Here is a 126627-nt window from a genome sequence, read left to right as displayed (position 1 = left end):
GCCGTGTTTAAATCACTTAGCTATTTAAAATCACTTATTCTTTATGATTTCTGGCTGTAACTTTATAGCCTGCTTTTGAGGGCATTATTTGATTTTTCCAGCAGTTATCTATTAGTTGTGTTTTATCATTGCAAATAAATAGACTGTGTACAGCTTTGGCAATACTGTTGCTGGAAAAAGCAAAGCTAGGCACACATCGTCATCATAAGTCTAATGAAAGAGAAAGGTGGAGGATGGGCAGACACTAGGAATCTTCTCCCTCCCTCCCACCCCCCTCCCACTCCTCCATAAACTCTTACAGGCATACACACACACACACTCCCACAGACACACACACCCAGTTCTGCAGCCTTCCCTCTGAGGCAAAGAGATCCATAAAACCTGTCACAGTCCTCAGACAATGACAAGTCTGGCCTTTGCCTCTCTCTTCCATATCACCCCAACTCATCCAATGTACACAAAACCCCGGCTCAGCCCAGACCTCACCAGTTGTCTCTTATAACAACAACAGGGAATAGTGAACAGGAGAATGTAAATATTTGGTTAAATATGTATGAGCCGGGACTATAAGACTCCCGGCTCATACATGGGCGGATCATGCATGTGTGTTTATGAGTCACTCACTCAAGCCCCTCGCTGAGATTATGAGAGATTTATGAATATGCTTGAGTGAGTGGCTTTATCAGAGAAGTATGGGGAGAAAAGAAGACAGTATTGCCTGCTAACACATGCATTCATGGCCATGTTGGAATGTATATCATAACATAACCTGTTGTTACTCAGAACTGACACAAAAAATATTTGTACAACATTTATTAATGTGCTTAGTGACGAAGATATTCTTCGAGACAAGGCAAATATGTCCTGGAAAGGAATCCTAAACATCATTAAACTGTCACATAGGTAAGCTTTGAGTTTACCCGCCTGGATTCGATAGTATGGCGATGATCTGAATGGCTGAGGAACATGTGTGAGGTGTTAACCAGCACTCGGAGCTTCCAGTGCTTGCTGACGCCACCGCAAAAGAGTGTCATTAATTAACATGCCATTATCAGAGCTGAATGCTGGCTAGGGGAGATTAATGCTGCAAGGAGCTGCTAGTGGATGAAAGGTCACATCCTGTGTGTTAATCACTCAGCACCCCTGACCCTTGGAAGGAAACACAGTAGAATGGGCACATTATTGCCACCTGGCTGGGCACCAATCATTACCAGGATCAAAATGAGGACTGCTCCTCTGAACAGATACAGACAGGGAGTAGATGATAGATAGGAGAAAAAAGAAAGATGCCGTTTTTTCAGCCAAACTATTACTAGAGAAAACATGAAACTGCAAAAAACAAACATAATTATTGTATCAGTAATCTTAAAAAATCTTCACCGAGTGAATCAGCAGCAACTCTACTATACTGTTGTGATTAAGAAGGTACACAGCAGCCCAGCAGCAGGGGTAGAAGCTCAGCAAATGACTATAATTGAATTATTTCAAACACAACATGTTACACAAACCTTTCCACACGTACATGTTATTTAGCTCCTTCACTGTCTCCTCTCCTTTTCTTACAGTCAAATGGACAAACACACGCCCCTGTGCAAGTCTGTTCCTAACACATTATGTCCTTGGTGTGAAAAGCCTTGAGGACTTTCCAAGGTGGATGGATTAGTTTCTGGGTGTTCAAGAGAAACAGTCACAGGCTGTATCAGCACTTCTATATCATATTTCTGCAGCCCACACACGCCTCCCACTCTCCCACATCTGACAAGAATCTCTCAGATCGGATGTGACTCACGAGCTTTGGCAGTTGAAGGCTAAATTCTTTTTCTTTTACTCTCTTACGTTGACCACTGAGCTCTTTCCAATGCCTTTATTATTTTTCTTCTCTCACAGTCAACCACATTGGACTCCAGCTCCTTGCTACGTACTGTCCTATTGAAGAACACATAGTTTTACAGGAATTTACGTGCTGTTAAAATCAGATTTCGATTATATTCGCATGAACACCATTTGACAGCTGGTTTATATCAGATAAATCTGTGGAACATGTTGTGAGTTATATCATCTATTAATAGCTATTTTCCAGCGCATTCACGATAACATGACAAACGTGTTTTCTTAAAAGCCACCTCAAGTTGCCTCTGTGCTGGAGAACAGAAGGCCAAGTTGGGTGGAAAAATGAACATACAGTATGAACGCTCAAGGAGCAGTGCAGATGCTTAGAGAGCAACCTCTTTCCTCAGAGGACCTTGTATTCCTGCATCAACGCTTTCCAGGATGCAGGCTCTTGGCTCACTGCTTGTTTGATGGACTATTTTCCCTCCTTCCCGAGCAGGGCTGTGTACATTTTGACCTTGGTGTCAGCAGAGCCAGACAGAAGCTGCTGAATAGCATATCTCCCTCCTCCTCCTCAAGGACATACGTGGCAACACAGCTCCACTGTGTTTATTCTGATGATTACGGGAGGTGATAATGAAGTGTAATCGGCGTATTCAGGGTGATATGTGTAATTTCTGTCCAAAGTGTGCTCCGTCCTTTTGTAAGATAACATCTCTCGAGCCATGTATGAGTATGTAATACAAAATATGAAACGTGGACATTTACTGTTTAATGTCTATGGCTATTAAAGCATCTATTAACGTTGTCATGGCTGAATGGATGAACAAATCAAATTAAAAGTTCACAGTTTTTACATACAGTAAATCTGAAAACATCCAAATATTTACTATTTTCTGTTCTTTCTGTGTGACAGCCCGATAACATATGAGTATTTACTGTATATATTGTAATTTAGCTTCTTCACTTCTTGTCTTTTAAAGCTCTGGGAGCAGTAACACTGTAGCAGCACCTCTATTAAATCTGTGTAGCAGCGGAACAATTTAAGAGTATGTTGTGACGTCTATTGGCCTCTCAGGGCCTGAATCTTGAGCTGCTGCAGTTCACAGGAGACCTCCATCTATAAGCCTGGAGACCGGTTGTGCTTTTCTGACACTGAAATGTAATTAGGTTGTCTGTATGTTAAAAGGTTCTGCTGACTTTTCAGTAGGAACTAAAGTCCAAATGCCCCTGCTGAGACTCAAAATGTTGGCTGTGCGGAGGAGACATCAGTTGACTGTATTTCAGTCTCTGTAAAGCTAAAATAATGTGTTTTTCTCTCTCCAGCAAAAAATGCCTCAAAGTGATTATACAAAGGGTACATTATTGCAAAATGTCTCTAAAAGCAAATCGGGATTCTTGATTCAAGCGGTGAAATCCTCAGTCGTGTGATCAAAGTTTAAAACATGCTCAGCTGACACCAGAGCAGTTGGAGAAATAAAAAGGGTACTCAGATGGGGAGTGATTGACACGGATTTTATTCAGTGTCTTTCTGTGGTGTGTTTGAGTGTTCTTCCTTGTTTCAGTCGAGCTACCGAAAAGCCCTTCCCTCGGGGTGCCTTGCTCAGCCTTGACACGTACACTGCCACTACCTTGTGATCTCACTGCAGAAAGCACATGAAAGATCATTCTAAAACACACACGCATGCACAGAGAGGTGTGTGTGTGTGTAACAGAGATTACTTCAGACACTGTATTTGCCAGTGCCGTCTATTCTTATCTCTGTACTGTTATCAATTCCCCGTAGACCATAAGCTCTGCTGACATTTCACCTCATTTCTGGCGTGAAATACTTCCAAGGACTTATTATATTCATCACGTGCCTGTTTTAATTCCTCTCCCCTCTGTTACCACTATTTCCTGCTCCTTCATATTTTCAGTCTGCCCTCTGGGATCATTTAAAATCACTGCTCTGTTTATAGTACATCAAAATCTTAGGTACAGTGTGTGTGGACCTGCTCTGTCTTTATTCTAGGTTGACAACAGCATTGCTTTTGAATTAGGTGAGCCTTGTCAGCCGTTTATGTGACTGTGTGTTCCTACGTCATTTGACTTAGAGAATGTAGCCTTATCTCTTCACCATCCACCCACATAATAAGAATAAAGACACTGTGTTTGTGTGGAAAATGACTAATGCATCAATTTCCTTAGCCTGTGAGATGCATATGCATGGACCTGTTAGTTGCTGCAATGTGCTGAGTGTGTTTTGTGCTGTATGGTGAGCTACCCCCTGCACAGCTCCCCCAAAATAACCCATCCCCCAGCTGAGACATTTTTGCTCTCTATGTGTGACTACATTACGCTAGCTTCCCATCCCCCACTGAGTGAGCCTTCTGAGCTGGTCCCTGGGGTGGGTGTCGGTGTGGAAAGCAGGCCTTTTTCCTTGTCCATGGGATGTTATTGATGAGGTGAGGTAATGGATCTCCCCGCTGTGCTCACAGGGACACTGAGGATAAATCAGACAGTGGGTAAGACCCAACCAGCCATTCCACCTCTCTCCAGACTCAACTGCCATTTCATTAGGTTCATTTATGGAGGTTCTGCACTCTTTCAAAACCCTCCCCTTTTTTTCCTCCCACTGAAAATGCCAGTAGTCTTCTTCTTCGTCCCTTATACAGTGCTATGGCAACCCTGGCCTTCCTCCCTCATACCACCTTTTTTTCCTGTGAATGCTACTTTTCTGCCTCCCACACATCTTCCCGGGAAAGACTGCTCCCTGCCTAAGTCTGGCTTGCATGGAAGCGAGGAGGTGAGCAGCCTGGGAGTCTACAGCCTGCTATGATGCCATGGACAAAGGGCTGGATAGATAGTGATGTGCTTTAAAGTGGTGAAGGACTCAGCACAAGTTGGGCTTTTAACATTAGACACAGCAGTCCATCTAGCTCAGCACTTCTTGCAGAGCCGTATTTGAGTTGGCTGAGCAGCAGTTACTCACCTCTGGGCTTACGGCTCAGCCACTTAGCCAGACGACTGCAGCCAAAACTGTCTTTGTCCTTGAGGAAGAGAAAGAGGATTCCTCAAGCTTATGTGTACTTGCTGGAACATAACAAATCAAACCGTTATCTCCGTGACAGATTCAAATGTCAATTTTCCTGACACAGATGGTGTCTATTATCACCAGGCAGACTTTCTCCATTCTGCTTGAAAAAGGTGAACAAAATATGGCCTCACTTCCATTTCCATGTCTGCTGAATATCACTTTTATTCTGTTCAGCTCCATCCTCACCTGACTCCACTGTCAAGCTTCATCACACAGCTCAGAATAACATACTGAAGAAAGTGCGTATCACCGTGACCTGATTTCATCTGTAAAGGGCATCAGTGTTATCACAGCTAGGGCTTGCTGTTAACGTTGTGACACATGATCAGAGCGCGATCTCTAATCTACTCGTATGCTTTTTCCATTAGAAAGAGACGGGAACCGGAGGGGGGTGGGGATGGAGATTGTTCGTTTCCTGGTGAACGCTGATGTCATGACAGACTTGCTGGAACACATCCATACAAGGGCCACTCTAGTTTACGCCACATGAATCCATGCAACCTAACAGATGGTTGACTGAGCTAAGCTCCAGCGATGCGGTGCCAATGCCAGTTTCATTACAGGAGTTCACTTGGACACGGGACAAGTGTGAACATGTCTGTCACGCCCACGGCAGCCACTGACAGTGAAGAAATCTGAGCACAATTTGCCACATAAAACCACCTGACATCATAATATCTTTTATGTGATATCTTAATTAGTTAGTTAGTTGCAATTCGTGTAAATTTGATATAATTTCGTCTGATACAAAATTGTTGCGTAACCCTTAGTACTGGCTTGTACACTGCTGTGGTTATTAAATGATGTGAAACATGTCAAACAGATTTGATAGGATTTCTACCCTGCACGTATCAAATTCAGTATCACTGATGAACATGTTAAATAAGTGGACATACGAAGTAAGAAAGAGGCACAACATCCATGTGCTGCCTGTGGGTGAGGTTGGAAAGACTAATATTATGTCTCAACAGAAAAATGTAGTCTACATATGATCCTGATAAATGGAAGGAAAAGAAGAAATGAGAGAAAAGCGTTGGCTGGCGGTCGGCCAGGTGTGGACAGACTCAGGAAGTTCAGCTGGAATTCCAACAATGCAATCCAGTCGTTAGAGGCTTCACTGAGATGCTGCCATTTTCGCTCTCCGTGCTCCCTTTGTTGTGGCGAGGTGGAGACAGTTAGGTGAAGTCCTGTGGCTTTGAATACATTTCAACCCTGACTTTGCATCGGAAAACCAAGATTGATTTGTGAACGATATGAGGCAAATGGTGTCATGATTAGGCAGATAAAAAAAACAAAACACAAAACAGACTCATCTCTTTTCCTCTACTTCCGTCTCTGATAGCTACAGAGAAAAATCATTTTCCCAGGCTGTTTGAGCCCAGTCGTGACAATAATAAATGCCAGAGATAGCAGAATGAATTATGTCTCAGCTAAAATGTACATCATAGCCAAAGGAAAAACCTGGCATGTAATTACATTGGTGTTTTAAATAGCAGCACATGTCACATAGCATCCATCACCTTCTCCCAAAAGTCACATTAGAACTGATTTCAATTAGAAACGTTTCATTTTTATTGGAGTCTGCACAGGATTGGATGTTTCTGATTCAACTGCCCTTGAATCTCATTGCTTTAAGTCTAACTGAATGTGCTACCCCTGAAGACGCCAGAGAACTAATAATAGCAGAGGGTAATAATGTATTTTTAATCAGCTTCAGTTTTGGAAGATGGCACCAGCAAACGACTATTTGAATTTGTAATCAAAGCAGATCATTCACAAAGGGGTGCTCCATTAATCTGGTAGACTGTGGATGGCAGCTCGTTGAGTGCTGTTTTGATGAGGATTTTCCCTCCAGCCTCCTCTCTCTTCTGAAGGATTTTCTGTTGTTCATCTTTTGTTTCGGTGTCGTAATGACTGTCTGCAGCGCATCTATCAACTGAATTCCTTTGAAATCTCTGAAGTCTGCTTAACTGATGCAGTCGCTCTCTGTGGTGCTTTTTATGTGGGCCCTGGATGCATTCAAACAAATTTTAATAACTTGTAGAGGAGATATGTTAGCTATTTTTATGTTTACAATCATGAAACACATCCCTTGCACGGATATAAAAAGTATGCTGTTTTGATTTTAGGGACTGAAGGAAGTTCATCTGTCCATTTGGGCTTTGTCTGAAGCTCTGCAGGGGATCTGGCTGCACATGAAACACAGCTGTTGACATCAAAACTGACAAGTGAGAAACATTTGTGCTTTATCAGTGAGCTGACAAATTGGGCATTGCAGAGATGGAGGATAGATTATTCCAACATACGCCTGGGTCCAGAAAAACCCAGCTGAAATAAATAGTTTTCTTTTCTGCTCTGTGATGGCTGCATGAAGAGATGGTGGTTATACCGATGGTTAGAGAGGGTCTCCCAAACCACAGAGCAGAAAGAAAAACAAAGACAAGAAAAAACAATCCCATCTGACATCATAGGAAAGGCTGACGCTGAAATGTAGGTCAAGATATAGCCTGCCTGATGTGTGCCGGATAATTATATGGCATCATCTCGCCAGTGCCCTACCCCAGGTGCAATGACATAATGCGTAATCAAAGGTAAACACTCTAAAATAATCTGAAACTAATTAACTTAGTCTGTCAAAACCTGAGTTACAAAGCAGCGGTTTTCTTATTTCAGTGGCTGCTGCTGACTAACATACATATGGCAACAAAATCAAGCTAAATGTGACATAGCTGCAGTACGGGTGGTGTTTATAGAAGCCAGTGCAGCTGTGGGAAGCAGACAGAGAGGTTTCAGACCATTAAGAGGGCACGGGCTTCAGCAGTCATCAACTATCTTCACAGCATGGGATGTTGTGATCTCCCAAATACTATCCTTCAATGTTAAGTCACTGTATTCACAGCTTGTACTTCTCTGTGGGCATCAAGCAGCACACATGTAGACTTCCTGGAGGGTTGGTGCTTCAACTGACCCCTTTTGGATCCATGGGGTTCAGGGAGCAGGGAGGGAGGAAAAGAGAATATAGACGGTGTTGTTCTCCAAGCTGTAGTGTGAGAAGATAGATAGATAGATAGATAGATAGATAGACAGATAGATAGATAGATAGATAGATAGACAGATAGATAGATAGATAGATAGATAGATAGATAGATAGATAGATAGATAGATAGATAGACAGATAGATAGATAGATAGATAGATAGACAGATAGATAGATAGATAGATAGATAGATAGATAGACAGATAGATAGATAGATAGATAGATAGATAGATAGACAGATAGATAGATAGATAGATAGATAGATAGATAGACAGATAGATAGATAGATAGATAGATAGACAGATAGATAGATAGATAGATAGATAGACAGATAGATAGATAGATAGGAAGATAGCTAGATAGATAGATAGACAGATAGATAGATAGATAGATAGAAGATAGATAGATAGAAGATAGATAGATAGATAGATAGATAGATAGATAGATAGAAGATAGATAGATAGATAGATAGATAGACAGATAGATAGATAGATAGATAGATAGATAGATAGATAGATAGATAGATAGATAGATAGATAGACAGATAGATAGATAGATAGATAGATAGATAGATAGACAGATAGATAGATAGATGATAGACAGATAGATAGATAGACAGATAGATAGATAGATAGATAGATAGATAAATAGATAAATAGATAGATAGATAGATAGACAGATAGATAGATAGATAGATAGATAGATAGATAGATAGATAGATAGATAGATAGATAGATAGATAGATCACACATCTACATGGTTATTTCTTTTTGTTTTAGTACATTGTGATGGCCAGAGGCATTAACACCACATCACTGTATCAGTGATTTTCTTGTGAGCTTGTGATAATGTGGAGTCCTTGAGTAAAGAGGAGGAGCGAGAGAGCATGCGGACCTATTGAGAGAGAGAGAGGCGGTTCAGCCCCGCTGTGGTCTCAGCAGCAGCAGCAGCAGCGGCAGCAGCAGCAGCTCAGGGAGTAGTACCAGACCACTGTGTTGTGCAGGAACAGACACCACAGAGCTAAAAACCGACAGCGGAACAGATGAAAACGAAAACGACTCTTTCAAGTGGATTAATTCTGGGGCGAGACACTCAAACGAAGATAGAAGCTGTTTAAGCGCAATTGAACCGACTGACAAGGATCGGGACATCAGCTGCGGGACGATAATACCGCCGAATGGTGCTGCCGCTAAGGTTGGTTAGCCTCCATTGCTGGCTGTCCGTCGGTGTGGGGGCATCTGTGTGTTCTGTTGTTGGACGACGGGGTCCGGCTATTCTTTGGAGGAGGAACATAGCTACATAGCAGTAGTGACCTTTTGGTAGTTACACGGTTCGTCGAGCATTTGGGGAATTGAATATTAGCAAACGGCTCCACTAACTGGTTTCTCGCTTCAACACAACCCTCCCAGTCGGCTGCCTATCGTCAGCTAGTGAATTATTTTATAAATGAGGAACACGTGCTACATGGCTAGGCTAGGCTAGCTAATGGCTAACTGTGCTAGCTACCCAAGCTATCTGTCAACTACGGATTAGGGTTAACCGTTACTAAGGCCAGTTTTACTGGACTGAATTAATCTTACACCGGTTTTCTAGGTGTAAACGTGTTATTATCCACATAACACTACCAACATCCACTACTAATAAATCGCTTAAACGCTCGTCTACGTCTTTTTATATCATGGTATCTGGCTAACTTGTTAGCGTGCTAACTTGGCTATGCACAAAAGCGGCTGGTTTGCGTTTGTAAACACTGATTTTACACGAAGTTGGCTTAGTGCACTCTATCGACGGATTATCTAATCATAGCCAGTGATATAACGTTACTGCTTTTGTTAGAGTACTGATGAGCTGTAATTAATGTTCACTGAATAGATGGACTATAATTGTCTTACTAACATCTCGATGTCACTGACTTAAGTAAAATGCAACGTTATTAGCACTAAACGTCGTGAACTATCTCAAATAGTTGGTTGTCTCAGTTTGACAACTTGCTAAAACGTCAGCCTCTATGCCTTTAGTTCGATCTTGTTTTCAATTTTAGTTTATTTCTAGCATTTGTACGTGGTTTGTGGAAGTAGTAATTATCATATAATTAAATTAGCAAGTGTTATTGTAAAAGCCAGTCTGACTCAGTGGAGCGTAAAACCTTTAAGAGCAGGGACATCTTCTAGGGCACGTTGTTCACATCTTAGGATAACTAAACCCTCTTCTCTAATCACAAGGAACACTACATTATTCCAAATTAGATGATCAGTAAAGTAAACATGTATTGTTGTGAATAGAAGCGGATCTGTTTTTGTCGGCTGCGCAGTCCACGTAACTACTTCCGTTATATGGAAATCGGATGACTGTCACTTAGCAGATTGAGAAAATCTTTTCAGAACAGCATATTTGCCAACGGTGATGATTGGGAGGTAGTCAATACAGACTAGTATTATGCAATTATAAGTTTCATTAACACCCACCGCTTTTGGTGAGTATAGAACCATAGTACTTTGAACAGCAGTGCTTTATTTCTGGTTTGACAAAATTAAACTCAGAGACACTGGGCAATTGATCACAGACTAAAGGATATTAACATATTTATTACAAAAAGCAAAGACGGGTACACACGGGTTTTATCTCTAATTTTTCTATAAGGACATGTCACAACAACATTGTCTTCCTTGGGTGAAGTTAAGGGTGTGAACAGTTTTGGCGACAGTGATATTTGATATATCACTGTCGCCACCTTAAGTTGTGAGTAATACAGATTTTGTGAATTTGGTGAATTTGTTTTTTTTTATGTAACTGGGTGTTCCTTGATAAAATAGTTTAGCTGAAGTAGTAAACTGCTATTTTAATACAGCTCATCTTGTGATTAATTTAGGTGTTGATGCCCCATAAACAATACCCACTTTCAATACACATTGCTGTTTGAGATGGCACCTGTGCTCTTTTCTAGGTAAAATTTATATTTTTTTACTGTAAGTATAACATATTTTAAGTTGCCCACTGATTAATGGTTTTCAGCTTTCTTACTGCTGAGCAGTTCCTGAAGAACTTCAGAACACCATAGGTTATGGTTTGCTACTCTGCAAGTATCCTTATGTTATGTAAATAGAGCAACAAATGATGGTACTTGAGTTGACATTGACATGTTACCAGCAGTCTGCGCTTGAGACATGCTCTGTACTCAATACATTTTTTTGGGTAATATTTTAGAGTTATTTTTTCTTTTTGCTTTTAAAGATGTTTACCTGATCTAATGAGTTACGAATTTCTAATAGCTTTTTGAGAAGAATATTCACCACCACAGAATCACACTAGAAACAGCCCCAGTAGTACCACTATCACTGTAATAGATGTTTTGATACTATTCTATTGACTGTACTGTTAACCTCTTCATTTAGTTATTACCACATCCATTTCTGTTTGTACTGTTGAATAATAGTTTAACCGTTTACTGCACACACATTTGTTTCCTCTAAATATGTTAAATTGTTATTCCAATAAGGAAATAGTGTATCTGACTGAACACTCAATAGGACAAACGGAAAAAACGTACAACTTAAACAAACAATTGGCTTTGTTTATGTGATGGTGTGGTTAATTTGTGCTATATGTACAGTTCAGCTATTACTTTAATGTTGTCAGATGTTATACTATAGAGTCATAGGACCTGGACACAGTGTGAGCACACAGTATCCTACTAATCCAGAGCAGTGTGACATTAGTGACTTGAGTTCTCATAGTACAGTGTCAGCTTAGCAGTTTGGATTGTAAAGAGTTAAACTAGGGTGAGGAGATATCTCCCCCTTATCCAAAAGGGTAATGGGGGCAAACATAATCCCGTGCTCAGTGTGGTGCCTCAGGGAGACCGTTTCACTGCTAGTTCAATTTCTGGTCGTATTATGAAACACAACACAGTTATGAAACTGGAAAGGAGAGAGTTCTTGCTCATTTTATTGTCTGTGAAAGATTAATCTCCACAGTGAATTCTTGTGGGAAGAGAAAGTGTGTGGCATCATCATAAATCACAAAATATTTCTATTAAAATTCAAAATGTTTGTACCTCAAAGGCACAAATGTTATTAACTGTCATTTTTCAGTTTGGCTTTACCTTTCAGTTATTTTAAGAAGTACTCTATCGTTATAAGTATTAATCCAGCAATCAAATATGTATGAATGTGTATATTTTCTAAAGATAGAAGAGTATGAATGGCTTAATCACAATAACTCCTTTAACAGTTGTTCAGACTGCATTAGCACAACTTAAATCTGTTTCTTCTATATTCTACTGCTGTTAAAAATAGAAATTTTGAAGTTTTGAAGCCTCTTAAAGTCAAAGGGACTCAAGCAATGTTTGCATTACATGCACAATAAATGAACACATGAACTATTACACATGGTGAATGACACCCCTGAAATGTGTGCATATGCTCACTTGCTGACTATTTAGATGAGAAGTAGATTACCCCCAATCTTTTTCCCAAATGGGGGCTACTTATTACAGCTCTATTAATTTATTTTGCAGTATACAAACTGGAGAAGGATGACATTGAAAATTAAAATAGCTTGATCTGATTCAGTTGAAATGTGAGATTGTGAACACTTAAGTATTGATCATAATCATAAAAGACTGTCAGGTCACCCACCCCTAAACCAAATGGTATTCTTTAGAAATTGTTTAGATTTTCTAACATTAAAAAAACGCCTATCAGACCAGCCAATTGCAAAACATACATAGCTTACATGTCATTACAAGCATGTATGGATATCATAATTAAGTGTGCTGAACTAACTGAATGACAGATAATAAGAGCAGACTAGAGTCAGCGACGTGTGGCCGTACACAACCCAACTCAACTTGTCAGCTTAGTGACAGGGACCTGAAGCCTTATCTCGTATCAGATACAGCCTCTGTTGAAATCACAACCCGAATTTCGGAAGTTGATTAGTAGGTTGTATTTGACATCAAGTCGTAAGTCAGCATCTTACTTAGCTTTGTCATTTCAACAGACAGAACTAACTGGCGTATAACTACTCACAGGTGAGAAGAGGAATGTTTGTTTACTGGCATTTGCAACACATGAAACAATGACACAACTTTGGTTTGTTGTGGTAAACTTTAGGAATTCTTAAGTTAACATGCAGAAACTAAGGAGGGAATATGAGGCAGACACCGTGAAACTGCCTCCCAGACACATTTTCTCCTCCCACCCAGTCTCCCTTTCACTAAATGAGTAACAGCAGCTGTCTAGCATGTCTTGCTCACTAGTGGACTGCACCTGGTGGGTTTCGTGTGTGGAGAACGTTACGCTTGCCCCAGTGTTAGAATATTATGATCAGTCACAACTGGTCTACTGTTCGTCAGATGACTTGCTGTTGTCATTACCGCTAGATACAGTGCCACTTCTGTGTCAGTGGATGAGTGGGGCTGGAGCTGAGTAGTTGTACTTTTTTCTGAAACTGAAAATAGAAAAAAAACAGGCTTGTGAGGAAAATGCCTTTCTTATATTGGGCCATGCAGAACCCATGATGCTGCAAGCAGGTCTTAGTCTGTAGCCTCATGTTTTTCCCTCTCATCTTTAATGCTCTGCCACTGTGATGCCTAAGGTGCAGTTCTAAGGGAGCACTCACCTAAGGCTGGGTATATTAGCCTGGGGGTTCATGGGGTCTGGACACATGGGATTCATCTGTTTTCTAGCAACTTGCTGTGCAGCTTGCAGTTAAATATATTGAATGAACCCCTGCAATATTTGCAGTTCTAGCAATTTTGCAGGTTTTTTTGCATAAGAAATGTTGCGTTAAATAATAGTCAAAGTCAGAACCTCTGCAGATAATAAGCACTTGTCTTCCCACATGAACTTGTACTCTCATTGTGTGCATTACTCTGTAACTGTTACACAAATTAAGATCTGCACAAACCAATATATACATAATGTTTGTTTGTGTTTCAGATGTTATGTGTGCATTTCATACATCTGCAAAGTAAAACTCAATTGCTTTATCTCTCATGCTTTAATCACTACTTTCAATTGGTATTAATACAAGTGGACACGTTACAGTGGAGGGCAAATGAATGTGCTTTTGTGGGCTAGTTTTAAGCTCTAATTTAATTTGTGGTGCCAAATCAATGTCAGCAAAGCTATGAATCAAGTTTTCCATATTTGTAATGGTGTGATAGAGAAACTGAACTGATACTTGTCAGTGTCCTAGTAAATCTGTGAACCTGGCTTCTGTCTGCTTCTGTTTTGTTTTTCGAGACAACTTAGGTGATAGTCAAAAATTATTAAAGTTAAGTCACATACGGACTCTGGGCAGTGTCTGGAGAATCAGGTTCGAGCATTGTCCAGAGCTGCTTGTTCACTCATGCTGCACACAGCAGGTGACAGGCTGTGTGAGGTGCAATCTCACTCGAGGTCTGTTTTGTTTCGAGCATAAGGGTTATTCTCTAGGTAGAGGGTGCAGGAGGCGCAATGTGGCACAAAAAGTACACAAAAATTATTTGTGTGTTGTTTAAATTGAAATTTGATTTAGCAAATTGAAGTATTGAGTCAGTCACATGTTTAGAAACAATGCATTATAAATATAAAAACTGGTTTCCTGAAGGAGTGAAGAACCACAGAACAACAGAAAAAATGGTTAATATTTCTTGTACTGGGTTTAGTGCTGAGCAGATCCACTGAAAGGGAATGCCCAATCGCTGTGAATCCTCCAGATGATTACATGCTTTATTCACACATGGGCTCACAGGACATTTCAGGGACTTTGTTCTAGGGGGCTTGCAGGATGAAGTCCGGGTAATCTTCCAGCTGATTGACTCGGATTTCCTCATTCTCACCTGGGTAATGTCTAAAGAAATTAGGCCTCTTTTCCTTAACATCACAGCAGTGTCTTTCAAGTTGCTAAAATTGCACAAGATTCCTCTCTAAAATGTACTATTACACAAACACTGATTATATCCTTTAAGCTACGCATATGTTTTTTAAGTAGAAAAAATACTTAAATTTAGTTTCAGCAATAAAGTCCCCCAACTCAAATGTGAAGGTGTTATCATTCTGTTCAAACATAAAATGAATCTGTGCTCACATATTGAGGAAATGGTTAGTGTTTTGAGTTTGTTTTGAAATATGTCCTTGAAGCACTAAGTAAGTTTTATCTCTGCAATCATTTACATTGATATGTTTGAATTGAATTTGTCCAAACAACAGTTTATTACTTATTTAACGATTATTACTTATGCTGTAATTGTCTATCCAAGGAAATATAAATTTCCTTGTATTGTCTGTTAAATTTCACTGGTTAAACCAAGAAAATAACAGAGAAATACTAGAAACTGTCACCAAACAGGCATTTACTAATTGGTTGTTGCAACCCTTTGTGTTCAATGGGAAGTTCCTTTTTTCAACCTTAACATAATACTGTGCTGGTGTTGCTGTTTTGTATGTTAGTAGAAATTAATTGAATTTCAAGGTAGTAATTTATTATTCACAAGGCTTTGTAATGGCTATGAAATTGAGTTGCTGTTAAAACCAGTCACCCATATTTAAACATACTAAAAGAGAGGCAAACAGCGGATTAGCAGAGATTAGAAATGGCTGTGTGGTAAGTGATTCACTTGACTCTGTTACGCAACGCAGATGACAGCATGTTATATGACATTACTCTTGTTTGTGTGTAGGCTACAGCTGTGGGTAGCATTATATTTATCTCCCTAATTAGCCTAACTTTTCCACTAGGATGTGTGTTACAGCATAGTTTGTTTTTCATATTCTGGAAAGCATGCAAGTAAGGGCAGCCAAGGGCATACGCCTTAGGGGTGGATGATCTTTCGGTGGAAATATGGGTGGCATGTAACTTTGAAAGGTATGAAGTCCTGAGTGGAGTGTAATTACAGGTTATAGCTTGCTTAGGTGGGAGGATTGAACTCTTGTCTTGACATGTGCACTGGATACATGACAATACATTTTGGAACAAATTGGTCTTATGACTGCATTAAAACATCAAGCTGCTGGTGTGTTGTCTGGTCTGTGTTTTGTAATGTTTGGGTTTTTTCCCCTGCTAATTCTTTTTCTGTCCATAATTCAAAACCTCATGTATCAAATCTAGGTGGGATGTCATGTTGTCTGTCTAAATCACACGAACTAGCACAGGCATGTTATGACCATTAGCGCACACACTCTGGTACTGTACACACACGCGCGCACAAACACACACTTGAACTGTCTTGTGCGTTAATGAAAGCTCTCTGAAGCTGCTGTCATGAGAGGCAAACAGGCACTTGGGTTGCATGCTGCCATACAGAGGAACATTTCAAAGCTCTTGAATAATTAAGCAGGAGTGAGGAGGAAGTAGGTCAGCCCAGCAGACAAGTACGCTCCTCGGTTTTATTTCCTGTTCCTCAGGATGCAGAGCTGAATGTCAGGCGGGCTTTAAGAACCGAGCCAACGGAGAATAAAGAGGGATTCGTAAGTTAACACCCAATGCATCACAGTGATACAGTCACATTGTGTTCTTCTGAGCTGAGGAGTGTTATGTGTAGTGTCATCCAAAGTGATCTGTTGAGAGTGATGTTAATAATGGTCATTTCAAACAATTATTCACAGTTGAGTTTATTTGGTTAATTTATAAAGTGTTAATAATACAATAGTACAAGACATTGTTAAAATGAGGTAAACAGGCAGCAGAGCTGTGAGTTACTGGAATGAATATTTGAAATTCTTTGTGTCATTATGGATTATAGAGTAATCAATTTCTTTTTTTTTTTTTTTGCGCAAAACCGTTTCACAAAATATGCCAAATCCTTCTAGTGCCTCACTGTGTATCCTAATCCTAACACTTGTTGTGGTATTCATGATATGTAGAAATGTTACTCGACACAATTTCTTGTGTGTAAACTATAAACGCACCAGGCAAGATAAAATGTTGTTTTTATGCAGTGTCTGATGCCCTTGGTCTGACTTAAAAACATTTTTATAAAATAACAATATGGGGTTTGAGTGACCTGGTCAAAAGTAAGCCCCGCCATCTGTAAACCATGAGTTATGTTTGTGGGTGTCTATAAGTACTATCTCAGAGATTATTTAGGTTTGTAGTAGCAATATATTTGATATTACCCAAAGCTGTTTATTGTTACAATTCATTGATAAACATACTTATGAGTATCCCTGGTGCCAGTGCATCTGTGAATAGTGGGAGTAGCTTTCAGATCCTGTGCTGTGTTTTGGTGGAGTGCCTGTGCCTCCATGGTTACAGGGAGTCATAGTTGGCAGAGGCAGTGTGTGAAGTCCCCAGTTCTACACCAGCCAACAGGGAGGGGGAGGGGGGAGCCTTATGTAATTTCACACAGTGTCACTGAGGCGGCTGGCAGCAGGGGAACAAGCTGGAAATCCAATAGCTGCTCCACTGTCCAGCTTGGACACAGCTGGGCGACCACATCTGGATCAAATTGCTGGCCCCGTACATCTTTGTCCTCCTCCTCTGTCTCATCTCGTCCCTGTCAGAGATGTGGTCTCTGTGTTGAGACAATTACTTTGAACGTAACACAATACGTCATTTGAAATTTGTAGTCACTAATATTTACCTTTTGGTTCCATTTAAGAGTTGTAGCAATATTTACAATGTCATTAACCTCACAATCAATAAATCTAGATAAAAGATATATGCTTTATATCTTTTATATATAAAAGATATAAAATCAGTAGCATTTAGCTAGTGGTGGTGGGTGGTGAACAGTAAAAACAGGCACATGCTCTACATTGCAATGCAATAGATTTTCATCAACCCTCTCCATTTCAATTACACTTAGTTTTGTAGTAGGGTCATTTTGTGTCAAGACTTGGTTTGTAAGATTTCCTGGCCATGCCATTCTGTGGTCGACAGATAGGGATTTTTAGTGGTCGATTCTGATCTTTAGAAAGCAGAGGAGTACACAGATGGCTGATATATTTAATGCAGATGTAAGCGTTTCAAAATAAAACGTTTTCAGAAACAACACTCTGTACTGTCCCTGCTGCACCAGTGCTGCTGCAGAGAGATAATGTACGATATCTATGAGATTTTATACATTTGGCTTTTTAATCACTTTAACCACACATACATTTAACAATTTAAATGTGACTACCTGCAGCCTAACGTCCACTCTGTGTGGAGGAACTGCAGAGAATGCAGCGTCAACACCAGAACTATTCCCACTCACTGCTCTTTTCAAGTGATAATAAAAAGCATCCTAGTGAGTCACTCGTATTGGTGCACTCAAATTATTTTTCATATTCATAACTATGTGAATGTGTGAAATGAAACTAGAGAACTAGTGGTCTCCACTGTGGTTGACTGATATGTTTTTTTTTTTAAATGGCCAAAGCTGATATTGATCTTTGGAGAATAGTAAGACAGATTTGTAAGGCCAATATGAAAATGTTTTTTCTCCTCTTTGTCCCTTAGATAAAATACAAAAATTTAACAGCTACATATTAGATGGAAATGTTGGACTGAAAATAGTGAAATTATTTGAAATATATAAAAATAAAAAATAAAAAGTTTCTGAAACATGGATAATCTACATTCTGTGCTCTCCCCGAATGCAGAGACTTAATATAATTTGTGGGCTTTAGGGAGCTGCTATTAAAATGTGTAAGACTCCTGGAACTTTCAAGAGACATGACATGCTCGCTTTCATTGCACATGTAGTAACGAGTCAAGTGTAACGACATACATTCCAAATTAGCAATAGTCTAATCTCACCTGTTCTCCTCTCTGTTGCTCTGTGTGGTACTCCTTCCAAGTGCTAATAAAATGCATACGCATGAGTCCCTCACACGGGTACACTTAAATAATTTTGTCCAACTTGGTAATTTACAGGCACACGTATGCGTGAAATGCTACCAGTGTAAGCTGCAGATGGGTCTGCAGACATTCTTTTATAAATTGGCTGGCATGCACGCAGGCATCTGCCAATGCCCATCAATTAAACATACCAAAAATCAGCACGCTTAATCGGCTTACCGATCAATCAGTCGACCACTAGTCCAGACTGCTGATGTGTCTGCAGACAACTATGTGCTCGAAGCTAAATTGGGTAGCCCGTATTTATGCATTACATTAGTTGTATTGAGTTACTTTTGAAACTAATGATCATGTTGCTTTAGGCATATTTCTTGATGACAGGTACATTGTAGTAATGGTGAATTGTGTCCAACAGTGTTAAAGGTAATGCACTTCATTTTAACAATGTTGATATGGCAATACTGCTTCCATTTTCAGTTTTGCAATTGTGTCACTTCTGTTGTTTTTCAACCCTTGCTTGTGGCTGCAGGTGTTTCTTATGCTAATCATACTGTTGTTAACAAGATAGGAAGTGTGTCGTTCAGTTAGACAAAATGAAAGGTGTGACAGGCTGTGGTTAAAGGAGATGATTTTACTTTTTGTCTGACAAATTACAGTAGTGTCAAAATTGACTGTTGGTGCTCACGCCTTTCTAGTATTGTCTTCAGTTGCTGACTATGTGTTGTGACCATAGATTTCTTGTTGATTGGAGGAAAGGCATACACTTACAGTTTTCCTTCATGGTCTTCAACGTATTTTGCTGTTGCTGAGTTTGGTGGTTAGTTTCCTTCTTTTCCAGATGCCACTCCAACTTCGCATTCACATTCGCTACCTCTCTAAAGGTAGAGAGGTAGCGTTTCTCTGTTTTGCTGTTTATTTTCAGCCTAGTGTTGACCTTCACTTGTATAGACATCTCTTTGGACCCCATGTTAAGTGTTTCAGTACACCTACCAAATGCAAATGCACCCACAACCACCTTCTATCTGCTTGATTATTCATGGAGTAATAAGGAACAGCCCACCCGTGGTCATGCAACTGCTTGTCAGCCATTTGTTCCATTATTTATGAGCCCCCAAAATGGGTGTGCCTATGGAAATGGCTGTCATTGCTGATTTTTTTTTTTTTTTTTTTGGTCAAACCCCTTGAATTTAAGCTGAAAGTCTTGACTTTGCTCACATCCTGAGTGTTTAATTTCAAAGTCAATGTTGTGGTGTACAGAGGACAAATTCCAACTGTATGAATCTGGCACGCAGGCAATAATAGTATCACCTGCTGCTTTTTATAACCTCTGTCACTTAACATTTGATTTTACTTCCCTGTTTATAACTCACCCTCTTGCTTGACTATTTGCCCAGTAGTGGTTGGAGGAAATTATTAGCTTTGATTTATGGAATTTTGAGGTTTCCCCTGTTTGTATTAAGTTTGTGAGTGTTCTTAGGATATGCAGTAATATAGATGTATGATCTTGTCTGTGGTGTTTAAGGTTAAGCTTGTACTCAAAACAAAATAACTTAAATTATGGCCTCTGCACTACATTGATCTTGTGTCTTCCCCCTTGTTAAATGTCACTATGACTATGACTGTGCCTGTCAGGAGGAGGGAATTCTGCTTTGTCAGCATTGTCTTGGATATTTCTGCTTAGCAGTGTAAAGTGTATGTGCACTCGGGGTTTGGCAGATCTATGGCATTTTTTTCACTGTTATTCAAGAGTTAATTTAATAGTGTTTAAAGAACCTTCACATTTTTTACTCGCATAAACTGTGTAAAACATAAACTGGCCACCCATGCTGTATTTAAAAAAATCATTGAATAGCAATTGTTTGCATGCATATATAGTGTTTGGGAACAGTTGAGGGTGAGTGAGTGAAGGGGTACATGGCGAGAGCCTTCTTGTCCAGGGGCTCTTTAGTAATGAGGCTCCAGGGAGATAAATCCTTATGAGACCTGACAGGGTGCCACATTCCTAGGCTGAGAGGCCTAGCAAGCCCCCCTCCCCTGCACCCAACTCTCTAGGGCACTGCTTTATAGATTTCTGATGTTGTTCCCAGACCAAGCCTTATGACAATTACAGTACACTCGTCTGCCTTTTCATAATAGCTCCATGCCTCTGAATGGAGCCATCATCTCTTTTGGCTAAACATTGGCTGTCATAATAATTGCAAAAAGTCCTTGCTGACAGCTCAATACCCCAATGTGTTTTTTTCTGTGTTAAAAAACGTACATATTTTAATGGACACATAATTAACAGTGTGTAATCACACTCTCAACTGTATCAAGGTCCAAGCCATGCTTTTCATGCTCTTTTCAAAAATATGTTACAAGCTGTTGAATTCTTTGTACTCATTTAGATCTTTACTGTCAAGCTACAAAGTCAGGCTAGACAGAGATTTGATTTACTGTTTATGTGAGTAGAATTAAACTGTTGTTTGAAGTCAGCCCCCTACTCTCTGGAAACTGTCTGTGTACTCTGTGGTAGTATTTCCACAGCAATTCCTAAAATGGAGAGGGAGGGTGGGGGATAAGAGGATGAAATATTGACTTGCACTGCTGAAGGCTGAGGCCCAGACCCAGGCTACTCAGTGCAGAAGACGAAAGCAAAAAAGAGGGGAGAAGGAAAGCACGCTAGAGTGAGAGAGTAAGGTGACTGAGTTCATTTGCAGCGTTGGCTGTGAGCCATCGCCTTGCCTGTGGGCGTCTGTAGCTGTGCTAGTGCATGTGTTTAGCCTCTCGTCTGGAAGGCCCCCTTCGCCTCAGAGTTTATGTCAAAGCTCTCTCATTGTGTTGGCCCTCTCATCTTGATTCAGGGTTTTTGTCCTCTGCAGATCTTGTGACTCCCTTCAGACTTGTTTTCTTTTTTTACCTTCTCGAGGGTATCTCTCTGGACTGGACAGTCATCAAAGAGAGGCATCTGAGGAGGGTACCTTATCTCATTCTCTCTTTGTATTGCTTGCTTCTTTTTGCCCTCCTTCATGAGTATATTTACATTCTGTGTTATTATGAGTTTTTCCTCATCTAGTATTTCTCTTGCGTTAAGGTCTGCTCAAGGACATTAGCACTTTCCTTTGTGTGGTCCGTCTATCCAGGTCTGTCTGACCAAAAGACAGATGTGCACCACTTTCTTGATAATATTTGAAGCCACAGTTTAAACCAATTGACGCAAAGACTAAGTTGGTGTCAGACATTCAGAAACGGTGTTTCTCGTGGCCTCTCTGAGCCTGTGTTTACAGAGCTTCTCTGTTCCTTAAAGCCAGAGCCATGTTCAGCCTTTTGCAACAGAGCCCTTTGCATAACTGAAATCAAGTGACACTCTGTGTTTGTGGTAGATGAGCAGGAAGAAAGAGGAGATAGTGCCTGCCTTTGTGCTGCAAGAAAAAGAGTCAAAACTAGAATCACACAATGGAGACTGGCACACTGATACTCTACTGTAAGTTATTCTATGCCAACAATGGTGGTACCTTGTTGTGTGCTGTCAAAAGCTTGTCTAGGTTTGGAGACTTAAAGGGACCAGTGCAAGGAACTATGGCAACCAACAGAGATACTTGACCCGGCATTTGAGCTACTGAGCTAATAGTTTACAGTTCATAGACCATTACTATCAGTGTGTGACTATTCATTTTTAGTTTTGAGACTAAATCCATTATATTTGTGTGTGAAATTCTGGTCACTGTGTCTTGTAAGCTATGTGACCAGCTCTCTCTCTCTCTCTCTACACAAAGAAAGATGCATCTTCACCATAATTAGTAATAATATGTATGTGCTTGTGATAGCACTAGCATTCATGTTAACATGGTTTTACTAAACATTAAGTAAAAATAAGTACCAGCCTAAGCCAATTATCCACTGATGTTGAGCTACAAGCAGCTATACACTTGACTAGATGTCTAAACTGACAGTATGTAAGACACACATCATGTGTGCTATTAATATAAGGTAATCTAATATTAATAGCATTCTGTTTTTAATCTCATTTATTGTCATCTCGACATGAAATACATGTTGACTTCTTTGGAATGATGACTCTGACATCCCAGATTTCTGCCACTGTGCCTCTTGTTGTGTGCCTCACACAGGACTGAAACATGAGCTATGAGAGAGGCGTTATAAGTGAGAGGCTCATTCAAAAGGCAGAGGTCCTAATTTTTGTGTTGGCAGGAGTCACAGGGACACGTCACAAGTACTAGTTCACCTACTACTTCTACTATCTCGGCTTTTTGAAGGGCTTAGAGAATAGTGCAGTTGTCTCTAAGATCCATTCCCATTGAGGGTTTGGAACTAATTTCACAGAACCACTATGTTCTGCTTAAGCATTTTCTTTACACTGAAATAGGAAAATTAGCCTTTCCTGTAGCTTCTTTATTTTCACTCCTTACTTCTGTGCAGAATGAACAGCTACTTTTCAGATACAATTTTTGTGGAATGTGTGTCAACCTATTGTGTCTGCCTTTTTTTTTGTACTTATACCGTTGTTTTGGTTTATCCAACGCCCTACTTGTAGAGGAGTCCAGTCTGGTTTGCATAATGTCATCTGGAGTTAAAGTCAAGTGCCTACATCTTTATTTGTCAGCAAGTTATTTATGTTGCCTGTAGAGTATTTTTGGTTTACCAGCGAGCTGCTTGACTTGGCTGGTGTCTGTCTGTGAGTGCTCAGTGTGAAGACAGGGGGCCATTCAGTACTCAGTAAAGGAGGGGTTCAGTCTAGCAGGTGCAGGGAGTCTCACTCCTTCACTAGGAGCAATGAATGGGGGAGCAGCTGTGGTAGGGAGGTGATGACATTCTGATATCCGGAGCAGACAGAGACACACACTTTGATCTCTACATCAAAACATCAACTTGTTTCCAAGCAACAGTTAAGCATATTGCTCAATGTTTTTGCATTGCTCTTCTCAGGTATGAAGGTATGCCGTGCATTTCCACTGACATGCAACTACAAAACAATATCTCATGGCTCGTTTGTTTTCTCTACAGGTTTCTGGCTTAGAGAAACAGCCGATAATGTGCGGCATCTGCTCTGCAGCCACACCTACTTCCTGCCTGTAGAGGAAGCGGCTGTGCCAGCATGTCCTCTCATTCCCAGTCTTTGCCGCCTGGCCGGAGGACTGCACTGGACACACGGCATCTTCCAAATCCTGCCAGTCTACCACTGCAGCTGCAACGGGCGCACACGGTAAGCAACCTAGAACAGTGTGTTAAATGGCACTACCGAGTGCCTCACTTTTTAAGGTAAAGTTGTAGCTGTGGCTAGGGGGTGCCTTGGGAATATTTAGTAAACAGACCATATGTTCCGAACCATTGAAGAATGTCTGACATGTGGGGCCCCCAGTGGTATTTTTTCAATAGAAACATTTCCAGGTTCCAATGTTGTGCACACAGAGCTATCTCTCATTAAACGTATTAGTTCAGAGTTCATGTTGTTGTTGTTGAGTCACATTAGGGCCTTCACCATTATTTCCACCCACATCTCCTAATTATTAAGATTATGTTCTTCTACCTTTCGGGGACACAATAGTCTGTGCTTCAAAAAACAGGCCTCCCACAGATGTCGAAGTTCACTCAGTGACCTCCAGTGTTTGCAGGCCTTTTTTATAGTGTGGCAGGAGAAACCAAGGCTTACCCCCTCCAGCATCCTCACATCTGCACCTGTAGTTAATCCTACTACTCGCTGTTGTCAACACATTCAGGAGGAGATGAGAGTTGATGGGCTGTGTCCCACAATCCCTGATTGCAAGATAATCAAGTAGCTGTGTCTGTTACCCCACTTGTGTGCGAAACATATAGAAGGAGAGCAAGAAAAAAAACTGGACAGAAAAGGACTGCATGTAACAGAAGATGAAGGCAGGAATGGGGAAACATGTTAATTTCTTTTTTGCTACATAGTTGTCTTTGCATTGTCTTTTTTATATTTCTTAAGGAGAACAAATTTATGCTAACCGCTTTTTGTTGTTGTTTGTGTTTCTGGAGGTGGGACTGGTTGACTACCATTCTCATGCGAGGGACTACAGTTCCCACCTGGCCCAGCCTCATCGCCGTCGGCCTTCCTTGCTTTCAGAGTTTCAGCCTGGCAATGAAAGGTAGGTGCTTCATTCGCACATAAAGCAGATATTTCCATAGTTCTAGATGACATTGTAATTGGATTATTTGTGCAATTTCTCTAGTTACTGTTTATACATTACTTTCTCGACTGGGTGCAGTTGTATGTTGTAGAGGAAGGCTAATTCACGGTGCAAGTAGAGGATCAGTGTACGTAAAGGAAAAACCATGTAAAGTTGCATAAAGAAACTACACTAAAATATACCAGCTATAAGTGCTGTAATATCAATTAAAATATAGCACAATTACATTATTGTAGTCGTAGTCCTCACCATCATCTGCTGTTAAAATTATATTTTTGGTGTCAGACTAGAAGCATGTTGTTATGTTCACTGTCAGTTAAAGTGAGAATGTGACGTACTGTTCACATGAAATGGTAATGCCTCTTTCATGTAATTGCAGGGCAAAGCATGCTTAACTTTTATGCAATACTATTCCACTAAAGCCTTTAAATCCTTATGTAATTGGCATATGCAAGCTTCTCTGCAACTTTGTGTTAAATGCCACTACAGGACAATGGTGCTGGCTGAGTTTTGCCAGCTTCACTAGACCAACAATAATTTAGGCGTTGTTTGAATAGTACCTTCTCTCAGGAGACTCAGGTCTTGTACCTACCAAAATTGTTTATTATTTATATAATAATCCTGTTTTGAAGATAAGTTTTGCTGAGTTTTTATGAATAATTAATGTTTGTTGTGCATTTTGCATAAAGGAGTAACGAGAATAGTTTCCTCCTGTCAAGCAGATTTTCCTGCATATGTTAGAACATGCATTGAGTACAGTAACAATTAATTTTCAAGAGACGATTTTTATCAGCTTGCTTGAGCCGTTTTGACATGATACAAAAACTGCACTGCAGAAATCTCAGCGTTTTGTTTATGGCACAATGAAGTAGTACCAACCTCATGATTAGATACAATGCATTATGTATATAACCCCTTATTTTCTGAGGAAGAGAAGCATGATACAACACCTGAAAGAAGGGTAAACATTTTCTCTACTGTTTAGCATTGGGCTCAGCAGATTGACTGAAAGGGAATACTGTCACTGTGGGTATTCATACACTCTCTGGACAACAACCTACTGTATTTTCACTCAATTGAACATTACTCAGACTTTGTGCTAGGGAGCTGCTAGATTGTTAATGTAAAGCACAGAGCTGTGTGTTGGGCCTGTTCACATAGTCCAGCCTACAATGTGGGAACACCGCCACCCACTAGGTCCTGATTTGCTTATACCCTTCCAGTCTCTGATGCTTAGGCAGTTAGTCTCAGTGTACATGATGCATATTTATACATTTTTTTTCAGTAGATAAAAAAATAATCATCATATCAAAAAAGAGAGATTAGCAGTTAGCCCACGTTCCTTTGTGGAGACAGTGAAATAAACCACTGGTCTTGCTGGCAGGAGTCTGGGTAGGGAGCCTTTTAATTGAATATATCAGGCCTTCAGCAGTCTTTCAGAGGGCTTAGAATCCAGTCTGAAGCGCTCATTCTACATTCTCATTCAGGGTCTGAATAGTATAATTGTGGCCTTGGAAATCCTTCAGTCTATTTTCTACTCAGATGTGTCCGTGTCTTTTCAGACGTCTCAGTACATCTGCACCCCACGTCTCCATTTAGCAGCAAGCTCAGAGTTGTTCACATTCTGACAGAGAATCTAATCACTTATATGGCCTTAGAAACTGGGCTTTCTTTCAGGATGGCATTATCACTTTTTTAGTATGATGGAACTATTAATACATTTTCTGCTCTTTAACTGCATTGGACAGAAGGCAAGGTGAAATTGTGCCATTTAGGTAATGCTGCACATTTGCCTAAATTACAGGTCAGAAAACCACAACAGTATAATCATTGGTAAGCCACTGTGCTAGTTGTTTGTTTCATCCTCCTCTTTACTCCAGGCAGTATCTCAGTAACTCCGCCTCTTCCCATCTGTTTGAGATCAGCTAGGCTACTTGAGAAAAGAAGAGAATAAATTTTTTAGCAATTATAATAAAACAAAGATCCCAGTAATAGTTTCTTTTTTGGCCCAAAAAGAAAGTACAGTGCAAACAAATCTGGTGCATTCATGCATAAGCAGTTTGTTTAGTTGCTGTGATCATTGTCATTTCTGATGATAATCTTTAATTAGTAGTAATGTTTTAAATAATGTAGCACATATAAAAGTAGGATTTTGGCCCATTTGATTAGACTTTTCAGTATGTTTATTTGTGCATACTTACATATCAGTGTTTTCCAAACATATGCACAATGAATGTGCAGAATTGATTGCTTTCCACACCTCATCCATAATCCGAAATGCTTTGCTGATAGTTGATTTTAAAATAGCTTTCCAGCATTTAGTGCTTATAAATATTCCTGCTGCTTGTTGTTATGGCTGTTGGAATGTAATTGAATGCTATTTTTGTGTGGAGCCATATGAAGACAAAGGTTGAGGGCTTGAGCACATATTGCTAGTTTTTTTTTTTTTGTTTTACTACACTTCCCCCTCCTCTTCTCTGCACTTTCTCAGTTTCATTCATCCCAGCTGTGGTGTAGTTAGCCTGGCGTCTCTCTCTGTAAGCCGTCGCTGCACAGTGCACAGCTGCAGAGCTGCTCCTCTGGGGAACAACGAAGAGATTGGCAGTCACACAAATACTGTAGTGCTTTCGCAACAACAGGCTGCTATCAGCACACATGATCTCTGCTCTTGTCATAATGGGGCCCTAGTCAGTAAGAAAGTGATGGAGCTTTTGGTGTTTGTTGTTTTGTTTCCCCTCCTTCCCTCCCCCCACAAACTCTACACACAGCTTTCTCTCATCCTCCAGACAAATCCTCCCCAGGGATCAGATTATTCTGCACGCTCACAAGAGGGAGAGGGAGAAAGAAAGAGAGGGGGTGGTGGGCTAGGGCTTGATGATGTGATTATGTAAGTGCCAACCCTCCATGGAGATGAGGAAGTGTGCATCTGAATGAATGAGAGAAAAATGTGCATGTGGTGTTAGTAGTGGCGTGTTAATTGGGGTATTAATTTCAACCTGCAATTTTTTTTACTATTAGGCAATTGCACAGAATCCATAATTAATTTATTTTCGTGGCACCCATGGCACATTTTAGCCTTGCATATTACATAAGTGACATATCTCATGTGTAAATCTCTGAACAAATCAGAGGATGTGGATTGTTACACCACCTGATCAGAGACACAGGCTCTATGCTCTTTGGCACAGAGAACAACCACACACTATGCCATTGTGGGCCTGGACCAGCAATTATGGTTGTGTTTTCCCTCTTTTCTTGAGAAGCCACTTCCATTTTGACACTGGCAGCAAAGTCTCTGACATTCTGTCATCTGCCTTCAGGGCAGACTTGAGAAAACTGTTCCCTCAGAATGAACAGAGAGCCATTTACAAGTAGGCTAATAAAATTCCCCAGGTTTAAGCAGTTAGTGCAGTGAACATTCAGAAGCTGTCATTTGAATGCACACATAGGATCTGCATTACTGGTGTGGTAACTTGACTTTTGTCATTTCCCTCAGTGTGCTAATAAGTTAATGAATGTGATGAACATGCTCTAAATGTGTGTTTTACCAGCAATCCAGAACACACTGTCACAGTAGTAGTGTGGTGCTTCCTGCTCCTGCAGTGGCTTGTTGTGTTATTATTCGCTTTGTCCAGATCCCAATATAGGAAGCACCACAACAAATCATTTTTTGGGCTTTGTAAGTTGTATGTTGACAGCCTAGCATTTCCACCCCACACAAGTGTACCATATGCTAGTACATTTAGAACCAGTAGATTGTAGTTTTACAGTGAGTCACCATTTCCAATTTCCTTACTTCTCTCCTTTCTACTTTCCACTACTGTGTGATTCATTACATGTTCCCAATCTTTAGAAACAAGTCATCTTCAGTGATTACTTTATGATGATTGTTTGAACCAAAGTAAGCCAGCTGGCGCTAGTCTGTGTGTTTTGAACACAGTAAAGATGTAGGTCAGCGTGATCTCTCGCTGCAACTGTCATTTTGTACTTTTGTACAAATGTGTCTTTGTGTTTCTAAATGTAGCCTGTATGAGTAGGATTTTATTAGGCCATCATGTTCAGTCAAAACCAGTTCCATGCTTCATCTCTCGCTCAGAAGAACAACATGGTCTTCATGCAACTGATTTTTTTATGCCTTAGTCTTTGCAACCTGCAATGCCACTGATTCTTTTGTCTGTTGATTTTGACTATGTTGAATAGTGTTTGTTCCAGTTTTAACCTGAGTAGGCTTTAAGTATATAATAGAATAAATAAGAATAATAGAGTTGTGAAACTTCACACATGGTCATCACTACATGTGAATCTGTGTATCATTCGCTCATTTGTTATTTGCTCATTTTTTTCATCGGGAATTAGTGACATGCCAAAAGTGACTGTCGGACAGAAACTATTTGTTAAAGACCAATCTCCTGGTTTATATGTGACTACAACTGCTTATTTAGGTATCAAACAGTCATAAAGTGCAAACACTGTACATGAAATGTATCCCTGTGGTAATAGTGATGGTATGTCTGGTATGTAAAATGTTATGGTTCGAGAAATTTTAACCAAATTTTAAACCACAGTAACACTCAGACGAAGCGGATGTCATGTAAAATGCTTTAAAGCAGTCTTCTATCGTAACTCGGTTGTGTTTAAATCTATGTCTGAGGATGTTGAAATACGACCCATTATTGTGCCTTTATGTAAAGGTTCCCTGTGTCTTAATGTGTTTTCATATGCCTGATATTGTTCCTAAGTCTGCTTGAAACTACACTTCTGACCCTAACCCTAACACATTATTGTCTCATGACATGAGACAATAATGTGTTATTCTGGATTCATGACATATAGGTGTAAACACAACACAGTTAGAAAGGAGGATCTGACTGTTAAGCTGTTTTGTTTTTCCTTCACACAACATGTTAAAGATGTATCTCCCACTTTATCTGCCACTACATCTGCTTACTTAGGTATCAAACAGTAATAAAGTGCAAACACTGTACACTGTTCTGCACTTTATCTGAGTTTGGCAAGTAGAACCATACAAATTAGCCACAAATCTCATCCAGGCCCACAATCTTATTGTGAGTAAAGATAGCTTGAAAGCCTGTTGATGCACATCAGCAAGCACTGCACTTCAATTTATTGACCTTCCTAACGTGTTTTGGGAATGTATACAAACATTGAAAAGTCCCTGACAAGACTGGACATGGTTCTAATTTATTATGGACAGTCAAATATCAGATTTCAGCCACAACATCATGTGGTTTGAAATATTGTGGTGGCCAAAACAATGTACAGATACTGTCCAGTGTGCTGAAGACACACCTATAAACTCCATTATTGTGGTTTTGTGGTTTTATGTGAGCTCCATAGAGAGACAGTTGGACAGCTTGAAAAGGGGTGATCTGGTGGCAAAATCAAAAGGCAGTAACTACAGAGCACAAATTAAGTAATATGTGCACACAGATTAGGTAAATCTGCCACAGAAGAAGCAAACCAGGGCAACAGGTAAAGCCAGCTTGACAACAGGCTCCTGCAGGTGAGATCAAAGACGAGACTAGAGAATGGTAAATAATATCGACCCACCACTCCCAACTAGACCGGGGAGTGAATTACAGTAGATCACCCTTACTATTTAAATTTGTCAAAATGATGGGCAGCTCCCCTTCCCATGAATGTTTGGTTAACACAGCATCTGCTCTCAAAGTGGGTTTTTCTTTGTACCTAGCTGAGTGATAGTCAATAATGTCTGCTCACTCAATGTTAAAACAATGATGATATATATCAGACACAGCTAGTCCTAGTCCTACCATCCTTTAGTTATTCCTTCAGACTTTCTCCTACATGATCTATGATCTGACTCAACCTTAATCAGATCACACAATTTTTCTGTGTCTGCCTTAACTGCAACTTAGCTCAACAGTGCTTGGAGTTGAATGGCAATATATACCGTACATCCATTCTAATTTTCTATGTTGACCAGCCTAGAATCAGCATGTAAACATAAATTGTTTAACTGAGTGATTGCAACATGCTGATATTTACCATGCTAACATTAGTCATTTTCTATGTTAGCAATAATTTCAGCTTTAATTACAGCTAAAGCTAATGGCAGAGGGTCACGAGTTCTAGAGGTGTCTTGCCTCTTCTGTGAGGCTTGCTTTGTGTCATTCAGATTTTTCTGTAGCTATGTCTGCTTTTCTCTAATCTCGTGTTTTTTTTTTTTTTTTGCAGAGGGCAGGAGCAGCATATCCGCTATGAGCATATCTACCTACAAGAACCCAGCACTCAATCAGATGTGGAGTATGCTGAGATCAAACGACCTCGTTTAGAGATTGGACCAGAGTCTCTGATGAGACCCTCATCTCATCGGACATCATTACCTCTGGGAGGGGCTGAGGATATGGCAAAAGTCAGTAGTCATTATAAAATACAATGTGGGAAGTTGACAGTTTTGAATACAATATATTCCACCAAGATGTCCAACAAGCGGACAACATTTATTCTGTATATGTGTCAAATAAGTATAGTATTATAAAAATGATTGTATTATTATGAAAATCACAGTTTGTTCTTTGTTGAGAATATTTTATGTTTTTGACAAATTCTGACGATGTCAATGCTACTAATATATTTCAACTGTATTCCTGCAGTCTTTGATTAACCCTACCAGGCATCCTTCAGGGCCACAAAGAATATTATTAGCCATGCTGCACCACAAGTCTTGAAAAGAGATTCTGTATTGTAGGGGCTGGAGCTCTGTAAGCAGCAGTGGGAAGACTGAGGGAGTTGTGAAACAGCAATTAATAAATAATAGAGATGACCTAGATTTCAGAAGATTGAGGATGAAACTGTGTGAACTGCACATCAAAACGACTTGCTTGCAGTGTAGTACTGCTTATGGGGAGGTGTTCCTGACATTACACAGAGTGCTTAAAATTGCCAGGGGAGGCAGACAGCCAAAGAATGGTAAATACATACACACCAAGAACAGAGCGCACAGGAGAAAAAATGCTAGTAGAGAAATATTCGGGAATGCAGGTAATTCCCTGTAGAGCAGTAAGATCAGTAAACCCATTATATACAGTGGCAAGAAAAATGTATATGTATGTAAACCTTTTGGAATTTCATGGTTTTCTGCATTAATTTGTCATAAAATGTGATCTGATCTTCATCAACCAATCTTCCTGCTGTGGCTCAGACCTACACATTGTTCAGGAGGAATTTTAGCCCAATTGTCCCTGCAGAATTGCTTTAGCTCTATCATATTCTTTTTAAACGTCTCATGTGTGGCTCTTTTGAAAGTCATTCCGCAGAATCTCTTTTGGGTTGAGGTCTGGGCTCTGACTTGGCTACTCCAGAAGGCAGTGTTGTTTTTTTGAATCCATTATGTTGTGTGTTTTTGGGTCTTTGTCCTGTTGCATCACACGGCTTCAACAGATTTTCAGCTGACGTACGGACATTCTCACATTATGCCGAAGAATGTTTTGATACATTTGGGAAATCATTTTCCCCCCAATCACTGCAAGCTGGCCAGGCCCTGATGCAGCAAAGCAGGGCCAAATCATAATGTTTCCGCCACCATACTTTGTGAATGGGAGGATGTTTTCATCAGTCCACAAAACATTTTGCCAGTACTGCTGTGGAGTGTCAATGTGCTCTTTGGCAAACTTCAGGTGTGCAGCAATGTTCTTTTTAGTAAACAGCAGCTTCCTTGGTGGTGTCCTGCCATAGACACCCTGCTAGTTCAATGTTTTACCAACTGTGGACTCATAAACACGGTTTCCAATGATGCCTTCAAATCATTGTCTGTCACTCTGGTCTTGTTTCTTTGCCTCATTGATGACTGTTTGTTGTGCTCTTGGGGTCATTTTGACTGGTCACCCACTTCTTGGTAGAGTAACCACAGTCCCAAAGTGTCTCCATTTGTAGATTGTTTGTCTAACTTTAGACTGACTGACTAGTCTTTGACATCACTTTGTAACCCTTTCCAGCTTTATGTAAATCAAAAATTTTTGATTGTAGATCCTTTAAAAGCTCCTTTTGGCGAGGCATGGCTCACATTAGTACATTCTTCTGTGCTGAACAAACTCAAAAAGTTAATGTTAAAGTAACATGTTCATTTTGCCAGTCAAAGTAGCTCTAGTCCAAACCTCAAACTAACTTATGCTAACACAATTGTTTTGTCTTCAGGCACATTGTATTTAATACTCTTGACTTGAGATAAAGATCAGATAACATGTTATGACTAATTAATGCAGATAACAATGAAATTCCAAAATGTTCACATACTTTTCTTGCCACTGAAAGTCATGTCACATGGAATCGGTGCATAGAACAAGTGCACCAAAGGACAGTGGGATAGAGGGGAGATACAAGTGAAAATGAGGCAAAGGGCAAGTGTAGAGAGGCACAGATGAAGGGGGGAAAAATAAAAAGGGAAGACCAACAGGAAAAGAGGGAGTAGGCCTCTAGTACCAGACTAAGCTCACACTTGCATTATAACTCATGGTCAGTGAGTCAGAGAGACGAAAGCAGCATTGTATCACTAGTCATCCTGTTTTTTTTATTGTTTGAAAAACAACAAGATTTAACATCTGATTAAAATGAACACTTGAAGTGTTCTTCCTTAAAGGAGTGCTCGCAATTTCTCATTCATGTCACCATATAAGGTTCAAAGATTAAACAGAACTATTATAGAAATCACCATGCCACAAAGCTGACTAATACTCTTCAGGGTTAAGTGGACACTGATGACCCACTGAGGGTTGAGATTTTTAAGTTTATGGTCATTAAAGCATAAAACAGAAGTGATTACTTTTTTCACATTTAAATAATGTGTAGTGTACGTATGTATATTTATATATATGTTAGGGCTGTTAAAGTAACATGTTCATTTTGATTAATTCATCAAAGAAAAAAAGCATCAACATTAATGCTGATTAACCATGTTCCATGGTATAACTACCTTAACCAAACTGCAGCATCAGTCCCCATCAGTTTGTACTGATGTAAATACTTGGCATTCAGCCATCACATACAGCACGTAGTTAAGTGAAGTAAGGAGCAAAAGCAGGTCCGTAGTCAAGTGCTTTTGGGACACTGTTGGTAGCCTTTGTTTGATGCTGGAATGTGAAATGTTAATACTAACCACTGGAGATTTTATTTTTTGAGAATGTCCTAGGGACCCTTAGGTAGGTCTCATGGAAACCTCATGGACATTTTGTTTTATTATGATTTATTCTATAAATATTCAGCCAACTTTGTAGAACTTTTACACTGTTTAATATAAATTCTCTTCATCATAACAGTGAAGGTAAATCTAAAAATATGTATAAGCATGCAACCATCTAAACAAACAACTGGTAACTGGTTTGAATGCCACTCTTATTTTTTAATTTTGGTGTAGTGGCACCCAAATGTTAATCTTTATACGATAACTCACATTTGCCTAGTAGTATTGGATGGAAATGCTTTAACTTGGTTGGAAAATCAGTTGCTTGATGAATTTATTTTCTCTACTCTTTCCTAATTACACCTGCTTAGTGGATGTACACTGTGTACACTGTGTATTGTTTGACTAACGCCATTTCGATTTTTCAATCTGATCTACACACAAGTTTTACTACATTTCACATTTTACAATATTAGAGTATTACAGAGTACAGAGTACAAAGTATTTTACATTTCAAACATCCAGAGCCAGCTGCCAATGCTCTGGCTGCATAATCATAGCGAGGAAGGCTGTGGCCTCATATTCATTACTGTGGTCTAGTGACACTGAGACACTACCCAGAGGACTTAATTATTGGCATATGTTACCTTCCCAAAGGACATACAGACTCTGTTTGGATGATTTCTTGTAGAGTAGCCTTGCAATCAGAGGAAGAAACATGCGTACAACAGGAAACTGAGAGAAATGTAAACATATAAATTCATTTATCTCAGATGGTCAAGCATAACTTACACTGGCCTGCTATCAATAATCTGTTTTTATCTAAACTGTGTAGACTTTCAATACTTAAATTCACTTCCATCTCCCTTTGAATTGCAGTAAAATAAATATATTTTTAGATGACAGCCTGTTGTCTGCAGTAAACTATACATACAAACCTTTCTTTAACTGTTGTCCTTCTGTAGGAGCGTGGAAGTGCTATGGGGAAGCTGGAACCCATCTCCCCTGTGAGCCCAGATCACATGGATCCTGATTTGGATTTGGTGCCGGCTCGCTTTTCCAAGGAGGAGCTCATTCAGAACATGGACCGTGTGGACAGGGAGATCACGATGGTTGAACAGCAGATTTGCAAGCTTCGCAAGAAACAGGTGTGTACACCTATTTATCTGGTTGTAACTTTGACTTTATACTTTTTGTTTGTTTTCTTTATGGAGATTGTAGACTGATAGTATCTCAGATTGTCATGGTTTTCATCAGTTTATGTTTTCGATGAGTCCTGGCAGTCCCACTATAGATACCACTGGTAATTAATTTAGTTATAATCATACTTAAGGGTCAACCTGTTCAGGCCACCATCACAGCACTAAATAACAACATAGTAAATTGTCTTCTGAAAGGTGGACAAATGAGAGATACACAAATATGTTTACATTCTTCTATTTACTTTATAATAGAATAATAATAATCCACCTTTCTTTAAGTGATTTAGATACTTCTTCTTTTGCTTGTTATTTATTCAGAAACAAGATGGTATGTTATGTCATTCATTTGTGTTCTGCACATATTTAAGCACACAGCTGTTTTTAAAACTACTGAAGGCTTTATTTGTTATGCTTGTAAATGTGTACATGCTGAAGTTCTTGAATGAATTTACTTAGTGGCAGTGTTTAGCTTGTTTAAAATGTAAGTGTGGTTTTCCAATGTGACTTTTCCTGCCAGACTATAGTTGGCATCCGTGTAGTAAAATTTTAAACAGACTTTTCAGTGTTGTAATCACTGCATTGAAGCTGGTCTCAGTTTTTTGATTCTTGATTCTGTACAAGTACTGCACGAGGCAGCTGCATCTTCTCTTCTCTTCTCTTCTCTTCTCTTCTCTTCTCTTCTCTTCTCTTCTCTTCTCTTCTCTTCTCTTCTCTTCTCTTCTCTTCTCTTCTCTTCTCTTCTCTTCTCTTCTCTTCTCTTCTCTTCTCGAGAAATGTAGGTTAAAAATATATATAGCTATAAATAACAGCTTCTCTGGGGGAGGAGGAGCATTTGTGACTGCTAAACCACTCGTGTTCTTGATACGCTGTCTGGCTTTTCCACCAGTCCTTCCTTCACCATGCATACAGTAGTAAACATATTTTATTAACTAAATAAATCATCATTCTAAAGTAGCATGAGGTTAAAATAGTGGTGACAGGTGTACAGTGGTGCCTAGAAATTTGAGAACACTATTGAGTTTTTTCTGTTTCTTCGTAATAATAACAAAGTCTCAAATATTTGTGTTTGGCAAAAGCATATAATCATTTTTTCAGCAATTTACATTTATATTCAGTCATTTGGCAGATGCTTTTAAAAGGTTACAGGGTAAGTGTAAGGAGGTCTTGTCTTAAAGAGGTTGGGCCACATCGGGGATTCGAACCCCAGTCTCCCACATGGATGGTGGTGATCTTACCACTACACCAACCAGCTGCAATAACTTCAACTAAACATAACTGCTCACTATTTATCAGCAATACTGATATAATACTGCAATACTGTAATGAACCCTGCTTAACAGCTGATTCTAAGCTATGTGCGGGTCACGTCAACCTAACCTGACGTGGCTTAGCTATTCTCATTATCATTGCCTTTTGTGTCAAAACATGGATGGAATAGGTTCTATTGAAGTATTATGGACCATGTCTAAAGGTTTCTCTATGGGGACCGCTTTCTGTAACTGTCAAACACACACACACACACACACACACACACACACACTGCTTGTTGGTTTGCTGGATATTAGAACTCATTGTCTTGGGGCCTTAATGCTAATACTTTTTATGTTGCTAATGTTAATGAGTTAGCTAGCTAAGTTAGCTGGTGAGACTAAGTTGGAGGAGCTGGTCAGTTCACTATAAATGCACATTGTTGACTGCTGACTCATTGGTGAACAGCAGTAACATGGTTGTCACTGTTAACATCCGGTTAATATTAAATGGTAATGTTAGCATTAATATTAATGAGTTATTTATTAATTTAATCTATAAGCTAAGCATGTAGATTTTGATGAGATGAAAAGAAAATCAGAATATCTACAAGCTGACTCTTTTGTACATCCCTCTTTATTAGAGTATTGAAAAGAAAGAAAAAAAAAAAAACTTTAAATCTGGGTATTTTACTAAAAGGTGTCGGATTCTAACTTTGGAAATGTGAACGACTGAGAGACAAACCTCTGCTGGTGACGAGCACAAATGAGTGTAGATGTTACTCTCCAGCTTTGTTCAAGCATTAAAACATCTGGACTAGTTATGTGACATGGTAAAACTTCATTTTAGGAATTCTGGCAGAGTTTGTGGATGGGTGGGGGTTAGGGATCAGGTTACTACCATCCTATGTTATGTCAGCCAAGCTCTGGATGGCTCGTTTATTTTACTTTACTCAGTGGTTGGTTTGGAAAGGGAGGGGAGTCTCTATGGAAATGTCTGTTTTCCTCACCAGATGCTTATCCAGGCCTGTCATGGCACATGATGATCTATCATGCTCTGCTCTTATGTGGATCCTCTGAAGGCTGCAAAGCCCCTGACAGGAGATGAGACTGAATACATGAATAAACTCCGTCTCCAGCTTAATATTTCGATATTTGTGATCTTGAGGTGAAATTAAAACGTAGATGGATTTTAAAAATAGTTTTATGAGGACCACAAGAAGTTCAGTTAATTGTTCAGCAACAGAAAAAAGATCATCGCACCGCTGAAGGATATTTCTGCCTAGTTTTTTCTCAGTAATTTGACCTTTGTTCTTGAACTTTATATACTAATTGAGTAAATGAAGGAAACAGGAACAGTTCTTCCTGTATGTCAAATTAACCAGCATAACAGATTGCTTCTCTTTCAGGCCAGGTTTTCTTTTTGTGTGTTTATATCCAGATTCACTCCAGACATAATTGAATTCCTTTTAGTTTTCTTGTTATTTATGTATTTGTAGCTGGATAGGCCCTAATATACGTTAGCTTGGAAGATTTGTGGAATGTCAGATTTTAACTAGGTATGCAGTTTAACCAGCTAGTTAATATGGCAAAGCACCTAACAGAGACACAGATGAGTTGCACTGCAAATAATAGGCAATGCATTGGAAGAGATAAGATAAATGCTACACATAGAAGCACGGAGTGTCTTATTTAGTTAAATGTATGTGTTGAAACTGCTGTATATGTCTGTAATGTAATGATAATGTTTGTCTTATACCTTTCCAGCATCTGTATATATTACCTTCTCACTTTGGTGGCCTTTTGTTTGTATTTGCACTTTGAGTTCTCAGTTTACTATAGCCATCAGTCTGCCAAAGTTGGCAATGAAGTGTATAACTAAAAATAGGCTTTGACAGTCAAAGCTGTAAAACATAAAGTTTGATGGGCCTCAACTCAACAGATTATATCTTTTCGTTCTTAGAGCTTTCTCTGCCACCCCCTGAGTTCTTACCTGCTGTTTGTCTTTCTTTGTTCACCTTCCATTGTAGACAATACGTAAAATTAGTGTTATCTAAATTACATTTTCAATGTAATGGTTATATGAGCCACGGTGACTACTGAGAGAGAACTCTGCTGTTGTTTTTCAGCAGTTGACTGGTCTCTTCATTTCTCTTTTCTCTGTCTGTCTCTCTCACTTAATTTTCTCTCTCATTGGATGTTCCACACAGCAGGCATTGGCTTTGTTTATGGGCTGTTGTGGTAACTATTTGATTAACTAAGCCCTGGGGAGTTAATAGCTATTACAGCTAATAGGACGGTTAGTCTGGTCCCTGCTGGAGAGATGGGGGGGGTGACAGTTGATCTGACACACACCATCTAACCTCGCAACAGGAACTGGTGAGCCACAGGTCTTCCTGGAAGATTAGGGGCCTTTTTGGATTTGTAAAGTGTTAACTGTCATTTTTGCTTGTGTATGTTACAGCAACAGCTGGAGGAGGAGGCTGCAAAGCCCCACGAACCAGAGCGTCCCATCTCACCCCCACCCAGTGAGGCCAAGCACCGCAGCCTTGTACAGATCATTTATGATGAGAACAGGGTCAGTAGAACACACACACACTCACACACACAAAACACTCTGTCCACCACTCATGCCCGAGCCTAGTATTTGAAATGTGATTTCATTTGTTCACATACAGTATACAGTGCCTTCATGTGACAGTTAACCTTTGAACTAAAAGCAGATATTTCATATCCTACCATGACATCATCATCTACGTCTATAGAGTGTGGATCTCTCATGGAGTGTGTAACATGCAGAGCAAGACGATGGAATGCTGAAGAGCAGTCTGCAGAGGATATTTTTTCTTGGAGATGTGCCATTTTCACTTATCTTGTTTTGATTGAATCCTGAAAAACCCTTATAAACAAAAACACAGAGTATTCATGTCCTTCCTGAGCCTCATACTCTGACAGGCAAGGCAGAACTCTTACCTAACAGAGTAAGCTACTGAAGGTCAACATAGCGGGAATGATGACTCACAGGTGTAAACACACACACATGCACATACTGACACAACTCTTTGTCTTTTAAAGCAAGTATAGCACAGTTCAATACAAGTATAGTATTGAAATATTCTTTCAAGGAAACAATACAGAGCAGCTGGGAGATCATAGAAAGACTTATGGAAATTAGTCCTGCAGTTGTGCAGAAGACTGTATTCTATAATCTAGTGATTTTCAGTGCTCTCAGTCCCCCTAGTGGTGAAATGCACAACATCTTTAAAAAAATGTATTTATGTTTTTTTTTTTTTTTTGAAATTGGCATTAAAGGCAGAGAATGTTAACATGTGACAGCTCAGAGGGAAAGAGCTCTTGATTATTTTGAACTGACACATTCAGTTTATAGAATGGCACAGCAGATAAATAGAGAAAATAGACACTGCACTTTGAGGCCTTTTGCTGACAAGCTTGCATTTACCCTGCTTCAATGTCATTGGACAGGAGACCAAATCGAACGATTGTAGGACTAAAATTATGACATTTTACATCCACAGTTGCCCCAAGATAGCCACCAAAATTCACAGAGAAGCTTTTTTTCAAAAGGAGCAACACAATTCAGAGAGTGGCCCTCATGAGTTTTACTTATTGTTGCCATACACAGCTAAATCACAGCACGTCTGTATATTGCAGATTGCTCAAGACTCTTCTGAAAGGCTGGAAGTTTAAGAATGACTCATGGCTTACTCTACAATGTAGCCTGACCCTTGTAACACTTACCACTTCCTTCTCACTGGCAGGATGTACTCTGGCCTACTGCCTGGCCCTTTAACCCAGCTATCTGTCTCTCTAGACTACCAGCTTATTATTAAGCTACTTTCTAGTTTCACCCTTTTTAAGCCCAAATGTTACAGTGACACCAGAGCTTGTACTCATCTGCCTATATTTATTACTTTGTGCACTATAATTGTAAAATCACTTAACATTATGAGTCTGTAGCTACTTTCAGACATGCCCTGCAACCCTGAACATATTTAGACATTTACTCTGGTGAGCTGCATGTGAGAATGCATTGGTCTCTGTTCTACCTGGCTATATATAAATCAGGGCAAGCTCTACTCCAGCCTGAGGTGATCTCAAATAAATACATAAATAGACTATGGATAAGAAGAAGAAGGAATTATCTGATAGGATGTCTTATCACCACGTCTGTGTGAGAATACATTATCACTCAGAAGTTTATACACACACTCACCTTGAGTGGTTTATTTTTATTTTTAACATGCATATATGTACATTAATACACTGAATTATGACAGAACAAATATGAAATTATACAAGAAATAAGTGTTAAGCAACCCAGAATATTATGTTGAATGTCTCTGCAAAATGCTGTGGTAGCAGTGTTGGTTAATTGGACCCTCAATTTTAACAGTTAGTGCGTTTACATGCACTCAAGTAACCAGGTTACTGAGAGAAACCAGGTTTCTCAGGTAATCTGGGAATACATCTACATGCACTCAAGGAACCTGGTTAGTGAGATCTGAGTATACATGCACCAAAATTGTACTCCAATTTCTTCTTTGCCTTTTGCTGATTTTGGAAGCGTGGTCCACAGATTTTAGCTGTATGGGGACAGAAAAGATTGCTGTTCCTTTCTTTCTCTCTCTCTCTCTCTCTCTCTCTCTCTCTCTCTCTCTCTCTCTCCCTCCATTTTTTTTTCTTTTTAAATATAAATATGTGTGTCAGGGAGGTGACTGACTGCACGGTGAGAGAGACACACACATACAGCGACACACAGTCACAGCCCTCCTATTTACAGCTCAAACTGTCTGAATTAAAGAAATGCAGGGTGAAAAGTGACTTTAGGCGTCTACATGGAACTTTGTGTTGGTTTCAGCTTTATTTAAATTTTTGGTGGACTTGATTTAAAAAAAAATAATAAAAAATAAAAGAAATTGTGTTGCTCTGTGTAATGATCTCTCCTTTCATCCAGCTGCTCCTCTCAGCTGATAGCAGTAGAGTGGTGAGTGTCGGCAGCCTTTGTTATGCACATGCGCTCTTGCTGAAACCCGGTAACGAGGCTACATGGCAGAGTAATTGGTGTTCCCTAGGAGATATCTACCTCGGGAAATCAGGTTTCTCTAAACCCCTACCGCGATTATGGTAACCAGGTTTCCCCTTTACACTTATACACTTAAGACATCAGCTTTCTCGAGAAAGCTGACTGTAACCCGGTTATTTGAGTGTATGTAAATGCACTCAGTGTCACTAGCAAAGCACCCTTAGTCATCACACCTCCTCCATACTGTGGGAACCACACACATTCAGTAAACCTCAGTTCACCATCTCTTTGTCTAACAAATACAAAGCACTTAGAACCACAAAAATCTCAAATTTGAAATTATCAGTTTTTGGATTGACTGACCTTCATTTTTTTAAAGTAATCAGGAAAAATCAGGTCTTTTCTTTTTAGTTTCTCACCATAATACAGATTTTTACAGTAGTTGTAGTAGCAATAATAATATGGCCTTCTGTGGCTGATGGTCCAAAGGACATTAAGAAGGCAAGAATATGTGATTGGGAAACCATTTCAGGGGACTTCCTTCTAAATCTGATGAGAGAGTGCCATGGGTGTGCCAAAGTTAAATGTAGCTACTTTGGTTATTTGACAATAAAGGTAAAACACCAAACTAGGAGGAGGAGTGTGCAAACTATTACTGGTAATGAATTTGTTGAAATTGCTGGAGGTGTTTTCTTATTTTTGTTTTTACAAATACAAATACTAAAAACTATGTATGCATCTTTAGGATTTGAGATCGAGCTGTGTCCTTCTGAATGTTTTTTGCACTAACGCTATCGTTTAAAACTAAAAACATTGCATGTGTTAAATCAACAGTTGATACTACGGTCTGGTCTGTGCACGTCAACCTAACTTGACGTGGCTGTAACCTACCCAGCCACATGAGTGGTTCCAGCGGCCATATTATGATCGGCTTTTCATGTCAAAACATGGATGGAAGGAGTTCTATCAAAGTTGTATTGACCAATCTGAAATTTCTATCCAGGAAAAGTTATTTTTCAATAGATATTGTTATTGTTTCATTGCCCAGCCCTAGATGTGTCTACATCTAAATTGCATCTAAAAAAAGCTACCTGCCTTGAATGCATTGTGGATGCATTTAGACTTAACCTTTTGATAGTAGAATTTGCCAATTTTAGCACTGTGTGCTACTGAGGTGGTGCGGAAGGCAGGAAGAAATAGATCCAGCCTATGTGTTTAGGTTTGTGATGAGCTTGTGTATGCTAAAGATGGATGAAGAGAGCAGTTCTGTGTTTAATTAACCACATTTTTTAGAGAAACTCTAATATGCCGAACAACTTCCTTTGCATATCATCCATCCTCCTCCTTTCGATTCTAAATTTATCATTTCTAATATTTAATATGTAGCCATATTTCAAGAGTTTTGATGTCAGACTCACAGCCAGGAAATAAAAAGAAATCCTTGAGCCTCATTGCTCCCTGAGGATGAAAGACTGCTTTTAATAATTGCTGCTCATTAACTGCTCCTGCGGTGAGCAAGCTCTCTGAGGCAATGCTCTGCAGACTGTTACACTTACTCACCGGTGGGGATGCAACAGGAATGAGGAAAACATGGATCAGTGCAAAACAACTAAAATAAGTATAATAGTATCATGTCCTTGTGTTTGCATGTGGCTGACATCTGTAGCAGGTGCAAATGTAAAATGGAGAAAATACACTGGACAACAAAACTGGAACCATGTCATTTGGCTCACAGGTGATCCAGTTGGAAGCCTGTGTTGAGTTAAGTTAAGCTGTGTTTGAGAGCTCCTCTGGGGTCTTACATCTAAGTCTGTTAACAAGAGCCTTGTATAAACTCAGGAGTAGAGCCCAAACACCTCCTGTGCTACCTCTACAGTGAAGACAGAATGAAAGGGACAAGGAAGCAGCATGACATGGTGGGTTGTGAGTAATAAAGGTTGGCACTCACATACTCACGGCAGGTTCTGTCTCTGTTATCACCTTTAATGTTTCTCCCATATCTTCCCCTCAATCCATCTTTCTGTCCCAATTCTCCCATCCTGTCTAAGATTTGTCAGTTCTGCCAGTCTCAATGTATGGTCACTGGAGGAAATGAAGTGTGATGGGGCAAGCAACAAAGCATGTGGTGTGTCTCCAAGGAGGGTCTGATCAATGAAGTGGAGGGAGTCTGTGCAGCAGAAAGAGGCAAAGATTGGAGTGAACATTGAGAGGGCTAGCCTGGGACACTGCTCACACATTTGTCTGCTAGAGCTAAATATAAATGTATGGGGGAGCAGAGCTGCAAAGAGGTCATCCAGAGACATGGGAGGTTTTTTTTTTTTGCTGGCTCAACACCTCTTTTAGTTCTTGCTTTATGGTTGCCAAGGTTTTTTGTTTTAAGAGGGCGATTGTTGTAGGTAGTGAGCTGGAGGTGAGATCTTTCTGTCTTTCATCAGATGTCTCTTATGAGATAAATACCAAAGCCCTTCAGTCCCCCTCCCCTCACCCAGATTTTTTTTCTTTTTCTCTCCCACTCACTTTCAATTCCACTCCCACTTGTTTTCCTGCCTGCCTGCTCTTTCTCTCTAACTCTCTCGGCTCAGGGGAGGTTAGTAATCTTTTTTCCCCTTGGGAGAGGAGAGGGAGCTCTGAGGCAAGGAGCTGTGGCCTGGCTTGAGTTAAAAGCTCTAATAATAGTCGGTACAACTATCTATCCATGCATCCATACATCCAGCAGTCCGTGCATCCAGTAAGCAGTGGTGTTGCCCCAGTGATCAAGTGAGCTTGCTCACTGTGTTGCCGTGGTGATGGCAGAATTACAGGTGGCTGGCTAATTTATTACTTCTGTTTGTGTTCCTTTACCAGAAAAAGGCAGAGGAGGCTCACAGGATATTGGAGGGACTGGGACCCAGGGTGGAACTGGTGAGTGGAGATTTTGATTTTATGTTATGTTTCTGTTCCTGTATTTATTTTTATTCTCACTGTTGCATTTTTTATGTCAATGGCTCGTGGGAACATTTTACTGAACATCAGGTTAGAGGGAGAAAGGATTTTATGGAGAGACAAGGACTCAGTCTGAATATCATGTCCTCAGCATTGGTAGTGTAGTGAAGAGGTAGTGGTGAAGGGAAAAATACATTTGCAAGAAAAAGTAAGTGAATTTTCTTGTTTTCTGCATAGATTCAGCTTAGTACCATACTGTGTTTGTTGATATTTGTGTCTTTGGTGAAGATCAGATCATATTTTATTACCAATTTATGCAAAAATCGAAACTTACTTTTTCTTGCAACCACATTTAATTTCTGTGTTAAAATATTTAACACTGATAATAATTAGAACAACTAAAAATAGAACCTCAGCCCTCTTACTCAACTTTACATTTTTTAAATTGGCACTCTTTACTTAGATACAAATTGAAAGACTAACTTTTAGGACAGTTTTTTTTTTTTTTTTTTTTTTTTTTTTATTTACTACTTTTTCTTATACATTACACCTACTAAATGTATCTGTGCCTGCGTCCATTTTAGTGCAGCACATAAACACTTACTTAGTGTTTTTTACCTCTTGGTTCTGTTGTCTGAATGAACTACCTATGAGCGCATGCATATCATTACACAAAAGATGAAGTACACTGTTCCTGATTCATTTGAATTGAATTAGATCCGGTTATTAGCTTGGAGGTTCTTCTATTTCTACTTGCACTGAAATCCTGTATTGATTTGGGTCAAGGTCATAATCTATATATTGAAAAGATATTGATGTAAACATGAAGTCATTTAGCCTTCACCTATAACCCTCTTGAAATTCAGATGTTGACATTTTGTTGGAAATTAAATGCTAACAAATTCTTTGATCTGCTTGTTTCTTCTCTGGTTCTAGCCTCTGTACAATCAGCCTTCTGATACCAAGCAGTACCATGAGAACATCAAAATGTAAGTCTCTGACTGTATACATCACACATTATATGTATGTATTGTATATACAATAACGTAAGTATACGTTACAAACTGTAGTTAAGATTGAATAGCGTACTGGACTCAAAATTCACCTAATAACTAAGAGGAATAAGTCACGATGTTATTAGTTGTAGTTATATAAATCATAGTTTTTGTACAATGGCTTTGAGCCCATCTGAAGGCTTACTGAAATAAAATAATAATGCATTTAGAGTCAAGACAATTACTGTTGTGTCTGTAAACATACAACTGCTCTTGGTAGAATGTACAACTTAGTAACATCATCCACACAAAATTCACATATAGTGGCAAGAAAACATATGTGAACCTTTTGGAATGTTATGGTTTTCTGCTGTATTTAACATAATATGTAAATTTTGATTATTTGGTTAATGATTTTCATCTAAGTCAGGGTATTAACAAAAATAATATGCCTAAAATAATAACACAAAACAAATTCTGATCTTTTATGTCTTTATAGATAACAACCATAGAAACCTCATAGTGATAGTGAAAAAAGTATGTGAACACTTGGAATTGTTAACTGATTGAACCAGGTGCTTCCTGTAGCTGTGGATCAGACCTGCACATTGTTCAGGGGAAATTTTAGCCCATTCTTCCTGCAGAACTGCTTTAGCTTCGTCATATTCTTTGGACGTCTCGTGTGTGGCTCTCTTCAAGTCGTTCCATAGCATCTTTTTTGGGTTGAGGTCTGGGCTTTGACTTGGCCACTGCAAAAGGTGGATTTTGTTTTTCTGAAGCCATTCTGTTGTGTGTTTTGGGTCATTGTCCTGTTGCACCACCCAACTTCAACAAAGTTTCAGCTGACGTACAGACATTCTCACATTATGCTGAAGAATGGTTTGATACACTTGGGAATTCATCTTCCCCTCAATCACTGAAAGCTGGACAGACCCTGACACAGAAAGCAGGCCTAAATCATAATGTTTCCTCCACCATTGGGAGGATATTTTCATGATGATATGCAGTGACCTTTTTATGCCCGATGTAGTGTTGTATATTCTTTCCAAATAGTTTAACAGACAGACTGACAAAAGTAATAATAAATACAAATTTACAAAAAATTAACTAATGAAAATCAGACATAGCTTTTGAGTTGGTTTAACAGAAGTTAAAAAAAAAAACAAAAAAAACTAATGAATCTGACCTGGACAAAAATGATGGTACCCCTACAAAAGATGTAAAATCATTTGACCGTAGGGACATGATAAACTAAAGTGTGTCCTGTAACCACAGACCACAGAAAACTAAAAAGATAGTTGTCTCAGGAGATTAGAAAAAAAAATTACACAAACATGTAAAAGGTAAAAGGTTCACATATTATTTAAAGGTTTAAGGTCCATGGGACTGTAGCCAACCTCCCTGGACATGGCCATAAGAGGATAATTGGTGACAAAGAGACAGAAAATACAAGTGGTATCTCTCTAAAGAGAACCTAGAATAACTTCCAAAGAGATTAGAAGTGAATTCCAAGGTCAAGGTACACCGGATTCAGATCACACCACACGTCATCACACACATCAGTCACTTTTTAAGCCAAAGTGGACTTAATAGAAGACGACCAAGGAGGACTCCACTTATGAAAGCAAATGGAAAAAAAAAAAAAAGAAAACGCATATTGACAAACCACAAAGTTTCTGGGAGAATGTCCTTTGTACAGATGAGACAAAACTGGAACCTTTTGGCAAGTTACATAGGCTCTATGTTCACAGACGCAAAAATGAAACATACAAAGGAAAGTACACTGTACTTACTGTGGAACATGGAGGAGGCTCGGTTATGTTGCTGCCCAATGTCAGAAAGCTTGGTCTTTGTCACAGATCATAGTACTCCAACAGGATAATAACCTAAAGGTAAAAACATGCAAGAATGGCTAAGAACAAATCATTGGACTATTCTGAAGTGGACTTCTACGAGTCCTGATCTAAATCACATTGAACATCTGTGGAAAGAGCTGAAACATGAAGAAACATGGTGAAGGCACCCTTCAAACCTGAGGCAACTGAAGCAGTTGGCTCCCGAGGAGTGGGCTAAAATACCTGTTGACAGGTGTGGAAGTCTCATTGACAGAAATCGTTTGATTGCAATGATTGCTTCAAAAGGTTGTGCAACAAAATATTAAGTTAAGGGTACCGTCATTTTTGTCCGGGTTGTTTCATTAGTTTGTTTTTTAAAATGATTCTGTTGAGCCACAACTCAAAAGCAACGTCCGATTTTCACGAGTTAATAAAGTTAGTACATTTCAATTTATAATTACTTTTGTCAGTTTCAAGTTATCTCTGTGACCTTTGTGGGTTTTTCTTACTTTAACGGAAGGCTACCAACATTTCGTCCATCTCTGTAGCGAGGCATGGCTCACCTAAGTATATTCTTCTTGCCTTTCCTGAAAGAGGCATTTCAGGGGAAGAGGGGGATGTGAAATTGCCTTCATGTAAACTCAGTGTAGAGGTTACTGAATAAACGTGTGTGACAAGGGCTGCTACACACACAGAAAAAATTATGTGCACTTTCAGTAAAACTGTTCAACTTCATTAAGACACTGCAGTTGTGGAGGTGGTGAAATCAGTGGAAAGATGAGTATAAAGGCTGATAATCACATTCTGTCAGTTCTGTTTAAATGCATTCCTGTAATTTCTACTATAGTCTTAAACGTAAGCCTTCTTTAATATCAAATTCTTTTGGGATTCAATACCTGAATAAGATGATGAAATGATTAGTAAACTGATTTTGTTTTCTTTTAATATTATGTATGATATTGTAATTTATAGTTTGTTAGTTTTTTCGTTTATTATCATTATTTTTATTATTTGCCTCATTAGAAATAGCATTTAGGTAAAGAAAACCTATGCATTATGCATTTACAAATGTACAGTAAGTCATATTTGCTAGCTAAGTTTTCTGCCTCTTACAGAGCCTCAGATTATTTGTACCCAATGGTGCAGAAGTAAAAAATGATCAAACAAAAAAAGCAGCTTTTGCCTCATATAAAATGTTTCCTTTCTCAGCATCTGATGTTGAATTCAGTGAATGATTAATAAATCATATTAATTTCATATGTTGGTGGAAACCTACAGTAAGTGGAGCAGAGAGTAGACAACCTGCCATGTCTATCAATAAGGCTTAAGTGCATCTGCACTCTCTTAAGGACGATTATTTTCTGAGGCACATCAAAGGGTTCCCTCCACCTCTGGCAAAGTGGTTTGGGCACAGTGGTATGCCACAAGATGTGTCTGACCTCTTAACCGCACACTGCTCTGTCTTCACTTCTTTTGATCCCACACCGTTTGATCAGTATTATTGCCTCAAAGCAATTAACTGAAATCTCTCCTCTCTACACCTGTGTGTGTGTGTGTGTGTGTGTGTGTGTGTGTGTGTGTGTGTGTGTGTGTGTGTGTGTGTGTGTGTGTGTGTGTGTGTGTGTGTGTGTGTGTGTGTGTGTGTGTGTGTGGGTTAAATACCACTGTGTAGCTTTAAGCTAGCACAATTGACTTCTTTGTTTTGCTAACCAGTTTGATAACCTTGGCGTTCATCCCTGCTGGGATAGATGAATACCACTATCTGTGGGGGCTCTCAGCATCTGAGTCCTTGTCCCCATTTGTCTCCTACCCACACAGTGCTTCTGCCACCTAGCTCATGCTTGTCTGTATCATTTGCATTTGCAAACTATTAGGTGAAAATCAAACATCTGTAAAGCTTTTGCTCAGTGTAGAGAACATCTATCACAAGTGAGCATATAATACATCAGTTCATCATGTTTTAGAGGTGTTATGCCAACTTACAGGCTTAGGGCAGGACAAAAACCTTCTGTAGCCGTTCAGGGCTGCTAATCTTTTCCTTTGCCATCTGGTGTTGTGAGGACAATAACATCTCTGTCTTTAAAAGGACTTAATCTTTTAGAACTTTATTTGCTATACCAAATTATTTGTCACCCATTTTATGTCACAATATGTGTGGATATGCATAGTATCTAGCTGGACTTGGCAGCATTTTTCTTGCTGCAGTGGCTTAATTTGTCCGTTCCTATATATATGGGTGTGTTTATGTAGTTTGGGCTTAAGGGCTGTAGATTTAACTTGGGTTTGTTATTGCAGATAACATCTTTGGGGAATAAAGAATAGGTCGCCCAGTGTGTTTCTCCTTCTGGACCCTAAATGTCATCTTGCTGTCTTCCAATTTACACCAAACTTACAAGCTACAAGTAGCCTACATCTGCATCTTCTGTCCTTGCCTGTGACCTGAAGGACCCTGCAGCTCAGCTGAAGTGACTAATGTAGAATAAGATTACATTAATCAGTGGGGAACGTGACCTTACAACTGACAGATTAAGTGTCATGAATAAAACTCTGTCTTGCAGCAAAGAAAGAGATAAACTGAGTGACTGCCTAAGGAGATTACTGGCCCTGACCTTTATTTGAAGCACCACGGCTGGCTGTTCCTTGCCCAGACAAGTTTTATAATATTGGCTTCCCTAGCTGTCCTTTCCACCCAGAAACAAGTTTGAGTTTATTGAGCAGTGGATTGCAAGGACAGACAGTGTGTGTGTGTGTGTGTGTGTGTGTGTGTGTGTGTGTGTGTGTGTGTGTGTGTGTGTGTGTGTGTGTGTGTGTGTGTGTGTGTGTGTGTGTGTGTGTGTGTGTGTGTGAAAGTATAGAGGATAAAAATGTATATCTAAGAATGTAGAGAACGTTATATATACAGATCTGTCTATCTAGATATACTTATGTAGATGTAAATAAAGATTTATTATGGGACAGATGAGGTAAAATTCTAAGCACTGTCTGAATCTAGTGTTTTTTATTATGTCCCCATCTTATATTTTTCTTTCTGTCCCTCTGCTACTTTTTCATCCATATTAGAAACCAGGCAATGAGGAAGAAGCTCATCTTATACTTCAAGAGGAGAAATCATGCACGTAAGCAGTGGGTAAGTAGAGAACTCAACATTTTTGCTGCGATTCAGCTCCATTACTGATCACTAGAGTGAAACTGGGCCAGCTGCTTCTTGAAGTGAGTGGCCATTTTAAGCAGACCAAAGAGGAATAGACCTCTGAGCACAATCTGTTGTCAGTACTGTAATCTGAAAATATAAAAAGATTTTTTTTTTTGCCTGTAATGTCAGCCATGCACTATAATGACCATTGCACATGCTTTGCCTGCAATCCTGCCTGCCAATGACTGATTGAAACTGTGCCAAAGAGCATAACTATAAATAAAGCAGAGATCAATGGGGTGAGCTCTCATGCTACAGCCGGGAAGAAATCTTAAAATCAACTGGCTTGACAGACAATCATTACTGCAAATGAAGCCCACAGTTTTTAATAAACATATGTTGGAAATATGTTTCTCTGAAACTGCATCCAATCTCAGAGCTAGTACTAACATTCATTATGATATTGCAAGTTTATGTGAGGACAAAAAGAACTGTTTTCAAATGCGGCACCAGTATTAGAAGCATGCAGGTCATGAGTGTTTGTCCAGTCCTGCTGTGGCTGGGTGGAGTCGCAATTAACGGTTTGGTTAACAGCCTTCCTATGAGGAAACTGGGAATACTGTGGGATGTATACCAGAGCCATGGCTCAAAGCTGGACTCTCATTAGAATACTTACATGTCAGTTTGCCCCTGGACTCATAGAAGTACAAGAGACTGGGAGCTAGAAGGATTAATCAGCTAGTTACTGAATACTATTGAATCTGAGCCTATACAAAAATGTTTGTACATCGACCAGGATAGCCTATTAGTTTTTTCTTTAGATCAGAAGGAAGAAATGGAAAGAAATATTTTTAATAATTAAGATAATTGAGAACTTCACTTCTGTGTCATTTCAGGAACAGAAATTTTGCCAGCGCTATGATCAGCTGATGGAAGCCTGGGAAAAGAAGGTAGAGCGTATAGAAAACAACCCACGGCGGCGAGCCAAGGAGAGCAAAGTGCGGGAGTACTACGAGAAACAGTTCCCAGAGATCCGCAAGCAAAGAGAGCTGCAGGAGCGCATGCAGAGGTGAGATCACAGGATTTTCTTGCAACAGGTGATTTGTAATTGTTTGATGGAGACTCACTAAGAACTCTGAAACTGACTTGATCACTTTAATTTGTTGCCTAGTTGCTACTGCTACGGTAAAGAATGGATGCGTTTCTTATGTTTTCTCTTTATAGCCGTGTTGGGCAGCGAGGAGGTGGGCTGACTTCATCTGCAGCTCGCAGTGAACATGAAGTGTCCGAGATCATTGATGGAATATCAGAACATGAGGTAAGCTCTTCTGTTCAGGTGCTTCCTTTAAATTATCATGATGCCTGATTCTAATGAATGGTGCACACATAAAGACTGCCACTGCCACCAGTGAAAGAAAATGTATTTGAATAAAACTGACATGATTGAAATTAACTTGACATTAAGAGTACTATAAAACTGTACAGTAAACAGTTACAATAAATGAGATAAACTAAGTAGACTTTACAGGCTTCCAGCCTCTAAAATGAACAGTTAGCAGTGCTCTGCGGATTATATGCTAATAAATCATTTGCAGCTAAATTTTGGCATATGTAGTAAGTCAACATTATCAGTCAAAAACAACAAAAAACTAAAACATAATCTGCATGAAAATAGGTCAGGTTTTCTCTAATCAACATAGCAATATAACACACAGCAAAGTAGTCATGTTTCACTTCCAGTAAATATTCGCACATACCACAGCTGTTCTACTGGGTTAATGTTATGCCAATACGTTACACACACACAGACACATACATTTCACACTGATGACCTGTTTTGAATAGTAGCACTATTGCTTTTTCTTTACTTCCCTCCCCTTTTCTAACCTCAGACACTATCTGACAGGAAAGCTATCTGTTTAAGGGGAGTTTACATTTGACGTGGAACATGCCTTTACCCTACTGAGCTAACCAGCCAACCTAAAGTTCCTCTCGTCTTCTAAAGCCTTCCGCACTTCAAAATAGAATGTATTACCACACTAGGTTTCACATAGCACATTTCAGTATATGTACCATGTTGTCAATTAGTTTCCCTCTTGAGGCCAACTTACTTACTCCAGAATTTCGGTTTGTGTGGGTGGCTTTTTTACACATCAGAACACAGAGAAGCAAATGCGACAGCTGGCGGTCATCCCTCCGATGCTGTTTGACGCTGAGCAGCAACGCATCAAGTTCATCAACATGAATGGATTGATGGATGACCCCCTGAAGGTGTATAAGGACCGGCAGGTTATGAACATGTGGAGCGAGCAGGAGAAGGACACTTTCAGAGAAAAGTAAGCACAACCAGAACATTTTGAATAGAGAACAATCTGTTTTTGTTTTTGTCCTTAAATTAAAAATTCACATACTAATAACCTGTGACTGTAAAATTTGGGTATTTGGCTTTTGCGACTGTACCCTATATAGTAAAGTACATCAACAGACTTAACATTTTTGTGTGTGTCTGTGTGTATTTGTTTTTTCACATCTAGTATTTATCAAATACAATTTTAGCTTTCAGCTCCACTCTCATGCTTATCAGACAAAGTTCTTGAGAGCTGCTTTTTTAGCTTCAAGATGTAGTGTGTCACTCCCTGTGACATACGTGTGGATGGTAAAGGGTCAGTAAGTTGCTGAAAAGGAAGTGAATCTTCCTCTTTCGTGAGAAACAAAAAGGAGGCGTTTCAGGCTGCCAAATCGAACAAAACTCGCACAGTAAAATCTGTGTTTTTTTTAAGTCTGCTCACATAACAAAAAAGAAGAGCATCAGTTTCTTGTCCTAAGTCTGATCCACTACATACAGTAAGATATTTGATTTTAGGTCAGTCTACTGTGATGTTTAATAATTCATTCGATGCCTAATTAGTAAATGTAAGATTAATGCATGATTTTGTATATGTGCTTGAGCTTTTTCTTTTGCATCATTACTGATGTCACTTTCTCAGTCATGTGCTTATTTCTTCATTGATGCCCTTTGTTGTCCAAATGCGAGTCATTTGTGTACCTCTGTCATGCTCCCTCAGGTTCATCCAGCACCCCAAAAACTTTGGTCTAATTGCATCTTTTCTGGAGAGAAAGGTATTCATTTATTTTCTGTTTTTGGTTTCATCTAGTCTTTTCAGCAAATGGATGTAGAAAAGTAAAATTTCTCTAATGTTTCAGACGGTGGCCGAGTGTGTGCTATTTTACTACCTGACCAAAAAGAATGAAAACTATAAGAACATAGTGCGGAGGAACTACAGACGCCGTGGAAGAAGCCAGGTATTCTCACCTTACAAGCTAGACTAGAAGATGCTCTACTTTGAAATCTACAACCTATAGTACAAAGCACTTTGCAGGTTCAAAAGCAGAACGACTGGTAGTCTCTATTTTCTGCTACTGGAGGTCTGCTGCTGTTTGTCTCTTTGTTATAACTAGTTTCTGGTGATGGCTGCTAATAGTATTCCTTAGTTAAAGAAAGTCTTGATTTCCATTTCAGTCAGTACATTTCAGGCCTGATGACATTTTCTGTTGTCAAATAAGTTCGGCAGGAGCAACTATTAGCAACTTTTCCTATTTATCTTGTGTAGAGTTATGGTAACCTAAGAAAAACTTGAATCTGATTGTACCCAGCTAGATGGCAGTGGACAATTTGCATTTCCATTTTTCTATGTGGAGTTAAACATATTTTAACATTGGGTACACAGGACACTTTCTCTAATAATGTAAGGTATTTGACATGTAAATCCAGCGCCAAAGGTCATTTTATTGTGCTGATCTGGTGCCACAATTTGCTGAGCCTTGTCTTGTCAACACCATTTACATGGTGCCAGTTTATTTAAACATAATTAATTTCTAGGCCTAATGAGCTTCCAGTTAATACTTAACCTGACATCAGGTGCTAGCACTTAAATACAGAGGTGGCGAGCGCTAATGAAATGGCACATCAATTTACTGACGACCTCTTCCTGTGGGTACGAGTGTGGTGTGTCCTCATCTTTCCTGAAGAAACCTCAGCTCATTACCTGGCGGTTTGCTCCACAAGTCTTGAGTAGCAGCTAGCACTAATAGCTCAGAGGCACAGAGGGAAGTAGCTACACAGTGAGAACAGAAAGTGCAGTGATATACTGTATGTCAGAATGACTGCAAATGCTAATAGAGATTATGTTTGGGTAGTGTGGAGACCGTGACAAAAAGTAATAGCTTAATGCAAATGTTAATGTGTTTCCAGCTTTGCGAAGTTGCTTATTCCCACATATTCTGTAGTTGAGTGGCTGCCTGTCACTTCTAACAACTTTCATGTTGGGCCAACATGCTCCTACAGAACATTAGATGCAGTGCTAACAGATCTAGTTTAGTGGGTTGATGATATGTCTAGGAAAAGGAAAAAGTGTCTGAGACATGAGGCTAGCAGACCATTATGTCCTGTTGAGTTACGGCTTTTATTTGTTTAAGTTAATTTAAGAGGGAGGGAGAGGACATTAGAGATAATATACAGATGCAGAAAACAGTAGCTTATCTACATGAAAAGTGTGTTTTGATCTAGCTCTTTTCTCTGCCTTCTTACTCTACTGACTTTTTTTTTATTTATTTTTTTTTTTTTTTAGAGCTGACATGTAGTATCGACATTCGCATTGTTTGGATAAGCATTGGTGCAAAAAAATGAAAATATAATTTTAAAACATTAAACAGAGCAGTAGTCTTTACCCATATGTTTGTAGTATGTCTGCTTGTTCAGTATTAAGCTGTATTTAAGGGTTTTTGAGGCTGCATGTGTGTGCCAATCTGAACTCTAACCCTAAAAGCCCAGACAGGCAGGAAACTGGTAAGGAAGTGGTTCTGGGAGCAAAACTTGCAGAAAGGTGCTGCCGTAATTTCGGAACTTTCATATCCTGTTTTGTTTTGCTTATGCTAAAAATGAATAGGTTCGTTAAGAGTAGTAACTGTACTTTAAATCAAAGTGAAACCAACTTTAGAAATAATGGAGACAAATAATCTTAGTTTAATGTTTTTGTGTTTTAAAACACACACATTCTATGGTTTTAGTTGTGTTATGTCAGAAAGCCAGCCAGATATTATTTGCAGCTGTGTGCCAAAAGTACATTTGAATCAGAATAATTTTTTAGATATCAGATCTTACGCAGGAAGTGTCACCACACTTACTCTTTGCAAATACCAAGAATATGTGGGGCATGTAAGTACAGAGAAATACTGGAGAAAGTGGAACAGCAGAACCATGATTGGCAAATGAATTGATTATGGCCCACTTTCTATAGTGAACTGTTTTAATATTACACAAAATGATTTTTGATACACAAACACAAAGGCTATATATATCGATGTCTAGATGTGGCTAGAGAGCTTGGAGCATTTGTCAGTAAATCTGTGGATCGTTTTTTCTTTAATATACAGCGCCTTGTTGCTCTCTCTTATTGCAGCACAGTCAGCAGCAGCAGCAACAACAACAACAAGTGAATCGCAGCAGCCAGGAGGACAAGGAAAAAGAGGAGAAAGAGAAGGAGGGAGAACGAGATGAAGAGAAGAATGAAACTGAAGAGAAGGAAGATGGAATGAAGTGAGTTGCTTTTTAATACTCCCTAAACCATCAATGCTGGCATCATGTCTTCTGTATTAAACACTCTATGGCTTTGTAGATCTGTCTTTGCAGCCACTGTGTGCTGCAAAGATGGCTTTACTTTCTGATTGATTTGAAAAGCACGCTGACAGAGTGAAAGATGGAGTAAGGTGAAAACATTTTTGCCTCATTTAATGAGCCTGAACCTGCACAACTGCAAGAATCCCCCTCCTCTCTCCATTTTCCAACAATTTTTAGAATAGATTTTCATTTTGACTAGTGGGAAGTGGCTCTGGAAAATAAAATCATTCTGTAAACCTTAAGCACTAACTCCCTCACTTCCAACTAGGCTTTCCTCCTATGGCAAATATAAGCATCCATTTGTTCTTCCTATTAAAACTGCTGTTTTCCTGTTATTGCTTCTCCTCTTCCCAATAGGATGCCAAGTCTCATACTTAAAATTATATGCTTATTTAGTTACCTGGGGGTTTGTATGGGGCAATAAGCAGTGTGATTATGTAGCTGTCAATTTAAAGTGTGCGCGTGCATGCTTGTGTGTGTGGGCTGGAAGGTGCAGTGGTGGCGGAGGGGGTGTTTTCAGGCAGCAGATGGAATATCACTGTGTTTTGTTGCCTGAAAATCAATAGATAGATGCAGCAATCTGTGTATTCATGGTGTATATTATGAAATCCACCATGGTTGAAGCCCATGCAGCAATTAATGGCGGGTCTTTTTTATTAGTGGTTATGTCAGAATCGAAGATGGTGGTGAAGCACTGCCAACTGCCTCCCTGCTCTGAGGCTAGGCTATGGGACTCTTTGTGACTCTCAGCACACCCTGCTGTCTGCCTGCCACCCCTGGCCCAGCTGGCTCGCCTATATTTAGCATGCCACCAAATCCCCTCAGCAAGATTAATGGAACTGGGGGAAGATGAATGGAGGAGCAGTGGGTCTAAACTCAGTAGCTGGCTCCTGGCATGCCATTGTGCTGACACTTGATAAATTATCTTGGGGGAAAAAAAAAGAGAAGGCAGTGTCTGCATACACATTCACAATTGGTCTTCAAAGATGGGTTTCATTTTGCAGCATGCTCTGGTTGTCTGTCCTCATGCAAACAGGTTTGTGGCACTAAAGATAATGTAGTGTGGACAACATGACTTTGGCTACCCTTTTAAAGTCTGTGGTCACCTATGTTAAATTAGATTGTTCAGAAATGCAGTATAGAGATTTCTAATGTTATAAATGAGTATCATAGCTGGAAATAGCATGATAATGGAATATCTACTCAGGCATTTGGAGATTGATTATCAGCATCATCAGCAACATCAAAGGCTAATAGATCATTAGAAATCATCATGGACATTATCATGGAAAACAACAGCATTTCTGAGTCTGGTGGCTGCCCGAAGTTAGGGGACTATGTCAAGGGGTTTTGACTCCTGTATGAGTTTTCATCATATTTACAGTACACAGGCAAACACCATGTACATCTCTTGCTGATTGTATTGACATTTCTCAAATACAGGGATGACACCTCTGGAGAGGATGCAGAAGACAAAGAACCTGCTGTGGCTTTTAAGGGTCGACGCACAGCCAATAGCCAGGGGCGCCGAAAGGGTCGCATTACCCGCTCCATGACCAGTGAAGTGGAAGAGACCACCACGCCACCCCTCAACAATGAGCTTGGTCAGTCTCAGCTGCACTGCACTGAAATGGTGCCAACTTGCTTCTCTGTCCAGTGTTATTTTAACATCATATTAAATTGAATATGTGGCTACAGGCTCAGTGCATATTGTAATATGATGAGGTGATCTGGGTCAGCATTATGAAATAACAGACATCACAAGAAACATTATTTATTTTTTGTATTCATTGTAAGGGTAGTAAGGTTATTTATTATTCCATATTGTAGGACTGATTCCTTACACCTTTGACCTAGTTATAGTCTCCCGTTTCACACCACAAGAGTGCACTGTTGTACTTTTTGTCTTCATTTACTTATTCTCTTTCAGTCTTGCACTACTGTTTACTTAAGCGAAAAAGATATGTAGTTTAAATTCAATCTGTTGGCAGAAGACAAAAGTATTGTTTAAGGACAAAATATTGAGTGTGTCAGCAGTGTCACCCTGCTTAGCTTTGTTTCCACGCAGATGGTAAGTCAGCCGTGCACACGCTAACACTCTTGCAGCAGGCTATGAGCATTTTTGTTGTTTCAGCAGTTGTGTGTTCATGCTGCAGTTCCTCCTGTAGCACAGGTTTAGACACAGGGAATCCCCAGGTGACCCAAGCTGTAGGGGCTCTCATCAGCAACCCCTTGTGCACCACTGTTTGTTCCCCTGCCGGCAGCTGTGTCCTTGACAGGTCCATTAAGAGGACACATAAGCACAGGCTCCTGCTCTGCTGTCTGCCGTGCGGGGCCAGGGTCAACCTGGCTTATGGCCTGTGCAGGGAAAGAAGCCAGTTGTTATGTCTATAATCATTAACTGACTTCTCTCCTTGGATTTCCTGCTTCCTCCATCTAAAACAAACAGTCCCTAGTGACCTATACTGCAGTGCCTCACTTGTAAGCAGCACAAGCTACCCTGCCCCCCACCCTCTCATTCTTTTTTTTTTTCTTCTCTCTCTTCTTCCTTTCCTCTTGTCAGTCACTCCCTAACTGACTTTATGATAACTGCCCACTCCCCCTCCTCCCGCCTTCTCTAACTTAGTGGTTCTCTATTTTTTTTTTTTTTTTTTAACAGCCAATCTGGAGATGAATGAGAGCTCTCGCTGGACTGAAGAAGAAATGGAAACTGCCAAGAAAGGTAACACAATAAACAAACATTTGTTCTCTCTGCAAAGTGGAATTGTCATTGTTGTTACTGCGCATATTATGGAGAAAAAAAGTGAAAGAACATTAACATCAGCTCACACACTTTTTTTTTCCGAAAGCATAGACAAGTGATGTGGCTGTGACTTCCTGTTAGAAAGGCAGTAACCCCCACGTGCTGCTAGGTTGTGTCTATGCGTGTATGTGTCAGTCTGCCTAGACGGGGTCTGTTGCTCTTTGGAGCCATTTCCCTGTCTCTCTGGGTCAAGGCAGCATGTCTTTTTATCAAACAGGCTGTAAAGTCTGCCTCTTATCAGCTGGCCCTTGCAAATGTAGCAGTCATTAACTCAGCCTGTTTATTGTCTTTGACTGAAGATTACCCAGAAGTCTATGGCTGATTCACAGAGGTTGCTGACACTTTGCCCATTTTCCTTGCACCAGTGCTCTCTATGAGTGTTTGTTGTGTATGGTGCATTAGTCTCAGTTACTGATTGAATGAGCTGCTCAACCTCAGTAGTTTCAAATGTGCACTACTTTTTTTTTATAGGGATTCCCTACTCATCAACACCAGATTGAAGGCCAGATGTGGTTCTGACCATCTGTATCTGGGTTTTTATAAAGAGATTTACATTTTCCAAGAAAATGTGATGGTTTCTGCAGGCAGTAATGTTAATATTTATAAATGTCAATATCTTTTACTCCTTATATCACACCAAAACTTGAGCTGTATTTTTAAATGCATCTTTTTATAGATTTTGTTTTGAAAGTTTGCTCTTACATGTCTAAGTACCGTCTTTATAATGTCAGATCTTGCTTTCTGTACATGACTCAATGCAAGTCACTGCAAGGCAGCCGCTTTGTGGCCATTTGTAAGTGATGTGTCATCTTGCTATGTGTGACTCTCAGTTCTGCTTCTGACTAATTTAACCTATCCTTCCTTTTAATCAGCAGTAGATGAAGTACCTCATGCAAGCAGCTATCAGCAGCTTCAATATGATATTGAAACCACATTTGGTTTAGTTATCACACGTCTCGTGTGTTTGTATGTGCGTGTTTGTGGGTGTGTGTAGTGTCTCCTGCAATCTTGAGGTTTATGCATGTGTGCAGGTTTGTGTGTTAAGGGGTTACTTTGTGATAACTGGCTCTGGCCTGGCTTGAACACAGTCCTGTGTAGTAATCCTGGTTAATGTCTTCAGTTCCATTCTCCTGCAGTGGGATTAGTGGGGCGCTCCATCCCAGAGGATTAGCTTGGCATCTCGGTGGGAGCAGGGCTTTTATGAAGTGCTTATGTAACCATAACCACAGAGCCCCAGCTATAGCACTGAGGGCCGAAGAGGAGGAGCTGCTTTTGCCATTTTTTCATCAGTTCTAATAACCACCCCCACACCTGGGAAAAGGGATTCCCCTTCCAAGAACTTATCCACTATTGAATAAACTTGTTAGGATGCTCTCATTTTCAGGTGCTTGACATGTAAATGTTTTAAAGAGGCTTAGGTGTCCTTATGCTAATGTGTTTATTCCCTTGAGCTAAACAGATCTGAATAATGGCATTTATAGTGCCTGGCAGTGGACTGGCATTCCATTCAGTGATGCCTTTGAGGATGGCATGGCATGGCCACACTCGATGGGCCACTCCCGTCTTCACTGCTCATAAAGACGGATACCTCAAGCAACAGTCGGCCAATCTTTGTAAAGCTTCTCTCTTAAATCCATCAGCTCTGCCTGCCTGTGTGTATGCAAGATATGTGTAGCAGAGTTTGTGCCTATGTGCACTTGCTCCAAACTGTGTATGTTTGCATGTGCACCCTTCTTGGCTAGCATTTATGTAAGTGCACTAATCTGGCAGGCTTTGCTTGGGTGCAGGCAGGCAGGCAGCTGGATAATGGCCCTTGCTCTGCTTGCTGGAAGAACCCATTTAAAGGAGCAGCAGGTAGAGAATGCCATTTTATATTTTCTCTTTCTCCTCCCCTGTTGCCCTATCTCTGTCTCTCATTCTATCTGTCTCCCTTGGATGAGAGATGGCAACAACCCAGATTGGCAAGTGCTGTGGAAGATTTGGCAAGCACCACTTTCCCCAACTTACTTTCTCTCTCCCCTCACTCTGTGTTGTTATAGACTGGAGAGAGGTCACATTCTAGATGAAAAGCAGGTCAGTCAGGGAAAAATGTGAAAGCCTTTATGCTTTCTCATGGTATCAACATCAACTGGCTCACTCTCCCCACATGCCCCCCCCTACACCCCCTTTCTCTTTGCTTACTTTCCACTCCTGTATCCTTTCCCTTTCTCCATTGTCTCTTAGGCTCAGTGACTCTGCTCTCTCTCTCTCTCTCTCTCTCTCTCTCTCTCTCTCTCTCTCTCTCTCTCTCTCTCTCTCTCTCGCCCTCGCCCTCTCTCTCTCTCTCCCTCCCTTTCCTCTCTCTCTGCTCTCTGTTTACTCTTGGACTGCCTGAGTGTGTGTTTGCTGTGTGCTGGAGTATTAACAAGAGAGACAGAGAGAGAGAGAGAGATAGGGTTCGAGTGAGAGTACTCACTCATGCATTTGTGTGTGTGTTCCTCTGTGCCTGCTGGCAGAGTTAGGAAGGGGGAGGGACGGAGCGACGGAGCGAAAGAGAGGGAGGAAAAAAGAGAGATAGAGGAGAGATCAGATGAGGGGAGAGAGAGGCTGAGCACATAGCACCGCCCCACAGTCCCACTTTCCTGTGGAAGTCTTCCCAGACGACCGCCATTGGGGAGAGACACAGCCGAGGAGAACAGACCAGCACTCTACGAAGCAAAGGGAGAATAGAGTGAAAGGAAAAGGAGGGGAGAGGCCAGGAGCATGTGCTGTTTTGGAACATGTCAACCTGACACCGGCTCAAGTATCAAGCCAGCTGGCAGGAAGAGTGCCGAGACTGAGCTGTTTTCATCTCCTCTGCTCTGGATCGGAAGGCCCAGCCCCGAAGAGCTTCCCGGCTGGCCCTTCACAGATCAGACCGTCTGATAGTGTTATCTACAGCAGGGCCACGAGACGACGGCTAGAGTGACAGGCATGTGACATACAGGAACAACCACTTTCTGGCTCTACCAGGTGTTGATTGGACTTTCTCTGGGAGGAACTTATGGGAATACAGTTTCCTGATTGGGTGTGAGGGCACCACCTGCTTCAGTATCGCTTCTGCTGATTGGATGTTTGTTCCATGCGTGTTGCTCCAGCAGCTAAGTCACTGGTCAACCAGAGCTGCTTGAAATTGTGCTTTGCGCGTGTGCTTAAAATGGTATAACCTGGATGTAGATAGAGGTCATACTAAAATGACCTCTAACTCTAAGTAAATTAATTGCATTATTATTGCTTCAGGGCCACTGGGTGCAGCGAAATGTTTGTCTTACTTGTTTGAATGTGCACTCTTTGTGTCTTTGTCTGTCTGAGCACGTGTATGTTTGTGTGTACTCTGGCAGGAGATTGTCTAACTTATAGGGCAGCATGCCCGTCTTCCTCTTTTGTGAAATGACTGTGTATCTTAAGCTTTTCTGGCAACACCTTTAGAGACAACGATGAATATTTCAGTCGAAAAGCCTCTTCCACTGTAACACTTGACAGGTTGTAAGTGTACGGCAGCTTTTAGACACCAGGAGCGTAGACTTTAAGATTAGCATTGCTTCTCAGGATCGTTCTTTTTATTTTTTTATACTGGCATTAATAAATTCTCAGCATGTCGATATTTTAAATGTTCTCATATGTGCTGGAGAGTTTTTGCCCTTTTGGCAAAGGTGTTTTGTTTTTTGTTTTTTTTTTTTTTGGATTTTTTTTTGTTTGTTTTTTTTTAACTAGATGCGTGTCAGTTGACTTGTCAGTGCAGACATAAATATGAGATATGCAAGGAATGCATTGAACTGAAGAAGTGTTACTGTGCAGCTTTCTATGTAGTGGATACTATTTTGGGTTACATGTCTTTTGTATTGTTATACTGATCACAGGAGCATAAATTAATACAGGTTTGTGAAATTAAACTTAACTTAACACTAAAACTTAATAACAGTTTTAATTGTACCTATCACTTGATAATAGTGCTATTTAATAAAGCGCTGGTATCAGTGTCAGTCTTTCTGAGTAATATGACAGTTGAAATAACAGGGTTGTAAACAGCTGTCCTTTCCTGTCCTTTGGCTCAGTGTTCTGCTTGTTGCCCTACTGCCTCCATTAAGCGATGAGATGCAGAGACCTCTGAACCTATGTCCAAGGTTATCCCAGGATACCCCCACCTCCCCCAACAACACTTTGAGAGGCTGTCCTGTTGCCAGGACCTGTCAGGCTGGCACAGGAAACAAGTGGGTGGTGTAAGCTAAGCCTCTTACAACACACACTTTTAATGAGATGCCTTTAGCAAACAGCAGGGTATGGGAGGAGGGGGGGGCTATCTGTCTTTCTCCCTCACTTGCAGTAACATACTGACTGCTCTCTGCATCCGTTCTTTTAGCACACATACTCCATGTGTGCGTGTATGTGCAAGTGTGTTTCATGACAGGTTGATCTATCACAGCTCTAGCCCAGTGGGTGCCTGTAGACTCTTGTGTAAGACACAATCATGTGGTTGACTGGGTAAAGGACCAGGGTTTCTTGGAACTGGGTCACATCAAAGTCAGTTGACACAAAGTGACCACAGTGGGGAGAGTTAGTGATGTCATTGGTATGACTGACAGTTCAACCACCACGCCACCAATTCCCTCTCTTTTAATGTTTTCTCCATGTCTCTACCTCACTCTGTTATTACTTTGGAGGTCTATGGCATCAAGCCATGCTGCTTCTGGGAGAGGGGGACTCTGTCTGTGTTGCATTGTGAACTAAGCTCCTAGGCTGTGTTACAGATTTGACAGCTGTACAGAGACAGATGTTTATGGCTATTGAGTTACCATAGAGAGATGTTCGCATCGTGGACATGAAGAGATTGTAGTTGGAGATATTGTTTGTAGTATATAAACCAAATGGCAAATTTACAGTTTTTATGACATGTGCACTTTGCACAGCTTATATCATTTTTTTACAGCTGCAAGGAAAATATAATTTGATATGAAGTGAAGTTGTAGTTGCGCAACTCTGCATGTCATCTATGTCTCCTTCACTCTGTTCCTGTCCTATTCCTAATCCTGCTGCCTGTCCATCTATTTATTCCAGGCCTTCTCCAGTATGGTAGGAATTGGTCCGCCATCGCCAAGATGGTGGGATCAAAAACTGTGTCACAGTGCAAGAACTTCTACTTCAACTATAAGAAAAGACAGAAACTGGATGAGATTCTGCAGCAGCATAAAATGAAATCGGTAAGCACAGGAAAAGGATTTTTAGTCTCCACTTGATGCCACTAACATGAAGTAATTCATGCTTTTTCTCCACCACCAATCTATAGCTTGTCTCTGCCTTTCTTCTGGATCTAAAGATATTTGATCCCTTGGCTGTTTTTATTTAGTGTCTATATGTTTTGCCCCAGGAGAAGGAGAGAAAGGCCCGTCGTAGGGGCAAAACACTTCAGAATGAAGAGGCTACTGCCCCATTCGCAGCAGAGGAGGAGGAGATGGAGGGTTCAGGAGCCAGCGGCAACGAAGAAGAGGTCCCTGAAGATGGAGAAGGTAAACCCCTCCCCTAGGAGGCTTTATTCATAATGCCAGAACAAAAGACTATAATATTGAGGTTCTGTTTTACTTTAATTTATTAATAGATGAGTTATAAATCTTTTACTTGTTTAAAATTGGATGCTGTTTTATTTCAGTACATAGTATTTTGCTCTTAATAATAAACAAAGTAAAATAGTTTGGTGCATAGATATTTAATCATTATTTTCAAATGTATTGAATAAATTAAAATGACATTAGGGCTTGCTAAAATGTACATACTTTATCTTGCAGTAACAGTCATACAGAACATTATCTTTTACAAAAATTTTAGAGTTTATAATTGAGCTGTAGTGGATTACATGTACAGGTGCACCTAATAAAGTGGCCACTGAGTGAAAATAATGTAACATGCAGACACTTTGAGCAGCTTCCTGATAGCTTGAATAATTATGCATTGACGAACATAAAGGTATCCTGAAAATCTTTTTATAGTTTGTTGATAGAAGTATACGGTGTGCCCTGGGGGATTTTATCCATCATCCCAATTGGTTTTGTGTTCCCCCTTATTGTACTGTGAAACCTGATTAGACAGAAGAATAGCAAGGAGAAGAATATGTTTCAGGAAGAAAATAGATGAGGGAAGGAAAAGATGGACAAAAAAAAGAAGATATAACATGATTTACAGCATAAGCCCAGTCTTGTCTTCTGATCTGCGTTTCCTTTTGTCCTCTATCCCTGCCAGGTGGAGCCAACAACAGCTCTGACACAGAGAGCTTGCCCTCACCACACTCATCCGAGGACAGCAAGGCTAAAGAGGAAGGCTTGAGCAGGTCGAAGGCCGGCTCCAACACCGGGGACAAGGAGGCGGCTGGGTCAGATATGGGCCAGGCAGGGGATGAGAAGCCTCCAGTCAAAGAAGAGGCAGACTTGGCCATCAAGCAGGAGATAAAGACTGAGACCGGGGAGCCTAACAAAGAGCAGCTGCAGTCAACACCACCCAGTGATGGCACAGATAAAAAGCCTCCTACAGCAGAGACAGAGGAAGTGAAAAGCTCCACAAAGAGCTCCAAGAAGGACCATGGGGCCAAAACGGGCTCCCATGGGGACAGTGACTCAAGCGCCACTTGCAGTGCTGACGAAGTGGAGGAGACAGACAACACAGATAAGAACAGGTACAAATTCTAAGCATGGCATAAAGTGAAATTCTGAATTATTTCCCGTTCCTCTAATACAAATGAAAAAAGAAACAGTCACTCTCTCCCCGGTTTTGTTTATCATGGCCTGGTCGCAATTAGAAGTGTCATAGGGGTTGTGAATTTTGAGCAGGGGTTTGGTAGTTGTTCTACCTCTCTTGTCTACCACGGCGGCAACCAGAAAATAAATCGGCAAGGGTTCTGAAGTGTTATTAGTTGCCTAGCTACACTCTACAATAGTAAAGCAATATTGGGCATACCACTTGTTTATACTTTAAAGGTTGCAGATATTTTATTTGCACATTGTATGAATGAAATGTATATTTACTGTATATAAATATGTGTGTGTGTGTGTGTATATCTAAGAATGAGAGCACAAGAAATGGGTGTCAAAGTGTGTGGGAGGAGTGATTAGTCTTGTTTGCATGGTATTTGTTCAGTTTTTTCCATGACAGCAGACTGCATGTACTGGCAGAGCCGAGGGAAACGCTGCCCTCTCTGCCAAAGCAAACAAAGGGAGTGAGTGTGCATATGTGTGTACACACTTTTGTGTTGTTGTGCATCAAAGTGTGTCCATCTGTGACTCAGAGCATGTTGTGTGCTTTCGACAGATGTGCTAGGCATGGATATGGATTTTTATTTGTAATTCTTTTCTACAATCTCGAGCTCTGTCAACATGCATCATACATACAGTACATTACACACAACACTTGCTGCATACAGTGTGTGTGATCTTCTACATCATATTACATAAATTTACTTTCTTTAGTGAGTAAGGATTTGTGAATGTGCCTGTGTCTCCTGGGGAATGTGTGGGTAGACATGTGGGTCCTTCGCTATTTTTATTATTATCTTTTTTAACTGTTTATCTTTATTTATTTATTTTTACCTCAAATGGGAAAAACAAATGACAGAAGGCAGTGTTTGGCAGTATTAAAGTTGTGAGGTACCACATCAACTGGCAAAAATGTGGAATACTGTGCTCCCCACCCTCAGTTTCATCTCTCTCACTGACTTATTTCTGTCTCTCCGTGTAGAATAACTTCTCCACGGCCAAGTCTACTGAACTATGCTCATGATGGAGTCATCTCTTCCCCACTCCAGAAGCCCATGGACCTGAAGCAACTCAAACAGAGGGCTGCAGCTATACCACCCATTGTCAGTCATTCGTTATACTTTGTGTCTAGATATGCGTATTTTATTTTTGTTTTGCTCAGACATCAAACAACAGTTAGGCGATCTCATCATCTCAGCTTTTCTGGCATTGGAAGGCATCTTTGACCTGTTGTATTGTTTTTGTAACAGAAAACTGATTTACCCATCTCATCTCCCAGCACACCCACACACTCTCCCATTGTAGTGCTATTAATTCTATCCCTATCACTCTGTTACAGAGATAACAGTGTAGCAGGTAAAATTGTTTAGTCATATTTGTATGTGATAAGCCAGCCAGATGGACAATGATGGGATAGATTGCTTTGTGGAGCAGAAATGAGATGCCCAGCATTAAGGAAACCTTAGATTACCAAGAAATAAGAGATGTATTAGGTGTCATGTTTATCAGATACTGTATGTGGCTAGCCATATGTCAAATGCCAGGTAAGACTGGACTTGTACTCTCTGTGCCGTGTGTATATATAACCTTTTTTTTTCGTTACCTGTCATCCTGTGTGTAGATGCCGGAGGCCTCCATGCAAGGCAGTCAGTGGGTTGGGAGCAGCAAGGCAGTGCTGCCCCCCCATGCCCTGGCACTTTACCAGCAACAGATCACCATGGCTCATGGGGAGTCCTCTCAGGAGGTCCAACAGCAGCAGCTTTCAGGCCAGCAAGGCAAACAGCAACCTTACACCACACAGGGAGACAGGGAAGCTCTTCATAGCAGCAGCCCTCGTGTTCGGCCACGCAGCCCCTCCAATAGCGACAAGGATGGTAGGCACACCTTCATCATTACAGAAAACTACTTACAATTTCTAAAGTAACAAATTCACCAACCTGTCTCCCAGTTTCTTACATTTGAGGGGCAATATAAGAGTTTAATAATGGCAAACAAGGAAGTAATTAGCTGAACTTAAATGACCATTTAATATATATTGAAAATATTTAAATGATTTAAAATGTTTTAAAATTACTACTCTCCCTTAATGCTTCACCAGTGGTACTGTGAAAAATGTAGTGTACTGTAGTGGTAGGCCCGCTTATGACAAGAAGGAAGGAAATATCTGGTACCTGGGATATTTTATATAATATACAGGAGTAAGAGAGCCACTAATAAAATGTGTACGATTCCTGGATTTTCAGGGAGAGTTGTGCTTGTTTAATAGGTATTTATTAAATAATTTTCATCACCTTTTTGCTTGCTCTTATCGCATATACAGTAACAAGTCAAGTCAATTCTCAGCCCACCTGTTCTCCCTCTGTTCTCCTGGCTTGTGTGTGGAGGAGCTGAGCTCCTTCATTAGTCACTGAGAAAGAAACACTGAAAGGAGAGATTACAGCAGAAATACTGTAAATTTAGTTTCAGATCTGCAAATTTCACCAGCTAGCTCTTTTCAAATGCCAATAAAATGCATTCTGGACTCCCTCACAATGGTGCACCCAAATAATTTTTCAAATTCATAGGCTGTAATTTTTTTACATATATGTATGACATGCACATTAGAGGACATTTTTAATTAATTGGCCAGCATGAGTGCAGACAGTGGCCAGTGCTGATTAAATATGTAATTGAATTTTGGCCCGATTAATTGGTTAACCGTTCATTTGTTCGACCAGTAATCCAGTATCTCACGTCTGTCTTTATAATCTTACATTGCCTAAATTGTTAGTTTTAAAATGTGAAGAATAAATTAATTTATGGAAACAACATTAACACTATAAATACAGAATAATGAATTAAAATAAAAGTGCTGTCTATTAAGCTGTTTTAGTAGCATTTGATCTAGTTTTACTTAGTTGGTCCTTGCTACATGCTCTAACCTTGTCTGTGTTCTTTAGTGTTTAGGGTATTGAAGTGTTTCTGGGACACTTGTGGAGAGGGAACTGATAAATGATCTAGTATTGCTACTGACCCAGAAGGGAATATAGTCTAGGTCGGAGCACGTACTGTGAGCTTGTGCAATGTGAATCTCCCTGAGCACAGTGTAAAAACTTTTAGTAACAGTCCAGACTAAGACATGTCTTTTTATAACCAGCTGGGCACAGCAGCTTCCAGCTCTAAAAAAACAGCAACCACATATTCATTGCATTTTAGAAAAGGGAAGACTTTAAAAGCTTTTTATAACTGCTACAGGGGCAGGTGTAGCTATCAAGCTACATACTGTAATATATTCAAACCATGTGGTAATACAAGTAACGTGAAATAATTTCTGAGGATATGGTGATCTGTGATTTGTTTTTGTATTCATAGACTTAAAGACAACAGGATATTGTTACTGAAATTCTGTTCCTTTTAAATTACTCCTTTAACGAACTGCAGTGAAATCACCTGCTCTGCTTGATTTGTACTGTGGGTACTGGAAATGAATATTACTGCATAGATATGGTGCGAGGGGTTTGGCAGTGGCATCATAGTGTTCAGACTGCTTCACTTTTTACATATTTAAATGTACTGTAGATACAATTTTATATTTATTTATATTTGCCCAAATTTTCAGTCACCAAAAAAGTCAAAATGTTTAATTTAAATGAAAAACTAAAATCTCTTGTTTCCAAAGATATCCAAACTCTTAATTCAGCACTGTGTAGAAGCCCCATTGGTGCTAATTAAATCTTTTTGTGCAAGTCTCTACAAACTTTGCACACCTGGATCTGGGCAGATTATTCTCACTCTCCCTGGCAAATTCTTTCAGGCTCCATCAGATTGGAAGGCATCTGTAAACTGCCATATTCAACACCCCCATAGACAGGACAAGGACAGTTGTCCCAAAGCCACTCCAGTTCTGTCTGGACTCTACAGTATGATTAGGGTCATTGTCATGTTGAAAGTTGGACCATTGTGTTTGCTCTTTGTATCCTTTGTGACCCCATCCCTAGTTCTGAGAAGTCCCGGGAGAGCATGATCCTGCCACCGCTTCCAAACAGGGATGGCATTAAGTGATGAGGGACAAGACATAGTTCATGGGATTGCTCAACAGTTTTTCTCCTTGATCTATACCTTACCATAGCTTCATGGTTTACCTGCCGTGTGACTTGTGGGACTTGGTGTGTCAATTCAATTTGCAATCATTAGATTAAGCTAATTATACAGTGCATCCAGAAAGTATCAATCAATTACTCTATTGTTCTCAGGGGGCAATTATTTTTATAGCAGTACAGTAGCACATAACACAGAGAAAACACACACAGTGAACATAGAGTACATAATGTAAGGGGGGGCTGGGAGAGAGGGAGGAGGGGCACTTTCATCACAGTCTTCTCTCTGAGTTCACCAAACTGATAGCTGAGGGTAGAAAAGAGTGTTTGTATCTGTTAGTTCTGGCTCATGGCTGCCTAAAGAGAGAATCAGAAGGCAGCACATGGAACTCAGAGTGTAGGGGATGGGAGCTGTCAGACATGATGGACTGTACCTTGTTCAGCAGCTGCTTCTGGGTCAGACAGGCAAAGTGGAATAAATAATTAATTCTTCAAAGTTCTACAAAGAATACCCCATAATGAAAATGTAAAAGACGTTTGTTAGAAATCTTTGCCCATTTATTAGAAATAAAAAGCTAGTATTTACAGCCTTTGCCACGACACTCAAAACTGAGCTCTGATGCATCCTGTTTCCAGTAATCATGCTTAAGATCTTTCTACAGCATGATTGGAGTCCACCTGTGGAAAATTCAGTTCATTTAAAATAATTTGAAAAAGGCATACACCTGTCTATATATATAAGGTCCCACAGTTAACAGTGCGTGTCAGAGCACAAACCAAGCCATGACATTGAAGGAATTGTCTGAAAGAGCTCCAGCTTTTCTCTGCAGAGAGAGAATGTTCCAGAAGAACAACCATCTGTGCAGCACTCCACCAGTCAGGCCTGTATGGTAAAGTGGCCAGAGAAACCACTCCTCAGTAAAAGACACAACAGCCTGTCTGCAGTTTACCAAAAGGCACCTGAAGGACTCTCGGACCATAAGAAACAACATTTTCTGTTCTGATGAAACAAAGATTGAACTCTTTGGCCTTAATGGCAAACATCATGTCTGGAAGAAACCAGGCACCGCTCACCACCTGCCAATACCATCCCTACGGTGAAGCATGGTGGTGGCAACATCATGATGTGGGGATGTTTTTCAGCGACAGGAACTGGGAGACTAGTCAGGATCAAGAAAAATTTTATGCAGTAATGTTACAAAAATGATATTGATGGAAACCTGTTCCAGAGTACTCTGGACCTCAAACTGGGGCAACAGTTCATTTTTCAACAGGACAACGACCCTAAGCACACGGCCAAGATAACAAAGGAGTGGTTATGGGACAACTCTGTGAATGTCCTTGAGTGGCCCAGCCGGAGCACAGACTTGAAGCTGATTGAACATCTCTGGGGAGATATAAAAATGGCTGTGCACTGAGGCTTTTTTTACGTTGTTATATAGGGTATTGTTTGTAGAATTTTGAGGGAAAAAAATTATTTATTCCATTGTGGAATAAGGTTGAATGCACTGTAGTCCTATCATGTTGTCATTTTAAAATTAAATCTGCAGTACACATTGTGTAAAGAATAATGGAGTCTGGATACTTTCTATCACTGTCCTCAGGCTAGGCTAAACATGGTGTTGAAAGTGCTAAATTCTAGCTTCTAGATTTATGGAGGCTTAGCTGGGTACTGTGTTTTGGTCCTGACTCTGTGTACTGTTGTTGCAGAGAAATCCCGGGCTTTCTCTCCACATGGTGAAGCCAAGAAGCAAGCGCTGGCCCCTGATGACTTGAGGAACTCTAACCTGGGTCGCCCAGTTCTCTCTCCCTATGTCTCTCCAATGTCCCCACGAGACATGGCCAAGATCAGTCATGACCAGCACTTACTCCACTTCAACTGTAAGTTCTCCTCTGTCCTATCCAGTTTTTATATTCTTAACAGTTGCCTCTGCCAAAAATCTAATGGTGATTTTACTTGCTTTCCAGCGTTCCAGCAAGCAAGTCACTCCCTAATACAGAGTCTGCCACAGGACAGTGGTAGGCTAGCAGCAGTGAGGCCTCTCACAATGCCTGAGCCACCACCTCTTATTTCATCCACAAAGCCAGGGGGCTCTATCACACAGGTATATTACCACACAAAGGAAAACAAGGGCTTCTATTTGATCATTACGGGCCTACAAAAATCATGAAATTTGAAAATAGCTTTTAAAAATATAATTTTAGTTGCAAATATTTGACACAAAAGAATCTGAAAAATATATTTTTAGTGGGAGGCCATAATACTGTGTATTAACATAATGACCAAATTTTTGTTACTACAGGGCACTCCAGTGCAGTTGCATAACCCAGCTCATGGGTTGGATCATGGGAAGGTGCCTCCCACACAGATGGGATTGTCTTGGATCGATCAGAGAAAAGTGGGTGAGTAGTGGCTTGACCTTGCTGGAAATTGCACTTTCAGGTTGTCCTTCCTGTAAGCTGCCCACTGCCTCTACCGCATCCATGACACCTGATGTCACACAAATGTCTTTTGTATTAAACTTGATTTCCTAAACTGTTATGCACTTTGCAGGAGGTCCTTTCCCCATGGTAAAGCAGGAACAGTTGTCCCCTCGCAGCACGTCCTCCCAGCCTGATAACCTGTCAACCCAGGGAGCCCCTCTTGATTCCACTGCTGGACGTGGTGGGTGGCTCGTCTATTCTTCTCTTTTATCATATGCAGTATACTAGCATTGGTCTTTTGCTTCTACATTTTTCTTGTCCTGTGTAAAGAATTATGGGCAATATACATATATAACATATAACATTCCACATAGAGTAGATTTGAAAATCATTACATCTTCACAATCATTACCCCATAAATCTGTGAATACCAAAAAATCTAATCATGACTTCTTTCATGTTTTCCACTGTGGCACATTGCAAGGGTAACATAAGAGTGACTCTGGGACAAGTCACTGAATGTACTAGACTAGACTTAAATCTCATCTGAAAGTCGGTGGGGAGTTCATTGAAGCTCATCTAATCTGACAGAGCTTGAGAGGATGTGAAGAATGTGAGAAAATGCTCAAATCTACGTTTCTCAAGAAAACCGAAAGCTGTAATTATTGCCAGTGGTGCATCATGTTGGGTAAATGTGTAGAGAAATGTAATTTTAATGTCACTTGGTGGAGTGTTGAGATTAATAATTTGATTATAAAAACTAAATATACTCTTAGATCATTGTACATTAAAACAATCTGGGGTATTGGCCTTTGTTGCAGCTTTGGTCTGTTTGCCAAACTTGCTATCTTGAATTCTCAGTGATTGTTTAAATATTGTCCTGCTACTGTGCTTGACTACTCTTAATACTACGTTACACTTTGGCTTATAGTGACAGGAATGACCTCTATACTTTCCTTACAGCTTCTTTTCCAGCTGTTCAGGGAGGTAGTATCACTAAGGGCATTCCTGGGACCAGAATGCATCCAGAATCCTCAGTCTCCTATCGGGGTGGCTCCATTACTCAGGTAAGGTCAGAACAGAGAAGTACTGCGAGTCTGTCTCTTATTTTTTCTCTCACTCTTTGTCGATCCCAGGACAGCTTTGCTGTGGATTTTTCAACAAAACAAAGTTTATGATGGAAAACTGGCATAAGCCACAGATAATCTCCTACCAACATCTCACTCTCAGATACGTTCTCACTCTCATTGTAACTGACTCTCTCATATGTGCAGTTTGTTATTGCTGTGTTGGGTGCGGTGAACCTGATGTGAGTTATGAATATTCTGCTGACAGTGCTGAAGTTTGAGTAGTTTATTACAACAGACAACTGGCAAACTGCACCCTTCCTCTTTATTTGGAGAACTTCTGAAAAATGTCCGAAGTTCATTTAAATGTGTGTTGTTGTTTTGTTTTGTTTTTTTTAACAAACTGCAGTAGAAAAGACATTCTGTAGGTTAAGGGCAGACTTGGACCTGTACTCAGTTTTCCCCTCCGCTTACTGTCTTGGAGTGGTGCCCTCAGGTTGATGCAACTTGTTTTATCCACAGACTGGTCAAGCTAAGTGTTGCACTGAAACAAACTGTATTAGAAACTGTGTCAAGGTTTATGATAGGAGTAACTCCTCTCTAGCTCTCACTATTTTTATTCACCCATATTATTTCTGATTGTGTCACTGCTGTAGTTTGGTGTGTGCTGATTCTATTTAATGCCACTTGGTTTTGATTTGTGTACTTGTGATGAAAGAAAGAGCAGCTGAGCTGTTAAGAGGTCATGAGGCAGGCCAAGTGCTGTGGGTGCTGTATTTCCCTGCTGCTGTGACATAACCACTGCTCTTAGTGGAACTGTCACCCTAGCAACAGGTACACACTGTACGGTGTCTGTTCCCTCTTTTATTTATCTATTTATTTCTAGATGCTGGCTAAACCCTGTCATTGAAATGCCCTCTGTAATGTCACACACAATTGGCGTAGAAAAGGTGAAAATATAGTATAACCAGTGCCGCTGAAGATGGACAGCTCATTTGTTTTTTGGCTTGTAGCCTGGTGGGTTGACCCCATGTTTGGCAATGATGCATTTTCATACAGTGTACTGTGGTTGTAGTTAATTAGAAAAAGAGACCCCTCCTCCAATCAAAGCAAACCCCAGTCTCCCCTCTAACATTTTGTAGTATCTTCTTGAAAACAACTGCATTTAAAAGACAAGAAAGTAATCTCAAGCAATCTCCTACTCAACCATCCACCCCCACTCTCATCTCCTCAAACAGTGTAGAAACATGACTCATACCCTGGGTACGAGTGATGTGACTCAAGGCTTTAACAAAGCACTCCATTGTCAGTTACTGTTGCCAAGTAGTTACACCTCTGCTTCTTCTGGGAGTACTACTTAGTATTTTACAGCTGAGTTTATTTTACGTTATGCATGTGTGCATGTTTCTTTTTTCTTTTTTCTTCTTCTTTTTGGCCTGTTGATTAGATGCCTATTACATGTCACCATTGTAACACTTTTTTCTGATGCAAAAACAATTGAACAGAATACACTCACCATAATGTGTAATATGCATTACATAATGTACAGTAGTGTTACATTATGTGTCGATGAATGCGTTTCATTCATAATCACTGCTGTTGCTATTACAAATAAACTCTTTATCACGATGAACCAGAGATGTGATGATCACTACGGTGAGTGAGAACGATGTCAGGCACCCTGAGATCCCCAAGCTGAGATATAACCTATATAATTCTGCATTTTAGTATAGCATCTAAAAATGGATTTTATATTTTTTTCTAAATGTAAAAATTTAAAACTTAATATCTGAATATTTTGATCCAGTCCTACATTGGTTATGATGTTGTAGTATAAATTTCGGTGTATCAACTGGTTTAATAAACCAAGCCTGAATTGTTGGCATTACTGTACTGTAAAGAAAAAATAAAAATTTGACTTGTAAATTTTTTGTGCTAGTAGCCAATCTTGTCTATTGTAGGACCTTACTACTAGTTGTTTTAAATGATAAAGCGCAGGTCTTGTGTGCCCTCTACTCATCACAGGGTACACCGGCTGATGTGCTGTATAAGGGAACCATAACCCGTTTGATCACAGAAGACAGTGCCAGCCGAGCTGAGAGGGAGCGGGAGGAAGCGCTGTCTAAAGGCCACGTGGTGTATGAGGGCATCAGCGGGCACATTTTAACATATGACCGTGAGTACCTTAGCTAAGCTGCACCACAGTTTTATGCCATGGCAAACGATTACTTTCATTCTGAGTAAGATCTAGGACCAGCCCAACAAATGCAATGACTCCACTGAGTTACCTTTGTGTTGAGTGTTATATTTTCTGTTTAGCCACAGTTGTTGAGTCATTGAGTTTCCATAGTTATAATATATATTTGTCTTTGGTAGGTGCTGCTTCTCAGACTCCTAAAGATGAGGGCAGAGGCCCTGGGCAGCCTGGAGAAATTCTAGGCCTGAAGCGTCCATATGATGCAATGGAGGGAGGCATCTCTAGAGGACTAGCTACACGGGAGTCTGCTGCCAGTTGTGAAGGTAAGAGATCTACCTCACTTTAACCTTCACAGAACTCTACTGAATGTAACCATGTGTGATTGACGTTTAATCACTCTTTAAAAACTCTCAAGGTTAATTAAATAATTTACCATAGACATTGTACTGCTTCCTCTCTACCTCAGGTCTGATGGGTCGAGCCATACCTCATGATAGGGACAGTCCACACCACACATCGTACAAGGATGCTCATCATATCCGGGGATCCATCTCACAAGGTAGGAAAAATCCCTCAATGTACATTTGTGTAGCATATGTCACTACTTTTATATAGAGTTACCATGGTTACAGGGTAATTATTTTCAATCGCTTGTAATAATTGTTATTAGTTGTATTTCTGGTTATCTCATTGACAGCCAGCATTAATCCTGCGACTTAAACATTGCCTTTGCTAGCATCACAAAAAATATCCACTACATAATATTATATCCACAGCACAAAATATTAAATAATCTTACCTTTATTAAATGTCAACAACAGATTTAAGAGACAGCAAGTTACTGAATGTAAGATGCTTTTTACTAACAGTTGTGCAAAAGCAGTTAAATAAACTTTTGAACAAGAGATATTTTTGGCTTTGGAGGAAAATGATCAAAAGCTACGGTTTGTGATTCCTCTGAAGTTGCATGTTGTTGAATAAGACTTAGCATCAAGACACTATTTGCATTAAGACATTACTTGATTGGTTTTCATCTGTCTTTCATAGTCCTTGATTTCCTAGGTTACGTTTTTAGTTTTAGTTATGTTTCCGACAATCACTATTCACTTGGTAAGGCATGCATGCAGGTCAAATATATAAAAAAACTTTTTTATTTACAGTACAGTACAGTCTTAGTACAGTATCTGCTTGCAAGATAATGTTGTTTGATGTTATGCTATCTCTGTTTGCATCCAGTGTTTTTCCTGAATGCACTTACACGTGTGTTTCACTTCATCAGCCTCTACTGAGTGCTCAATCAGCTCAGTAGAGCTGCAGAAAAAGAGTTTGTGCTTTTTTTCCATTTCCAAAACATATTGTGCCAGTTTGCCAGAACTCCCCTGCTGTCAGGAGTACTTTTATGCTGATATTAATATTTATCTATCTGATAGCAGTAAAGTCAGATACCCTACTTGTATCATCTTGCCCAGAGATAGTGGTGGGTGAAGCTGCTCTCAAAACCCCTGCTGGCTCAGCTAAAATGATATAATCCTATCTCCTCTGCATGTCTCTCTATTTCTCACCTCTTCTCTCACTAAAATATGAACAAATTAAACTTGTGTTCATACTTTTGAAGTAAAATAACATATGTATCCTTATGATTTCAGGTATACCTCGTCACCTTGACCCTCAGGATGGATACCTGAGGAGGGAGCCTAAGCAGATGAAGAGAGAAAGCTCCCCGTCCCGTGGGCCCAGTTCACTTTCTGACTCAATGAAGGGTAGAGAGACCATGGTGCCTACAGTGAAGGAGCCTGGGCGCTCAATTCACTTGATTCCCAGGGAGGAGCTCAGACAGCCTGCCAAGGAAGGCATTATAGCACAGGTATGCACATGCTAACATCAAACTGACAAAAATGCCTACAGTAATGTTGGCCAGGGTGTATGGGCCCTTTATAATGTTTATCTCTCTTCACTTCTTCACTCTTCCTCTACCCATCAGGGAACACCCATGAAGCAGGAAGCCGCTGGTTCAGGTAAACGCCACGATGTCCGTTCCATCATAGCTAGTTCACCACGCTCCTACCACAGCACCCTGGATATGCGTACTGAGCGAGCCCGCTATGAAGAAGCACCAAAAGGGCGTCCCAGTGCGGTCGTCAGTACAGCTAGCACTATAGCCCGCTCTTCTCCTCTTACACTGGGGTCACAAGAGGGAGGCAAGACACATCATAGCCCTGTGGGATACGAGGACAAAGGCGCCTTAAGGACCCCTTACCCAGGCCCATCACATCGTGGCTCCCCTCTCTCAAGGGAGACAGGCCAGAGGCAGCATGATGGTGGGTATATCTAATCCAAGACAGTTGCTTTTTTTGTATTTGACAAAAGGGACTTGTTTCTTGCTATAGCCACATCAGCCAAAATAGTTCACAACTTTTTACCCCACATGAATTTCTTATTTCCTTTTACTCCAGGATCCAGTAAGAATCCACCGCAGGAACGTAAAGCTACACCAACACCCAGAGATGTGAGTGCCACCAAATCACCACTCCCTGATCAACAGACCTATGAGCGTCTCCTGCAAAATCTTGGAGCCAGTACACGTCTGGAACCAGCTACAGAAATGTACCGTCAAATCCCCTTAGCCTTTGATCCTGCAGCGCTCCCCCGTGGCATCCCCATTGATCCAGGTACGGCCACAGCACATTTCTGCATTTCTTGTTTTATGTGTGATGTACTTGAAGGTCTTTCAAGCCCCTGTTTGGTCCCAGATTAGATTTGGACTTAGTTGAGCTTTGATGGTACAGGTTCTCATGCAGTGATCATACCAACAGTAACCGACACAACAAAAGCCTTCCCTCTTGTTAATACACTTTTGTGCTGGGACCACAGCACCAGCACACATAATAGTCAGACTGACTGGTAATCCTTCAAACTGAACTTCCTGGTTTATTTGGTGTTAGCATCTTTCCCAAGCATCTGTGTGGACACAGTTAAAAAGATAAAAGGCAATCTGTGCACACCTACTTAGCCTTTAGATTCTGCGTCATCAAGGAAAATAATGTTCCTTTAATCATTTTGTTTTGTGATTTAGTCCAATATGAATAACAGAAATTTCCTACTCTTCATATACAACAGCCTACTACTTGCCTCGCCACCTAGCTCCCAACCCGGCATACCCTCATACCTATCCCTACTTCCTCCGTGGCTTTCCTGAAAATGCGGCCCTGGATAACCGCCAAACGCTGCTCAATGACTACATCACCTCCCAGCAGATGCACCAGTGGCCTGCAGCCGCTGCAATGGCTGCCCAGCGTTCTGACCTACTGAGGGGCCTGGCTCCACGCGACCAGCCCCTTCCTCTACCCTACTCAGCCCAACGTGGTAAGGAAAACAACCATTCCATACACTTTCTCTCAGGTTTGTGTTCATGTTGAGTTTCTAAAATTACAAATGTGTTTTCAACAGAGGAACAACATTGAGTGTGCTATAATTTCAGAGGCACTTAGATTTTATCATTACTGAAATGGGATGGGATATGAGAGTAAAATTACCAAAGCATGAACGGCTTCTTTCCTTATTGTAGGATATGTCATCTGTTTGTCCATAATAAAATCTAATCAGAAATGAAAATATTTACCATAGTACATCAATCTGTGACTTTGAATAAAGGTAGAATCTAACAATAATGCATTCAATTTAATAATGTACTTATTCATATTTACTTCTATGTTAAATAAAGTTTTGGTTTGTTTTTAATTATTTTCAAGTTAAAGTTTTATCACAATAATATACTACATATCTGACCCCCACAGTTACATTCCTGAATGACATCCTGCAGTATAGCCAGTATACTTTTATCTTCCTGATTAAAACACACCGGACCAGATATTAAGGTTTTTTTTTGTTTTGTTTTTTTTTTTAACTTCTTTTCTTTCCATCCCTCTAGGGATCATCGACCTTTCTCAGGTGCCACATTTACCTGTCCTGGTCCCTCCCTCTGCAGGGACTGCAGGCTCCCCAATGGATCGCATCACCTACATCCCTGGGGGAAGCTCCACCTTCGCTGGCAGGCCTTACACCACCTCCCCTATCTCACCTGGTACAATTCAGTTAATACAAGCGAACTCAACTCAAAATTAAATATGTTGCACTCTTACTGTTTCTACATTGTTGTTCTTTATCTCTTGGGCTTTTATTCTCCACAGTTGGCCCCTCACACATTAACAAGATGCAAGGAACATCCTCATCTTCAGAGCGTGAGCGTGAACGAGACCGTGAACGTGACAGAGAGAGGGACCGGGAGAGAGAGAGAGAGAGGGAGCGGGAGCGGGACCGTGAGAGGGATCGTGAAAGAGAACGGGAGAGAGACCGTGAAAGAGATAGAGATAGAGAGAGAGAAAGAGACAGAGACCGAGAACGAGAGCGTGACAGAGAGAAGGGCGGATCTCTTGGAAATGTGGAGCACGCCCCCATTTGGCGCCCAGGTGAGAAGCACATAAAGTTTTATAATTTTTTTTTTAAAGTGTTAAAAGTTACATGATCATAACAAATGTAGTTTGAGGATAGAGTGATGTATTTTTAATATTAATTGAGTCTGTGCTTCACAGGTACAGATCACAGCCTGGCAAGCAACAGCAGCAGCAGTGCAAGACCTGCTTCCCAGCCATATAGTCACCAGCACTCCCCAGTGTCACCTCGCAACCAGGAGAACGTACAGCAGCGGCCAAGTGTCCTGCACAACACTGGGGGCAAAAGTCTTTCTGTGGGCGAACACTCAGGTTCATCAGTGTTAAGGTAAACTGTACTTTAATTAGTTAGAAGTTTTTTCAACACTGGGACCTATTCCAAAGATAGTTTATTATAACATTCACAGAAATGCCATGCTTATTAAGTCCCTGTCGTTTGTCCTGCCAGGTCAGTGCCAGCCCGCTACCACGGTTACCCTGGTCACAGGGGGATAGGTGTGCCCTCTGAGGCCTACTCACCTGCTATGGATGCAAGTGTAACCAAAGAGCAGAATCGTGATGGTGTAAAAAACAGGGGAGGTTTACCCAAGCACATGCAGGACCAGCACGGACCCTCCAGTAAATCTGACCCTAAGCTGTCCAGTCCCAGCCAAGGAGGAATATACCCAGGTTCCTATACTTCAAACCGGCCCCAACACCTGCTGCCTCCCCAGACGGATAACCCTCCTGGCCGTGGAGAAAGCGGTACACCTAGTAGGGAAAAGATTCAAAACAAACCGATGTCCATTCAGGAACAAGAGCTCCGAGCACTCGGTAAGACCACCATGACTGCGGCCAACTTCATAAACGCGATTATTATGCGTCAAATTTCTTGTGAAACGGGGATGCCAGAGACGGGCTTGCTTGTTGCCAGCGGCGCCACTGATGGTAAGACGCTCTGGATCCCAGGGTTCCCCATATCACTCAGACCCTCCCTTGTCAGTCTGTGGCCTATTGCACGCTGTGGTGGTTGGCATTATCTAATCAGCCCAATTCATTGACATTTTTTCTTTGAGCGCTACAATTTTTTGCTTTTTTGTTCCCAGTTATAATATTATTTTTTTGTATCGACTTAAAGACCACCAAGGGTGCATTTAAAAACTAAAAACATCCTAATTTGACTTGACTGGCTAAGACTTAAAATAGTAGGAGAGACTTTTTAGAGCAATGATAAAATTCAAATGACCAACAACTAAAAACATATATTAATTTTCATTATGACGAACCTAGGTGTCCTTTAAGGTGTTATTTGAGGTGTCATGAGGTAGCTAAAACTGGTGGGACATTAAGGCACAACATCCTTTGCTGCTTTTTTTTTTTCTTTTCTTTTTTTTTTTTTTTTTTTCATTTTCTAGAGGATGTGGCATAAATTCAACATGTGGCACCCCTCCTCCCTCCCATTAGGCTGCTTACTGTAAGCACAGTTTTTCACCACCTGAAGGTTGGCATGGCACAAATATTTAAAAAACTTAAAAATTCACCACAGGAGCTGTTATATCCCATGTTCAGTGAGACTGTAATTCAAACGCTGAAAGACATTATGCCGTGTCACTATATTGGGCGATGTCTACATGTAACCCAGACGTCGAAAGGGGACAGAGAACTACGCGACAGTCCCTTTCATAAATACAGTTGGAAGCCTTACCAACCACCTAACTGACTCCCTGCGGTCACAGAGGGCACCAGTTTTGTATAGAAGGAGTGTAGGGAAGGGCATGTGGAGAAACTGGAGACTTTCAGCCATCCAGGGGGAGGGGGGTACTACAGCTTCTGGCCTTATAAATATCTGCATGTTCCTATTTATGGCTCACTGGGATTTATGCTGATTTTTTAAAAATAAGTTTCTGGTAATTAGTTTTATACCCACACCAAACACTCAACACATCTCTCTCAATTAAGTCTTTGGGAGTTTGTCCGTCATTTGGGACTGTAATTTAGATTTTAGCCTTGCTGTTGGCATACATTAACAAACTAGCAGATAGGAGCACAGAAACAATGGCAGGCTTTGTAAGATATTAAATGAACCGGGAGTTGCTTGCTTGTTGTTGGTAGCTAACAACAAAGACCACAGCATCCTGCCCCTCTGGGGGGCTTGTCCTCTCTGGTTCATACAGTCCTATTCTGCCTCCTGCGATCAACTTACATCATCCTCTGCTGAGATATAACTGCTGTAGTGCAAGAGTTGTGTAAGAAAACACATTAAGACGGGGTCTTGAAATTGGCTCAGAGTGCTCTCTTGAGCATGAAGGCAGAATGTGCCACACATTGTTTAAACAATATTTGATGGGTTTGTCTTACATTTGAGTTATGTTCAGTGTTAATATTCACAGTACATAGCACTTATATACACTGCGTACAGTAAATATATTCAGAATTTGCAGTGACTTGTCAGATTTAGGTTTTGCCTGCTTCACAGAATATGGTCTTCAGCATATCAGTTGTGACTTCCTGTGACTTCTTCATTTATGAGTTACTGATGCAAAACCAGTCAATTTTAGCATCATTTCTGGTAAAAGCTAAGGTTGTTAGGTCTGTATGCAAAGAGTACACCATAAATATTTAAGGGATTTGAAGTAGCTTGTCAAACTCACTCAAACACACACACACACACACACACACACACACACACACACACACTGTGATCCAGTGTGTTTTTAGATTGACCCTTTGAACATTAATGTGCAGATGCTACTGTACATGAAATGTTAAAATTGCACATCCACTATAAGTCCTGATAGATGGGTAGATGTTTCTGATGCATGTTTTCATTAGCACAGTTTATCTAAAGTTGTGTCACCAGAGAACAAAAAGACTAAACTAACTTTTACCCTTGTGTGTATGTGATTTTCTTTTAATTTATTTTTTGCCTCTGTCTGTCTGTCTGTGTGCGTGTGTCTCTGTTCTTTTGCTTTGAATCTCAGCTCAACAGAAGCTGGAGCCACACGGTCTGTACCGTCCTCCGTCTGAAGAGAGACTGTCTCCAGGCCAACAGCCTCCGTCCCCATGTGTTAAAGGCAGCCAGAGGGTGGTCACCCTGGCACAGCACATCAGTGTAAGTGTACTCAACCTCTGCATTTCTGTAAAACCAGCACAATGACATAAAAAAACAAAATGAGTTTTGCACGTTTGCCAAGTGTTTTAAAAAGAATAGAAACTCTGATGCTTACTGTACGCCAGGCCCAATTGTCATGTGACTTTATCAACACATAAACAGGAGGTGATAACTAAAGACTACACCAGACAGAGCCAACAGCAGCAACAAAGCTACCATAGCTCTCCAGTGCTGGACTTGACTCGTCCGCCCAGTGCCTCCCAGCTTCCACCCTCTTCACAGGAGTCTGCCCAAGGTTCTCGCTATGCTGAGGGTCTTGGAGAGCGCAACAGAGACCGGTATGAGACACTGTCAAATGTGATCAGGACCAGCAAACAGTATTAATCTTTATGAAGTCAATAATTCACACAGAAAGCTAAGAAGTAGGTATTGTTGTAACTTGTTTGTGCAATAATAGTAATAATATGTTTTGTGACAGTTGTAAGCAGATGTATGACAATGAAACATTTATGTCCAGAAAAAAAACACACTATCTGTACTAGACAGTTGTATTATTGAGATCGTGGAGGCTCTAAATGCATCTGTCTTTGTTTTCTCTTCAGGTCTCCTCCTCAGCCCAAGACGTCCCCTATTAACATCTCAAATGATGGCATTGAACCAGTGTCTCCTGCTGGAGCCAACTCTGAGCCTGAAGTCCAGGCAGGGGCCTCCTATCCCATTGAGCAGGGAGAACAAGGGTAACGGCTCATATTACAATAGATCACCACAGAGGTGCCTAGCTATTGTATTGCCTGTATTAACTTAAGTAGGTGCAACCAACTGTAGTCAAGCTTGGCTCATACAGATTCTTATGGATATGTTGAATTTATTGTAGATACGCTCATGGTATTTAAACGAGCATGACAGCAGTTAAAGGTTATTGTTGTACAATGTGCAGAAGGACAGCATACATCCACCTATAAATTATCTGTACTGCTTATCCTTTTCACCACACCTTTTTGGAGTGCTGACAAAAGTAAAGCTCAACAGTGACAAGGTGCTCTGAGGCACAGACAATAATGTATCTACCACAAAATAACTTTTCCTGGATAGAACTCTTAGACTGATCTGACTGACTTCAATAGAACCCATTCCATCCATGTTTTGACACGAAAAGCCAATAATAAAGAGAATAGCGCTGCAGGAACCAATCATGTGCCTGGAAAAGTTACAGCCACGTCAAGGTAGATTGACGGACCATGGACCAGACCGTATAATCAGCTGTTAGCAGCAACACGTGCTAATGGTTTGGCTTGCCATGCACAGCAGTATGTCAGGAGCAGGGGCGAGATAAGAGAAAATGACGACGGTGTGAACGGAAACTTGAGCAATAGCGTTACCGCAGAAAACATTCAGAAGGACACAGTCCAAGGCTCAAAAGACGAACATAACGTTGAAAAGAAGAGTAGTGTGGAGATATTATGGGTAATTAAAGTCGGACCGAGAAGTGCACTGCAAACTGTGTCAAAGCCATGTTTCTACAAAGACTGGTAACAAACACCATCAGTCTTTATTACCATCCGAAGTGCTGGTTCCCATAAAACAACCAGTGCGATGCCTTCGCAACAACAGCACCAGACCTGATAATGTCCACTTTCTAGCACCATGTTTTAATGAACAAAGAGTCAAAAATAACCAATATAACCTCCATATTTCACTAAGGAGTAAAGGGAAGCTTTAAGAAATTTTACATATGGATATCGACTGATTTGAGGAAAATGATCTTAATAAAAAACCTAGCTCTAGCTGTGACAGAAGGGTGGAGGCTGCCATGACCGTATAATCAGCTGTTAGCAGCAACACGTGCTAATGGTTTGGCTTGCCATGCACAGCAGTATGTCAGGAGCAGGGGCGAGATAAGAGAAAATGACGACGGTGTGAACGGAACTGAACAAAGAGTCAAAAATAACCAATATAACCTCCATATTTCACTAAGGAGTAAAAGGGAAGCTTTAAGAAATTTTACATATGGATATCGACTGATTTGAGGAAAATGATCTTAATAAAAAACCTAGCTCTAGCTGTGACAGAAGGGTGGAGGCTGCCATGACCGTATAATCAGCTGTTAGCAGCAACACGTGCTAATGGTTTGGCTTGCCATGCACAGCAGTATGTCAGGAGCAGGGGCGAGATAAGAGAAAATGACGACGGTGTGAACGGAAACTTGAGCAATAGCGTTACCGCAGAAAACATTCAGAAGGACACAGTCCAAGGCTCAAAAGACGAACATAACGTTGAAAAGAAGAGTAGTGTGGAGATATTATGGGTAATTAAAGTCGGACCGAGAAGTGCACTGCAAACTGTGTCAAAGCCATGTTTCTACAAAGACTGGTAACAAACACCATCAGTCTTTATTACCATCCGAAGTGCTGGTTCCCATAAAACAACCAGTGCGATGCCTTCGCAACAACAGCACCAGACCTGATAATGTCCACTTTCTAGCACCATGTTTTAACGAACAAAGAGTCAAAAATAACCAATATAACCTCCATATTTCACTAAGGAGTAAAAGGGAAGCTTTAAGAAATTTTACGTATGGATATCGACTGATTTGAGGAAAATGATCTTAATAAAAAACCTAGCTCTAGCTGTGACAGAAGGGTGGAGGCTGCCATGTTAAGAAGGTTTGCTTATGTTTTCAGCCATGATGATGCTTAACATATGCTAACCTTCAGTTCCATGTATACTTTAAGTATAAATTATATGTTTAAAATTACGAGTTACTGAATTTAAAAGCAAAGCAGAACTCAACCTCCTACAAATATATACATGCCAACATTTTGCATCAAAATATCCAAACCACATACAACAGAGAATATTCCAGTGTGTTAACTTGGTTCTCTTTTCTCACCTGCAGAATGGGCTCCCATTCTCCACCCAATGCCTCCCAGCACCCAACTTTCTTCAGCAAGTTGACAGAGAACACCTCAGCTATAGTGAAGTCAAAGAAACAGGAAATGATCAAGAAGATGACAGTGGTGGGAAACGACAGTGATTTCAGTAAGTTTGACAGTACCGACATGATTAAAAATAGTTTTTAGAAGGCGTATGTGGGATTTATTGAATATAGAGTTGACGTTTTTAAAAAGAAACCCCACTGACACTTTCAGATGCTGGACAGCCAGGAACAGAGATCTTCAATATGCCGGCATCTACAACTGCAGGTAATCTTTTTAAGTCTTATCAATAGTTAATTTACATATAGGTGTATATATATATATATATATATATATATATATATAAGTGAGATGATAAACTTTTATGTTTACTGAGGACATGACATTTGCATCCCATGGTAGGCATGGTAATAACTTTATGGCAGTGTTGTAAAGTTCGCATCAAACAAAAATGAACTGGACCTTTGTATGTGGTCAAACACAATGTGGCAACAATATGCAAAATGCAACTAGAAGTATGTTTATTTAATAAAACCAGTGGAGATGGATTAGGTTAAGGTGTTACAATCTAGAAAGACATCATCTGACCATCTGCTGGCAGAGAATAAGGCGGTTAAAAAAATGAAGTTAGTCTTGTTTGAAAGTCTCTTTTATATGAACTGGCAACAGTTGTTTTAGATTTGAGCATATTGATGACGCACATGCATCAACTAGCAGAAACAGTGCTTGTTGCATGTTTTCAGACTGAAGCTGTAGTGAAAAGTACTCGATACAGAAATCTGACAAGGCCTTAAGTTGGCATGACATGTGGTGTTTACACAAGCTATTCATTGACTTGTATTCCTGCAGGACACAGACAAGTAAAATTGCTTGTCAGGCTTGAGAAAGGGCTTAAAAGAAATTCTTGATCTTCTTCTCAACACTCTCCGGACAGTCTCTAAACTACAGAATATAATGCCCACATATCAGTGCAGGACAGATGCATAGAATCTTTTAACAGCTCTCATTTTGTCCTTCGCTAAGTTTGAGCTTACAACTCCTCTGACTATACTGTGTCACCATGCCTTCTTTCCACTCTTTTGGCCTTGGCTTTATCTCTTCATAGGTTATTTTCCTTCTATTACTGTTTAATACTGTGGTTCTGTGATTATCATTACCCACCCCCAACCTTGTGTTTCATGACATTTCTTCCTGCTTCTGTTTCCGCTCTCTGTAGTTTTGTCCCTTTCTCCCTATAATTTGTTTAACACTCCTTCCTTTCACAGGACCTGTAAATGTCCGCAGCCACCCAGCTCCAGAGACCCCTGGTAACTCAATAGGCTTGGAGGCCATTATAAGAAAGGCCTTAATGGGCAAATACGATGACCAGTCTGAGGAACGCTCTCCCTCCAACTCTGCTAACCCCATGGTTTCCAGTATGACTTCTGGTATGTCTGACGGACGTGCCGAGGACGGCTTCTTACAAGGTGTGACATCCTAATTTTTTCTTTTCTGTTGCCAGGCTTTTAGCGCTCTGCTTCCAGCCTTGATGTAGTTCTGATCTTTTGTGGAAGAAAATGTAACATTTTTTATAATTTTAGACTTATATGCTTATGTTTCACCTTGCTTTTATTCTTCATTGAAGCCTTTTGCCACAGTTTGAAAAGCAATGTATTATCATAGTGTTAGTGAAGGATTAAAGTATAACTATGTGCGATCATTGACACTACCCACACTACACCACACATAACTTGAAAGCACAGAGCTTTACTTGCGAAAAGAAGTGCAGTCTCATCTGTCCTTCAGTTAAAGTAGCATTCACTGTACTAGAGATTATGATGTTTTTCACAGGAGTGTGTTACACTGTAACTTCAACCATCTGCTCTGTTTGCAGGTGGGGGAAAGTCCTCAAAGGGCAGTGGCCGCTCTAATGGGCGCAAGGCCAAATCCCCAGGACCAGGTCTGTCAGGGGGGGAGAGGCCGTCCTCTGTGTCCTCAGTCCACTCAGAGGGAGACTGCAACAGACGAACTCCCCTTACCAACCGTGTGTGGGAAGACCGGCCTTCATCCACAGGTATTAAAGGCCTTTTTACGACTGAGTGATGTACTGTTAGCTGATTTGATACAGTTCTAGTGGTTGTCTGCAAAAGGAGAAATTGTTTTTAACAAATTGTAACCAGGCTGTCACTCTGCTTTTTACAGGATCAACACCAACTCCCTTTCCATGTAACCCGTTGATAATGCGTTTCCCCAGTGGGACAGCGTCTGCTCCCTCCCCCTCCTCTGGCCAGTTGGCAGGTCTGGGTTCGGGATCAGGGCCTGGGCAGGGCCGCTCCTGGGAGGAGGAGCCCAAGCCTCTGCTCTCGTCTCAGTACGAGACCCTGTCTGACAGCGAGTGACCCGAAATGCTACCGTACAACAGGACCCCGTTAACCACCTCTGTGCTGCTGCAGCCACACACGCACACACGCGCACACACACACACACACACACACACACACCTGCTGAGGTATCTGCAAATCTACCCACACCATTCCACTCTGCATTTCCTCCATCAGTCCTCAAGCAAGGATAGTGTTGACGCCAAGCACCAAACAGCTGGAACACTGCTGCTCTGTGTGCGTGTGTGTGCGTGTGTGTGTGTATGTTTGCGCTTACAAGTTATGCATTCACTCCAGGACTACTCTAAAGGACAAATCACTTTTTTTAAAATGTAACTACTTTTCCTCACTGGCCTTATCAGTACAGCCACATTGACCTGCACCTTCTAGGTGTACTGCTCTAATGTGCTGACGTGGGGAAGGGACTCTGAGATCGTGTTGCTGGTCCTGTCAGGAGCCTCTTGACGGCTGCTCTAGTACCAGATTTGGACCACAGGTTTGACCTGAGAGCAGCTGCTCACACAGCAAGGACCACCTCACGTTTGTCCACAGTGAACTCCAGATGCTGGAGGCCTGTGCACTGCTACCACTACAAGAATACATGCCAGGGGACGGGAGGAGAATCAGCATCCTGTTTTTCTTGTTTTGGTTCTTTCTTTTTCTCCTTTAACTTCAGTCAGTCCAGTCCTGTGTTTGGAACATGAGCTGGGACCTTTAGTACTTTTTGATGGTGAACGTTTGATGGTGTCATTTATCGTCTCTTATGCGAATGATGTATCTTTTATGGGTATGGGGCGGGGTGCGGATATTGTTATGCGGGAGGGTCATATAATTGGTTTACAGGGTAAACATGCTGTTAATTGCTGATGTCATCATATGTAAGGGAGAGTCCTGGAAAGCAGCAAAGGCCGGCGGACTCCACGTAGGGAGAGATGATTTGCCAGATGGATGGCTCCGAGACAAGTGACACTTTCTCACTGTGTTTATATTAACCATGTCTGTGTTTTTGGATATTAAGCACTTAGTTGTCAGTTTGTTCACAATGGCATTTTTAAGAATCTATGTTTCCTGGGGCAGGTGAAAAATGGACTTAAGAACAGCGGAGAAATCGAACTGTGGAGGTATCCTTTAACACGTATCTGTTTTGTTCTTCTTCAGCGCTCCCTCACTTAAAGTGACAATCACATTTTAGCAAACAACAACGAAGCCCCTTCAAGCAGGTGCGAACCAACCTTAAAGCTGCTTAGCGGCAAATTCTGCAGCATCATTTGGAATTTGCTTGCTTTTAAGAGGTGACGACGAAGCCATCTTTTTATGACCATTGGTCCATGATTCAGCTGGCCGGCTATAACCCCCTCTAGGAGCTGTTGTTGTGATAGTCTGACCTCTGACCTTTTACTGCCTAGAGGAAGAGCTTAGACTCAACTCCCCATCCAGGCTGATTTTGTACAGTTATGAGATATTCCTAGTGTTAAGTGCCATTGATTATACATATTCAGTACTGAAGTTACCAAGTGACATGCATTTTTTTTGCCCCCAGTGCCAGAGTTTATACTGTCCGTGCAGGGAAATCTGAAAAACAAAACAAACAAACAAAAAAACAAACAAAAATATGAAATGTGCTCCTTTTTATTATTAAAAACTTTTTTTTTTTCCTTTTGTTCCAAAATCACAGCCTTAGCTTTTAACTCTTTCACTCATTCGATTGATTTTGTAAACAAGACCGCTGTATCACGGGACAGCAATACTGCATCAGATGATTCCTCCACTATGAGACCAGTGGCATACTACAAGTGTACTTCATTGCATCTCATGTTTTTCTATGAGTAAGGGGAAGTCGAGGAGAAGGCACTCAAAAGCGTTCTGGTAGTTTTAAGTAACATTGGTTGACATGTTCTCACATTTTGCTTGCAGTATTTCAAAGCTCGCCCGCTCTCTGTGTATGATATGAAAGGCTTTTGGCTTGCGACTTTGTACAACCAGAGATGGTTTCTGTCCTCCGACTGAACACTCTGAAGTGATGTCAGTGACTTGTTTAAGTGTACGACTCACCTCTGTAGTACACTCTATCACAGTGGATTGTCACAACACAAACATGACTGTTACAGGACTACCTCCTCTCCCTCCTTCATCCTACCTGTGTCTCTGGTGGAGCATCTAGCATGCTACACCTACAAAAAGCTCATCTCAGCCATGTTTTAGCTCTAATGGTTTTTCTTTCTGTCAAGGTTGATGAAGGGCTTGATTTCATCAGGCAAGGCAAAAACAACACAGACAGGCTTTGTACAGTGGTCTCATTGTGTGTATATCATTTATCCACAGATGAAATTTAAGAATGTGACAGCAACCAGACAAAGCCATATCCAGCTGTTTTCTAAAGCGACAACATACTCATAGTTTTTAAAAGTATACTGAAATGAATTTTAACATGCATCCATTTAGTTTTGTTTGTGTCTTCTTTCAGCACCCACCTGTTTGATTATAAATCATAAATAATAATTCAAACCTAAAAAACAAAGTTTATCGCTGTGTTCCCTGTACTGTTCAAGGGAGGGTGGGGGGATTGACAATACATTGTTCAACCATTTTGTGCATAATGATTTTTTTTTTTTATTATAACCCACTGTATAATAGCAAGGATTGTATATAAAACTGAAAAGATGTAAATATTTATGTGGCTTGCTTCAAGGTTGGTATTATGGAGAGGAAGAAAAATAAGAACGAAAGAAATATTCACATGGTTAAATTCTACATGCCCACCAGCAAGCTTTGTGGATAGCAGTGTAAAAATGAAAAACAAAAAAGACACTGCCTTAATGTTTAAATAAAAAGCTTATTGTCATTCGGGCTCATGTTATTTATTGGTTTGTGTGTGTTGGATTTATTTATTTTTTGAAATGGGTTTCTTTTGTTCATTTTGGGTTCAGAGTAATGACAGTGATGTACCTCTAGGGGGAGCTATAAACACGGTTCTTTATTGTATATGTTCCACAGATTTCTAAAGGAAATAATCTATTTTATTTATACATTTAATAAAACAAGCTGATAACATTATTTTAACATCTTTATATATATATATATCTTTCTGTTGACTGTACTGACCATTTTTTATGTTTTTAGAGAATACTTTGATATAAACTTCAGCTTTAGCACACAAACAAACAATTTAATATTCAGATTTTTATGCACAAGTCTGTAATTTTCATGCATTTTATTAACTGGTAGGAAACGATACAGTGACAAATGAGGTCTTAGCAGCACTAAGTGTTCAGGCCTGTTTACTGCCTCACCACTGGGAGACACTTCACTCCATCAGTGGATAACGACAGACGAAGTGCTGAATGACTCGAGCTGCCTTGGAGCCCCCGAGGCCCTGATTCAAAACCCTCTACCAAACGCTCTTTCAGACCAGTTTAATTTCCTTAATCTTGTCACTTCATACCAGATTTATTTAATTCAATGCTACTGCAATTACTAACGAACACCAGATAAGTTTGAACTCTTCAAAAAAGTGTGGTGCAAGTTATTTAAGCAGAGTTTCTCCCAAATTCTGCTTGTGTTTATTCAGCATTTTGTTGTCTGTTGTTATTCGACGGGACACTGCAGCACATTAAAATGTGTGTCTGAACAGCCCAAATCAAACCTGTGGTGTGCAGGAAGGCATGATGTCATGAGATCAACAATAATAATAACACAGCTACTCAAAGCAATAGAATAGGAGTTTTGGGAATTGCTCTTTTAATTCAATTAGGCTATACATCTTATTAAATAATTTTCTTTGATCAGAACAGAACAAAGATTGACGTACAAAAATAAAAAGAGAATCACGAAGTGCCTCGATGCCACATATACAACAGGAAATATTTTACAGTAACAAAATCAAGTGTTAGGAAACACTAAAGAATCTCACAGAAAACCACCAACGTGTTTAACACCCACAAACTTTCTCTCATCGTTCTCTGACATTTCACAGACCATCAGCACATAGCAAAACTCTCCGACACCTTGACAGCCACTGTTTTGTACAAAAAGCCATCTGCTCGTCTCATACCGTGTGTGTGTGTGTGTATATTTATACATAAAAAAGCATATATATGCTTTTTTCTTCTTAAAAAGCAGATCTGCCCTTCGCCTTTTTGCCCTTCTTGCTCTTGGTTTCACTACTTCCTGTTCCCTTATTCCCGCTCAGTGCCCATTTTGCAGCACTGATGCTCATGCCCTCCAGGTCCTGTCTGCTCTGCACCGATCTGGACACAATAAACAATCACAAAGTCTAGACATCAACTGAAAATCAGGAATACATTATTTGCAGTGAAATAAAAGCGATGCCTTAGAAAATGTGAGGTAAAATATGGAGTTGCAATCTTTGCCATAATCAATAGTGAAGATTTAGATTTACATAGGTTTGTAAGGAGGTGATGAAAACGCTTGTTAAAACGATAACTTACATCCTCCATAGGAAAACAATATGTGTTCACCGCTCCGCTTGTTGCATGTTGGTGATAACAGCAGAGTTTTGTGCTTTTGAAAACAATTCCAATCAGTTGGTTGCACCGTCCGTAACGTCAAGCCTAGTCATGATGTGGATGCTTTACCAGCATTGTTATTATGGAGACACTGGTTATTATTTGTCCAGTAACTACCAGCGTTTAGCTTAACTTGGTGAAGTGTCAGAGTGAACACACTTCCACGTTTCAGTAACTGTGTGGCTGTGTCCGAATAAATGTTAAGCCAGTAATGTAGACGACCAGAGATAAGGACAGCTACAGTTAACAGAAGCACATTGGAAACTGCATGACAAACACGGTTAGTAGTCGACTGTTATATACTGTTTGCTCATTTTAGGAAGTTCTGTCAGATATTCTTTTAATAGTGCAACGTGATGACTTAGTGAGTCCCTAGTTGTGTTTACGAGTAGCTGGTGCAACACGAACAGGAGCAAGTTTCAGCCTTATTTTTAGAGGCTACACCTGCAGCTCACCAAAGAAACGAGAGGAAACTGGAAATAGTTCTGCTTTTTCTGTTTGTGTTTGTGTCCTGTGGAGAAGCAGGGCATACATCAGTGCAGACCGAGTCAGGTTGAAAACAAACTGTTGCACTAATTGATGAGAACGAACCCTGACTGCCACGTACAAACATGTTTTCTCAGTCAGTACCCATAGATGATGTTGCTCTGCAGCCCTTTCTGCACTTCCAACGAACCATTTTACCATGACACACTAAACTCCACGACATTACACTTAACTGAAGTATTGAAATAAAGTTTAACAGGTCTTACAACCAAAACTGCAGTGGAGGAATATTTCAAATTTAAATCCTCTGCAGGCCGCTGTGATCCTTCTTATGATTAGCATTTGGGTCTTAGCTGGGTTTGAATGCATCTTAATTAGAAGTTGAAAACAAACGGAGTTATTACAAAGAGATAAACTGTCTTTGGTCCGATTCTCCCCACCCCCTGCAGTGCCAAGTCCACTGAGAGAACTGTTATATATATATATAGAAAACAAGTGCAATAGAGCCATATTAGAAAGCTTTGCATTAATGTGACCACATGTGATGCCGCCACGTGTCATCTTGTCGTCTTGACTTTTCTATACAAACACAGACATCTACAATCTGATCACTACCGTCGGAGAGGTAACAGTCCAGCCTGAAGGAGAACAAAGGCCACCAACTAGTCAGCCCCTCTGTTAAATAAGACATTAACCTTTGGAGTGCACCTTTAAACCGCCAGGGGACCAACTCCTCTTTTTAAAGACTGCGTCAGTAGAAAGTCTAAATACACTCAGATTGAAATATCAATGAAGGTTTCCCACAGTTTCCTTCATGGCAAGTAAGGATGAATAGAGCAGGGCTTTTAAGGGGCTCCGAGTGCTTCTTCTTGATTACAGGCCTTCCCGAGTTCTTTGTCCTCCAGAAAAACAAGATAATCACCAGGTAGCCCTCTGCCTATGTGGGCTGGCCTCTACAGGTCCTCTGTATAAATGATACAGGGACTAGTATCCTCACTCGACTCCAGCTGCACCGTGGACACAAACCAGCGGCGGGAGCCTGTGGCGTTGTAGTTGAGAGTGGTGCGGTAAGTGTTCTTGGCGTGTTTGGGGTAAATGATGGTGGTGCTCTGGTAGCTGATGGGCCTCTGCCGCGGCTCCAGGTACACTTGGGACTTGTAGCTCCTCCAAGTGCAGTTCCGCACCGCCACCACTGTCTCGCTGAAAGAGGTGGCCGTGGGAACAGGGGCGCAGTAGACCCGGTCCCGGTAATGCTTGTCAGAGTCGTACTTGACCTTGGAGTTGCACCTAGAGACAAGAGGACGACAACTCTTTAGAAACACTAGGTGGCAGCGTTGACAAGAGGAAAGAGTTAACAAGTAAAGCTACATGTTTATGTGTCAGTGTTGACTCACTTGATTTCTTGCTCCGGTTTGGGGTTGACCTCGATGCTTTCCCCAAAGAACACGGGGTGCATGCGAACCTTTGGGTCTGTTCCTGTGGCGTTCAGCAGCAGGTAGGGCAGCTGTGCGGAGCAAACACACAGAGTCATAATCTGACTAAAACATCCATGAACTGCTGAACTGTTTGTAATCAGCTTGCCAACGTGTCTGTTCAAGGAATTCCAGTAAAAAATCCCAGCATGGTTGGGGGTTTCAACAGAGCCAGCAGGCCAAATGAAAAACACTGCCGTCCCCACCCTCTGCAGGAAAACACACTCCCCGATCCTCCCCCATGCCTTGTCGATGGCACGGCCATTACTCCAACAACAATTACGCAAGAAACACAGCAACACATCCATTTTAATTTGGATAATTACACTGTGTGGGTCCAGCCAAATAAAGTGTTGGTGGTAAACGTCTTTCTCACAAGCTTTCACTGCAGTTCAGGCTGGCTGGAGACGTGTGACCCAGACGCAGCCGTGTGCGCATGGCATGTGTGTGTGTGGACTGAAAATAGACTTACAGATGTTGGGACTTACAATAGTTAAAGAAAAGGAAACTTCGCTGACAAGGCTGTGTCTGACGTCTCTAGAGCAGCTGTAGTGGGAGGCAGAGTGGGGATGATGCTGCTTGAAAAGGATAACAATGAGTCTCTGTCTGCCACATGGACGTCAGGGGTCCTCAAGGAACTCGCCAAAGTCATCTAGATAAAAGTCAGTCTTCAATCACAGACACGTTTTGACTTTGTCATATTTCTTGGTTCTTATGGATTCTGACTGTTACCTGTTCAAACTAACAAACGTACGAGGGCGTCTTTCTGTTAGACACGCTGTACTCAACTGAATGAAGCAGGCACTTCTGCTTGTTTACCGACCCTTGACCTCTGAGACTGCCCCCTCAGGGGGACCGAGCTGCACCAATAGAAAAAAACGAATGGTGTGATAGACTGTGAGCCAAGCTTGTAACTTTCTTTGCACGAGTGTCTCTGAACACTGACCAATCTGAATCAAACGGCGCCCCACTCACTACTCCGACACCTCTCACGTTACACAGGGGAGGCTGTCACATGCTGCGGTTTGGCCACGGTTACGTGCAGATGCCACGACAGGGGAAGGGTGAGAACAGGCCAAGGGCACAGCAGACTGCTGTGTGCAGCTCGTCTTACCTCCAGCCTACAATCACCACCACGCTCTATCTGAACGGTGGAACTGAACTTGCACAGCTGCTAGTTTTGCCACAACAGCGTTGAGAAACCGCTCATGTGCAGGGTGTTCATTTTCCCCTCATGGTAATTCATGACCTGGAAATACAGTAAAAGCATGCGATTGTCCTTCCTCCAGTGCTACAGCACGGAGAGCATCCCAGCTATTTCTCCACAGTGAGCTCTGGCAACGTCTGCAAAGCAAACATTGATGAATGCAGTGTGGGTCACCTCCAGGCAGCGGGTCACCCTGTATGTACACAAAGCATAAACCCCCTGGAAGCACATTACTGCCCAGAAGAAATAGTCTGCAGCTGAAAAACCCACACAATGTACAATGCACAATGCAGAGCTGCAGAGAAAAACGCCAACTCAAACACACATTTCCAACTGTTGGCCGGCTGCTCAGTGAAGTGAAGCTTCTGACTATACGTCCAGCGAGGACGTTAAATTGAGCATCTGCATCAGCAGTGGGGCAGATTTAGAAAAAGTCATGAGAGCTGCCTCCTGTTTGTCCTTTTAGTTAATCCACTGATAGTTGAGCCACCTCCTTGAACACAACCTTATCCAGCTCTGAAAGACTCAAGCTTACGTTACCACCTTCATATTATTCATGCATCTAGACCCACTTTAAAATCTACTCATATTAGGAGAGGCGAGTAGAAGTTTTAATTTCCCTGCATCTGCATAAATCTGAACCATGTTTGTAATCAGACAGGCTGTTTTAATTTAGATGTGAGAGGTCACCTAACACTTATGCAACGTCCTGCAATGGCTCTAACAAGTCCTCAAAATAGAACGTGAGGATTGTTCTTAGGTGGCGTACAAAAACAACGCAAAAATAGATTTGGTACGAGACTAAACCGAGCACATGTCCAAGCCTCCCGTCGTCCTCCTGTCAGACATGTACTCAAACAGCTCAGAAGACTCTGATGGAGAGGTGTAAAATACCTTTTTTTCACGGATGGGATTAGAAACATGAGCAGGAGCAGCTTCTAATCTTTAAAAAAAAAGGGAAATCACCAAGCAGAGACGGACAGAGAGCCGTACTAATCTCTGCCATTGGGATTAGATTCTCTTTTTCTGTTTAGGCCTAAGCAAACCGATGTCACGCAGCTCCCACGATGCACCGCTGCATTGCTGAGGCCTCTATCAGACACTCTGAAAGCCACCCTGACCTGCACAGACACGTTCTTTAGACTTTTGGAAACTGGGAGTGACATAGAGGTGATTTTCAGTCCAGTCAGCCTTGTCATGAGAGACAGTCAGGTGACTGCAGAGTGCGTCATTAAAATGCACTTGTCGATCAATCACCATCATCTAGTTTCACCTCAGACAATAGGTGCTAATACAGGGACCTATTTAAAGGAAATAACACGAGAAAACAGGTTTAAGAAGGGCGTCATGGGCCTGTTGGTCTGAGCAGGAACTGGATGAGTCTCATAGCTGGATCGTCACTCACAATGACTGAAGCGACACAAAGAGGAACAAGTGTGATAAAAGCCTGCACACACTGGACACTGGATTCCCCATGTTGATGCACTTTTAGATTTGAGCCGTCATTTTTCAGTGTTCACCCTCATATCCTACATCTTTACTTGGGATCATTCTGCATATCCAGCTTTCTGTGTCTGGGCATGTTAATATATTCACAGAGCAGCACAGCAAAGCTGCCAGGTAACACACACTAGGAGAAATATTAACACGAGTCAGTTAGTTGAACTTCAGTTAATATTGAGAAAGTGGGATCAGAGTCACAATGATGAAATGCAAATAGACATGAGATGACTGCCTGGTACAGTAGGCTCCCGACACCTCTCCACAAAGTCACAAGATGATTAAAGAAGGAATAGAAACAGTTGTTCAACGCTTTTCAATTTGTCTTTACCATCCATGAGCTCCAACTATGCTAATAAGAAAACCACAGCGCTGTGGAGTCTACAGTGACTGCACTGGAAGACACAGACCTGCTGCTGGTGCCTTATTTCAAGGCTTTAGACATCCAAAGGTTTGGCCTTTGTGTCTTAAAGCTGCTTCCAATCATAGTTTAATGAAGACTGTTCAGTCTTCTGAACATGGTGGCAGATCTTGAAGAAACCAAACCCATCTCACACCATCAACATTGTGGCGACATGTTACTGTCACTGTTGCTGGAGCACAGCCCTGGAAAGCTGGCGAGGACCCCTGGGAGCCCCTGGACCACATTTTGCAAAACCAACTGAGCCTAATGAAGTCACTGACCCCTGTGGCACCTTGTAGCTGCGACCTCAGCTGATGCAGCAGAGTGATAAAGACTTGATGAGACTTTACTGAAACAATGAAGAGTCATCTGCAGCAGGAGTGCAAGATCAGGAGTTTACAGCTCAGGGATTGTGGACGGAGAGAGAGAGGGAGAGAGAGAGAGAGAGAGAGAGAGAGAGAGAGAGAGAGAGGAGAGCTTCCAGATGTTGTGCGACTCAAGTGAAACCTGAAACAGTGTCTTTCACAGCAGGGCCATTCTTTGACCGTCTGCTCTTCTTATATTTGAATTCAATCGCACTAAGCAGAGAGTTTTCTCAGTGTGTTTCACTACAGTACAAACAGCTTCTTACCAGTTTGCCTTCTCTGCTTTCCTTTCTATAATCTCCATGCTGGCTCTCCACGGGCGTCGTGCAGCTCCCGGAGCGCGACTCGATCAGAGCCGGGGAGAGCGAGCAGAAGGGTGGACTGGGACTAGGGGGCAACCCCGAATCCGGACTGTCGAGCAGCCCTTCCCGGTTCTTTCCTTTCAGGCTGTCATCCATCGCTTGTAAATGTAGGTGCCCCACCATTTCGGGGGCGGCTCAATCCAAAGAGTTCCCCACACGAAGGCGCACTGACAACTTTTGCTTCTTCGTTTTGTTTCTCCTGCGTCTGCGGGAACCGACTCTCTCCAGAGGTTTACTGCAAAGAAGAGACGAGAAATGAGGAAACAGGCAGAGATGGAGGAGAGATATCACACTGTGATACGAAGCAGACTTTATTTCTCTCCAAACTTTACCTGCGAGTTGGGAATAGTTCACCAAGCCCCCCAAAATAAATTCCACAATAGACGTGAAAAGAAAAATCAGAAACACGTTTGAAACTGGACACCGAAGAAAAGCACAAACTAATGTTTAATTTAAAAGAACTAAAGCAGTAGAAACGAAGCGAGGTCGTGCGTCTGGCACCGATCCGGACGAGAGCTCGTCTGCTCCGCTCCGACTGTGTGTGACACTGATTGCGTCTTGGTATATGCGTGTGCGCTCTCCACTGGAGAGCTCCCTCCTAATGATCCTGCCAGACTTTTTTTTTTTTTTTTTTTTTTGCACCTGGATCCAGCCCAGTCCTCAACGTCGAGCACTTCTGTGCACAACCGACAGGGGGGAGCACGTGTTCCCCGCTCCTGCTCTTGTCATCTTGTTCAGTAAGTTAAGTGAACGCAGCTCATCCAGTAAATCATCCAGATCTCTACCTGCTGAATCTGGTCACAGTCAAGGAAGAAACTATGTGCTTGGTTTTCAGTTAATAATTGGGCAATTGATTACAAACCAATATAATAATTATATGCAAATATTCATTGTTATTAGAATTTGTTCTGTTCAACAACCTGCAGTAATGAATGAAATCTACACTAGTAGTTTGACTATTAGCTGCTAGTTACCAGTATTAGTGATAGAATTAATATCTTGACTAATTACATATTGGCTATAATTTACAGCTGTAATCACCCTGAGTTAGTTTTTTCAGAATATCAGCTGTTTGCTCGGTTTTTATAAAGACCTGCACAGATGTTCACTGGCGACTCTAAATAAAGGTGTGAATGGTTGTTAGTCCCTATCAGTCCGCTGATCTGTCCAGGGTGTACCCTGCCTCTCGCCCAGTGCCAGTTCCATTTTGATGGCTGCAAAATGTGATAAGCAGATTAAGGAGAGGCTCCACAATATACACAACTGCATCATCTGCAAAAAGAAGCATATTGGTTTCTCGTGTACTAACTTCTAAACAGGCCTATAGCTCCTCCTATGACTCATATCTCATGGAGGATTACAAATTGGCTGGATCACTACGTTGACTAAAACCCAGGACCTCTACTAATTTGGAAACGTATCCAGATTTGTTATCTATGAGTTATTCAAATGTTATCTAGTGATTTTATCCTGCTTCGTGGAAACCCACCCCCCCACCGATGTTAACCTGTGTTTAGTTAAGGAGAACTAGACTACTTTAAAGCATCAGTCTTTGTGGAGCAGCTTGTTTTGGTTCAGAAAGTATTCAGTTAGTGAAAGGATTATTAGGGAATTACGAGGCTTATTTTTCATAAGGCCTGTGTGTGTAAATCTGTCTCTGTGTGTCTGTATCCATCCTGCCTGGTGTATTTCAGGACTGGGTGGAGATGGGTGGGATCGCTGTGCATCCACCAGTTACTAAATGAGAGTACGTCTTGCATGTGCACACACACACACACACACAGAGCAGACAAAGCAGAACTGAACCCTTGTTGATGTTTCCCTCCACATGTCTCTCTGCTCATACAGTTACTCTTACCAACAGCGCCTCTGCCAAAAGGGAAATCAGAGCGCACATAAGAGCCAGCGCGGAGCTGCATGGAGCTGACTGTGCGTCTTAAGTAGTTGATTGTATCTTTGATGGTCCAGCAGCTCTCCGTGGTGATTACCATAGATTGCCAGGAATTCATGCATGATGTATTTTGTTTTTGAAATTCTCATAAAACACTAAGATAACTCTGTGTTTGCCTTTGTTGTCTGGAAGACATACTTAATGGTATGCTTGTTAAGCTTGTGCAGCTGTAATCTTGTTTGCTGAGAATAGTTTTCTAACCCCCGTGTTATTATTTGGATGCCACAGCAGGAAGCTGTGGAGTGGCGCTGGGAGTTTTACTGGCCTTCCCCCTGTCAGGTGTGTGCTTCTTTTTTGTCATCATGTTGATCCTCTGGCATTCAGGGGATTCATTCGGAGATCTGGTACAGATTATAGCCATAAGGTGCTGGTACACAGATGATGAGCATGTCTGTGGGTGTGGGCATGTCTCCGAGCATGTTGACACAAAGTGCTTCTCAGCTGAAGCCGTGCTGAGGGAGAACCCCAAAGTGACCACGCTGGAATTTTATTTTGGCATTTTTCACATAGATTGTTTGTTCACATCTGCTCTGATCTCAGGAAACAGTCAGTCCAGCCCAGTGGTGAGCACAGGCAGCCTGTCATACAGCATATTCTTAGCATGTTAGCACTGTCCCTAACCTGAACTATAGATTCAATGTCACCTTTCAATCTGGGCATATATCTTGTTTTTAACATGCAGTTTCTTGTCCAGCCTTGTAACGTACATATGACCACATGTGGCTCACACGTTGACGATTTCATTTCACACACAGAGAGACAACTTAAAACAAACTCTTACCTGGGATATTATTATTTACGGTCTTTGTTTTTGTGCATTATTTTCGGGTTCTCTCAGTTAGCAAAACGCACAAAACTGTAAAAAGCCGTATTTTAACCAGGCTTATTAATGAATTCTTCATGTGCTCTCATCCATCAAGTCCAGGCAGATTCATATTTTCTTTGAAAGTCTGTGCTCATTCATTTTGGCGACAACTCTCCGCTTACCTGTTTTATCCTGCTCATTCATCAGTAGGATGACTTTGACAGCATACCAAACCTGCAACCTTTCCATTATGGATGGTGGAGCTCGGACATTATGGAGCAGGCACCTTTACCAAATGTCTGCAATCTGGATTTTGTTCCTAAGAGCTTTTGTGGTCTCAGGAGGCTTTGAGGCAGACACAGAAGAGGGAATACATTCAAACTGTCTGGTGATGATTCATTTTTTACTGCTCCATCACCCTCCCACCCCCATATCCTGCACCCCCCCTCCCACACACACCGACACAGACAGAAACAAGAGAACACAAACATGTTTGTATGCATAGATGCAAAGCTTTTTCCTTTGTTTCTCTCTCTCTCTCACACACACACACACACACACATTCCTGATGTGCAGAACTCTCTGGCTCGATCTCCCCACATTCGCACAATGTTGCCAAAGCCAGCTGGGTTTGGGTTTGAACTGGGGATAATACAGGTGTGTGTTTGTTTGAATGATGCAAGAGCGTAAGCAAGACAAACAGACAGAAGTAGATTCACTTCACCCCAATGAGCGATTCTTCAAGTCTTTTCTTTAGGTGTGCAGTGTGCCGTGCAGTCTGGAATAGCTCTCAATGTAAACAAACCACAGAGAAAGCCGGCGCTGGCAGGGAGGTTGTTTTGAGCTGGTGGGGACGTCACTGTGGTTTCCACACACAGCGCTTTGCTTCAGACTCCCATCCATGAATCTTCTTCATCTCGCAGATAGGCGACCATTCCCCACTTTGCTTTTCACACAGTGTACACACAAACACTGGCTGCTCGTTCAACACGCACACGTGACCCGCCCACCTCTGTGCGCTTCCCTTTGACCTGCCTCAGAAAGGAGTTGGGAGCATTTGACTTGATGATGGACAAGCCCTGGTAGATACGCCATCCAGACCTCAAGGACCATCATCCATAACGCACCTCTCTTCTCTGGAGCCTGGCTGCATCTGGTTTTAATGTGTGGAGCCTGAGTGAAGAAGACAATCCTCGTGCTGCAACTCCCCACTCTATCATCACCAAGTCTCTTCTCTGCCTTTCCTTTCTAATCTCTTGCCATAGAGATAGATGGTTCAGTGCTGCTGCAGATCACAACACCAACAGACCATGGTAGCACTGAAAAGCAGGTTAATGGCTGCCTGTAAAATGGCTCACTGAGTTAAAAAGTCTGTGATATGATTTCATAACCTACGCTGTACTACAAGTGCAGGGAGACATTACAGTCATGTATTCACTTAGCATCTAAATCAGCTGATAAAATGCAACATTTTTTTAATGTACATTTTGTACAAACTAGCATCATTTCTTATCTGTAGTTATCCAGTCGCACACAGCTGTTTGAAACTGATGAGTATGTGATTACAACAGTTACATGAGCAACAAAAGCTCTGACTGGACAGTCTAAGATGGGATTTGTCATTATTGAATCCTTTTAAAATCCTAAAATTCCTCCTCAACAGTGTTTCATTAAAAATATCATTCTTCTACATGACAACAAATGTTTACTGCGCCTCATCTCTGCTTATTGGAAACGTCTTCTATCCAGTATTTTTTTATAGGCTGTACGGCTGCACATAAATGAGCACTGCGGTCGTGACAAAGGTGTTGTTCTCATGTTTTTCACAACAGTCCAACAGTTATAAATCATTTCCACATTAAGTTTTGGCCTCAGCTGACTGGTTGCTGTGCTGCAGTTGACTCTGCTCTCTGTGACCTCCTTACTGAGACTCCCCTGAGGCCCCACAGCTGTTGGCCTCGCATGCTAGCAGCTCATCCACTCTCAGCTGTAATCAGTGATTCACCTGCATGCCGCTTCCTCTGACATTTTCACTTCCTCGCTGCTTTGTGTCAACAGTCAATAGGTAAACACAAGGATGGCCTTTGTTTAACGTGCTGCAGTGAACTAACCTACTGACTTTCTATATGGACCTTTATCGTGCATATGTGGATCTATATTCTGCCTGTGTAAATATGCCAAGATAACTTCCACATATGAAACGTCATCGAAAAGTCAACCTGATGTGCAGACAGTCAATAGTCAGTCTGTGGGTTAGATACAGCTGGCACACATTAGAAACAGATCTGTACAATATACCACAGAGCAGCAGAGTCAACAGTGTCCATTCTGAGAAACAGAGATACAGTCTGTGCATTGTGTCACTGGGTCGGTCCTCTGTGTTATCTATTAATTAGACAAGGTGTACACTGGTCACAGGGAGAGCCGGTCTCAGCAGGGGAGCAAACAAGCCGAGAGGGAGCAAGCCGAGGAAGACAGGAGGAGGTCACTGCAGGGGTAGAGGACGGGGAGACTAGAGTTGTTTATGTTTCGGGTCCTATTCATCTCCATTTGGACACATGGATCTTTACACTAAAGAAAAGGCCCTGCCCTTTGCCCTTCTCCCTGTGCTTTTGTAGCATAAACAAGTCCCACTCCTGGTCCTGACAACAGCCCCGCCTGTTTGCTCGGCGTGTTTGCCCAGGCCTGTGGTTTGGATTTGCGTGTGAGCTGTGCATAGGCAGCTCAGGGCACCTAATCAAATGCAACAAGTCGAGATTGATGTCAATGTGACAGCAGTGTGAGCGGCTCACCTCGGTAACATAATATTTGTTATGGGATCTTCGTGATTAGAGCAAGCCAACGTGATTGAGCCCAGGTTGTAAGAGGAACAAATAAGCTGCGACTTCCTCTTCAGTGACTGAAGGGTTTATTCTCCACAATATATTTCCACCTGACAGCTTCCTATCTGTTAAGTTCCCTCTGCCATGGGGATATTAACTCACGGCCTGGTTGACTTGACACTAGGCTTCAACCTCGTTGTGGGTTGTGTCTCAGAGTTCATGACTCGCCTCCTGCCAGATTGATAGTGTCTCCAGTGCTTTGACATCAGGGTAGGTTGTGTTTCCCATGGTACTTTGTGTTTGCCTTCTTGCCTGCGGGGATATAATGACAGGAGTGGACCACCCATGCCTGCTTTGGCCTGAGTGTTACTGAAGGAATTCCCCCAGCTTCAGCGTATGTGTGTGCCTGTGTGTGTGTGTGTGTGTGTGTGTGTGTGTGTGTGTGTGTGTGTGTGTGTAAATCCATAAGCTCAAGTTTATGTTTGCATGCTTGCGCTTAAGCTAATGTGACGAACCTTTGTTTTGAAAAGTTTACACAAAGACCTGAAGTTTACTCTGGAAAAAGTGATAATTGATCATTTTCTCTTTTATGATACAAAATATACACATATTCAAAAGTTATTGCAAATATAACTGTGGTTTAAGCAGTTTATAAACTATTAAAGTAGTTTATTTTCTTTAATTCATGTTCTTTTCAAGGACAAAATTATCTGATCGTTAAGTTACAAAAAGTGCAAAAACATACTCTAAAGCCTCCTAATGCAACAGCACCTCTGGCCTAAAAAGGCTTAAGCCCCTCTGTTCTGATTGGCCAAGTCTTCCTGTGGGCAGATCTATACCCAAAACAGTGGTCGTCACACTAGTTATATCGTTTTGTATACAAAAAATAAGTTTCAGACCTGCCTGATTTAATAATCAAACACTTTACTGAAATATAACTATACTATACCTTGTTGTTTCCCACTAGTATATGTATTTGTACATTACTTTAATGCTAACTACAACAGTTCAGTTATAGAGTTTGAAATAAATTGCTTTTTACACTGATTTGCAGTGGAATAACTGAAACAATCTGAAATTTACATCTATGATTCCTGCCAGCTTCTTCTCACTTACATGGTACAAAGCCACATGCAGGATTGATGCACTGTAATCACTCTGAGTGCCTCTGTCAAAAACAATCAGCATTACCGTTACCATCTATCTTTCTCTCCGCAGAGTCTTAAAGGAAGACAAAACCAAGGAGATTTTACAAGAGGTGGTCGGTTCAGGTGGAGCGAGTTCGGGAGCTGAGATCAGAGGCTCTGCTGTGGAGGACAGTTTGCTGTCCCCCGGTGACAAACCACATCCTGACCTGGCTTGTCTCCAGAGGTCCAAACTGCTGTCCATGTGTTTCTTCCTGCAGCATTGACGCCTTACATGTGTTTCCAAATTGGTGAGCATCCTGGTTGAGATATTCAGGCGGCCTTCAGGTGCATTGTTGCTCCTGAATGCAACAACAGGTCACTGATCATTATTAGGGGTAATGTTCCTGTGCTTGTACGTTTTTTGGTCTTGTGGAGACTGACCAGTAAAGTAGACTTGAGTGAAGCAGTGATTTAGTTTTAAGATTCACCAACATGCTTTTGTTTTAGACATTGCTTTTTTTTATATTACATATTTACATCAGTCCTGTGTATGGTATGGTGCCAATTGTAATATTTGAATGTGTTTAGAACCATGAATCAGTTCTTATAAGATACAATGAAACCTCAGAAACCATTCAGCTGATGACCTTTCTCTGACTTTTTTACATGTACATGTGTCACATCTGTCTTGTTCATCCAGTCACCAGCCAGTCTTTCTCTGTCTTCTTCATCACAGTCATGCAGTTTCAGTTTGTCACTCCCTCAGTTACTCATACATGTTGTTCATGTCTCGCTCCACAGCTCAACATCTCCTTTTTTATCCACATGTAGTGTGAGAGTAGCTCCTCAATGAAGAGCTGACCTTTGAACTCCCAGAGATGGACTTTCTTTCCACTGATTGACGCTTCCTTCCTCGCTCTCTTTCTTGCTCGCCCAGTCGTGTCATGTGACGTGGGTGGCCGTATTAGGAGACAGGCTTGCGGGTTAACGTCTGTGTGTCTGTTTGTGGTTTCCAGCATGTCAAACCTCGTACCTCTGGTTTGGAAAAAGCAAAGACACAGACCGACAGTTTCAATCCCTGCTTAACAGTTGCATGTACACTGGAGGTGTCTGGAAAAGCCCTGCCAAGTAACAACATGAAAGGAAAGCAAATTCCTCACATTTTTCCCAGTACATTTTGCAATTCGAGGATTCAACGTGAAAACCACTTGAGCCCCTGAAAGACTTCACCCTGCTGCACAGTGGTCGTGTGCCATCCTATCAAAAACCACTTTCACTGAAAACGAGAGATGAGCTGTAGAAATGGACCAGCACTGAGAGCTGATGGTAGACTTGTGAATCACACTCGTCTGCAGTGACACATACTGACGGGCCGCTGTTTTCTGCAGCTGCTGTCAGGCCTCAGGGCACAGGGAGGATTCTCTCTGCAACACACTCATTTATGCACATACATCGCTGAGCTGTTGCTCACACACGGTTGTGGGTAAACAGGCTGTGTTTAGATGCCTGTGTCTCAACCTGTAAGCACACAAACACACACACATGCAGGCACTCACACACACATATTAATATAAGCACATATACATGGAAAAACAACAAGCGAAGACTCATGGAGTAGGCGTATTAGCAGTGCCACACCAAATGCTCCTGCCACAACTTGTTAGACTGGGTGAAAATGTGCTCTTGCACACATATGCACAATGTAATAACATGCATTTAGCTCTTTGCCACTCGGTGCTCAGAAGCAGCTTGTATAAGTATGTTAAGTATTTGGTGCATTTATTGCTGTTCATAAATAAAACCTCATTAGAAAAACTGGATTTTTACATTTATAAAATGTACAATAAGCTTAAGATATCAGATTCACTGCAAAAGGAGCCACGGGCAATTACTAAATATTAGCAAATGAATAAAAATATGGAAAGTCTATATTTACTGTAACATTTGATTGAATTCTGCCTGGCATATGTCTATAAACTGGAATTACAGTTCTATGAGGATACATGTAAACATTTCTGCAGAGCTACACATAAAAGGGTGCAGAGGTTAACAGAAGAGCCCATGTTTATCCCTCTCAAGCCTTTAAGAATGCATTCTGCGGCCCTGTGTGTGAGCCGATTGGCTGATCAAACTTTCTGTTGGAAAGTGGTTTTGAAACAGAGACTATGTTCACATTTTTCAGCCTGATGACATCTCAGCAAGGAGCTTGAGGCTTTTGTTTCTTGCCCTTGTTCAGTTCTTATTCTGTTTTTATATAAAAATCGTGAAACTAACATTAAAAATGAGTTGTTTTTTTGTCTGTATTGTCATTAATAGTGATCCTGAGAAAGCCTGAAACCTTTTAAACTTCATATTGAGATAGGAATAGTTCCTGCTTTAGCAGTTTGTTGCCTGTGAAAACAAAAGATGTCATCTTGCTTTAGTATTTAATTGTGCAGTAATCCTTCCCAGAAACAATGTTTTAAATCTCATATTTTAATAAACACATTTAAAGTTTTAAGCCCCTTGCAACCACTTTGACAGCTGTAATAGAAATATTAAGGTTATATATTCAGCGTAACTATACTAGAACCAGCCTATAAAACACCCAGCAAGATTTTAGCTGTAGGATGTAAACTCACCCCAGACCCCCCAAAATACAGAAGCTGTGTTAAGCTGGTTGTCTACAATGGTACCTACTCTCTGACCGCTTGCTACTGAAGTATTCTTCACAACAAGTCACACTGCAGACATGGAGGTGTCGTGCTGTATGTAAGCGATAGCCTCGTGGTTAAAAGTGCCTGAACTCTGTCATGAGGAAGGACTGTAATCTTGTGAAACATATACAGCAGTTATTCAGAGTGGCTGTTACATTCCTGGATGTTGTTTTCTAAGTGCTGTGAGGACTTTCACGTCTCCTGATGGGACGTAGTGTGAGTCACGGGGGTAATGCTCAGCTTTATCTGTGATTTAATATGTTGGTGATACCAGACAGGTGGAGTTAACTCGCTGTTTACTGGGTACAGGAAGGTGTGAGTCACTGAAGTATGCAGAATGGGTTTTCAAATGCTTTTGTCGTGTGTGCCCGTTCTGGCACACACAGTACAAACCATTAGATACGCCATGTTACAAAAAAATATTCTGGAAATATTATTTAGCCTGGTTGGAATTTGATCCTTGGGTGTCCCGTCTAGACAAACCGCTGTAATTTGGCTTCCTAGAATTCATCTTATAGTGATTAAGAGAAACTGGGAGATGCGACTGTGGCACATTTTTAGAAAGGACTTGAGGATTCAAACCTGAGGCTCAGCCTGGTTTTAGCTGTGATCCAGTTTAGCTGTGTGGGGCTGGACTGAGGTCAGGTCCTAACCACTGTCCCATCAGTCCACATAGACCCTTATTGACCCGTGGGTGGCTTAAATCTCAGAACATACAGCTGCAGCCTCTTTAAGCTGCTCGAGATGACCAGTACACGATAAACAGTTTCCTAGTCGACATTTCAGTATGCAGTATTTTCACATTAGCTGCATCCATTAGCCCCTGAGTAGAAAGTCATAATAAGACTTGTGCATGTGTAAGCTATAAAGAGCCTTGAAAGTTGTGGCAAGTGCAGCTCTGCCGTTAAACTGGGGGCCCTGTTTGAGTTGGAGCGGAGCAATGATGTGTTTCTATTCGCTGCTCTGCGCTGTGAGCCAACTGGTCCATTTTCCCCGATCCACTTTCACAGGCTGCTTTTATCCCTCACAAAGCCCAAATACCGCAAAGAAAGTGGGACGGGGCGGAGTTCAAACAACAGCTCAAGGTTTATGTTCAGTGGAATTAGAAATGGCTTTTTAAATGCCACTCTGTATGCGCTGCCCTACTGTAAGAACTCAGTTAATGAATTTAATGTGCCGTTTTTGGCACTGGGCGCTCATTTTTCTTTTTTGACTGATTAAAAAGTAGAAGTGATTTATAGCTGCAGTGGGAGTCTGGGTTGTTGTGTCATGTGGGCATCTTAGTTTGACTTGAGTTCCTCTCATCTGCGTCATCACAAACTGCATTTACCATAGCGTTAAATGCATTGTGCTGCTGGCGATCTATTGCTTTTCATTTGTGACTGAGCGCTCCAGGCTGCTGACTGACACACTGAGAGCTGTCGTGGCGCTTGAGCGTTGAGATGAGAGGTTTATGGAGTCAGTACATTTCCTCCTTTGTTCTCTGTTGGCTACTCAGCATATTTGTTTTATACAAATGTTATTTTGGACAAAGAATATCCCGACACACTAACACACGCGACAGGGACAGGAATGATGTTAGATAAAGAAGAAAAGGTCAGTTTCAGTTCTGCATGAGATGAATGAGCTTTAGGTTTTTCTGACACCGTGTTTCAATTCAACGCTGCCTTATACTTCTAATTGAACTAAATCAGTAGCTTTCCTCACTGGCAAATGTGTAACGTGCCTTGACAGTTATATTGGAGAAAATTACACAGTGTTTAGACTGCCTGGTGTTTGTAAATAAGACTTTATGTACATCTTCTGTGTAATTTGAAGCCCTTATGAACATTTTTGTGGATACAAGTAAGGGAAGTGGTGGCACTTATCTCCAGTGGTGGTCTCACCTCAACCCCAGAACCACGTGTATTATAAAGGTTCAAACAACATTAAATGTGATGTAGGAGAATACTGCAGTTATACTAATAATGATTATAGAATAATGACTTAGCAATTATGTATAATAAATATAGAACGCTGTGACAATCTGCCTGTCAGTTCACTTCGAGGCTCTTATTTCTGAAACAGGAAACTGCAATTATTTGCTTCAAAGCCAATGTTCAGTCACAGTGTGACAGAGGAATAGTTTTAGAAAAACTACTCATTCACATATTTGTAAAGAGGAGTAGGAGTAGTTTAATGTCTATCCACAGATATCAACCTGGTGCCAGGGGATGATTAGGTTAGAGCAGCATCATCCAAGGCTGGAAACAGTTGGACTCAGCTACAGTATCATGGCTTCATCCAACAGCAAGAACCTCCACCTAACCGACCCTCTAACTCTCACTAACTCATCACATGCTGTTGTTTGTTTGTCTCTGTCTGATTTCCTTGAGTCTCCCTAAGACAGAACCTGTAAACTCCTATAGACTAAGCTTAGCAAACCTCACTCTAGCTTCATGTTGAATGAATGGACCACTGACGAGGTCTTTCCAGAGATTACATCAGTTCTGTGGCGCTGAGTTGGTCACAACTTTAAACAGTGGTGGTTGTGCTACCTGGATTAGGAATCCTGCAGTTGAAAGGTTACTAGCAGGTTATTAGCTCACAAAACCCTGCCCTTCATGCAGAATGGCTCAGATCACATTATTTCAATGCCAATGCATTGATATAATTTGGATTAAAATTACTGATGCATCAATATTAATCACTTGAATGTCGTAGCTGGTAGCATGGAGCATATTTTAACAAGCTTATGTGCTGTTTTGGTGATTATGTCTCTTGATTCTAGTTTATTTAAGTATAATTTGAGTAACATTATGTGCTGCTGGGTAGGTTGTGAAATTCACGCCCAGCCTCAACAATGACTGTACTGTATTCTAGGTAGTCTAGTAGCTAGTAACTATAGTTCTTGTGCTGAGGAAACACACATGAAAACGAGCGCGTTCAGGGTTTTTTGAGGGGCACATTCTTGCCTCTCTAACCCCTCCGCACTGACAGGCCATAAACATGATGAAGATTTACTACTGATGCTGCGGATGGATTTATTTAAAGTCATCACTCTTCATATTGCAAATCTCGTCCTCAGGGTACAGCTGAGTGAGGTGATGGCTGCATGTTTTACAGGGATTCATCTGAACTGAGCTGACAGTGACAATGAAGAAGGACTTCAGCAGAACAGAGATGGTTCTTACTGTGTGCACAAGCTGTTTGACCTCAGTGTCTTCTAGGGCTGCAAGAGTTCACCTAAAATATGAATCAGTGTTATTGTTCTATGATAATTAGACTCTACTCTGAGTTAACAGTGTGGGCAACATGCAAGGTGAAAGGGCCACAAAAACCCTGTGGCTTTGCTGAGCCCGGACGTAGGGTCATGTGGTTCGAGGTATCTGAGTCATCAGTGTTGTTTGCTTTGTTGTTTTGTCCATAACAATCCTTTGAAATCCACTCACCCTTGACAAAATCCAAACTTTATTTCTCAAATAAAGACAAACTATCCTACTTGTAGTGGACGTCCCCTCTATAGTAAAAAAAGTGAATAACATAACCTCTTAACCTAAACAGAGCTTTTCCAACATTTTTAAGTTGTTTTTCTGTTTGAAAACTAGGATAAAGGTGAAATTGTCTTGTTGGTAAAAGTGCAACTAGTTTTTAAGTTTGATTGTTGTTTAAACAAGATAAAACCTGGTAATTATTGAGCTTTAGAGATTGTGTTACATTTAGACAAAGCCAGGCTAGCTGTTCCCCTCTGCTTCCAGTCTTTAAGCTAAGCTAAGCTAACCCAAGTTAAGTCCACAGGTATGTTCACATTATTTTTAATGCTTCTCTCTTTTAGAGTTGATTCACATCGACATTGGCGGCCCCTGTTGCGTGTCATCATCTCTCAACAAAACAAAAACATCGTCAACAAAAGAGAGCAGAAAATTGTGTTTTCATAAATGTGAACCTGTTCCTTCAAGACAAACACGAGAACATTTTCCAAAATGTTGCATTGCTCCTTTAATTGTATTTGATGTTAAAATCACAGATTAGATTTATGTAAAGAAGAAATAACTCCAAGAGTTGTTTCTGCACCAGTTCCAAGCAATTCAGAGTCAATGTTCTGTTCAGGAGGGAAAATAATTACTGTCAAACACACACCTGCATATTTCTGTGTTGATTTTCAATTGGCATATTGTTTCTTTTGCACTGGCAAGAATATCTTATGCAATCCTGGGCAAGTTGTCTTCAAGCACCGAGCTTGCTTCACCCTGCTATGCACACATTTGATGTTGTGTGTGTGTGTGTGTGTGTGTGTGTGTATTTAAGTGTGCTAGCCCAGGCATGTAAGGAGTGTAGCAACTGAGCGGGTCTAAAGCTTTTGGTGGGTGTCTGACACACACCCCTCAGCCGCTGTGCACCCGTTAGGGTGGCTGAAGGATGCAGACAGTGACTCACACCACAAATGGCACACCTGCATCGCCCAGATTGTCACATGTCACTGAGGCACACCCACATGTGCGCAAAGGCTCTGCTTTTGACGTAAACACAGAAAATGAGTCCTGCCTGTCAACCCCTCAAGGCACAAAAAGCTTTTTTTGGGCTAACTGTTTTTTTTTTGTTTTTTTTTGGTGGCTGCAGAAGTGATGTCTACATTTACAATTAATAATTTAACGAATACCCCAGTTACATATCGAACTAAATGGACGCAGCGTTTTCGAAGCCTAATATTTCCCACACATGTGTACAAGTCTATTGATAGCATGTGGCTCCATTTAATGTAGACACATAAAACAACAACTAGGAAGCATTAAAACCATGTGAGGCTGACTTTGCTGCTCTGCAAGGGACCCACTTCTCAATTCAACCTGTGTACTCACAGCCAAAGAAAGGGAACACAAACCACACACACACACACACACACACACACACACACACACATATACCTGTTTAAGCAATTAGCCATGGCAGTTCTCCTTATTAGAATAATAAATACAGGCTGAGAGGTTCTGCAGTGCTGTGCCCGGTTAATGCTTCTCTTTTAGCCCTATGCGCCTTGTTAGAATAAACAGAAGTGGTTTGCAGGTTTGGGAAAGTCGACGAGTACCAAACAGACCTGTGACTTTGAACAATACTTGCATATATATTTCTCGTAGTTTGTTTAAGCTTAACACAGTGCCAGTTTATATAAGTTTGTTTTATAGAGGCATGCAATCAGTGTGAGAAAGTTTAGAGAGGTATATTTTACAGTTACATGTTCTGTGCTCTTGACCAGACTCTATTTTAAACATGTTGATACAATAAACCCCACTCGTGTGGTTCTCCGAGGAGGGGGAAAACAAATGCTTATATGCACTACTGTTTAACTGAGCTCCGGCAGTGGATATCTTTTATTTGTGACACCCATTAGCGGAGGGAGCTCTTAGCAAGACTCCCTCCATGGTAAACAGTCATAAAGAAAACAGGATTCAGTTGCACAAACACAAATAGCTGACTATTCATAGCTCTAATGAGAGCTGCCAGGGACACCAGCAGGCTTTGAAATGCACTGTCGCCACTCATAGAGTTATGGCATGGCTCGGGGTACAGGCCATGGCTGGGTTAGGTCCTGGAGGTGTGAAGACAATCCCTTATAACTTTCCCATACCCTTGTGTTTTCTTTGTTTTACCTCGTTTCATTCGAGTTCTTTTAATATCTGAAGAACACTTTTCTATTTCTTTGTGTTTCTTCACTTTGTGACCCCCCCCCCCCCCCTTTCTTCTATGTGTCTCTGAGATTTGTATGCCACATTAGTTCTCATTGTGCTTGTTTGTACAGCAGTATGCCCTCACATAACCTTGTCATGTGAACCATGCTGCAGATTGGATTATAGAGGTGTCAAGTCTCTCCCTGATGGTCAAAAGCTATTTTCTCTGAAAGACATTAACTTGCCATTACCCCCTACAAACCACATTAGAGGGGGGGTGTAATTTAGCAGTGTACTGATTGATTGGTCTGTTTATTTTTTCATTTGGCCTGACAGGAATTTTAGACTTCAACTTTTAAATTCCTTGCAGATGGCCAGCCAGCCCTTTGAAGCCCCACTGTAATTAACCTTTGGAGGAGGATAACACACCAGTACACAGGGGCACTGTGGCCTGGCTCAGCTGCTTTGATGTGGTCCTTGTGTTTGCTCTGCCGTGCACTGGATGAGAGGTGAAGCCTGCTGACTACCTCCACCCGTCACACCTCCACCAGCATGGAAAGAAATGTTATCACCTTTCTCAAACATTGGCTACATTTACGTACACAGAGGAACTTGGCCATCAGCCATAGTTTTGGTAGCACATATCATACCCTGTGGTCAACTCCCCCGGCTGCCTCGAATGAACCAAGCGAGGTTCATTGTTTGGTTCTTCTTGAGCTTATGACCTGGAAACTGAGTGAGTGATATACCTGAAACCAAGGACAAACTCATTGTAGTTTCTTGTAATCTGTGCTTAAGTATAATTAGCAGTACATGAGGTTAAAGTGTAGCTAATCTGAGCGGCACCAGTACGGTCACTTCAAAACTAGAAGACTGTTCAGTTTAGTGTAGAGGTAAGATCACTGCCCCTCCATGTGGGAGACGGGGGTTTGATTCTCAGCTGGTGTCAACCTCCAGTAGGTGTCCTTAGACAAGACCCCCTTACACTAGACCACCCTGCCTGCTTTGTACCTCAATTGTAAGTTGCTAATTAATAAAAGCATCTGCCAAATGACTAAATCTATATGTAGAACCACCTGGGTTCAAATACACAGGTCGACCAGGTGCCACTCATACAAAGTTGTTCAGGTTAATTGGTGACTCTAAATTGCTCATAGGTGTGAATGTGTCTCTGTAGGTCAGACCTGTGATAGTATTTAGGATAATAGTTGACTGGATTTACCATAACTTACATTCATTTATTTCTGGCCCACAACAAGGTTGCAGAATGAGCTGTAAACCCAACACTGACATTCTCTATGGCAAATAATACTCTTGGAAGAGTATTAATAAAAATAAGTATGTGTGTTACATCCAGAAGAAACATGAAGATGGATGTTCTCAGACACTTACCATCTGTTCTGACGTATTTTGAGAGCATCGACCAAGAAGAAGAATGGGATAAAATGTTCAAATTGATGTGTCAGAGCCTGTAGAGTTACTAAAAAAAAACACACACACACACACACAAAAAATACTTTATTTGTAATTGCTGCCAGAGGGGCTTATGCTGACCACTGATTGAGTAATGTGCCTGTAAAAACGTGCTCTGTACCTGTGACACCTGTTCAGCATTTGTTATTAATCCTTAAATGAATTCCAAAAGCTTTTATTCATATTGCTGTTTTTTGATCCTCCTGAGCTTAAACTGCTAATTAAGTTAAAACTTTATCAAGCAGCTGAGTCTGGGGGCTATACCAGCTCTACATTAGCCCATGTCATGAAGGCAACGGGACGTTAGTGGCAGCATCATTTTCAGCACATTGCTATTTCTCTGCTCATTAGACCTGCAGTCAAGCCTTCAATTCAGCAGCCTGGGCTGTGGAGCACTGCAGGCATCTTATAGGAGATCTTCATCAGTCATAATAGTGCATAGTGTGCCATTCACGGACTCAGATGATAGATTCCTGCTGTGGCATGAGTCATCTCGAGCCAGTCAGTCATCTCTGTTCCCCTTGAAAATATGTTACAATTCATGAGGAGTTAATGCTAAACAGACCATTGATATCTGGCTTTGGATTATTTCCCGTGGGCTATTTTGCTTCTTGCACAACTCTGTCTGTTAAGTTGAGTAATCTGTCAGTGAGTTAGCTGCCGTGCTCTTGTGTTCTAAGTGTTTTAATTTGCCACCTACTGTTTCGCCTTTTTCCCATACTTTTTTTTTTTCCATTTCTACTGTGAACTAAATATTTGATTTCTTCTTCAACAGTTCTCGAAGCGCCACAGCGCTACTGTATTTCCCTCCAACATCATACCTCACAAATAACAGGGGAGATTTTTGTTCACCCACTTCTAAAGATCTGCCAGCAGCCTGAATTCTCACCCACAGTGCTACACTAGGGTTTTTTTTTTCTTTCAACAATGTTTCCATGTGCATTTTAACAGGGCTGAGGAACAATGTTGGCCTTGTGAAGGCTTTCCATGCGTTTTCTGTTAAGGACGTGGCATTTCAGAGAAACAGATTCCTTTGAATGCCTCACAATGGCAAAGGATTTTTTGTGAGTCAAAGTGTAAGCAAAGAGGGGTCAGACGAGAATTCAAAGTTGTAAAGAAAAAAGAAACTCTAATAAAACGTATGCCTGCTGATTGTTTACATGCTTTTACGTGTGCTCCTGGCTGCTTCCTTCCTCTTGCAGATGTGTCATACGTGTATTGTGTGCATGCAGTGGGAATGTTTCCACTGGCCCTGTAGAGTTGTTGGGTGGGAGGCGGTGGAGAGCAAAGCAGCGGCTGTAAGCTGTGGACAGATCGGTGCTCCCTCTATGTGCTCTGTACATTCTGGCTCAATGGGCCTTTTCAACACCTCGACACTCAATCCACACAGGAGTGCAGACAGAGCTGCACAGCTCCTTCTCTTTTTGTTATCCCGTCTCTCTCTACCTCTTTTTCTCTGTCTAGACACACAAATACACAAGTTGTTTCCTTCTTTACACATGATTAGACCCTATTTTGAAATCCAGATTCTTTTATTCTGTTTTGGGAAAGCTCTAGTCAGGAAATGAATCATGTTGACCATGTATATTCAAAATTCATATTAACTGCCTGGAAAACCGAGACACAAAGAGCATAAAGAAAACCTGGTAATCAGTAGAGTAGCAGCCTAACATTTTGGTTTAAAGCTGCTGTAATCACATGTTTACAGGGATCATATAACTATGAGTAACGTGAAGGGGCAGCTCATAGAGACAGACCCAGACACATACTTAGCACCTGACTCTGCAGAGTCCCTGAGCCTTTTGAAGTGTTTTAGCATCTTTCACATCATTGCTTAGTTTTTATGATTGTTTTCAGGCATGGAGCCGGCAGAAACAAATCGCATTTAGTAGAGTAATACAGTGGCGCAGCATTTGATTAAAGTTGTTCATGATCAAGCAGACCCTAATAAAGAGTTACACACATGCCTGCAAATAACAGATGATGTTGCTTCAACTGCACACTATAAGATGATAAGATTTTAGTGTTGGGTTTGCAGGTTGTGTACAAGTGCTGTATGATTAATTCCGATTTGACCTCAAAATCTGATTTAACAAAATAATTAGAGACTATTAGCAGCACAGTGTTTATAAATCCAGAGGGAGCAAACAACTAGGACTGCTAAGGGCGGTATGAATATCAGGCAGACCAAAAACAAATATTTGTAATTCATTTTATCAGATCGTCGTGACATACTATAAGCTGTCGCATTAAGGTCTATAGGAATATATGATGCTCCCTAAGCTAAATATATACTGCACCACACTTACAATATAATCGACTGATAGAGGCCAGGAGAGAAACAGAGAGATTGCCCTTTTACTTGCACTCCGCTCTTTTTATAACTCTCCGTGGGTTCACAGAGGCTGGCTTCTGCATGGCTGCCCACGGCGTTCGGTTACCAAGAAGAATTTAATGTGTGCAAGCTTACATCAGGGGCCGCTGGCTGCAAGTCTACGACCGAGTGCAATCGTGTGGTAGTGTGTGTCACCTTTACTGGCAGCAGGGTTGCAGAGAGCACAGTTTTGGGAAACATGCATGAAAACAGTTTTGTAGGCCACTGGAATAAGAACTGAATAGTTGTTTGTGTACAATCGGAGTGTTTTACTGTCTGCCGTACAGTTGTATATGTGTTTCTCCAACCTTTACCTGTATTAAATAATTCTCACCTCTGTGTGCATCACAGTAATATTAATATATATAAAGTTCAAATGAAAAATGTGTTACAGAGACATGAAGCAATGTTTTTGTCCGGCACTGCTGCACTAGAGTCCAACAGTCACTTTTTTTTTTTTAAAGTTCTGTTTTTTCTCCAATTCTTGAGGGAAATATCAAGATCTGCTAAAGTTTGGACAGTTTTCACTGGAAACTGCTGGCTGCTGCAGGTAGAAAGAAGGTAGATGTGAACAGGGGAATGTCTAGAAATCTTCAAAAAGAGGGGTCCACAGTGCTCAAAGAAAGCCGGTCTGTCTAACTTATTTTTGCAGCTGTCAGTGAAGTTGACTTATTCCCAGTTCAACAATCTGATAAGATCACACACTACAATATACTGATGGACGGTAGGGACGTGATATCTATGCAGTCACTCAACAACTGCTTCAACATGTGGTAAAATTAAATTTAGTGAAATTAAAGTTTTCACTTTATTTCCCTTTATTATTTTATTGAATTTCATAATAAATTATTATCAATTATTTCTTATTTATTACTACTTATTGTAATAAGTAGTAAGTAAATAGAAAATAGCTGAGGGGAACCACAGGAATTAGTAATATTTCTTTGTGGTTTTATCATTTCAAATAGTAACTACTATATTACATAGAGCGTACATCTGTTAATTAATTGTCTGTTAGTTTAAAATATTTATTTTAATAATATTATTTTGGTGAGTAGAATGACACCAGAGAAACAACATTAAAATCCAAGGAACAATAAAGAATTTTAGATTTTTTAAAATCTGAATAAGGACAGACGTTCAGGTTGAACATGTCATATGATCTCATGTGCCACATGAGATGTGACCATTTAGACTAGCTGAAGGCGTTACGGGTGGTCTGAGGCTGGGCTCAGGTTCTGTACTACTAATGTAGTTTTGCAAAGTCAGCAAACACCTTCTGCCCACACACACACACACACACACACACACACACACACACACACACACACACACACACACACACACACACACACACACACAGTGAATATCAATCTCATTCAGCTAGGCATCGACAAGCAGGAGAAGCACCCAGCGGTCTGCTTGTGTGCTCGCTTTAGTGCCACCTCGGTCCAGCAGAATCACCCACCTCTTTCATTGCAACCATTCCTTTTCTCGCACTCACCGCTTCTTTAATTTGTCCCTGTGTGTATATCGGGAAGCCACTTCATGGCTCCGCTGAAACTGAATCCCAGAATGGGAGTGAGAGAGCGAGCAGAGTGCTCGTGGGAGGTCACCCGGGTTTATGGAAGGTCACGGTGGAGTCTACCTTACAATCTGACCCCTACACTGATCAAACACATGGAGGTGTGCTTTGATCATATGCTTTGAGGTGCTGCCTCCTCTCATGTCGTCCAACAAGTTGTGAAGTTATGTAAGCATCACAATTGGGGTGTGGAGGGGTCTACATCCTGGCTCAGTGCAACAGCTTTGCCTTCAATAAAGAACCTCCCTCACATCCGTCTTGTGACTACAAGGGGTGGAAATGGTGGTGGGCAGCCCAGGCTGGAAGGTGACTCCTGGTGCCAGTGTTGGGTTTCAAACTCCCCTGTCAGGGCAACAAGTGATATTAGGAAAGAAAGCGAGGGAGAGAGAGGGAGAAAGAGAGAGAGGGAGAGAGAATGACAGAGAGAGAGAGACCGGAAAGAGAAGGAGGCAGCTTCACAAACACCCGGGTCACTGCTATGCATACTGGGTATGAATGTGTTTCACCATAGAGCTTGAGTCTTCACCACTACTGACAGCCCACAAACCCAAATGCTGAATGAATGCTTCATTTTTTGGACCATGATAGTTTCTGGCACCGTATGTTGAGATTTCATTTATTTAAATTTATTACATACAGAAAGAGCAAGCAAGAAAAAGTATGTGAACCTTTTGGAATTTCATGGTTTTCTGCATTAATTTGTCATAAAACATGATTTACTTTAAAGGGTTCACATACTTTTTCCACTAGCACTATGTGTTTTTTTATGTTTCTCAATAAAGACATGAAAGATCTTTTTGTGTTATTATTTTAGGAACAGTATATTTGTTAATATTCTTGACTTTGAATAAGATCAGATTACATTTTATGACTAATTAATGCAAAAAGCCATGAAATTCCAAAAGGTTCACATACTTTTTCTTGTCACTATATTTTTACCTTCATCATCATCAACATCTTCATCATTTGCACTTACTTGTATAACTGGCACCTTTGTCACCAGCTATTAGACTCTGCTACTTACTGTATGTAAAGTTATTTTGCACTTTACATAAAAACACTCTTGCTAAATAAAGTCCTGTAGTCAGTGGAACATGGATGAAAACCCACTCAGCTATCATTCAGGATTTATTGTCTACTCTAACTTGCCAGATCTTCTTCAGAGATAACAAATCGAGCAGGCTGATTCAAACACTGTAGGTGAGTCCACTCCCAGCCGTCACACAGGAATGCTAAGAAGTCCTCACCTACAGTATCTATTCATATGCTTGTAAGTTGCCGGAAAGGACAATTTGCTTGAGTCAAAATGAAACTTGTAGAGACTCTCTTCTGCACATCAGATTTGTTCTTTTAGCATTCTGGTTAAAACCTCTCATTATAGTTTAAGAACACTCATGACTGCACTGCATGTATTAACGATAAACGGTAGCACGTATTGGAGACAAAGACTTTGACCTGCTGAAAGATGAAAATCTTCTGGGGACTGTAAACGTCTGAGTCTCGACAGTCGATCTGTTAATAGGGGTTTTATTCTGGACCAAAATGGTGGTTCAACCAACCTCGACAGTCACAGACATCGCCACCCCTGTGGCCAGTAAACTACTGAAACTGGACACTCTCAAGATGTCTATGGCCAAGAATGCCGTGCGTGCAGGTTATAATGAACACTGTATGTGTACCATATGCGTGAATCATCTAAACCCTCTTTCATATACTGCATGTTCTGCTGCAAATTATGTTTATATCATTTGAATTGTCTTTGCTCTGAACAGGAATAAATCACAGCTTTGGTGCCCATTTACAGGACACTCTGCTCTAATGAGTCTAGACTGTGGACGGCCGTAGATACATTAGTAGCATGCACCATTTATAAACAGCAAAGAGAAAGAGAGACATGATAGCATGACACAGCACCATTGGGATTGTATGACAAAGTCTCTGTCTCTCACACATGGATATTTTCTGGCTCATCCAATCACAGGCCTCCTTTCATCCCCCTCTATATGTTTGTTGCTGGGCCTCCCCAGTAGTTGCCAGCTTGAGTGGGCTAAAATTAACTCCCACCGCAGTATGAATTTTGGACATTTATTACCACACCCTTCCTTGTCAGTGCCACCTCCTTCTTCTCAAGCACATTTGTCTCTCTCTGCCTGCAGCCAAACCAAAGCAGAAGCCAGCAGAGAGGCTGCAACTGAATGCTGGTGAGACATGAGAAGTTAGTAGAAAATAGGAACGCAACACGGCTATTAAAAATACGACACAAACGAAATGCTAAAAGGGAATCCATCTAAAAATATCCTGGAACTGCACCAACTATAGGACGAGTGGCACCATCCGAAAATACAGGGTATTGTTATGGGCTGAGACAGCAGACTGCTGTGTTTGGGTGGGTTCAAGTGTGGAAACAGTATGTGGCTTCTTCTAATCGATGATCTACGTCACTACCAGAGTGTTTGTCCTGAGAAAACATGGAAATCTGCAGCACATTGAAAAGATAAATCCCTCTTGAAACCTCCAACGCTCATTAAATGGTGTGGCTGTACTCGTCTGTCTCTGCCAGCGAGGTGTTTCAGAGTGAGAAAGACAAAGTGACAAAGTTGAGAGAAAGAGTGTTTACATATCCCACAGTTCTTATCAGTGGTGTCGACTGAGAGGGAAACCTAATCTCACGTTGACCTTGAACCTGCACGGGATAGCTCTGTTCAAAAGAGACCCCACCCATAAAAGACACCCACACACACACACACACACACACACACACACACACACACACACACACACCGCTCCCCGAAAGCAGATTTGGCACAATTTATGTAAACATTTTTATCCTTGGCAATAACATCGAGCCCTTCAGCAACTGAACTTACCAATGAAGACATTTCTGGCATAACAAGTGTTTTTAAGACAAGAGAGAACAGTACTCAGTTTGTTCTCCAGACTTGTCAGATCACATCTGATGGGTCCAGATGATCTCTAGTGTGTTTTTTTATAACATTCTTTTAACCACTGCCACTCTTAATCGTTTTACCTTGCCACAACGATGAACACCATATCTGATGTGTGGGCTGATACACTAGTGAGTCTCTGGGTGGGTACATTTTTTACATAACTTTAATGCATTTGGTTTCATTAAGATTGTCATTGGCAAAATCAAGACGTTCTGCTCAGTCTTGTTGTTATATGACTTGATTAAAGCCTGTTTGTAAGTGGTTTACGTTAGCTGTACAGGAGAAACTGATGTTGTAATAACAACAATAATAAAAAAACTAACTCCACAAATCTCCAGTATTCCTTGAATACCTGTAATACATTTAACGGCAAGAGAATTTTGTGCTGAAAGCCAGAAGTGTTAACCTAATGATGGTGCACCAACCTATTCTCTGGTGAACCAGGAATTCCCAAACAGCATTTCATAGAAATTCACGCTATGCTTTGAAATGTCAGTGTAGACTGAATCAACAGGCCAACGGAGAGACGAGGAACTCAAGAGGGGCTTGATCAGAATGCACCTGATCTACAAACGGGAGTCTCCTCTAATGGGAATGAATCAGCACCGACTGACAGGCTGGTTTGAATGAAGGTGGTCTGTTTAGATTTAATTGTTAATTACAGAAGCTTTACTTCTCTTGTAGGCTTCACATCCAGCACTATACACCATGTTGGATAAATACATGTACATGACTCTCAGAACAGCCTCTCAGCCGAGTTTTACCACGACTGAGGTTATGATATGTTGCCTGAGCTGGTGGGCGGTAAGCAGTAATGTGCTGCTGACAGTCATGTAGTCAACCCAGACTTTGTGCTTTTCTGGGAATCTGAGCCCTTTTTAAGATTTAGAAAAAGCAAGTAATCCAGTGCAGACATCCTCATATATCTCTCTCAACACCAACATGTCTGATCCAAACGTGAGAGTGAACGTTCGGTGGACCGGTCATGTTGTGGTCATCCAAGAGCTCGGTTACTTGTCCTCCACCGCTGAGAAGACGCTGCAGTACCTGGGGGCTTTTGTAATGTTATTCTCTTGTCGTGGGCGTGAAAGAAATGGTTTGCAATATGGAGAAAGACCGAGAAAGCAGCAGCTGTGCAAACACGGATTCCACCAGGTCTGCAGCAGAGAGAGCGTGAGTGTTCGAGGGTCTGTGGCCCAGGAAAAGAAGCTTTCTTTTGGCTACCTGATGCTCTCCAGTCCACTGGTTCTCCAGAGTGCAAATGCTGATTTAATCTAGACTCTCTGACATGGGTAAAAGAAAACTTCCCCCTGCCACAGTCTGAAAACTGGTTTTATATGTAGGAAATCTCCAGATAATGTATGTTGTTTCACATAGCTGAGGTCTACCACAGTCTCCTGTTTAAGATCAGATCCACTGACCCCATTTGGACCTGAGTATTGGAATATTTAGAATAGACGAGGAGAAAGAAGAAGCCTGTACTGCATGTTGATTTCGAAAAAATAATCTCAAATGTTTCTATAATGATCAGGAGGAGTTCAGGTGCAGAAACAATGCTAGGCAAACAAGCTCAAGGCTTCCTCTGACATCCTTTTTGTTCCCTCTAATTGCCAGTACAGCTACAACCACCAGAGTGCACATTTTTCTTTAATCATTTCCGTGCATCTCACATGGATTGAGAAAATTGCTGTCACAAGTGGTTCGCAGACGTATGCTCTCCTCTTCATGCTAAAGTAAACACACTGGAAAGTCACCCTCTCCTTTGTTTACCATGCTTTTCCAGTCACCAAACAAATACAGCAGATTGGGCTTAATCAAAACATCGTGAAAGTGCAAATGATTTTTGAACTCAGTCCTCTTGTCTAACTTACTCAGTAATCCCATTTGAAACTTGTGACACTAAGTAATGTATAGCATTTCAGTGTCCTCTAATTGCCCAACCCACACGATCCTTTCTCTATTTCCCTCCTTCTCTCTCTGCCTCTCATCTGTGCAGCCTCTCATTTCCCCCCGGCCACAGCCATTAATTAGCGCTCACTTATAGGAAACAGATGACTTTTAATAAATTAGGGTCGTGTTTTGAATTGGTTTAATACTTCCATTCCAGTTCCTAAGCAGCAACATGAAAGCATTCCTCTCCCAGTTTGACTCAACAGCCAGAATTCATAGAGACTGGAGAGTGGCAGGACAGCTGGGGTGAGAGCTGTGGACTCACACATACTTACAAGTCCTGAGTTATCCTTTGGCCTACAGCAGCTCTCCGTCTTTTTCTTTTTTTCCCAGGCACAGTATGTTGTTTTGATAGCCAGACAGACTGATTCATCCAACACTAGTGCCTCCATTTAAAAAAAAATCAGTGCTTGTATCTAGGGCAGCTCCTCAGCACTCACGATTAAGCCCAGGCCCACTTGCCATATCTTACCTTACCCCAGCTTTCCCCTGGAGTCAACTCCTTCCAGACATTTTGTGGTTTGATTTCAAGTTCTCCTCTCCAGGGAGATTTTCCTGATTAGTGTCACAGAGCTCAGTGGATGAAATGGCAGAGGTTTCCCCCTTTCTTCAGAGAGCCCCTGTTCAGCTAAATCCTCATGGTCTTCCATCATTTACATCTATCGGGCTCGCCATGCGTGGCGTGCACCACTCTGGTCCCAACCAGGAGCAAAAGAACTGCAACTCTAATCCTCCTTTAAAAAGTCCCTCCCAGTGCCACACTGTGTGTCCGAAGACTTTCTTTAAGTTTCATTAAAGTGGAGTGGTGAGGCCCTTCCATTTTTTTTTTTTTTTTCTGTCTTGGAAACTTCAGAAGCACAAGCGTGAAACACCGTGTAACATCTGAGTTGGACGACAGCCCAGTCACTACAGAAGGATTTATGTGCATTCATGTGCAAGTTCCCTTCAATGCTAAACAAAGGCAAACAAACACAAATTAGTTCTCGTAAGAGGATGACGTCCAAACCACTGTATTTTTAACACAACTCATAAATCCATGTTGCTCACGTATCCCTTCCCACCTTACTCTGGACACTGGTGACAAATCTTTTACTGCCATAACTGAATCATTATCCTGTTTATTTTATTTGTAATCCACGTAATTTAAGCAGGTAAAATTGCTGTATTAATGTACAGCTCTGTTCTTGGCTGCTCACAGCGTAACTAATCTGGCTGGCGTTCTGCTTCTGCACTCTCTCTTTCTCTCCCTTTGCCTTTTTTTTTTGCAGGAAGAAAAATGGCTTTCATTTCAGAAGAGAGAAGCAGAGCACTGGGGTAGCTCCGTCCTCTGGGTTGTTTAAGTCTTTACAGTGCTTGGTCACTAACAACACCGACTCAAACTCTTTTATTCTTCTAATGAGACAGATAATTTCTTGGCTTGCACTGAATGTGGCTACTCTTATTGGGCACCTTTGGCTTCATGCTTTTTGGCATTTTATAACACCACAAACCATGGGAATTAGCTTTAACTGCATAAGCCATTGACATTTGACTTGGTTTACAAAGCATTATAGAAGTCTCTCTGTTTCTTTACTTGCACTGTGTGAACAGCCAGTCTCTGCACACAAAGGAGCCTCTACATGTCTCCGATTGAAGCAATTAAAGCAAACGCAGTGTATTAAACACTAATTAAAGGTTTATGTTAATTATCCAACCTCTTCTACTGCTACTTTACCATCCTGAGGAAGTGGTGTGGCTGTTTTGGTGGTGGGTTCAATGTTATATTTTTATATTGGCAATGCATCAAACATCTGCCTAACATGAAACATGTCACTCATACAGACAATTCCCACCAGACTCTGAAGTTCCCCTCTCAGCCCTACAGAGCGTTTCAGCTTTTAGTTAGCTTATTGTTTACAGTAAGTGCTTTAGATTCACAGCACACAACTCTCTTCTTCTGTTTTCCTCCTGGTAGAATCCACCTGTAAAAAGAACGCTGTCTTGCAACATTTTTAAACTGCACATGAGTCTATTTCCTTTACCCGCCAAGTCAGTGGGAGTTGGCACCTCCCCACGGCTTTCTCCTTAGCTGTAAAAAAGGATTTTGTGCTTCCCTCTGTGTGGACAGGGCACATTCCTGCAGCCTCCTGTTCCCTGCTGCTGTGGCAGAGAGGGACTTTTACTGCTCTGCATGGCATTTTACAAAAGTGGAACACACGCTTTCGTTTGTTAACTTCCCTTTTTATTACCCCTGAAGAGAGAAAGGTGCCACATGCAGCTTTTTCATTGTCCATGTCCTCTGACTAAGTTGCACATATGGTAAAGCAGTACAAAGCTTTCATGGTCAAACTCAGGGAGATGGAGGAATGCATGCTCCTAATCAGAAAATTTGCAAATTAGGAAGTGTGTGTTGGGGAAAGGATGATGAGGTGCACAGGGCACAATTGGAGGAACGGATGTAGCTATGTAACAATCATCCCTCCCCAACCCACCGTCTCCTCGTCTCATCTCATTTTGGCAGCTGCACACTCCACACTGAATAAATATACAACACAGTCTAGTCATGTTTTGCTTCCTCTCTCTCCCCTGCAACCTCCACTGGTTCCGATGTCCTTGACTTTGTACCTGATGTCTTCAATAGTAATTCTCTGAGGTTAGGACAATAAACACCACACCGATAGGCCCAAACCTGCAGGAGGCCACATTTCCTGCCTC

General features: G+C 41.1%; 2 protein-coding genes across 4 annotated transcripts; one reads left to right on the top strand and one right to left on the bottom strand.

Moving 5' to 3' along the window:
* Positions 1-8900: 8900 nt before the first annotated feature.
* Positions 8901-91078, top strand: ncor2 (nuclear receptor corepressor 2). Of its 3 annotated transcripts, none has more exons than XM_026342285.1 (46): positions 8901-9139; positions 23720-23918; positions 24713-24822; positions 31084-31261; positions 34990-35172; positions 38938-39051; positions 44362-44418; positions 45376-45428; positions 50330-50396; positions 51299-51471; positions 51627-51720; positions 52560-52738; positions 53468-53522; positions 53607-53705; positions 55862-55998; positions 57523-57683; positions 58739-58801; positions 63956-64098; positions 64269-64404; positions 65132-65561; positions 66620-66740; positions 67259-67511; positions 71424-71594; positions 71682-71818; positions 72017-72116; positions 72268-72378; positions 73101-73204; positions 75230-75380; positions 75581-75724; positions 75868-75960; positions 77048-77265; positions 77383-77719; positions 77855-78070; positions 78519-78764; positions 79330-79482; positions 79589-79867; positions 79991-80177; positions 80298-80662; positions 82810-82940; positions 83103-83278; positions 83543-83677; positions 85837-85979; positions 86090-86143; positions 87142-87342; positions 87750-87929; positions 88058-88254. In XM_026342285.1, exons 2-46 carry the CDS (start codon positions 23811-23813, stop codon positions 88252-88254), a joined length of 7143 nt encoding a protein of 2380 aa, XP_026198070.1. In that variant the 5' UTR covers positions 8901-9139; positions 23720-23810. The 3 variants fall into 3 exon arrangements, with proteins under 3 accessions (XP_026198070.1, XP_026198068.1, XP_026198069.1); XM_026342283.1 differs by having other exon boundaries at positions 64266-64404; XM_026342284.1 differs by lacking the exon at positions 8901-9139 and having other exon boundaries at positions 23811-23918; positions 64266-64404; positions 88058-91078.
* Positions 91079-91396: 318 nt separating this feature from the next.
* On the bottom strand, positions 91397-99136 carry rflna (refilin A). The gene is made up of 4 exons (XM_026342291.1): positions 98890-99136; positions 98462-98792; positions 94643-94752; positions 91397-94535 (listed from the first exon to the last, which is right to left on the bottom strand). Exons 2-4 carry the CDS (start codon positions 98678-98680, stop codon positions 94202-94204), a joined length of 663 nt encoding a protein of 220 aa, XP_026198076.1. The 5' UTR covers positions 98681-98792; positions 98890-99136; the 3' UTR covers positions 91397-94201.
* Positions 99137-126627: the final 27491 nt, after the last annotated feature.

Source organism: Anabas testudineus, chromosome 9 (genome assembly GCF_900324465.2).
Source record: "Anabas testudineus chromosome 9, fAnaTes1.2, whole genome shotgun sequence".
NCBI lineage: Eukaryota > Metazoa > Chordata > Actinopteri > Anabantiformes > Anabantidae > Anabas > Anabas testudineus.
This window is presented reverse-complemented; position numbering and strand designations above follow the sequence as displayed.

Coding starts and splice junctions, on each gene's coding strand:
- ncor2 (XM_026342284.1), top strand. CDS start 23,811: ATGTCCTCTCATTCCCAGTCTTTGCCGCCTGGCCGGAGGACTGCACTG. Junction 58,802..63,955: donor AATGGAAACTGCCAAGAAAG/GTAACACAATAA, acceptor TATTTATTCCAG/GCCTTCTCCAGTATGGTAGG. Junction 80,178..80,297: donor TCAGGTTCATCAGTGTTAAG/GTAAACTGTACT, acceptor TTGTCCTGCCAG/GTCAGTGCCAGCCCGCTACC.
- rflna (XM_026342291.1), bottom strand. CDS start 98,680: ATGGTGGGGCACCTACATTTACAAGCGATGGATGACAGCCTGAAAGGA. Junction 94,753..98,461: donor AAAGCAGAGAAGGCAAACTG/GTAAGAAGCTGT, acceptor TGCTCCGCACAG/CTGCCCTACCTGCTGCTGAA. Junction 94,536..94,642: donor AAACCGGAGCAAGAAATCAA/GTGAGTCAACAC, acceptor TCTTGTCTCTAG/GTGCAACTCCAAGGTCAAGT.